The 121,542-nt window shown below is 38.6% G+C and overlaps 7 protein-coding genes, 1 long non-coding RNA gene and 1 pseudogene across 19 annotated transcripts; 5 read left to right on the plus strand and 4 right to left on the minus strand.

The window, feature by feature from the left end:
• Nucleotides 1–8,218: 8,218 nt before the first annotated feature.
• LOC141655935 (BRAP2 RING ZnF UBP domain-containing protein 1-like) lies at nucleotides 8,219–9,525 on the plus strand (annotated as a pseudogene).
• Nucleotides 9,526–29,098: 19,573 nt separating this feature from the next.
• On the plus strand, nucleotides 29,099–48,483 carry LOC141656830 (isoleucine--tRNA ligase, cytoplasmic-like). Its single transcript, XM_074463888.1, has 27 exons — nucleotides 29,099–29,831; nucleotides 30,566–30,631; nucleotides 30,722–30,865; nucleotides 32,589–32,803; nucleotides 33,519–33,684; nucleotides 33,775–33,888; nucleotides 34,734–34,831; nucleotides 35,579–35,657; nucleotides 35,779–35,937; nucleotides 37,601–37,684; nucleotides 38,329–38,462; nucleotides 38,954–39,113; nucleotides 39,302–39,385; nucleotides 39,485–39,697; nucleotides 39,977–40,102; nucleotides 41,075–41,212; nucleotides 41,334–41,437; nucleotides 41,569–41,632; nucleotides 42,357–42,445; nucleotides 42,543–42,684; nucleotides 43,744–43,807; nucleotides 43,890–43,957; nucleotides 46,802–46,924; nucleotides 47,179–47,244; nucleotides 47,779–47,890; nucleotides 47,977–48,068; nucleotides 48,178–48,483. The coding sequence occupies exons 1-27, from the start codon at nucleotides 29,298–29,300 to the stop codon at nucleotides 48,280–48,282; spliced, it is 3,543 nt and encodes a 1,180-aa protein (XP_074319989.1). The 5' UTR covers nucleotides 29,099–29,297; the 3' UTR covers nucleotides 48,283–48,483.
• Nucleotides 48,484–49,948: 1,465 nt separating this feature from the next.
• LOC141656831 (uncharacterized) lies at nucleotides 49,949–53,478 on the plus strand. The gene is made up of 2 exons (XM_074463889.1): nucleotides 49,949–52,690; nucleotides 52,773–53,478. Exons 1-2 carry the CDS (start codon nucleotides 50,029–50,031, stop codon nucleotides 53,162–53,164), a joined length of 3,054 nt encoding a protein of 1,017 aa, XP_074319990.1. The 5' UTR covers nucleotides 49,949–50,028; the 3' UTR covers nucleotides 53,165–53,478.
• Nucleotides 53,479–53,984: 506 nt separating this feature from the next.
• On the plus strand, nucleotides 53,985–56,953 carry LOC141656832 (putative glutathione peroxidase 2). Its single transcript, XM_074463890.1, has 6 exons — nucleotides 53,985–54,306; nucleotides 55,488–55,564; nucleotides 55,728–55,789; nucleotides 55,892–56,010; nucleotides 56,381–56,548; nucleotides 56,659–56,953. The coding sequence occupies exons 1-6, from the start codon at nucleotides 54,061–54,063 to the stop codon at nucleotides 56,689–56,691; spliced, it is 705 nt and encodes a 234-aa protein (XP_074319991.1). The 5' UTR covers nucleotides 53,985–54,060; the 3' UTR covers nucleotides 56,692–56,953.
• A 232-nt stretch (nucleotides 56,954–57,185) lies between these two features.
• Nucleotides 57,186–60,232, plus strand: LOC141656833 (calcium-dependent protein kinase 24-like). Its single transcript, XM_074463891.1, has 8 exons — nucleotides 57,186–58,039; nucleotides 58,170–58,293; nucleotides 58,380–58,523; nucleotides 58,641–58,793; nucleotides 59,002–59,117; nucleotides 59,215–59,382; nucleotides 59,645–59,878; nucleotides 60,032–60,232. The coding sequence occupies exons 1-8, from the start codon at nucleotides 57,497–57,499 to the stop codon at nucleotides 60,173–60,175; spliced, it is 1,626 nt and encodes a 541-aa protein (XP_074319992.1). The 5' UTR covers nucleotides 57,186–57,496; the 3' UTR covers nucleotides 60,176–60,232.
• Nucleotides 60,233–60,741: 509 nt separating this feature from the next.
• Nucleotides 60,742–65,638, minus strand: LOC141656843 (putative disease resistance protein RGA1). 3 transcript variants are annotated; one of them, XM_074463923.1, is made up of 3 exons: nucleotides 65,451–65,626; nucleotides 62,402–64,050; nucleotides 60,742–62,297 (listed from the first exon to the last, which is right to left on the minus strand). In XM_074463923.1, exons 1-3 carry the CDS (start codon nucleotides 65,544–65,546, stop codon nucleotides 62,252–62,254), a joined length of 1,791 nt encoding a protein of 596 aa, XP_074320024.1. In that variant the 5' UTR covers nucleotides 65,547–65,626; the 3' UTR covers nucleotides 60,742–62,251. The 3 variants fall into 3 exon arrangements, with proteins under 3 accessions (XP_074320024.1, XP_074320022.1, XP_074320023.1); XM_074463921.1 differs by having other exon boundaries at nucleotides 60,742–64,050; nucleotides 65,451–65,638; XM_074463922.1 differs by having other exon boundaries at nucleotides 60,742–64,061; nucleotides 65,451–65,638.
• Nucleotides 65,639–79,391: 13,753 nt separating this feature from the next.
• Nucleotides 79,392–83,667, minus strand: LOC141656845 (2-oxoadipate dioxygenase/decarboxylase, chloroplastic/amyloplastic-like). Of its 5 annotated transcripts, none has more exons than XR_012548590.1 (7): nucleotides 83,386–83,667; nucleotides 82,985–83,103; nucleotides 82,672–82,799; nucleotides 82,361–82,482; nucleotides 80,700–82,256; nucleotides 79,949–80,003; nucleotides 79,392–79,854 (listed from the first exon to the last, which is right to left on the minus strand). XR_012548590.1 is itself a non-coding variant. In XM_074463927.1 (5 exons), the coding sequence occupies exons 2-4, from the start codon at nucleotides 83,064–83,066 to the stop codon at nucleotides 82,369–82,371; spliced, it is 324 nt and encodes a 107-aa protein (XP_074320028.1). In that variant the 5' UTR covers nucleotides 83,067–83,103; nucleotides 83,386–83,667; the 3' UTR covers nucleotides 80,286–82,256; nucleotides 82,361–82,368. The 5 variants fall into 5 exon arrangements, 1 of the variants encoding a protein (XP_074320028.1); XR_012548589.1 differs by having other exon boundaries at nucleotides 79,392–79,857; XR_012548591.1 differs by having other exon boundaries at nucleotides 79,949–80,015.
• A 23-nt stretch (nucleotides 83,668–83,690) lies between these two features.
• On the minus strand, nucleotides 83,691–99,358 carry LOC141656848 (uncharacterized). Of its 4 annotated transcripts, XR_012548595.1 has the most exons (6): nucleotides 99,028–99,358; nucleotides 85,285–85,370; nucleotides 84,994–85,148; nucleotides 84,363–84,461; nucleotides 84,056–84,242; nucleotides 83,691–83,945 (listed from the first exon to the last, which is right to left on the minus strand). It is a non-coding gene; the product is annotated as an uncharacterized LOC141656848 (long non-coding RNA). The 4 variants fall into 4 exon arrangements; XR_012548594.1 differs by having other exon boundaries at nucleotides 83,691–84,242; XR_012548593.1 differs by having other exon boundaries at nucleotides 84,056–84,461.
• A 3,517-nt stretch (nucleotides 99,359–102,875) lies between these two features.
• On the minus strand, nucleotides 102,876–113,854 carry LOC141656842 (disease resistance protein RGA2-like). 3 transcript variants are annotated; one of them, XM_074463917.1, is made up of 5 exons: nucleotides 113,304–113,854; nucleotides 112,804–113,059; nucleotides 111,157–111,766; nucleotides 106,779–110,730; nucleotides 102,876–103,530 (listed from the first exon to the last, which is right to left on the minus strand). In XM_074463917.1, exon 4 carries the CDS (start codon nucleotides 110,618–110,620, stop codon nucleotides 107,456–107,458), a length of 3,165 nt encoding a protein of 1,054 aa, XP_074320018.1. In that variant the 5' UTR covers nucleotides 110,621–110,730; nucleotides 111,157–111,766; nucleotides 112,804–113,059; nucleotides 113,304–113,854; the 3' UTR covers nucleotides 102,876–103,530; nucleotides 106,779–107,455. The 3 variants fall into 3 exon arrangements, with proteins under 3 accessions (XP_074320018.1, XP_074320020.1, XP_074320019.1); XM_074463919.1 differs by lacking the exon at nucleotides 112,804–113,059 and having other exon boundaries at nucleotides 106,779–110,452; XM_074463918.1 differs by lacking the exon at nucleotides 112,804–113,059 and having other exon boundaries at nucleotides 106,779–110,463.
• Nucleotides 113,855–121,542: the final 7,688 nt, after the last annotated feature.

Genomic DNA, 121,542 nt, shown 5'->3' on the forward strand with positions numbered 1-121,542 from the left:
CCTCGACATACACCCACCGTTCCTTCCGGCCCTTGCAAGAGGTGAGCTTAGGCACGGTGAGATAGCCTCGGCTCATCGGGACGCTATACCACCCCGGCCACCTTGAACATTCATTCGAAGAAAATGAATTCGGCGGAATAAGTTTACCGTTGGGATCACCCCCTGAAGCGACACAGCCACACGAAGCCGACTATAGTCCTAACGGCCAAAGGGTGAAGGCCGCGCCGCCGCAACGTTCATCGCTGAATTATGGTAGAGACGTACATATTGAGAGGAAACCAGGAGACCATACTCCGGTGCCTCATATATACGCCGATGTGACCGGGGAGGGCAATGACGGCCGACCCTCTCCAGGGATAACAATGTTGTACCCCTGGCCAAAAAAGAAGTGATCTTGAAAAATTGAGCGAGCGGCGGATGAACTTATCGATAAAACCACGATCGGCGCCGGTAGTACAGGCATCATAATGATGCAGGACTGTTGACCTCTCCCCACCGGAAGGATTCCTTTCCTCATCATCATCAACATCGTCATCATCCTCCCACTCCTCCAGGACTTTGCGGTCAACTTCAGGAGAAGGAGACCTACGGCCCCCCGACCTTAACGGAACGGCGGCTACCGCCTCCTCCTCATCAAAACGCACCGAGGAACCCCCCGGTGCACGGCCAGGGGACCGGCGTCAGCAGAAGACATGGTTCACAACAATTACTTAAAACAAATTAAAAGATGATAAGTTTTTTTGGTTTACCTTGAAGAAAAGCGCTACGCCGACGTAAAAATTCTGAAGATTGGAAGAGAAAGAAACACTTGAAGTTCTAGATCTAGAAAGAAGAAAAATTTTTGGAATGAATGAAATTAGTAACCAATTTCACTTCAAAGATCTGGTATTTATAGGCCAAGGCCCACAAAGGAGGACCAATCAAAGCGCAGCCCATGAAGCGTCAGCCAATCAACGAAGAGACACATGTCAGGCATGCGTACACGGAATGTCAATCGACGCAACAGTTGAATGTCAATCAATGCAACAGTAACCAAGCGTCTTCAACACGCCCCTTCATATCCCTTTGCCTATTCATCTTCCTCAGCAAAATCCTAAAGTATCTGTTCTCCGCCGGCAATATGACTAACCAAGCTAGGTAGCCGGCCGTGGGGGCAATCGAAAGCACACCGGCAAGACTCTCAACCTTGGGTCCCGCCCGGCCAGAAGCATCTTCTCTTCCACATTTGATGTCCAATACCCATCCATGTGGAGGGGGGATATGGTACGGCCTGTCTGAAGTAAGCCGAGGGAGAAGAAGCTAGGGGCGAAAATTTTCACTTGTGCGAATATACGCTCAACATACATCGGAGCCCATACCACGGCATAGACTACGGTGGGGGCAAATTGATGGGGCATATTCTGCACCCGCTGACCAAGTCAACATATTGAGCGAGGTCAAAGATATCCTGACCGATCAACGACTTTAAACAAGATATCCAGACGGCCTATCGGCCGAGTCACCCGTCTCGGCTCTACCGCTAACTAGCCACCGGGAGACACATCCGCGTACTCATATCCAAGACCCCTCGGCATGGAGTCAACTGGGCCCTTCGGCCTGACAGGGGTCCCTCGGCCGAGGTCAGATCAGTCTTTCCACCTGCTAGCCACTTGGCCACTACGTGACAAAAGGTGAAAGTCTATAAATACTCCACCTCTCTCATTGAGAAGGGGATCCAGAATCTAACCTAAGAACCACTTAAATTGGTATTATCTCTCTCATCTCTCTACAATACACGTCATCAAGCAACATACTACTTAATCACAATAAGTTCACTGACTTGAGCGTCGGAGTGAGTACGCTTGGCACAAAGCCAAGCCCTCAGTTTGCTCATTGTTGCAGGAGAGGCCGAGGAGAGCAATCAAGGCTAGAAGAGGCATTATTCGACAAAGCTAGCGTGGTAAACAAACCTACTTCGGAATTCATACCCGGAACACCTCTTTTCTTAATCTTTGTGCCAAAAACAAAGGACAACCATTGACCAGGACGGAAACTACACGTAACTGCCTAATGTCACTAATTACTTGCGGAGACTATTCTATGCCTATCGAATCGAGCTTGACTTGCCCATCTACTTGGTCAAAAATATCTCATACAGCCACCTCACTTGCCCTTTTTTTTTTTTCAGCTCACCTATGTTCATCTAGTTAAGATCCATTCATCCCAACAAATTTCAATCCACCTGACTTCTGGTTAATTCAGTTCAATTCTATCTAAAAAACGCGAGCTTAGTTAGTTAGCAAGAAGTACATTTATAAACATTCAAAGAGCCCATATTTTTTAGTTGAATGTGCATTAATTCATACAAACAACTTATCATAAAATAATTTTAGCAAAAAAAAATTGGAAAATAATCTTAATAAGAAGGCCTATATGTTTCTATTTTAATAGTAAACATAAGCTATTTTTTATTTAGAGAAATTTAAATAAACTTATTTAAATTAACTTCTTGTAAGTTAACTTAACCTGGCTAAATTAAATTTTGTAAAATTTACGCGATACCAATGAGGTTTGTCGCTCTGTATGAAATACTCATTTTAAGGTGATTCGAAAAACTAAGTGACCATTACTCGTTTTTACGCGTTCAGAAAATAAAGATTCATTTTCCAATTACTTGTCTTGTTGAGAACTACGATTTGAAAAGGGAAAAACAATTGTCGAGTTTGGAACCCATGTATAAGAGATATGGACCCTCAAAGTTTAATCAATCAAAAATACTTTAACATAAAGAACTAGAACTGCGAGCTCCAAATGCAACAATTTTATTTTACAAACTTGTTCTCATAATGACGAACAATTTGGAAAATTTTTTTTTGTTATTTTACGAACTTATAAATACAGTTTATAGTTGATGGGGCATATTCTGCACCCGGTGACCGAGTCAACATATTGAGCAAGGTCAAGGCCAAAAGACAACAAGTCAACGTATTAGACAGCCTAACCGACGCAACCTTTGTCGTCGGCTGTCACTGGGTCTCTACTGGCAACTAGCCCGGGAGGCATATCATCCGCTCACATCCAGTCCCCTCGGCATGGAGTCAATCAGGCCAGCCGGTCTGCCATGGTCCCTCGGCCGAGGGTAGAACAGTCTTTCCACCTGCTCAGCCACTTGGCCACTACGTGACAAAAGGTGAAAGTCTATAAATACTCCACTTCTCTCATTGAGAAATGGATCCGAAATATAACATAAAACTCACTAATACTCTGGTATAAACTCCCTTATCTCTCTACAATATACTTTGCCAAGTAACATACAACTTATCTCTTTAAGTTTACTGACTTGAGCGTCGGAGTGAGTACGCTCGGTACCAAGTCGAGCCCTCAGTTTGTTCATCTTTACAGGAGAGAGCGAAAGGAAAAGTCAAGCAACAACATCATTCCACAAGCTTACGTGGTCACAAAACACTGCTCCGAAATTACACCCGGAACAATAGTCACTCAAAGTTTTTTTATGCAAAAAAATGGGAATTAGGTGCAAATTGGCAAACCTAAGGATACCACGTATTTTTTTGTAAATTTAATCAATTAATCAAAATTGACTCCATCAATTAAATTCAACTCAAGTTCACTTACCTTCAATTTAATCAAAATTGACTCAATTAAACTCAACTCAACTAAGCTAATCAAAAGTGAATTTAATGTACATTTTATGTTCTGATATTTCACAGTGAATATAGAAGCCAACAACTACATAATCCTTGTGATCTAAGACATGGACCTTCTATTAAATTTACGAGTTACGACACATAAAACTAATAGAGAGACAATGGAACGAAAAAGAACGATTGTGGGTGGGTATTTGCGACCACATCTGCAATTTTATGATGAACATCCTCAATACTGCAGAAGCGGTAACATATGAGAACTCGAGTTTGGAGAAAAAACTACTCGGTGAAGGGCAACTTTTTTTTTTCTGAGTTACGGTGAAGGGAAACTTAACGCTTCCTCTGTGGTTCTGTGTCCATTCATTTAGTACATAGAGAGCGTTTTTGTGTCGTAAAATGTGTCTAACATCAGCGTGACAGTGAATATGAATAGCTGTATATAAAATTGGACGAAATTGGCAATCATCTCTATGATTTTAGCATTGTGCCATAAATTGTTAGGATATTCATACATATCATACGATTAGGAAAGTATTATTATTATTATTAAGATTAGGAAAGTATTATTATTATTAAGGGTCTATCTTACAATATAAATACGAGTCTTATGTATTCATTCATCTTAATCCAGTGAGGATCCTCCGTTCCATATGGTGTCCCATCTCCTGTCCCATGATACTCTTTGCTTGACACATTAACATAAGAAATAATAAAATATACCATATATGTGGTTTTTATGTCTATGTGTCAAAAAGAGAGAGCATGGGATAAGAGATGAGACACAAAAATGGGACAGAGGATCCTATTAGTATTATTCACCTTTATCGAACTTTACTAACACACCCTTCTACTTTCAATCCATCTTCCTCCATTCTTTTCATCGTCGCCGTTCCTAATTGCTTCTCTTCAATTAGGTTTGGTCCTCTTAAAGATTAGATTTTCGGTCTGGTTTAAGATCTGTTAATTTCGGTTTAGATAGAATGGACCGGAAGGTAGGTATTTTATGACTAATTTTCGCACTTTAAAGGGAATAATTAAGTATTATATCCTCAAAACAAATATTACTATTAACTTAGCCGTTGTTTGACCAAGTTTTTAAAGTATTCTATCCTCAAAACTACTTTTAATAAGTCAAAAACTGAAAAAGTAATAACTTGGCCAAACTTTAAATTATAAAAGAGTTCTAAAACTACTTTTTAAAAATTACAAACTGATTATTTATCCCCCAAACTACTTTTATTAATTAGTTTGAAATTCAAAAAATAAGGGAAGGAAACTAAAATACTTGTGCAATTTACTAATTATAACCTGGGTGTCGCTCGATTTGAGTATCCGCCAGTGACGCCATCTTATTTTCCTTCCAGTATGTCTCATGAGAGACCGTCTTCCACTAATTTAGGGGAAGACATAATAGAGAAAAAAGAAATTGAGTGAGTCCCCCAACCAATTATGTGAGAGATCTCTCAATACCGTCTCTCCGGAGTTTTTGTGTTTTCCTTCTACAATCTATTGTGTTTCGAATCTTGCTTTATATTGAATGGATAAAAGCTGAATTCGCGGAATTCAAAACAAAACCATATCCTTTATCATCTATAGTTCTTCCTTGACAAATTAAAGGTTTATAAGAATATAAAATGGCTAATTAAGCGAGATTAAGTAATAGAGTAATAATTATAATCGCGGAAATAACAAGATTTTAATTAATTAACAAAAACAATGACAGTAGTGATTTGGAGGAGATTTCCATTGGTAAACTTTGCAACGACCGCCTTGAGGTTTAGGGCATCCACTTTGTCGACATAAATCAGCACATTGCTCATCATCTCTTCCCGGTACACACTCACCGATGTGGTTGTCATTACAACACTTCAATGTCTCCTCAGCTGCAACATGTTAAACTACATGAATATACGAATATACCGTGTCGGAGCTAGGATTTGAGATTAGGGGGCGAAAAAGTTGAAGGGGAGCGAATGCGTAATAAAATAAAATATACTTAAAAACATTCAAAAAAAAATAACCTTAAACTTCAAAAATTAATGTATAGTGAAGAATGGTAAATTATTGTCCCATCTACTTATAAGAATAATATTATTTGATCTGTCTTATATTTAAAATGGATATAACGATCTTAAGAGAAATCAAATGTATTCAATAATATAGAGTAGTTGTATTCAATAATATAGAGTAGTTGTATATTTTTGAGATATCGCATGCATGTATATATGACTTGAGTCTCAAGGATTAGGTTAAAATTTTTGGCTTATTCAACTACGGAGCGAGTATGTGTATATAGACAGATACACCTTACACGAGTTTATTATAAAACGGATTGCTTTAATTTGATAACTACTTTTAACCCCTAATAATCTAATATGGTTATATCTTGACTCGTTTTACACTATTTTGCGTAAAATCACCTTATACAAGATAATTAATTGATACGAATAACAATATACTCCGTATAAGACAAAAAAAACCTTAATATATAAACTCAATTGAGGAGTAAAAATAAAAAAAAATCTACACAAACCTGAACAAATCAAAAGGGTTGCAAGGAGCACACATATGATTACATGTACTTTTCCCATATTTTTCTACAAAGTGATCTTGATTTCCTACAAAAATCAAAGAAAATAAAGTCAATAAATCATAAACTTCGAAATTTTTACATTATTTCCGTCTCACTAACAGAAGACCACAAGTTTAATATGAAAATTAAACATACTATAGTGTAACATAAAAACATTCTTATTATGAAATTTACGATGAAATATTACTCGTACTCCCTTTGTAATTGGAACGGAGAGAGTACAAACTAACCTTCGAGTAACTTGGATGTGGATTATTCTTTAGAGTTGAAACTATGAAAGCTATAATATTTAGAGTACATAATCTTGTAAATTTAAGATCATATTTATATAAGTGTACCGTCAACGTTTTTTGGCAAAGAAAATCTATGGCAAGCAATACAAATACGGGGTACGTAAACTTTCCATGTTAATGTATGTTATGCATGGTGTATCACCAAAAAGGAGCACAAAAATTTCTTGATAATTTAATTTAATTTTGTTTAATTGTGTATCATAACTCATAAGGCAATCTTTGTAGATTATTTTGTATTCGGAACAGTAAACTTTCCTAATTGTGAAATATAGTGATAGTTTACGTTCAATTAGATCCTAATACCAATATTTTGTACATGTTTGTTCCCTTGTTTATAAGGGGAGCAATTGTTTATGGAAAGAACTTAATTTTTTCACTTTTGTGATATGAAATTTGGGAATGTCCTTTTTATTGTGATGGTGTAAGATACGGAGTATAAAAGTGAATATTAACCTATTTTCCCACCAAAAGTAGTTTATCACTTTAGTCAATCTTCGGTCAATACTTTTTGAAGTTTTGGTTTTCGGTCTGGTTAAATTCAAGAACGATTATTTTTGGTTTGAACTGAATGGACAGAAATTTAGGTGTTATGCCACTAATATTTACAAATGTGTAAAGTAATCAAGTATTTTCTTATCAGAACAATATTATAAATAAATCTAAAATTGGTGGTTATTTATATTAAAGATATAATTTAACAACTAGTTTATTTATCCTAATGAAAAAGCTATTTTGATTATCATATATTTAAAGAGTAAGAAAAATCATAAATTTCGGTCCAAAATCGGACCATACCGAAAAAATCAATTCTTTATCTTAATATAGTACTCCTGTAATTTCAATCAATGCTACACATTTGCGTCAGTCGGATCGGGTCAAGCCGGGTTCCGGACTTCCGGTCATATCGGGTCTGTTTTGATGGGGCCATTTAGCTGATGAATGAAATGATAGCCCGAGGATTGCACCCTGTTAAATTTAACAACGGGCTGTTAACAACGGGCTGTTAAATTTAACAACGGGCCTGGGCCGCACCCAAACGGAGGAGAAAGAGTACACAACGAAGGCCCAAGAGGGCTTCACTCTAAAACCAATTGGCGATAGAGGGAGTAGTCCCTTGCCTTATAAAGTGGTAATATTTTTCTCCTCTTTTATCAATGTGGGACAACCCTCACATGTGGAACTTTGGTTTCTTCACAAATCACACACCCAGACACGGTGTCATATACTAGTATAATTTCTGACAGGTCAGGTTTTGATACTGATAGATCAACCCACATTGACTTCACCAATTTCAGGTCTCTGTCTATTGGAAGACTAAAGAGAGAGAGAATTGGAGAATGGTGGATAGGGTGAGTCTTACGGTGAAGGGAAACTTAACGCTTCCTCATTCATTTAGTACATAGAGAGTGTTTTTGTGTCGTAAAATGTGTCTAACATCAGCGTGACAGTGAATATGAATAGTTGTATATAAAATTGGACGAAATTGGCAATCATCTCTATGATTTTAGCATTGTGCCATAAATTGTTAGGATATTCATATATATCATACGATTAGGAAAGTATTATTATTAATATTATTAAGGGTTTATCTTACACTATAAATACGAGTCTTATGTATTCATCTTAATCACAACGAACAAACAATCAGTAGTATTCGACCTGATAAAATTCATCAGGAAATCTGCAGAATGTTCTCCCTTCGAATTCATTCAGTTGACACAGACCATCCCCTCTTTGTCTCTCTTCCTTGTAATTCAAACCCTAACCCTAACACTAATCTCTCCAAAAGAAGGGGTATTATTCACCTTTATCGAACTTTACTAACACATCCTTCTACTTTCCATCCATCTTCCCCCATTCTTTTCATCGTCGCTGTTCCTAATTGCTTCTCTTCTGATGATCTTTTTCGTTTCTTTGCCTCCCACATCACTCATGTCACTGATTTCCTCATCATCAGGAATGACGGTGTGGAAGATAGGTACAGTGTCTTGATTCGGACCCAGGATGACGTTTCTGCTGATGCATTTTATCGTGCTTTTAATGGCAAGCGTTTCTCGCCTTCTGAGATTGAGATATGTCACATTCTCTATGTTGTTTCCTCTAAATTTACTAGATCGGCCGAAATTGCAAGTACTCCTCCACCTGGCTATATTGAGTTGCCAACATGTCCTATTTGTCTAGAGAGGTTGGACCAAGATACTTGTGGGATACAAACTACATTATGCGATCATTCATTTCAATGTTCCTGTACTTCCAAATGGACCTATCTATCTTGTCAGGTCTGCCGTTTATGCCAGAAGCAGGATGATAAACCTAATTGCTCTGTTTGTAATGTGTTATATGTGGCTATGTTGGATGTGGAAGGTATAAAGAAGGTCACATGTTTCGACATTGGAAAGATACACATCACTGCTACTCACTTGATTTAGAGACACTGAGAGTCTGGGATTATGAAGGTGACACTTATGTTCATCGGCTAAATCAATCAAAAGCCTATGGCAAATCGCGTGATGGAAAATGTAATACTATCATGGATGAATACAACCACCTTCTTGCAACTCAACTAGAGAACCAGAGACAGTATTATGAATCTCTACTTGCGGAGGCCAAAAGTAAAAGAGACAATGTTTCCGTAGAAGCGACAGAGAAGGCTTCAAATTTGAAAGACCTGTTATGCAAACTCGAAAACTATGAAAAGAACAAGAAGGCAGTCATGGATTTGAATCATAATCTAATTAAGGAGCAGGACGAGTACAAAAAAAAGCTGGAGGAAATCGAGAAGAGGGAGATATCCTATGCCAGATTAAGGAATGAGCAAATATATGACCTGGAGGAGCAGATTAGGGATGTAAAATTCTTTATAGCAGCACAATCGAAACTGAGACACACGAAAGACGAGGATGGTATAAAAGGAGGAACTGTGCTGCCAGTGCCTTTAACGGAACTTCCTCGTACCGGTACCAAGAAGCGTGCAAAATCAGGGCGGCGACGCTAATTCTATGACTCACTCGTGTTATTCTGAAATAATCTACAAATTTTACTAACCCAAATAAAATGATTTTTGACATTGGTTATTGACGTGGGCATGGTTCGCTCTGAACTTTTCATTTAGGTTGTCGTCTTTAATTTCGTCTATTTATCGTTCCCAACGTGTGTAGATGTACAATGTTAATGTTGTTATCATCATCTTTATAATAAAGAAATTTAGAAAAGACTATAGCCATGCTCATATGTAAACTGAATTAGGTTTTAACTATCTTCACGTTATCTTCAAGAATCGACTAGACGAGTTGTGTTCTTGTTTTACCGATTTGTATATAATACACGACCTTATGTGCCTGCACAAGAATATTCAAAGTTATCTCATAGCAGGTTAAAAATGTTGATGGAGAGATGACTTTTATTGTAGCTATTGGTAAATTACACCATGTGTTAATTCACAAATGTTGATGGAGAGATGACTTTTATGGAGAGATGACTTTTATTGTAGCTATTGGAGAGATGACTTGAGTGACGGATACCATTTTACCTCACAAAGTACCCACTCTTTCTCTCTCTGCAACACTATTCATGTGGTCCCCTTTCTCCACTAACCCATTTTGTTACCATTTTATCTCACAAAATATCCGCCACAAATGGTAACCCGTCACAAGGGAGACCAATTGGTGTTAATTAGGTGGTAGAACTAAAAGTTAAATCCCAATTTTGGTGAACATTTTGGTAAATTGTAAACGCTTATGAAATGAACCCATAATTTGTAAGCTAAAGTGTTGATGAGAATAAAGGTTCTAGTATTTGCCATATTTATACTCCCTCTCATCCAAACCAAAGGTTACATTTGACTTTTTGGCACTGTTCATGATTGTAGAGAATCTTTGGTATTATTAGTAATGTATAAGAGAAAACATAGTCATGCGAGATCTTGTTTGATTCATCGTCATGAATGTTATAAGAATATCAAGTTTTTATAATTTTTAATAATGTGTAATTAAAGATATTCAAGTTGCAAAACGCGCATCGCCAAGCGTAATAAAGTCAAATGTAACATTTGGTTTGGATGGGAGGGAGTAGTTAGCTAGTGAAGCCACATGAAATAACAGGGCTAAAATAGAGACTCCGGAAAGGCGGCCAAACTTACTACTCGGGTTATTTGGCCAATGTCATACAACTGGTGAAAAACGACTCGGAATTTGTTTCTAGTGGAGCTCAGTAGCTCACATAGACGAGGGACTTATTAATAGGAATATTTATAATAGTTGGACCTCAACCATCACCTTAAGGTTTTGGTTGAGATGGTTCATCTATCATGGTATTAGAGCCAGTGTGACCGAAGGTCACTGGTTCAAATCCTGGCAACCTCAAAACTCCTCAAAAACTCGAAGTGAAACCCAGCACACGGTACGCGGGAGCCACCATCACCTTAAGGTTTTGGTTGAGATGGTTCATCTATTATGATATCAAAGCCAGTGTGACCGAAGGTCACGGGTTCAAATCCTGACAACCTCAAAACTCCTCAAAAACTCGAAGTGAAACCCAGCACACTGTACGGGGAAGCCGGTGCACAACCAACCACTCTTCAAGCCCAATGGGCATTTGAGTGAGGAAGTGTCCCAATGGGCATTTGAGTGAGGGAGCGTAATAGGAATATTTATAATAGTTGGGCCTCAACCATCACCTTAAGGTTTATAAAGTTTTCGTTATTTCTACTGAATTAAATATATAATGATGGTATTTCATTTGTTATTCATTTTTCTCATAATTACATTTTACTTAGAAAATAAAAAGTTGAAACTGAAATAATTAGAACAATTAAATAACATGTTGAAATATATTTTGTAAATAATATTTTTTATAACGCAAAGCTAATGATTCCAATTTATAAATTTCCTCAATTTTGTCTCGAAAGTAATTAAAACCGTTTATAATTTTGTTTTTTACATAGTATGAGTCAGGTCATTCTCAAATAATAGAATCGGTAAAATATTTAGTAAATCATAGTTTGATGCAATTTTTTTATTAAAATATTTTAATTAAAAGATTAGATTTTAGTCAAAAAAAATATAATTTGATGAAAAGTTTAATTTTAATGAAAAGATAATAAGTTAATGAAATAAATTATTATAATTATTCGTTACCTTACTTAGTTACCTTAACTTTTGTCCATTGCCATATCATCCCTACATTTAAATTTAAACAAGCAACGTTAAATGACATTTAGGGTCACATTTAGGGTTGTTAATAGTTAACTAAACCAAAGGAAACTGAAAGATTAAGGTAAACTAAATAGAATATGACTACCTGTAGGCGGATAATGAGAATCCTACAACCTCTTAATAGTTTCTCGTAATCCATACCCTTACTAATAATAGTTACCCTTACTAATAATAGTGTTATGTTGCTAACACTAGCTTACTTCAACTCATGCTCTATTCTCGCACTAAATCCCATCATTTCAGCTCTCACCCTTGCCTAGAATTGCGTGGTTGGGCTGATCAAGCTTTGAAAGGTCATCTGCAACTTCATTTTTTTTCTCTTTCCACTTTTATCGTTTGCTTAAATCTGGGTGATGAAGACGTCAGCCAAAGACTTTTACAAGACACACATTTATGTGCATAATACGTAAAGAGATGGACTTTTTCAAGCCCGGTGCGTGCCTTATTTATGTACTTTTTCTACTATTTTAGCACGCATTTATATGCATAATACGTAGCAAATAGCTACTACTATCCTCCCAAGAATGATTTACTTTGGGTTACTTTGTATTTTATGGAGGTTTGGACCTAAATGATTGAAAACAAGCCAAATCTTATTCCCAGTGTTGCATTTTGGAAATTAGAAGAGTCACAGCTCGGAAATTGCTGCCTCGAGCAGGGGCGGATCTAGGGGTGGCCCGGGTGCGCACGTGCCCACCATGAAATTCTAAAGATTTATGTTAAGTATTAGGAATAGCAAATATTATTACAAAGTGAATATGCCGTAGTAGTAAGGGTAGTGCACTATTTCCAAGAGATCTGTGCTTGATTCCTATTGCACTCAACTTTTTTATAAATGATCCAGAGCAAGTAAAATAAGAAAATTGAATAATTTATGTCATTGGTAGAATTGAACCCCTGTCGTTTTAGTAAAATTTTTCAGATAAGACCACTTTGACAACTCTTATTTTTGTATGTTTAAGGAATTAAAAATTATTATAAACCACAATTCAAGGTTACTCATATTGTGTTTAACTCATTATTCTTTGCTTATTCGAGTTTGTACTCTAATATATCTATAAAAGTGTTTTTTTAATTATGTTAATCTTGTACTTTATTTTCAAAATAATAAATTTGCATCAAGAATCTTAGCAATCGGCAGTGAAATTCATGACTTAGTTATCGAATTTTCCGAGACCATATTTTCAACCGATATTTACCACGGTGGAAAAAAAAATTGTGCCCCCCTTAAAGGAAAATCCTGCGTCCGTCACTGGCCTCGAGATGCGTCCGTCACTGGCCTCGAGATGCGTGAGGAAGCCTGTTGGAGAAATCGCTGATGTGTTGTGGAATTAGTCGATCGACCATTTGTTTCATCGATCGACTAATGTGAACTTTTGCTGAATTGGTTTTGCATTTGGTCGATCGACTAGAATTTTAGTCGATCAAATGTATTTTTAGTCAAACTATAATCGTTAAGTTATTGTTTCGGCCCGTTAGTTGTTTGTTCAATAATTCTAGGCTTATGTTTATTTAGGTTATCTTTTATCTTCATTCTTTTTCTTTTATAATTGCAAGTTTTATGCTCAACTAGTTAGAACGAGAGCTAAGTTAGTTTTCTAGGGCAAATAGTGGACCGAGATGACATATTCATTACCATTCAGATCGTATTTTTGTTGGCCGTTGATCCTTCCTCTGACCGTTGTTGACCGTGGTGATCCGATATCTTAGCATTTTTCTCCTATTATTTGAAATCATTTCTCTACGTTTAATTTCCTCTAACTTTTTATTTTAGTTTGTATTTTAAATACCGGCAACAACCTTTTGTTTGCATTCAACTTCGAAACCTTCTACAGTAAAAATATAGTAAAAGATGCTGACCTCAAACTCAAGATTCCTTTTGATTTGAGAGGAAAAAGTTTGTACTCGTATGCATATGTTGTTCTCAATGGCGATGCGCACTTTATCTCAGCGACCGATATTATTGTTGGTGCTTTATGAAGAACCTTGATGGCAGAATAGTTTTTGCCCATTCTTGTAACATTAACATCTTTGAATTATTTCCTAAAACAGTTACTATTAAAGATTGGGACCCAAACCTTGCGGAGTTTATTGCTCTCGGGTATCATATCCTTATGGTTGTTCGAGATAACATAACATCCAGTCATATATCAAGGGATTAAGAGTGATAGAAAAGAAAGATTAATACGTAATAAGTTGTCGAAATTGGAGTTTTGAAGCATTTTTTTATAAAATTGCATTTTAAGGCAGTAATTTTAAAAAAATAATTATATAATGAAATAATTTTTAAAACTGAATTTTAAAAGGGGGTTATTTTTTATTTACTCTTTTAAAAACTAGTTTTAACTTTTTAGAAAATGGTGTATTTGGCCAATTTGTGTTTTTTAGCCAAAAAACACTTGTACAAGTTAGGTCAAACACACACTTAATATCCTTTCTTTCAATTTGAACATTTAACGGATACGGTCGCACTGGCCAGAAAAAGTAGGCTTCGTAAAGAAAAAAAACATTATCGGTACATATATTCCACAATATATTCTTGTTATGTATATTGTCACAATATATATATATATATATATATATATATGTATATATTTACCACAATTTACTAAATTTTTGCCACGATTGAGTATTTTATCATATCTATTGTTATGTTTATCTGTGATTTGTCACGACTATTGTTATTGTTGTTATTGTTGTTGTTGTTATCATTTTAGGGTAGTCTTTTAATAGTAATGAATAAATCAAGTTTTTATTTACATCTACTCATATAAAAAGTAGGACTGGATGTTCTTGTTGATGGAATTGTTTCCACTGGTTCAGAATTGTCAAAATCAGCTCTATTTGTTGGCTCGGCTACAATTGGTATGATGGCTGCTTTGGGGTGAATTTCCCAAGAAATTGCGTAGCTCATAGATTTTAATTCCAATCTTGCGACTGTAAGTGTGTTTGCTCTTATATCTGTTGGAAAAAATATGCTATCTTTTGAAAGTGATTAAAATAGTTTTTTTTTTAAATTGTATTGAGATGTTAAGAGTTAAAATGGCTCCATAAGTTCATATGGAAGCTTCTTGGATGAACTTTTACTGATCTACATTTTGTTTTTTTATCTGTAGTATGCTCGTCAGCGTGCTTTTTTTAGTAGCGGCCCTCCTACAGGTAAATAATTGTCTTTGCGTAATTTTGCACCAATAGTAATATGTCCTTGTTCATTAATTATGATCATTAAGAAGATCTAATTTAAAGGGGTCTCATGAGTTGATTTGGTTAATAAATAACGTTTTGCGTATGATTATGATCATTATCGTTTGTAAACTTTCAGGAAATGGAGAATTTCCTTTGTTTGCATCCTTTGAAGCCCTCTACAGTAGGGGAATCACGAAAGAAACTGAGGTAATGATTCCACTTGATCTGAGTGTCGAAAAATCGTCTTCATATGCATATGCTGTAGAGAATATGAATTGTATTGAATTGAATGCTTGAATATTATTGATGATAACCGTTGCTTATATAACAATTACAAAAGTACGATAATTAGAAACCTAATATAACTGGAATATATCGTAGAGATATATTTTGACATAATATGGAAAACTATAACTAAACATAATATCTAAATCTATAATTTATTATTATACTATCACAATATGGTAATATTGTGAATCATAACATTAAGGTAATATTATATTCCTTATATATGCAACACTAAATGGCGATGCAAGTTTTATCAGCCACAAAGTCTTTAAACTCGGTGCTTTGGCTAGAACACCAGAGGGCAAAATAATTTGTCTTTTCTTGCAATGTCGATGTAACCAAACTTCTCCCAAAATCGATTAAACTTCCAATTTCGAAAAATAATGACTCAATTCTTGCTGAATTAACTTCTCTGGGTTATTTGATAATTTTAGCATCTCACTATAATATTCTCTCCTCCAACATTCTCCTTGACAGTGTGCCGGCCATTTACATGGTCTGTAATAATCCTAAAAATAAATTTAGTCAAGAATCTCATAGGTTCCTAGCCATCGCTCTTAGACATATTCTGATGAACCCACCTTCCGGGTTTCATTTTAAATCAATCACCCATGTAGACGTTTGATAACTTGTTCTACGCTTGTCGGCGAATAGTTTTTGTTTTAAATTTGTCTCTGACTTGGAAAGTTAGCGTTCTTGTGTGCACAACAAGAGCAATTTCGTTCCATGAATGAGACTTATACTTTTGAAAACTTTTCATTAATGTTTCTGAAAGTATTTTGATTTTCGATTTATACAAATGATTTGCCTTTGACCTTATCTTGGATTTGGAATGTGATGTTCTTGAATGCGCAACGAGAGCACTTCCGTTCCTTTGATGAGAATCTGGTTCTGTCGAAAAATTTTATTTGAAACTTTTGAAAGAATTTTGATTCTTACGATAAGTGACCTTTTAAATGTTTTGGTTACCGATTCCAATTTCAGTTTTATTTTTATAACCTTTCATTTATACTTTCAAGTTTCGAGGACGAAACTTTTTAAAAGATGGGGTGATTGTAACACCCCGTATTTTATTAAGTTGGATAAAATTCTTTTAATTGCTATTTTGAATTTAATTACATCATTTAACGATTTATATATTTATGCTTAGCTAATTAATTAATTTCATCATAATTCGATACGTTAATTTTAATAATCATTAATAAGTTTATTTAAAGTTAGTTCGAGTTTATTGAAATTAGTTCGAGTTTATTTATTTAATAATTTCCGTTTCTTTACGAGTCCTTATGAAAGTTGTTTTAAGTGAACCCGAGATGGATTTTGGGAACAAAACCGTCCAATTAGCTATTTTGAGCTTATTTCACTAAATTAGCAATTTTTATTAATATCCGTTAGTTTTGTAAAAAAAAATCGCTAATAATTCCGATTCAAGCTGATATTGTATTATTTACGTTAACTAGCTGAGTTTATTTTATTTTCACTCATTAAATTTATTTATTATTGATTCCGTTTTATTACTGAAACTTTTACTTAAACCGGTTAAATTTAACTCGAAACGGTTTTAATAACTATCGAAGTTTCTTAACGATGAAGAAACGTACGTATAATAAATAGCAGCAAGCAAGTGCTCCCTCATTTCTCACGCAAAGATTCTTTCTTCTCCTTCCTTTTTCTTCTTTTCGTTCGTTTTGATTTTTTTTATTTTAAATTGATCCCGCCACTCGTTTGTCATCCGTTATCAATGATTTTCGTTCCATATTCTCGCCCCCATCGTTTCGACAATCCGTTGTAAGTAAAATTCTTTTTCGTTACGTATTTTTACAAACCCAATTTATATTTTCAGCTTTATTTATTATAAGACGGTTGTAGGTCTTTGAGATAGACGATGTCCTGGTAGAAGATTTGTTAGTCATAAATGATTAGTTCAATCGGAAAAAGGTAACAATGATAGGTTACTCAATATTACTTGTAAAATATGTTTATTTCGAATCTTTGGTTAGTCTGTTTTATAATTAAGACGGTGTATAATTATATATAGGGATCCTTATGGATGTTAATTAGTCGGTTGTATAGTTGAGACGGTGTATACTGATATGTGGAGATGATTGAGACGGTGTATACCGACCTCTAGGGATCATTTGGGATGCTAGCTAGTAAGTGGTATATTTAAGACGGTGTATCCGACGTGTATGGATTGTTTTGGGTGATAATTGGTGTGTTTTATAGTTGAGACGGTGTATACCGACATGTAGGGATTGTTTTGGACTAATTTGGACTCGTGTTGGGCGATTTTTGTAGTCTTTGTGGTCCTGTTTTTGAGTTGCTTTATACTTGTGGATTTCCGCTCTAAAACCGTTTTAAATGCCGACTTAGTTGGCTCAGCCTAGGACCTGTTTTTTAGCGCGAGAATGGAGTCTTAAGGGGACGATTGGTACTGTTTTTGGCGGGGACGAGAGCCGTCATCGTGGGTTTTCACTTTGCATTTGAGGACTGGAGTTGGGGTCGAATTTAGGCATCTTTTGGGTTCTGTTTTGGACTGATTTTTGGGTCAGGTTATGAAGTAGGGTGAAGGGTGGCTATGGGTAGTCGGGTGGTGGTCGTGTCGGACTCCTAGTGGCCTAGCTGTGGCCTGGCCGTGGCCTAGCTAAGTCACGAGTTTGAGGCCATGTGTAGTTGGTGGTTAGGCCGAGTTTGAGGTTTTCATAATAACTTTTGAGCCGTGACTATAAATTGTTTTGACGCTAGTTTGGTTTATTTAAAATATAATTAAATTAATTTCCGTCTCATATTTTATATAAATATAATTCGTTAATATCGTCCTTTCACATAATTTTTTTAGGTGGCTCATATGTGGTTGAAGATGAAGAGTAATTTTGGGTTTTAGAAGCTTTATCAAGTTATTACTTGTCTCTTTGCTAGCGTAAGGTAACTATTCCGAGTTACTCGACGAATTAATGTCACATTAGTAGTAAATGTGGTGCTTGTTGTTTGTTAAGTGTTTAGGTGATTGATAATGTGTTACTTTCGTTTTTCACATGATAGAAATTGGAAATAGCATGAGAATAATATTGCGATAAAATTTGTAATTTGGGCCAAAGCGGAGCCAAGACTACGAGTTGGGCAGATTGACCGAACGAGTTTGGTCAAACTAGGTTTAAACCGATCAACCTCGATTTGACCGATGACCCGTCGCGGGACTCGGGTCGAGGGTTTGTCTTTGAGGTGAGATTGGTTGTTATTGGAAATTTTATGTTATGTCTTGATATTTGTAATTATCATTTCACATGTTGGTTGTTGGATGAATTGGCTGCCTTATACTTCAGTCTTATTGCCTCTTTGCCATTTTAGCTTGTTCTCATGAATTATGAAATTAACGGTTAGCTGGAATTTGGATTATTATTGATAATGGAGATATTGTTGGATTGTCAGTTGAATTGGGTATCCTACTTGTCTTGTGTGGTGTGGGCTAAAGTATTCAAGTCGGGACTAGTGGGACTAGGTCCTAGGTGAGTATTTTGGCCTTCATCATAGATAGGTCATTATAGTCTTTGACGAGTGTATGTTCACTGCTTAATAGCCTCTGTGTTCCTGACTTGGTGGGTTTATATCCAAGTTGGGGCATGACCTCGTTACTTATTTTGAGAGTAAGTGGTCAGCTTAAGTACTAGCCAACCCTTTGGTGGACTCCTTAAGGTACTCACATGGTTTTATACAATTGTGGGTCTTGGGTGCGGTGGTGTGTATCCGCATGTCTAGGTCTGCGCAGATTTTAGGCTAGGGTTGTGTTGTGTCTTGGCCATGTTTTGATAGAACCTCTGAGCCAAGATACCGGTTCGATTACCTTCCCTACCTCGTGGTATAAACTCGAGTTACATAGTGACTATTGACGGGACTAAGAACTTATGCCTGTCTTTGATATATTGCCCTTTCTTGTTTGATGATTCTATGAATCATAGAAGGTGAGATGCAAGCCGGCTATGGTTGATAGAGTTTGGATTCCTGGATGTTATGTGATTCACATGATAGTGTAGTATGAGTCGGTCTAGTATTCACAGGCTAGGATTATGTGTTGTTATATTGTTGTTCACATGATAAACACGATTGTCTAGCATCTATATGCTAAGGCTATGTGTTATTCATATTCATATTCTTATGTTTACATGTTATATTAATTATGACATTTCGTGGCTGGGAGAACTCGGAGTTACTCCCCACTGACTGTGACTTTCGTATTTGTATAAAATGCGAATGACAGGTAGGTGATGCATATATGGGGTACATGGACGAGCTAGCGAGCAAAGTAACCTTGGAACCTAGATTGACTTTATTATATTGTGACCCTTAAATATTTTTATATCACATACATTTTAGGGACATATGTCTCCCTCTTTACATTTGGCTGTATAATTTGCTATTCGCGACTTTAGCGATGGTTATGTTGTGAAACTTCTAAGTTAGACCTTGTATGTTTGACACCTTCCAATTTGGATATCTTTATAACAGGTTCAGGTTTTAAAAATTACAGGTTTTTACCCAAATGAACCTATTACAAACATATCCATGCAGTTTTATTCTAGAATTACGTGTTTACTTTTCCGCGATAAATGAGGGTGTCACACTTAATCACAGTAACATAGAAAGATAACAGGTCGTAAAAATCGCTCTAGAACGATAATAATATATCACTTGTAAGTTTGACATCTTATTTACTTGGTTCATCATAATCTGATGAAATTAGCACCAGTCTTGCATATCAGCTTGACTGTAACACGGAATTTGAAGTCAATTACAGATTTACTACACCATATCGACAATTCACACCGCAGTTGACACACAATGCATGAGGTACAAACATTCTGCTGAAGCATTCGGAATACGCTTAATAGAAATTAGAGGGTAGGTAGAACTGTCGGATTTAGAGTAGGCAGAAGTCGATGTCTCAAGTGGGTGGCAGATAGAAACATGAGGTGTCTCGACAATGCAATCTGCTGAAAACAACCAGAAATATCATCAGTGTAATCAGCCACACAGCAAAGCAGAAGACGAGTACTCGAGTTTTCTCTGAAATCAGCACAGTGGCAGGATCCTTTTCCTCGGGCAAAGTACATAACTCTTTCACAGATACTTCAATTAACGAATCAAGAAACATCGTTTGAGCTCAAAATTTCTACTTTAGCCTGCTTCAGAAGATTCGCCACCACATGTGCCTCTACATTGCCTTCAGATATGATGACTTTATCACAATTATGGCTGCTGATGGTTATGTCATTGCTAACGAGTGTGATATTAGATGAAGCTGAAGCATCTGAAGATGTTAACGCCTCTTCTCCAGCAAAGTAGCACTCGAAAGTCTACATAATGTCTAATTATGTGAAATTATAACATCATTTGAGCATAAATTTATTCAAAAAGTTGTCGATCTATGAAAAAAATCCTTGACGTTGTAAGGACATTAAAAATAACCGAAATTCACCGATTTAGTTTCACAGCTATCGCGAAAGCAGCTTAATTCAATTATTCATCGACACTTAACAAGTATTCAAACTCTACTGATAAAAAAATTAAGTAATCAAACGCAAAATAACACTCTCAATTCACAAAAATACGAAAGTTCTGAATAAATGCTCAAATTAAACAAAGTAAGCAATTCATCGACATTCAACAAACATTCCAACTCTAATAACAGTAAAATTGAACTATACTGTATTAAGCAATCAAACGCCAAACGACACTCAAAATTCACAAAAGATACGAAAATTTTGACTAAATGCTCGAATTAAACAAAATAAGTAATTCATCAACATTCGACAAACATTCAAACTCCACTAACAATAAAGATGCGAAAATTGCGACTAAATGCTCAAACTAAACAAATTAAGTAATTCATCAACATTCGACAAACATTCAAACTCGACTGACGATATAATCGAAGCAATTAATCGATCAAACAACAAAACAACTCTTTGTATTCACAAAAGATACAAAAATTCTTCTTCTTGTCCTCTTTTTCTTCTTCTTGTCCTCTTTTCTCTCTTCGGAGGATTGAATTGTGGCGGGAGAATTACAAATGATGGTGATTTGGATGAAAAATGGTAAAGCGGGTTGCTATTTGGTTAAGGACGATTAATTATCGTAATTTATTTTCGCAGTACGATTTTTACTCATTGTAGTACTTTTTGCACTAAACTTTCCATTTGTCTACCCTTAACTAAAAAATCATCAAACCTAACTTTCTCTACTTTCTCTCTATTGTTGAAACCTTAACCTTCTTCAAATCTCCTTAAAACTTTTCAGTTACGAACGATTATTCGAATGAATATCAAGTATTTAATTCATTAATCTCGTATTAATAATTTAATTTCCTCTTTCTTGTAGTTTTATTCCTTTTTAATTAGGGTTTATGTTTAAATTGATTAAGGGCTAATTAGTGTGATATGATGGGGTTTGTTGGTTGTTGCATAGTACATAGTTGGATTTTTCTTCCTTTTTTTCAATTTACAATATATCTGGGTATGTAGTACATGGTTTGATTTTTCTATTTGGTAATGCTAAAACTTTCTCAATCAAGAATTCAGTACGTAATGCACCAAAGCTTTCCCAATTAATGCACCATTATGATTTTAGTATGGAAAAGTTGCAGATGAGCGATGAACGAATTTATATCTCAATTTTTTTTTTCCAAGTGAGTAGAACACCCAACATCGTGACCAATGCAATGGCACCATCCCACACAACCACCGTGGCCCACCAGTGCAACACCACCACTGCATCCTCAGTGGCAGCCCCTCACTAAAAGTTAACGACATCCGTCTCAATAGTAGGTTTATGAAATTAGAGAGAATATATTAGAGAGAAGTTAGAGAGTGAAAATGGAAGGAAAAATAAAAGGGGTATAATTGTCAATAGTGTACTACGATGAGTAAAATGTGTACTGCGAAAATCAACACAAAGCGGTAGTGGACTAGTCAGTAGTCACAAGGGTGCTATTGAGTAACTACACTTGACCATGGGTCGGGTTAAAGTCAGTCGGATTGGGTTAGATCATGTTTAGTGCTAAAACAATCAGCTATACCAATTTTTTTATTTGTTATTTTGTTTTTTAATAGGCTTGAGCGGTCGGGCCTAACTTATTGAGCCCTAAACCGGATAGGAGGTTGGGGGCTAAAGACGGGTCAGGAGATTCAGCCTGATCGACCCGTTACTTTGATTATGTCTCGTATTAAGGTTAGGGGCTAGAGACGGGTCAGGAGATTCAGCCTGACCCGTTATTTTTACTAGGTCTAGTATTAAGTATGAGTATCTGATAGCTAAAAACAAGAAATATAGCAAATCACCCGCATAAGTTTGATACTATGTGCAGTTAAGCCCCTTAAGTTATAAATGTAGCAAATTAGCCCCACAAGTTTCTATTAATGTGCAATTAAGCACATAACTTGCTTTTAAGAAAGAAATTTATACCCAAGATGTGTGAGTCTAGTGGAATTCCAGGGTAACCTCAAAGCCTCCTAAGGAGGAATTGCGAGGTCCTGGGTTCGATTCCCTAGATGAACACTTTCCTGGGGACCCGACGCCCATAGAGGGAATAATCTCCGCGGGAAAGAACTCACATGGTACAGGCGCCTAGCAGGGTGGGGTCCTGTATCCGGGGAGGATCCAACCTCCTCGTCATCAAAAAAAAAAAAAAAGAAATTTATTAAATTAAATATTTTACTATTATTGAAAGTCAAAATTATTGATCAATTTTAATCCTAAAATTCCTAATTATTATAGAAGAATGTTCAGATATTTTTTAAAATTATTTTGGTGAAAAAATACTCATAATATGAGAATTTTTAGTAAAGTTACAATGAAATATTACATGACCTGATTTTTTTTATATTAAATTTGGTTCACATTTTTCTTCGAATAGGTAAATATTGCATTTAATTTTTTAGTTAAAATAATATGTTTTAGTTAAAAAAATGGTAGAAAACTTGAACTAGGTGTCGTGAATGTACTAATTATCATAACAGATTATTCATTTATAACCTAACTAGACTCTAAACTACTTTAATTAAGAGTAAATTATCAATTACACCCACAGTTAATCCACTTTTTTACATTTACTCCCACGTCAATTTTTTTGTTTTAAATTACACCCAAATTAATAGCTCAGGATATATTTTGCACCCAATGGCATTTTCAGGTGAAATTTTTTATGAAGTGACGAAATTGCCCTCGCGATTATAAGTCTTCGTTTGGCTTTTGATTCTGCATTTACTTCCCCTCCTTTCACTTGTTTAACCTAATTTATTCCAAAACTTTCCCCCAAAAGTTCTCCCAAATTTCAGTCGTATTATCTTAATCATTGAGAGGTTGTTGATCCATCAGTCAATCACCACTATCACTTTAGTAATTTATGTAAGTTGTCCTTCTATTTCTTCTTTCTAATTTGTTTGTAATTTATTGTTTTAATTTCTACTACTTATTTTCTAGGTTTTGTAATTGAAATTTATGGCTTTTGCATATTTGTGCCTTAAATTAGGTTTTTCCATATTTGAATTTCTCCCTTGTTGTGGATATATTGCAGGAAATGATTTCAAAAACAATGGAGATACCTTGTAGATGAGTTCTGCAAATAAATTTGGAGAAAATGAGAGAAAAGGGAATGAATGAATGAAGAGAAAGAAAGTCAAATAACTATGCTTAATAATAGAAGAGGGAAGGGTAAAATAGTCATGAAATTATTGTCTTGCCGGAAAAATTTGAAAATTGCCGGAAATATGTCATGAATCCGATATTGGGTGCAAAATGTAAACTGAGCAATTAATTTAGGTGTAAAATATTAAAAAAAAATGAAGTGGGAGTAAATCTGAAAAAGTGGATTAAGCGTGGGTGTAATTGATAATTTACTCTTTAGTTAATAAAGTAACTAGTTGAGATCTCGTGTTAAAGCACGACATTTGTGAGGTTAACTTATATTAATGTACTGATTATAATGCTAGTGATATTATCAAAAAAAGTGTACTATTTAAATGAGTTTTAGATTAAGTTAGTTTTATGCGAACCTATTTTTATTACTAAAAATAATGATAGCCGAATATTATGGAAAAACATAATTTAATATAGGTTCACTATTTTGTTATTGCATTGATCAGAAATATTTATAGATGGGTTAATCTTTTAGTTTTAGTCATTTGTAGGAAGATTATATGGGGATATGACCTAGGAGGATGAGTTAGAAACGGAATATAAGTAAAGCGAATATTGACTTTATAATGGTAGTGTATAATATGGGGCCCACTTTCTTTTGTATTCCGTATATCAATTGCGTTGAACTCGAAAATATTAATTTGATTTGGCTTTATAATTAATTGAGATATTTTATGATGTGGCAAATTTGTTACTCAATCAATCATCATTTATTATAATTTTAACATGGACCCACCACTATTGTTAATCATTTGGGCGGGAAAATATTGAGTAGTTCTTATTCTTTTAGTTTAGTGCCCAAGTAATGGTCGAGCCCAAGGAAGGTGCTTAAGACTAAAGACTCGATTTTAGACTATGTAACAAACTAATTAGGACCCTATACTAACTAATTAAGAAACTAACCACAATATAAGACTTAAGAAACCTGTGTAGAAGAATGTTTGGAGGCCAGTGCAAAAACCTATTGTAGAGAATGTTGAGGGGCTTGTGGGTACTCCAATTTTTACTCCTGACATGTTCCCTCCTTTGGTCAGTTCCATCAAGGCTACTCCAGCTAAACACATCATGAGGCTAAGTAGAAAAGATGGGAATGGTATTGGGAGACCTTTAGGGAAATCTGGGGCTTACTCATTTATGGATGCTTTGAATCGTACGGCTATTCCTAGGGGTAGGGTAGTCCAGAGTGGAAAGAATCCTCCTACATCCAATCTAAGTCCAAATGCATAACATAAGATTCTGGAATGTTAGGGGATTAAATGATCACAATATAAGTTTATTTGGTTTACTTGAAACAAAAATAAAAACAAAAATAAAGCCTAGTATGCTACTTCAGAAGAATACTACTCTTTGTGATGGGTGGAGTATATCTGCTAATTGTAGTTGGCACAAAGGTGGGAGGCTTTGGATTATGTGAAAACCTCATTGTTTTGATGTTCACTTCTTAGCTTATGGGGCTCAGTTTATACACATGATGGTAGTCTAAAAATTGATTCAAGGAGTTCTTTATTAACTGTCATCCATGCCTTTAATGGGATTCAGGAGAGAATAGAGTTATGAAATTTTCTGAAGGATGTTGTTGTTAATTGTGTTGAACCTTGGCTCTGGATGGGTGATTCTAACACAGTTCTATCACCTGTTGAAAGGTTAGGGGGCAACTCTACTGATGCTAAAATGAAGCATTATTTTCATGAGTGTGTCTCACTTTGCAATATGGAGGATATTCAGGCTACTAGGGCTCTGTTCACTTGGTCGAATAAACAAGTGCCTAGTGATAGAGTCTACAGCAGACTGGATAGATTCATGAGGAATCATGAGTGGCTAGATAGGTATGGTGATTATATGGCTCATTTTTACCCTGAAGCTATGTTTGATCATTGTCCCTGCACTGTTGGTAAAATGGTATGGTGGATTGCTGTCAAGAAGGATCATCTATGGATCAAATGGGTTAATACGATCTATATTAACAGTGCTCCTTGGTTAGATTATCAACCTATTCAATCTAGTTCCTGGGCTCGGAGGAAAATTTGTGAGATTAAGGGCAAATTTAGAGATGCTTATGTTCAAGGTAAGTGAATGGCTACTGATGATATATATATATACTATCTCTAAAGGATATGACTTGCTTAATCAACAATCTCAACAAAAAGTGGTTTGGGCAAAGGTCGTCTGGAACAAGTTTAATACTTCAAGGCATTGTTTTATTTAGTGGCTGATGCAGAGGCAGAGGCTTCTCACCTTGGATAAACTGCAGAAAATGGGGATTGCTAATTCTGGGTGTGCTTTCCGTGCAGCAGAGACAATGAGAGCAATCATCATCTGTTTCAAGACTGTGATTATGCACAAAAATGCTATCAGCTCTTACTTTCTTGGCTGCAGCTCATAATGACAGACGATATTTTACCTGGGAAGATACTTATGCAGAGAAATTTATCTTGCCTTAAGAGGTTAGTGATTAGCTCCTTAATTGTAGCTATGCAGTATGGCATCTGGCATGTGTGGAATGTCTGTAAAATGGATAATTATGTGATGCACTCGGGCTCTCTTCTTCAGCAGATCAAGAAGGAGGGGAGGTTGCGTCTCATGGCAATGCCATTAGATCAAATTAGACCAGCAGATAGAAATTGGTGTAATCAAATGGGTCTCATGTAAGGTCTTTTCTATACTTGTTGTTTCAGACCTATTAACTATTAATGTAGTGTTGTCAGGCTGTAGTTCTCTCGCCTGAGGGCTACTCGCAATGGTGACTTTTTTTAGAACCCTTATAAGGATGGTTATAATAATACTTACATTTCCAATAAAAAAATAGAATGCCAGAAATCAATATATGATGAACCCACCTTACAGGTTTCGTTTTAAATCAATCACCCATATAAAAAGTAAAACTGAGAATCTAGTTGCCGATTATCTATCGAAGCTAGCCGATAGCACCCAACTTGTGGGGGAAGGAGAAAAGTGTTGAAAAAGTATTTGATCAAGCTAGGGAAGAAATTAAACGGGGGTTTGAATCATTTGCTCTTCCGAAATTACTCCAAAAATTGGAGGTTACTCAGAAAATGGCTGACTTTGAGTTACATCGTAGTGATATCATCTCTAAGATTAAGGATTCCTTAGGAAACTAAACTCAAATCCAACTTGTAATTCTTGTTATTAACGATACTTGTTTAATGGTTGAGTTGTAATTATGTAGGCTTAATTCCGTTTGGCAATGTGACCTATCTGGTTCAATTCTATATACTCTTGATACCGTTACCCAATGGATTTGTGTACTTGTATAACAGTTCGCTGAAATTGGAAATTGTCATTTTCATTTTGATTGCCTAAACAATTTGACCATGCACGTTACTTTATTACAAGCTCTTGTCTCATCCAACTATTAAGTTTGAGATCAACTCAAATATCAAACATCGAACTAAAGCCCTTACTTGGACTCTTGCAAATCGCTCGATATTACTTCGCATCAACTTTCTCGTCCTATACCTTTTATCAAGCACATTTTTCGTTGAGCATGCTTAGTGATGTATTAACCAAAGGTGATCTCGGCTTTAACTTTGTATACTCGAGACTTTCTCAAACTTAATTTGTAGTTTGTTTAGTCGGAAAAATTGAAACTCGAGTTTAGTTTGTCAATAATACTTCGTTTTATTCTTCTATAATGGGAAATAGAGATAAAAAGATTTACAAGCATGATGATGCATTACATGAAGCATACGAGTCTATTAATCAGTTTGTAAAAAGTTAGTTAACTTCATATTAACAAGCTTGTTGCTAATTTATAATAAAACGATCTATTTCACATAAGTAAAATGAATGAGTTTTGATAGAATTATTTATAGGTTTTCTCGTCCATTAAATCTAGTCAATTTTGCTCGCTAAATATTTAGCGAGCACAGACTAGCTATTTTCAGAAAATTACAAAGACCATGCCCATCAATCTGTCCCAAATCCTCTAACCCGCGTGTCCGTGGGTTATTACTTTTACTACTATAATCCTTATCTACTAAAAAAATAGGTGGATATATGAATTTTCCCGCTCAAACTGGGCCTAATATTTTTTAGATATTCTATATAAATGTTGGGCTTTACATATATTTTGTATAAATGTTGGGCTAAATGTTAATTCTCTACATATTTACAATCTAAAAAAATCGTGCATTTGAACGGGATGTAAACTAGTCCACTATATACTAAATAAATAGGCGAACTCACAAATTTTTCCTTCAAAAATCATCTTTTAAAATAAGAAAACTATTGATAATTTAATTGTATTTACTAAATAAATAAGTAAATTAATAATTATAGTGTATTTCATTATATAATTCTTTTCATTAAAATTAATCTTTTCATCAAATTTTATAATTTCCACTAAATACTAAACTATAATATTTTAATTAAAATATAATATTTTAATTAAAATATAAATAATATAAAATATAAAATATTAAATATTTTATTGATGCTAGTATTTAAAAATAAATCGACTCATACAAACAAAATTATAAATCATTTTGATTACTTTTACGACAAAATAAATTGAGAGAGTTTATAAATTAAAATCATTAGTTTTGTGGCATAAAAAATACTTAAAAAAAATACATTTCAGCACATTACTCAATTCTCTTAGATTAATTTTCAGTTTTAATTTTTTTTTTCGAAACAAAATACAATAACGAGAAAAATAAAACAATTCCGTTAATGAGATATCACTGTTATTTTAAGTTCAATTTTACTCAATTTTCTTGAATAATTTTCCAGTTCAATTTTTTTTTTTCCATATCAAATATAATGACGTAAAATATGAAAAGTTAACGAGATATTAATTTAGCATGATTAAGTAATACAAAAATAAAAACTTTATAAATACCGTGCATTCATGGAGCGGGATCTAAACTAATTTTGATTTTAATTAATTACAGTCTCATAAATAGATCGATTTGTTTTTTTTTTTTTTGGTCTCACGAAGCGCGCACATAGTCGCATTACAATAGGAGGAGGGATGATTCGAACCTGAGACCTATTATCTACAATATCTCCGTCTTAACCACTAGACTAAAATTATCCACAATACCTCCGTCTTAACCACTGGACTAAGACATTCTTGATAAAATGTTGTTGATGAGACTCGAACTCACGATCTCTTGGTACACATACACCATTTTACTTTTGTGTCATCTTTATAAAATTATAGAATTCATAAAACATTTTACTTTTGTGTCATTTATGTCACTTTGACCAATTTTACCATCATTTAAGACGGATACGTTGTACTCTCTACTCTAATTCAGCTTGCGGATCACGCAAAAACCACCATTGACTAAAACCCAATCCAAATCAACCTCCAAAACCCTAGAAAAACCCCCAATTCCCCCTTCCCAATTCCTCAATATCCGCCATGGAAGACGTTTGCGAAGGTAAAGACTTCTCCTTCCCATTAGAAGAAGAGAAAATCCTCGAATTCTGGGATAAAATCCAAGCATTCGAAACCCAACTCTCAAAAACCTCTCAAAACCCAGAATACATCTTCTACGACGGACCGCCTTTCGCTACTGGTCTCCCGCATTACGGCCACATTTTGGCGGGAACAATCAAAGATGTCGTTACAAGATACCAATCGTCAAACGGGCGCCATGTAACCCGCCGGTTCGGGTGGGATTGCCATGGGGTTCCGGTTGAGCATGAAATCGATACGAAGCTCGGGATTAAATCGCGGGCCGATGTTATTGAAATGGGGATTGGAAAGTATAATGAGGAGTGTAGGAGTATTGTTACTAGGTATGTTAAGGAATGGGAGATGGTTGTTAAGAGAACTGGGAGATGGATTGATTTTCAAAATGGGTATAAGACTATGGATTTAGGGTTTATGGAATCTGTTTGGTGGGTTTTTAGTATGTTGCATCAGAAGGGGCTTGTTTATCGCGGCTTTAAGGTAGTTTGATTATCTTTTGGGATTGTTTATTGGGTTTGATTATGTGGGTTTAGCTTCGTTTCGTAATTTTTGTTGTCAATTTTGGTTTTTGAGTTATGGGTTTTGATCATTTTTGTGTTTGGTTAGGTTGGTTCAGCTCAATTGAGGTTGCGAATCGTGTATTTTGGAGAATTAATATTAACTAGTGTTGATAATTATGTGGGTTTGCTCTAATTGGGAATGTTGTTGTCATATTGGATTTTTAGTTATGGGTTTGGATCATTTTTGTGTTTTGTTAAGTTGGTTCAGCTCATTGTGGTTGTGAATCTTAAATTTTGTATTAATTTAGGGCTGTTTTTTGGGTTTAACTATGTGGGTGTAATTCCATTTGGTATTGTTTGTCGTCAATTTTGGTGTTTGAGTTATATGTTTGGATCATTTTTGTGTTTGCTTAAGTTGGTTCAGCTCAATTGAGCTGGTGGATCTTGTAGTTTGTATTTAATTATGTGGGGTTAAGGTAATTTGATTATTATTTGGGTTTAATTATGCCGGTTCCGTTCTATTTGGTAATGTTTGTAGTTTTGGGTCTGGATCATTTTTTGTGTTTTAATTAAGTTGGTTCAGCTCAATTGAGGTTGTGAATCTTGTATTTTGTATTTATTCGGGGTTGAATTTGTAGTTAATTATGTGGGTTTAAGGTAATTTTGACTATCTTTTGGGGTTGTTTATTTGACGGGATATGTGTATATTGGCAGGTCATGCCATACAGTACTGGTTTGAAGACCCCTCTTTCAAACTTCGAGTCCAATTTGAACTATAAGGTTTGGCTCTGCAACATTGCTGTCACTATAATCTGTTGTTTTGTGGCACAGTGAGTTTATTTCAATGTCAACATCTGCTGAATGGTGCAGGAAGTACCTGACCCTGAAATTATGGTAACTTTTCCTATTGTTGGTGACCAACATAATGCGTCGTTTGTTGCATGGACTACAACCCCATGGACCCTTCCCAGTAACTTAGCATTGTGCGTCAATGCCAACTTTGTGTATGTAAAGGTGAGTTTCTGCTTTATCAACTTCTCTTTTGAATAGTTACTCCCGAGTACTTGTAGACTGTTCATCAAATGACTCGAGCGATGGCTGATACTTTTGCCTATTTCTGCTCAAGTTTACAGTTTTTTTGGTCTAGAGGCTGCATTTATGGGCCTGGTTTTATGTCTAATAGTTCACTGTTTGATTGATGATATGAATTATGACATGGGGTACAATATGCTCAATTTGCTCATACTTGCTAGAGATGATGCACCAGCGGCCCATTAGAGAAGGGTCTTTAGAGAGGGTTTTCATTTTGATAGATCACATGCCTTCTCAAAATATAGCCAAGTGCTTCATTCACCCGTTTAGAGAAATATTGATCATTTGAGGAAGATTACTCCGTTTTGGAAGCAAATTTTTGGTGCTAGTGCTAATACAAAATTTAATTCGATGGACTGGAGTCAAATGGATCACAATCATGTCTATTAGTTGCGTTCATTCATCCACCATTCCTTACTTTACCATATGTATGCCTTTTGTATCACCAGTTATCTTCTGCCAAACTTTTAAGTATGAGTGAGTTGTTTGTGAGAGCATACCAGCTAATAAAAAGTAAAAAGATTGAATTCTGAAGCTGTTTAACTTTAAAAAAGAACTTAGTTGAGTCAAGTTGTGTGTTCCTCAACTATAGAATGCTTAACAATGCTGCTCTTGTTGTCACGAAAGCAAGTAACGAAGTTGTATAACTGACCAAAACCATCATCACATAGCAAATATGCCTTCCTTGTGAAGTGCACATATAGGTTTCAGTTTTATTCTATGTACTTGGATATGTGTATGTTAGTGGAATTCTTGTATCAATGTTGATTAAGAAACTTTGGATTAGACTCTCTCAATTTCAGTCAGTAGGTCCCATCATTCAAACTAGGTTTAAACCTGTGAAAATTCACGGGTTTGCTATAAAAAACTCTCAATTAGCAATTATATGTAATTATGGAAAACATTTTATAACAAAAATTAAGTCTCTGTATATTATTATATATTCAAGATTGATAAAATTAGTTATATAGATGTATTGAGCCATACTGCTATTAACACCTTTAAAACATTTATATGTTCATTCAAAATGAATGATTTCCATTTTCCACTAATTACTCGTAGTTGATAAGTTCAGCCAACTTTATCCTGTATATGCTTTCGGAAATGATTACACCCGTGTAATTTGGAAAAAAAGTACTTGGAAAATGATTTTCAAAAAAGCTCCTATAAAATTTATATTTGGATTACTATTATAGTTGTTCATAAGTTAACTATAAAATCAACTAAAATATTTTTAAAGAAGATAGGGAATACATCATATTTTATTTTAAATTCATTTTTATTATAGGAAACTTTAAATTTGTTGCCATATTTGTGTGTTGAACTTAGTTGTTTCATTAATTGACATGTCATCTTGAGATCAAATTTTGTGATGCCATGTCAGCGGCTTTGGCTTTTGCATTAGAAAAATATATGATTCCCCTTTCATAAAACAAGTAAATAGGGCTTATCAACTAAGATAGAGGGAGTAAATCAATTACCCATAGGTTCCCACTATTTTCTTATTAAAGGATGTGTTGGGGGTGTGGCCGTGTGGGGATGTGTATTGAAAAGGGAGATTCTTTGTCAATTATACAAGCCAGTATTCTGATTATCTTTGAGTTCGTGTGTGAATATGATCCTAAAAAAATAATTTGGTTCTCAGGTGAGAAGCAAAGCTTCGGGCTCAACTTATGTGGTTGCAGAGTCCCGTTTGTCACAGCTTCCTAAGGAGAAACCGAAAACTGAGAGTAAACCAAAAGAACCTGTAAAAGATTCAAAGAATAAAACAAAGGGATCTGCAGCTGATAAAAACTCCACCGACGATAACTCATATGAGCTGCTAGAAAAGCTACCAGGTTCATCATTGGTTGGACTGAAGTGAGTATTTTTTTTTGTTGCTAAGTTGCTATTGTATAATTCTAGTATCTGCACATGCTCATTATGATTATTGGTCAGTTATATGCTGTTGTATATATATCATCTTTTCCACGTGTGATTTTAGTTGGTGATACTCCAGGCAGCAAGTGAATTATTGTTGTTACGTCAAACTCTAGGGCTTGGTTGGATAGCAAAATAGGAGGGAAAGGAAGGGGAGGGGGATAGAGGGAAAGGAAAGGGAGGGGAGAGAAGAGGAGGGAGAATGGGAAGTGGTTGTTTGGTTACATTTTCCCTCCAAATCTTTCCTATGGTGGAGAGTTTTTGATTTGCCTTGAAGGAGGGAAAGTGGATCCCTCCAAATCCCTCTCCCTCCATTTCTCTCTACCTTTATTTGCTACCCAAACAAAGGATAAATCCCTTACTCTCTCTCCCTTTCTTTTCCCTCTAAATCCCTCAATCCAAACACATCCTAGAAGTAAAATGATTGGTGACGTGCTTTATATCAAATATAATCTCATTTAGCCATTAGCACACATGGTAAAATAATTATAACATGTAAAGGATAAAAGATAGTGATGGCTAGAAAAACTATGGATGTGTAACTGATAATACCATGCTGAGATGATATGGACCGTTTCCCAAAAGTATGTGAAATTTGATTTATTCTTCAAGATCTTCAACTTAAATGTAGTAATGTATCAACTATCAATTGCAGATATGTACCCTTATTCGACTACTTCCAGGAGTTTTCAGATGTGGCTTTTAAAGTTGTTGCGGACAACTATGTGACTGATGATAGTGGAACTGGAATAGTTCACTGTGCTCCTGCTTTTGGAGAAGATGACTACCGTGTTTGCCTGGAAAATCAAATTATTGAGAAGGTCCGTTGTACTTTTTTTTTTGATATTCTTAACATTAATTGTATATACATATGCTTTTTTATTTATTTATTTTATGCTTGGCATATGTAGGGACCAGACTTGATTGTAGCTGTTGATGATGATGGTTGCTTCATTGAAAGAGTGTATGACTTTAAAGGACGTTATGTTAAGGAAGCTGATAAAGATATCATAAATGCAGTGAAGGCAAGAATATACATCTGTTCCTTTCTTTTTCATTCTTATGTCAATAGTAGTACTCCGTGAGTGGTAGAAGTATAGAAGTATTCTGTTTAGCAGTAGCTTCAAAGTGGTTTTGTTCAAGGATGAGTATCTCTCTGACATTTACTGTTTCACTCCTTAAGATGAATTTTGTTGTGGTTTGTCATCTTTTCATCTTCAGATGGAAAGTAGTTAAAGTAAATATCATTTCGTCTCTCAGCACAATTGCAGGGGAGGTGACTGTTGCCCTCTTATGGTTCTGCTTTGCCATTGTCAGTTCATTAACATATCACAAATTCTTGTTTAAGACAGGAGTATCTGTCTTAAACTTAAAACGGGCCAAACAGAATAGATAAGACATAAGCAAAATGCCCATATATTAGCAAAAACCTTGTCCTATCTTGCAAGTGGGATGCTATTTGGACCTTTCTAAATTTAAGACGGATATATCCGCCTTATGAGAGACTAATTGTTAACATATAAAAGGCAAACATTGGAAAGTGCTGGTTTCTTAAAATTATTCCAATATCTTTGATTTTCCTTGACCAGCTAGTAATCGCAGACAGAGCTGATGTTTTTAATATGAGAACAGAGCAGGATGTTTCTTCTGCTTTCTGCATGTTATTTCTTAGGATAGCCATCTTTTCCGGGAATAAAATGTACCGTCACAAACATTAGTTGGAAAGCTTTTCATGCCTGTTAGTATCGGAGAGTAACACCGGGGATGCCTCTTTATGTTTTTATTTATTTATTTACTTTAGTTCATTATGTGACTTGTAGGCGCATATTTAGTTGCTATGAACTCACGACATCTACTTTTTATTCCGCAGCAAAAAGGCAGGCTCCTCAAGCAGGGAAATTTTACCCATTCTTACCCTTTCTGTTGGAGATCTGAAACCCCTCTCATTTACAGGGCTGTTCCAAGTTGGTATGTGAAAAAAAATTAATGGCTATGTGCATTTCTTTTCACATTATGCGACCAAATATAGAGATATGCTAGGTTCCTACAGGTATTACTGGATATGCTATAGGCATGTTATAGTTTGCAATATACTCCAATAGAGTTTGTGATATATGGATTTTGTGCAAGGGCTGCCTTAGAACACGTTCGAGCCAATTCGCGATTTGTGGGTTGTAAAGTTGCGCGTATACTATTTACTTCGTAGGATTCAGAGTCACAAGCTCATTATATGGCCAAGTCCTGTAGTTCGCCAAAATTATATTGCATTCATGAACAGTTAAATTTGTGACGAATTCTTTTCTCCATTTTTCTTTGGTTTCCCTTGCTGTGGCACATAAAGACCTATTAATCATTTGGAAATGCACCTTTCTGTATTTTGTAGCTAGGAAAACACAATTGTCTCTAAAGTCATTGTTAATCATCACAATATGAATATATTCCCTTTTTTTCTGAAGAAGGGAGAAAGGAGTGATAATTCCTTATTCTGCACAAGTGAAGAGTAAATGGCAGTCAGTTACTCATGTATGACTTGTAATTTCGGTTGTAGAGAACTATGAGTGATACCTCTCCAATTTCTGTGTTTTGAAGTGTTTGAATTCAATGTGGAGTTCCCATAGTTCTGGCTTCACAGAACAGCATAGCAGATGTAGATTATTATCGTATTTATGGTTTTGTTACCTAAAGTGTCCTCCATATGTCTATTTACTGCTTTAGGTTTGTTAGAGTGGAAAAGATAAAAGATCAGTTGCTGGAGAACAATAAGCAGACTTATTGGGTTCCTGATTTTGTCAAGGTTTGGATTCTCTCTTTTCATTGTTTTCTATTTTGCTCATTGTTTTTTCATTCAGGGCTCTCTTGATTTGTTATCCTTATGGTACTGTATTAATTTTTTTCTTTCTTTGCATATTCTACAGGAGAAACGCTTCCACAATTGGCTGGAAAATGCTAGGGATTGGGCTGTCAGTCGAAGTAGATTTTGGGGTACCCCTCTTCCAGTATGGATGAGTGATGATGGAAAGGAAATTAGAGTTATTTCTTCTATCGAGGAACTAGAGAAGGAATCGGGAGAAAAGGTTCTCTTTATTTGTACTGCCATTAGCTCTCATATTTTCTTGGTGATTTATGCTTCTGTGGTGCATTTTTAACTGTTCTGACATTCTGTATTTGTCACACTGGCTCAACGCCTCAACATATGAATCTGAATAGTGAAGCATTTATTCAGAGTTTGGGACTGTTTGGTTAGGCGTTTAAAAGAAAGGGAAAGGGAATTAAGGATAATGATTCCCTTTTTTTATGTTTGTTTGACCCAAACAAAGGGAATGAGATTCCCTCCCAATCTCCTATTCTCCTCTACATCCTTACCCCTCACCCCCCAAGGTATCCCATACCCTTTCCCTCATTCCCCCACATCAACTTCAACAACCACTCACACCCACTACCACCAACAACGACCATCACCACCATGTCACACCACCTCGGCAAGCTGGCCGCCGGCGCCCACCCCAACAACACCGGTCCCAGCCGCTGCCCCCATCATACACCCACTAATTCTTCGCTCCTCGTGTAAAACTCCAACCACTACCGCTAGAAACACCATATTTGAACCCATAAAAACCTTCCCGAAACCCCCCCCCCCCACCCACAATACCGCCAGAGATGGTGGTTTCGTGGGTGGGGGAGGGGGTTACGGGTCTTGGGGAAGGTTTTTATGGGTTCAAATATGGTGTTTCTAGGGGCGGTGGTTGGAGGGTCGATGGGTATGGGTGGCGTAAAGGTGGCGCCGACAGCAGGAAGTCGACGCCGACGTCTCTTTGTGGTGCAGGTGGACGGTGGATGTGGTAGAAGTGGACGCCGGATGGTGGTATAGTTGGAGTGGTGGTTGTTGCTGGTAATTTAGTAAATATAGGTGGTGGACAAATAATAAGGCATTCCCTTTCCTATTTAACCAAACAAGGAGCTAAATTTGGGGTAATCTCATTCCTTCCCCTTTCATTCCCTTTCCTGTTTCCATTCCCTTTCCCTTTGTTGAACCAAACGCCCCCTTAGAGTGGTGATAAGTGATAGCTATGCTTCTTTTCCTGAGCGTAAAAAAATAAAGATCTTCAAATTCAATCATCGCTGAACTTTATCATTTTGATTTCCGATACAGCCATTCTTTGGTTCTGGGTTATAATGTAATAAAGCAAAATGATTCCATAAATTGGCTGCACTTTTTTTTTTCTTAAATTGTGAAGTAGCAGTTAAGCCAGTTATTCAATGTCATTCTTGACCCAATTTTCGTATGTGGAAAAAGTCTCGCAGTGCTACATAATAGTATCGCTTCCTGTTGGTGACATCCAACCCCCCTTGCTAATAGGCAGGAGCACTTAAGGCACTAGGGTTATGCTGCTGTTATATTATTAGACTACTATGGTCTATGGAAGTATGGGTGCATGTTCTGTTTTTCAGAGATCTCGTGTAAGTTAATTGATACATCAAACATGACAACTCATATTGTATCTCTAGTTACATATATTTTGAGGAATTTGTGGTCAAAGTTGACATCAGTTAACCACAAAAGTCAAATGGAGTTAATAAAATGGTTGTGATGGAGCTAGTGTACTAGTATCATATTCCTCTTCTCATTGGTTGTTTGTTATGCTCTGTGTGAATGTTATGATTTAAGTTACACTCTTAGAACATGTAAGCATTTGTGTACAATGGAAAACCTAATTTACTGACGGGATGTTGCTACAGGTCACTGATCTGCACCGTCACTTTATCGATCATCTAACTATTCCATCTAAGCATGGGAATGGTGTTCTTAGACGTGTGGATGATGTAAGCCATCTAACTGAACTCAATTTTTTATACGTTTTCCTTTGATTTTGTAAATGTGGAGAAAAAAACTTGTCACTTGTCAGTCATACTAAGATAATAAAAGAGAGGTAAGGTAGATACCACTTGTAGCTATTTTTTTTTTGAATCCTGGAATTTATGCAGGTATTTTAGTTGTTGCTCATTTTGATTTTAGAATTTAATTAGTGCAGCGTGGGACCTGTGTTACAGTCATTTATTGGTTATGGCTAGTTGACTACATTTTATCACTATATTTTTTTGTGACTTGTGAGTTGATTTATTTATTGTTCAGTAGTTAAGGTGATTTAGATTGAGCTTTATACCAGGTCGATTCGAAATTTGAACAGGAATAAAATTTGAAACCCATTTTACATATTGTTAAGATTGAGTATATGTTGGGCTCTTGAAGATTTTCAATTTCTTGTAGCTTCTGAAGGGTGTTTCTTGTGCTTAAATTCTACAGTATAAAGTTCTTTCCCTTTGTTTCAAAATTCCAAGTTCTTTTTGCATATTATCCGCTAAAATCTGTTATCAGAGCTTTGAGGCGTATGGTAAGTTGTTGTGATGTTGGTGCTGCCCTGATGCTGCAGACCTTTCATGCTATTTTGCCGTTGGTGTTCTTGCAGGTGTTTGATTGCTGGTTTGAGAGTGGTGCAATGCCTTATGCATACATCCATTATCCTTTCGAAAACAAAGAGCTTTTTGAAAGCAACTTTCCAGGGGATTTTGTGGCAGAAGGGCTGGATCAGACTCGTGGATGGTTAGTATCTTCGTTTCTTCTTTCCTAGTCTCCTTACATATAGTTGGGTAGGTGATCACTTGCAAAAAAATTGTTCAAATTATGTCCAGTTGTAAAAATGTTCTACTGGTTTGGTATTTGTAGAGTAAATCCATTTGTCACTTATAATGTAATAACTTCTGTTAGGTTCAACTCTTGCAATTTTACATGTCTAGATTTATGGTTACACTCCCTAAATGCCACTCTTCTTAGTCCTCTACAGTCTACCTCATTATATCCCACCTTTTCCCTATTAAGTAGGGTCAATCATATTGCAATTGTGATTACATCCTACCAACTACCAAGTACCAAACAAATTTGCGTTTTAAGCATCTGGTAAAATTTATCGAATCACAAATAAGTGGATCACGTGGCTTGTTTACAGTACCCTTCCTTTCGTCGTTATTAACCGTGGAATGACAAGACAAATTGCCTTCTAATAAGTAATAATGCAATTGATAATTTTTTTGCAGGTTTTACACCTTAATGGTGCTCTCTACGGCATTATTCAGTAAGCCTGCTTTTAAAAATCTCATCTGCAATGGTCTTGTCCTTGCTGAAGATGGTAAAAAGATGAGTAAGCGGCTAAAGAATTATCCTGCGCCCTCTGAAATTCTGAATGAGTATGGAGCAGTAAGTTCTTTGTCCTTTGAACAATTGTCCTTTCTAGCTGCTTAATATTTTTCGGAGACATTTCCATTTTGTATCTATATGCATTTGGAATTTCTTTTTTGGTGTTGACCAGGAGTATCCCCTACCGAACATTTGGAATTTCTGATCTGTCTTTTTGTATCTACTGACATAGTTTGTTTTTGGAATAGGATGCCTTGCGTTTGTACATTGTAAATTCGCCGGTTGTTCGTGCAGAGCCTTTACGTTTTAAGAAAGATGGAGTTTATGGCATGGTACGCATTTATGCTTAAAATGTATTTTTTTAATCATGAATTTGGTAGGCATGGATGACTGATTTCACATTATTTATTGTCTACTTGTCGCGAGTTAAGATCAGAGACGTGTTCCTCCCATGGTACAATGCATACAGATTTCTTGTTCAGAATGCCAAGAGACTAGAAATTGAAGGCTTTGGAACGTTCATTCCTATGGATCAAAGTGCTTTAAAAAGCTCTTCTAATGTCCTTGACCAATGGATCAACTCAGCTACCCAACACCTGGTTCATTTTGTGCGACAAGAAATGGATGCGTATAGACTGTACACGGTTCGTATTTTTTCCATCATCTACTCAAGTTGCATTATCTACTTTTGTGAAATGCATTATGGTCAGGTATTTCTTTGACAAGTGAGGAAGTTTGCCAAGAAATTTCTGGTCGGAACACTTTTTGTTCAAATTGTGTAGTGAAGCTGTATTATTGTTGTGTTTGGCAAGTTGTGAGAGAATGAGAACTCTCTGAACTTTCAGCTTTTCAGCTTCCTATTGGTGAGTTGAATACAACTTGATTATGCAGAAACTGTTTTGACCATCTCACATCTTTTGTAGGTTGTTCCTCAACTTCTGAAGTTTCTTGACGATCTGACAAATATCTACGTAAGATTCAACCGCAAACGATTGAAAGGCCGTACAGGAGAGGAAGATTGCAAGATTGCACTTTCTACTCTTTATCATGTATGTTCCATTTTTGTGTTGCCTGTGTATTGGCTAATTGGATCTTACATCCATAATCTGTTACTGACCGTAATCTATTAGTAGTACTTGATATATACCCACGTTTTGGATTCGAGTATTTATTCATAATTGGACGTGAGGGTTTCCTAGCAGTTTCTCAGTTATAAGTGCTCAGTCAATATGCTGCAATTGAGAAGTGGGATTGCGGGACCATTTAACAGGGAAGGCATTAAACTAGGCCATTCTCTTAATTGAAGGTTATGCAGTGCATCCGATGCATCGTGCTGTTAGACTGTTACTTTATGATCTTTTTATCTTACTCTAGTTCTGAGGTACATATATTTCGGCTTGGGCAGTTATGGAACTTCTTGTGAGGTTGTCATTCTATTGAGTTTTGCGCAGTGGCTCAAGTGTATAAAGCTGCACAGAGAGCTGCTAAAGATTAACTATTGGTCACTGTAGTTTCAAATTCGAAGCGTTATCGGATGAGCATGATTTTAGATGGCAGCTGGGACCCAGAGGTTACCTTTTTGGAGGATCTCTGTTAGAATTCCACAATTTTTTCCCCAATAGGGCAGTAGACAATTATTAGATAAATCATTGCTTTGTTTTGGTTCAACCTTGGATTTGTCTTGTAATGGAGATATTAACCAGATCTTCAATGAAGGGAATCTGAGAATAGACATTGGCTGCTAGGATACTAATCTAACGAGGTCCTTTTTATTAACCCAAGGAGTGACAGGGTTCTAGGCTCCAAAAAATCTTCACCTTTGTTGTTCGGGTATCCTTGCTGTATTACATACATATTTGGTGAAAAATATCTTGCATATACTGAAGTGTTTTGAAGGAACTGTTATCAGAGGCCTTTTATTTTCTTATTGTGACATGCCTGTATTGGATTATTCAGGCAATCTATTATATTGTTGTCACGTTTCAAATTATCTCATGCATGATGTGCTTTATTGGTCTTAGGTACTGCTAACATCATGTAAGGCAATGGCTCCCTTGACTCCTTTCTTCACAGAAGTTCTTTACCAAAATTTAAGAAGAGTTTGCGAGGGAGCAGAAGAAAGCATTCACTATTGCAGTTTTCCTCAAGCAGAAGGAAAGGTATATCCTAACTTTGACGGAAGTATTATATACTTCTAGTATATTTCACGTTGCTCCTGTTATTAAATTTTTCAGAAAAAAAAATCTGTTTGATTTTTAATATAAGTTAATTGATCTTTAGGGAGACGAACGCATTGTGCAAAGTGTATCAAGGATGACTAAAATTATTGACCTTGCTCGAAATATCCGAGAGCGCCACAACAAGCCCCTGAAGACTCCCCTTAGGTAGTGCTGGTGGCTTTTTATTATTGTCGTCAATTTCCCAAACAATTGGATCCTGGAATTCAGTTTCTTTTGGTTTCTTCAAATGCTGCTGTCACTGATACATCATTTTGCTTGTTTCCGGGAAAAACCAGGGAGATGGTGGTCGTACACCCGGACAACGATTTTCTTGATGATATAGCTGGTAAACTGAGAGAGGTACTATATCTTAATGATGCATTCTAAATTTTGAGATACTGTGGACTGCATAAATTATTTTTGCATGTAAGGAGCAGGGATTTGAAGTGCAATGTTGTCCATCACTTAATCCAGAAGAAATACAAGGCTTTGTTATTAGTGTGTTAAAAATATAAAATGCTGTATTGATTTAGCGCTTTTAAAAGGCTGTCGTTGATAGCTACTCTCATTTGACAGACATCTGAGGTCTTTTTGGAGTGGTTGTAGATGCCTTTATTTGCTTTTGCTCATGAAAACAATATTCAATTGCTCTTATCATTTGGTTTATAGTGAGTTCCATATATCAATCTGACATTTCAGACTGCAGGGACAGGGTTTTGTCTATCAAAGTCTACGATGTTCTTCGTAGGGTTCTGATGTTTAGTATTTTGTAAATTCCATTTGTGATTCGTCATAGATCTGTGGGTTTTTAATTTTGAGTTTGCCTAAATGTTTGATGACTAGCCCTCTAGGGCCTAAAAATTCTTATGCTAATTCCATCTTGAATATTAATGTAGTTCTGGGAGGTGAATGCTTTTGAGATGCATACCTTGTGGGGTTTTGGGATCAATGATTTTGTGTGTTTTATGTTACTTTATAAGGGCTTGAGAAGCTGAGTTTATGTCATGCTCATAATCAAGTTCCTCTCACATAAGTCCGCGTATTACAAAGTGGATCCTTACAATCATCTTGCAAATTGTTGCAGTATGTGCTTGAAGAGCTGAATATAGTGTCACTTGTCCCCTGCAACAATCCTCTGAAATATGCTTCACTTCGTGCCGAGCCCGATTTCAGGTATGCCGAGTGGATTATTCCGTTAGTAGTTGTGTTTGTGTGTATCATATACTTGTTATGCCTAATTAATTGATAATGCTACCTTCTTTCCTCGTAGTGTGCTGGGCAAAAGGCTTGGAAAATCTATGGGAGTGGTTGCAAAGGAAGTCAAGGCATTGACTCAGGATGATGTATTAGCATTTGAGAAAGCTGGAGAAGTCACCATTGCTGGCCATTGTTTGAAGCTGACTGATATTAAGGTGAATTTTATAATAAATCATGAGAAATATAGCGAATCGCTGTAAATTGTTTTGACAATGACTTCCTACCTGAATAACAATTAAAGCAGCAGTATTATAAAAAAAAATACCTACTTGTATTTTTGGCTGTTTTGATTACCTTGTAGCTTTTAAAATGGGATATTAGTGTATATTGTTTCTAAAAAGGTACTCCCTCCATTTTATTAAATTAGCCTCATTGTGTCACTTTTCACCTCACAAACAATTAGCTGATGGGGCTAATTCAATAAAAAGGAGTACTATGTCATGGAGCAACAATTCAATTTTGTCACTAATAAGAATTTTGATTATCTTTGCTCACCGCTATAGTCCATGCAATACTGAACACCTCTGGAGACTGAATTTAGCTGCTTCAATTACACTTCAGACTTTGTCCTGGTTTGTTCGGCGATCATGTCAGTAATATGTGGATAGCAAGTCTCAAGTTATTTGTTCTTTGGCTGTAATGGCTTTGTGAGAGAGGCCGAAGAGGACTTAGGAGTTAGGATGATAATAGTATGCGAGGTTTTCATTATTCTGGCAATTATGACCTCAAATAACTCGCTCTTCCAAGAGCTATTGTGTAGCCGGTTCAGTTTTTTCTTTTGTGGCTTACGTTGAAACTGGGGAAGATGTGGTGGCCTTTTTTTCTTTATTTTTAGAAGAATAGATAAGGCTTGATAATATTGTTACAATCAAACATTCTGAAGGGGCCAATGGTTTAAACTTTAACCTCATGAGTCATGATAGAATGACTGTGATGTTGCCACTTAATCGAGAAACCCACTTTTAATAATCACAGCCTATTCGTTTGGGATTCAAGATGTACCTTTTAAGTTCCATGCAATCAACATTCTTGGAAGATTGTAAATACTGCTTGGGCCAAGAAACCAAATATCTACACAGTTATTTTATTCATATGCCTAAAAACATTTTTTTTTTATTTAGCGATTCTGTTTGTGGTCCTAACGACTTTATTTCTTTTTTGGTCTTTGATACAAATTACAATGGTCAATTTACTTTTGTTTTGTGAAATATCAGGTTTTGAGGGATTTCAAGCGTCCTGATGATACAACAGAAGAGGACATTGATGCTGCAGGAGATGGTAAATATTGACTCTGTAAAACACATAGGATAAGATTGATGTTAATTGGTGATTTGTAACAATCTTTACTTCTTCAATGCAGGCGACGTCTTGGTTATTCTTGATTTACGTCCTGATGATTCATTATTTGAAGCTGGTGTTGCTCGTGAGGTAAGCTGCAAATTGCCCTTGAACTATTGATTCTTAGTTCAACAAGGAAAATTACACAAGATTTTCGAAGTTTGCTTTTGTCTTTTCTAGAATATTCTTAAGTTCGAGTATCCTCCAATAATCATAATTTCTCTTAATATTTTCATTTTTCCCTTAAATTGATTATTTTTCTGAATAGCATACAGATGAATTCTATAACCCAAAATAACCTGACCAATCTACAAAACAAGGGTAACGTTAGATTTATACTAGACGAAATTAGGAAAAAGAATGTTGAAAATGTGTACTGTATAAAATTCTAACACTGTGTGTGTATTAAAAAAAACAATTTATGAAAAAAGCGTATATGGACGACAAGAGAAGGATATCTATAAACTGGCTCGCATAAGAGACCGAAAGACGAGAGATATTGGGAGAGTTAGGTGTGTGAAAGATATGGACGACAAGGTTCTGGTTCAGGATAACGAGATAAAGGCTAGATGGAGTTCTTACTTTGATAATTTATTCAATGGACATCAGGAACAAGGTTTTGGGGATGTAGAGGTAACACCAAGCATGGTTAATCGGGAATTTGTGCGTAGAATACAAAAGAGTGAAGTTAGAAAGGCGTTAAGGAAGATGGGGTCAAAGAAAGCAGAGGGACCGGATGGTATACCCATAGAAGTTTGGAGGTGCCTCGGGGAGAAAGGGATTGAATGGGTAACCATGCTCTTCAACAAGATTTGGAGGAGCAACAAGATGCCATCGGCTTGGAGGAAAAGCACTCTTGTCCCTTTGTACAAGAACAAAGGTGATGTCCAAGAGTGTTCCAATTATCGGGGAATTAAACTTATGAGTCATACAATGAAGTTATGGGAGCGGGTAATCGAGCAAAGGCTTAGGAGATATGTAGACATCTCGGAAAACCAATTTGGATTTATGCCCGGGAGATCGACTATGGATGCGATTTTTATCATGAGACAGTTGATGGAATACCATCGGGACAAGAAGAAGGATTTGCATATGGTTTTTATTGACTTGGAAAAGGCATATGATAGGGTACCAAGAGAAGTACTTTGGTGGGCTTTGGCGAGAGAGGGTGTGTCGCGAAAATATATTGACCTCATAAAGGACATGTATGAGGGGGCTAGTGCAAGTGTTCGCACTAATGTTGGGAGAACGGAAGAATTTCCTATTACCATCGGGGTGCATCAAGGTTCCGCACTTAGTCCTTTTCTCTTTGCTATAGTTATGGATGAGTTGACAAGGGATATTCGGGACGACATCCCTTGGTGTATGATGTTTCTTTGATGATATTGTGTTGATTGATGAGACAAAAGAGGGGTGGAGAGAAAGTTGGAATTGTGGAGGCAGACTTTAGAGACTCGTGGGTTCAGCCTGAGCAGGAGTAAGACTGAGTATTTGAGGTGTCGGTTCACTAAGGTGGCGGGGTTGAGATCGACAGAGGCGGGGAGTATTATTTTCGATGGGAATGTTGTTGAGGGTTGGATTTGTTCGGATATCTAGGATCTATTATTAAAAAAGATGGGGAGTTAGACGGAAATGTGGCTCGCGAGAATTAAAGCGGGATGGTTGAAATGGAAGAGTGCTTCGGGGTTTCTATGCGATAAAGATATGCCCCAAAGATTAAAGGGAAAATTTTATCGCACGGCAATTAGGCCTGCCCTTCTTTACGGCTCCGAGTGTTGGGCCGTGAAACATTGTCACATTCAAAAGATGAGTGTGGCGGAGATGCGCATGTTGAGGTGGATGTGCGGACATACAAGGAAAGATCGGTTAAGGAATGAGGTGATTAGGGAAAAGGTAAAAGTGGCGCCAATAGAGGACAAGATGATGGAAAACCGACTAAGATGGTTTGGCCATGTGAGAAGGAGACCTATGGACGCACCAGTTAGGAGGCTGGAGACTTGGAGAACAGAAAAGGTTTCTAGAGGTAGAGGAAGACCGAGACAGACATGGTTGAGAGTGATAGAGCACGATATGAGAGTTCTGGGGCTTGAAGAGAGTATGGTGACGGAGAGGGCACAATGGAGGGAAAGGATACATGTGGATTTTTAGTATTTGATGTTTTTTGACAGATTTAGTGTTTTTTTATTTATTTAATTTAAAGAAATTAATTTATTTATTTTTCTCTCCTTTATTACACACTTTTTCAACAACCACTTTCTTATAGATTTTACCTGATTCATTCCGGATCCTTAACTCTATTTCGGTTTTTTAAAAATCGTTTTAACCTTTTCTCTCGATTTAAATTTTAAGTTTTTATAAAGGAAAGACGGAATTCGATTTTAAAACCCCTAAGTTCACCTTAACTTTCCATTACATTTTCGTTCTCCCTTTTGTTTTTTATCTTCCCTTTTATTCGCATTTTGAGGCGTGCGTTCACCCATGGACGGTTCGAAAGGATGATTCATGTCAGCCGACCCCAAATCATTTTGGGATTAAGGCTCTGATGTTGTTGTTGTTGTTGTATGAAAAAAGCGTATATATAGGAAAATAACGCCACTAGTTTTGGGACCATTTTTGGTTAGATACACATCAAACTTGACATTATTTGAAAATATTGCAAACTTGTGATTCATTATGTATGAATTTGAGAATTTGTCATTCATTATGTATGAATTTTTCCTTGAACAACGATTAGCCATTCAAACATAGTGTAAACTCTTTTCCTTATAAATTATCTATATGTTGTGCTCAATCATGATTATGACATGCTTTGTATTCTTAAGTATGTAAAGGATGAAGTTAGCAGGGGTGTAGGGTGTAGACAATATGGGTAAGCCATAGATCATAGTCACTAGTTTTGGTTAGATTGTGATTTGTGTCCATTTTCCTTCCCAGGTTGTCAACCGCATCCAAAAGTTGCGGAAGAAAGCCAGTCTTGAACCAACTGATGTAGTGGAGGTGTACATCAGTCCATCTGAGAAAGATGTATCGACCTTGAAGCAAGTTCTAAATTCACAGGTATTGAGTGGATTTGTGCTGGACTAGGCACTGGTTTTCAAATTTGATAGTGCTTGGATGTTTTGCATTTTCACCTATTGTTCAAATGAATACTGCACAATGCTGGTTGTGTAGTCCTCGTTCATATTGATTTGTACTACGTATCAAATGCATTGATTTTCATGCTTTTGTTGGGTAGCTAAAAATTTGTAACGTTTTGGAAATGGTCACATGAATAAGACAAATAACGCATAAATGTATTCTATCACCTGCAGGAACGATATGTGAGGGATGCTATTGGCTCACCCTTGCTTCTCCCGGAAGTTATGCCGTCTCATGCAGTAAGTTTTTCTGACTGATTGTTCACCTATGCATCATAATCCTTGCTTTGACATTATTGGATAATCGAATATTATAGAAAAATCCAAAGAGCGTCATAGCTTTTTCATCTTGTGGTACCGGCCGTACCGATAGGCGGTGTACATATCAATATACAGTCTATACTCTTTAGTAATCTCCTTTCATTTTGTTAAGTTGTTTTGGTTGGATATTTCTAAATTTTGTGGCCACCAACACAAGTACACAATTGCAGCCCAATTCCGTTAGTAGTTAACTAAGTTATGAAATTCACACTTTGGAAAAACTTCTTGTGACTCGTTTGATACTTTGATTCCCCCAATAATCATCTCTGAAATATATATAAACCGTTTGCAAGTATGGATGAATTCAGTGTATTACCCATATACGTAATAAATCCGCTTTTTCAGTACTAATGCGTTTCTGCAGTTAGTGATAAGATAATACACCATAACAAAATTGTTTTCTTTCTTGGTTTCTCTTTTTGGTAATTCAACTACTTATGTACATGATTGCAGGTTGTTTTTTGTGAAGAAAGCTTTCATGGTGTATACAATATGTCATTCACTATAAGTCTATCACGGCCGACACTGGTGTTCATAGATGAAGCATTACTCAGTTTATACGAAGGTTTGACTTCCTTGCTGTCATGTGTCAACTACTTTACTCCGGGTTTCTTATTGATCGTCTAATTAATTAAAGTGATATAAAACCAGGAAACTCCACCTTTGCCCGAGGTTTGCAAGTTTACCTTAAATCAAGAGATTCCAATAACCTGAAGTCAGAATTTCAAGCAGGAAATGGCAAGGTATTTTTTCTTCGATATTCCAGTGTGATTTGTCAGAGTCGTTTCTCGTCAATGTGGCGGAGATAATGACTTTTTCTACTTTGATTTGACGAAAATTAAAATACCACAGATTAGGGTTGACTGTATCAAAGATCAGCCGCCGGTGGATGTACTATTGGGTCAACATTTGTTCTTGAGCGCCGGAGAATATTACTTGAGCACCAAATCTGGGTGAGGGACACAATTCTCATCTCCTTTTTTTCCGGGGTGGATTTTTATCCATAACTATTCTTAACAGGAGTCCAAAATAGGCGACAAAAAGTTGTGCATTTTTTTTTTTTAATATTCTTCTTACAAAGAAACTCGACATTTTTGATTGATTGTAACTTCTAATTACATGGATGATCTAATCAATGAAAGAAAAGATTTTTGTGCCCTAGTGACAACCCTGAAATCCTTACTTTTAGCTTCTCATACTTAGAGATGGAAGTGGGCATGCAGGCCCTTGGGCTGACACGTCCTAGCACGGTCTATGGCCCATTTAGCACGACACGAAATTGGCACGGCCCAAGATGACCCACTTCCATCTTTACTCATACACAGTCATACTCTAGACTCTGAATTTTAGCTCTAATCTTTGCAATATTACACAAGATTAAGCCAAAACCCCTGAATTTGGTTGCCTATTCAGACTACAAAAACAAGGGATGCAGGAACTACGGATACACGTAGTCCTTATTGCCAGATAAGATCAGTTAGGAATGTTAAATATGTGGCACAAAAAACACATATGTTGATTGGTAACCTTTAAATCCTTTATAATTCTTCAGTCATGACGCGACAACACGGCCTAGCCTTAATAGTTAACACTATGCTACATACTGGAATTATTAGTCTACTTAATGATAGGGTACCCCTAAATTCACGGAGTGAATATACGGGGACACGTAGGTTATACAAATGCTAACCCTAGCATCTGTATTGCGGACCCCACTTAAAGATTTTGCAGCATAACCACCAAGGGCTTCTTGGTATAGAGCGCATATCTTCCGTGTTTTAGTTGATTGTTCCCGTGAAAAAATGTGCACCCTAATGATAGTAGTCTCATTCTTGATTTTTTTATTCCTTCCGTCTTATTCATTTGTTCACCTTTTATAATTTTTGTGATTGGGAGGAATGATCATGACGAAGGGAATATCTTTTTTTCGCCACTAGATCCTCAAAACAGGAAACTATACTGTAATGTAAGCTACCACTAGTATTCTGGACTTCTAAAGGAAGCATTTTTTTTTGTTTTCACACGAGGGTCTACGTTCAGTAACAAAAGTAAATCGCTTTTGACTTTGGTTAGCTTCTTTCTGTGATTAAAAAAAAATTCCACTTTAACCTCAATTTAGGTGATGTAATTAAATAAGTCTACAAATTTAGCCATCCAATTTCAAACTCTATATTTTAAACTTAAATGCTGCATTTAATATGACGGTTTTTCAAATTATTACAGTATACATTTTACGCTTCCTGTTAGATATTGTGCTTTTTTTTCTTTCTTATCTTGAATCGTTCCAAGACAGCCTATGTCATAATAACTTACTATTAGAAGGTTGTGTATATCCCGCCTCCCCTAGATATCTGTGGTAGCTAGTGCTTATTGTTGTTGGTTAGAGCAATTATAAGTAATATTTATTTCGACGAAAAACGACAAATCACACTTAAGATATTCAGAGAAGATATAGAAACTTAAGGGATGACATGTGAGCAGTGTTAATATAGAAAGACAGTGGGGGAATGAAGACAAAGTATGAACCTTTATTCTATAATAATTATCCCTTCCCAAATTGCAATTATTTTCCTTTGTTCACATTAAAATAAATTGGTACATCAAATTATTGCAATGAACTGTTTGTTAAACAAGTTCTTATTAAGCATGATTTAGGTACCTTAAGAAAAATAGTAGAAGCATAAAAGCATCGAAACAGAAAAAATGGGTTGTTCAAGGCTGATATCTTCACTTGATTCAAAGTTTACCCTTTTTCTGTTGCTTGTTATCATAACATTGATACTTAAAACTGTTGTAACCGGGCAAAGTTTCGATAGTCTGGGCAATGAGACTGATCATACTGCCCTGTTGGCCATCAAGAGTCGACTAGTGGATCGTCCTAATGGGGTTTTACGCTCATGGAATAACTCGATTCATCATTGTGATTGGGAGGGAGTTACTTGTGGTCGTAACAATAATCGAGTGATTGCATTAGAGCTCTACTCAAGAGGCTTGGCAGGAACTGTATCTCCTTTCATCGGAAACCTTACCTTCCTAAGAGACATCAAGCTCTATAATAATAGTCTCTCTGGTGAAATCCATCCTGAGTTTGGTCGTCTATTCGGACTACAAAAACTAGACCTCGAAAACAATACATTTGTCGGAAAAATTCCAGCCAACTTAACCCGGTGCATCAACCTCAGATATTTTTCTGTAGCCGGTAACAAACTCGAAGGGGAGCTCCCAAAAGAGTTCGGAACATTGTCAAGGTTAGAAGTTCTCTATATTCAACATAATACACTGAGTGGACCGGTTTTCGATGTCATCACAAACCTTACCTCCCTGAAGTTTCTCTCTGCATCTAGCAATTCCTTTACAGGAACTATTCCTAGCAGTATTGGTCGACTGCGAAATCTGACTAAACTTTACGCGGCTCTGAATAACCTCTCTGGCATTATTCCCTCCTCCCTGTTCAATCTCACCTCTCTTCGAGAAATAGTATTGGCAAACAACTTACTTCAAGGACCGCTTCCAGCAGATGCAAGCCTTACATTTCCTCGTCTAACCGAATTGAACATTGCTCAGAACAATTTTTCGGGTGAAATTCCACTCGCCATTTGGAATCTCACTAGCTTAGAGTATATATCAGTAGAAGAGAATCAATTTACAGGACAGGTGCCTCGTGATTTTGGACGTCACCAGAATCTTGATTCTTTATTACTCTACCGTAACTACTTTGCAGGTGACATCAATGTTATAACCACACTGGTTAACTGTAGTAAGCTAACGCGCTTGGATTTGAGGTACAACAATTTTACAGGAACCTTACCTGAAACTGTAGCAAATCTTTCGACTACTTTAGTATGGCTCGCTCTTGGATACAGTCCGATAAAAGGAGTGATGCCCGCTGGTATTACCAATCTCATCAACCTTAAGGACCTGGAAATCAGCACCACCTTAGTTGCGGGATCCATACCTCAAGATATCTCGAAGCTACAAAAGCTGGAATGGGTTAATCTTGGATTCAACAGATTAACAGGTAACATTCCCGACTCTTTTGGAAATATATCGCGATTGAGTGGACTGTATTTAGACAACAACAGATTGGAAGGAAGCATACCTCCAAATCTGGGGTATTCTCAAAATTTGTTGTACTTGTATCTGTCGAATAACGAACTCAATGGAACATTGGGGAAAGAGCTCTTTGGAGGATCCGCGAAGTTTCTGGAGTTAGGCTTGTCTCATAATCAATTACACGGCTCCATTCCTGTGGAAATCAGACAACAGAAGAACTTACAGTTGTTCTATGCATCTGAAAATAAGTTGTCAGGAGTAATTCCCGAAGGTCTAGGTAACTGCCTAGACCTGCAATACTTAGATTTACACGGTAACAACCTCCACGGAGATATTCCTGAAACATTTAGTGCGTTGGGCGGTCTTCAGGCTATTGATCTTTCTCGTAACAATCTGTCTGGTTTACTACCGCCCTACTTCTCCAAATTCCCTTTGCTTTACTTAAACTTCTCCGACAATGATTTTGAGGGTGCGGTTCCAACAACAGGAGTTTTTACAAATGTTAGCGCAGTTTCACTGGCCGGAAACACTGGACTTTGTGGAGGTGTTCCTGAGCTACATTTGCCGAAATGCATTCAGCAGAATCAAAGGAAGAAAAAAACCAGAATTTCCGGTACAATTATAATACTATCTGCATTTGGGGGTGTACTAATCATGGCAACAGGGCTGTACTGCCTGTACATGACTTGTCGCGGAAAATATAGGAAATCTGTTTCTTCGGGTTCAGTGAAGAAGGAAGCGTCATCAAATGTGTCTTACAACATGTTACTCAAAGCAACTGATAATTTCTCTGCCGAGAATTTACTTGGTGCAGGCCATTTTGGATCGGTGTTCAAAGGAATCTTGAATGGTAATACAGTTGCTGTCAAAGTCCTCAACTTGCAGCAGCATGGTGCATCAAAGAGTTTCATGGCAGAGTGCAGGGCCTTGAGGAATATACGTCACCGGAATCTGGTAGGTATAATAACAGCTTGCTCAAGTATGGATTTTCAGCAAAACGATTTTAAAGCTCTCGTCTATGAGTTTATGCCCAACGGAAATCTTGACACATGGTTGCATGAAACTGACAACCTAAGTCTTATTCAAAGGGTTGATATAGCAATTGATGTGGCTCATGCTCTTAACTATCTCCACCATGAGTGTGAAATTCCGATTGTGCACTGTGACCTAAAACCAAGCAATATATTGCTAGATAGCGACATGGTTTCCCGTGTTGGTGATTTTGGACTAGCAAAATTTCTTGCAGAACCGCAACTCCTTGATCAAAGTAGTACAGTTGGGATCAGGGGTACGGTTGGCTATGTCGCTCCAGGTAATTATAGCTCCATCATTATGTCATATGTTGTTATTTTTCATGTACCATCTATTTGTCGCTAATGGCGTTTGTTTTATAGAGTACGGCCTAGGAAGTGAAGCGTCTACAGAGGGTGATCTGTATAGTTACGGGATACTCTTACTGGAGCTGATGACAGGAAAAAGGCCAACTGATGCGACATTCAAGGAAAACATCAGCCTTCATATGTACGTCGAAGCAGCATTACCTGACAATGTACTGCAGATTGTAGATTCAACGCTTGCAGACGAGGAAATCGTCGAAGAAGTAGAAGACCATAAGGCAATACAAGAAGCTCATCAAAGAAAATTGGAATGCATTGTCTCTGTGGTTAATATTGGATTAGCATGCTCTAATCATTTGCCACAACGTCGTATGAAGATTACTGATGCTATAACCCGACTCAGAGCAGTAAAAGAAAACCTCGTCAATGTTCGACAGAAGCGTAAATGAAGAGGGTCACCATGAGGAACCACCTTCTCTTGTGTCCTCCGCCTCTGAAAATTACTCATTTCTCGAATCCAACCATCGACATATACTAAAAGTAATGGTCTTAAGAACATGGTGATTCGTTATCAAAGAGGTCTTAATCTAGTGGTTAAGATGGAGATATAATGACAATAGGCCCCAGGTTCGAGTCCCCCTACCCTGTTGTTGTACTGCCTTTGCGGCTCATTTGACAACGAAAAATGAACAAGGTAATTTGTTTCAGGTGTTGTCAACCGATCAAAGTATAAAATATATGATTATTAGATCATTCTATTTCGTATAATCCCTCGTTTTTTTCTTTTACTTCAGTAAGTTTTCCGAGAGACCGTCTCTCACTACATTAATAAGAAACTGTTTCTCTTAAAAATTTGTGCTTTTTTAAGGGGGAATTATTGGAAAAGATAATTATCTACTTACTCCATCCAATCCAAACCAATCCAATCCAAAATTCCCAATTTAATTTTAAGGTTAAACTTTGAAATTTAACCATTAAAAACTTCAAAATATAACATGTAAAAAAGGTTCAAAATGGTATAACTAAAATTAACTTCAACAAACTCAATCGTTTGTTTACCTTTAATTAAAATATTTCTCATAAAAATAAAAAGGTAAAGAAATGATTGAGACGGAGGGAGTATATGAGTAATTAATTATCGGAGTCTAAATCAATTCGGTCAAATAATTACTCATTCGATCAAACCGAACCAATCTACAATTTAATTGGGAATTGACTTGGTTTATTTTAATTAAAATAAGAACATGAAAATGAAAACAAAAATAAGTTAATAACAATTGAACCAAACTATGACTTAAAAATTCGAGTTGAGCTCAAACTCAGATCGACTCGGTTACACCCCAATATGCAGACCTCATCACCAACCCCACAAGCTAGGTGGGGCAAAAATAATCAAAATTGTTTTCTGCACCCTTTTTGTGATCAAAATCAACAGCTGCAAACTGCTGCAATGATGGCATTTTGGAAACAGAAGCATTGGATCTCCTTTCTATTTTTGGGTATTGCTCTTATCCTCTACTGCTATAAATACCCATCTTCTTCTCAAACTTCTGAAGAACTACCCAATTCCATATATGATTTCACTGTCAAGGTAACCACTACTTTTCTGTCAATCAAATTGACCGTCTCGCGTCTGAGACCGTCTTATTCTATGATTTGTGTTCTTAATTGGGTTATCTGATGCTTTTTTAATTTGATTCATGTCTATAAAGTGTGACATATTTTTACACTGGCTGTCACAAACCTATCTAATCTTACTACTTTGTCCGGGCTTGGGTCCGATAGTGAATATCATTATCATAATTCCCATTGACACATTAGCGGAATCGTTAAATTGTACTCTCTCGGCCCTGGTCATTTGTTGTCCTCCATTTTAAGGTGTTTCGGTCAATTATTGTCTTTTCTATTTTAAGAACTTGATGAATAATTTGATCATTCACACTAAATTTGATCCCCTTGTCATTTATAATTGCCCCCCTCCTCTTTCCCAGATTTTTATGCCAAAACCAAAGGACAACAATTGACCTGGACGGATGGAGTACCACCCATCTAGATCAAACTACTACCTTTGGCCTACAAATTTGTGAGGGGGTTTTTCATAAGTAGGTAGTTTGATCTGGATGGGAGGTAGTAGCAGTACACAAATTCTCATTGAAGAGATGACATATCCGTCACAAGCTGAAGACGGATACCATTTTACCTCACAATGTACCCATTTTTTCTCTCTCTGCAACACTATTCATGTGGTCCCCTTTCTCCACTAACCCATTTTGTTACCATTTTATCTCACAAAATATCCGTCACAAATGATAACCCGTCACAAGGGAGACCAATTGGTAGCAGTAAAGGGTATGCAAGTGGACACAATTGAGTGTTCTTTCTCACAAATTCTCACTTTAGACTATAAACGGATAGTGTGCAGGTGGGTGGGAAATGGATACTTCCACTTGCCCACCCGCTTACATTTTGTGAGAGGGTCACTATCCGTCTACAGCTTTAGACGAATGTTGTCCGTCTACAATAAGACAGATTGGTTCTTTCTCGTAAATGTCATGTTGTCATCAGGATAAAACAAACTTACCTGGAATGGGATACATTAAAGTGTGAACCTTATTGTGAGACGGCCTAATTCCGAGACAGAGATGTGATTCTGTCTTGCACCATTTTAATAAACTTCCGTTTTGGCTTACACAGCATATGTCTGATTCTGTCTTGCACCATTTTGGTTTCCAACTAGTAAAGTAATGTATGGACTTTCTTGCACTTCAACAGGATATTTATGGAGCGGATGTGAGCTTAAGTAACTACAAAGGAAAGGTTATTCTGCTTGTCAATGTCGCTTCAAAATGGTAAACACGATGGCTCTTTATTTTATACTCCGTATGAAATACTCGTATAATCTGTGTTGTGTCTGAAGGGAAGAATGCTGTTCTTTCTATCTGCTCATTACTTTATTTACTTGGAATACTTTGCTTCCCGTTTATGAAATGTTTCGATTTATCTAATTTGCAGCGGTTTAACGGACTCAAATTACAAGGAGCTCAACATTCTATATGAAAAGTACAAAACTCAAGGTTTATTTATTGTTTCTCAATTATTTTCAGTTCTACATGTTTGCCTTGCATTCTTTGTTGGCTTTTTCTAAATGCTGATGTGACTTCCGCTTTTCCGAGAAGGGTTGGAAATATTAGCTTTTCCGTGTAACCAGTTTGGATGGCAAGAACCAGGAAGCAATGAAGAGATAAAGGAAACTGCGTGCTCTACATTCAAAGCTGAATTCCCTATCTTTCAGAAGGTATTACTAAATCATCTCATAATCCAATGCAGGCTGTAGCAGCTGACAGAAATGTAAGACGGTCTCATAGTAATATAATCCGAGACCATCTCATTTTAACCAGAATCCCCGTTCTACATCACATTACCCATTGACCCGCTAAAAAACCAATAGATAACTACTACGCTCTATGGGTTAGGCTGTAGTAGCATATGTCCGTCTCATATGAAATTTTGTGTTTTCCGATTTAGTTCAGAACTTCAGACCTTTTAAGTTATCCTTATGGATTGAGTCAGTTACTTAGCTCTCTGATCTTTGCTTCGTTGCCTGCCCTCTTTAGTACGGCTTTCATCTTCATGTTTGATGTTCCGCTAACTGCTGACTATTGCAGATAGAAGTGAATGGGAAGAATGCAGCACCCCTTTACAAGTATCTAAAATCAAAGAAATCAGGAGTCTTCATAAACGAAATCAAATGGAACTTTGCGAAATTCTTGGTGGACAAACAAGGAAATGTTGTACAAAGATACGCCCCTACCACCTCTCCTCTACAAATTGAGGTCGTATATTTTTCCATTTTTTCCAGATTTCTCAAACTCCTGATAAACATTGCATTAGTTTTGGCCTGACGACTATTTTATAATTTTCGTCTCCTGTTTATCTCTTTCAGAGTGAAATTCAAAGCCTCCTGGCATCAGCGTAAACACATAGATGATGTTCACCCGGACAGGATAAAGAATTTGACCACGGTATTCGACTTCAAGGTTACCTAGTTCAGAAACATCATTTTCCGGTAACTGTCAGATGAATTAGCAGCATGGTTTCTTCTAAAAATTTATTCCTAATCTCATTGTGAGAAGATTGTTCTCTACTGATGACATATGTACATTTATTCGAATTTGATACCCACATTACTTCTAAAAGCTTACTCCATTTTAGGCCGTATATAGGCCGAATTGGGTAAATTTGAGTTCCGATCCATATTTATGTTATTCTGTTCTGATCGGGTTAGTTTTATCACGACCCACGTTTGTGTATCTGTTCGATCACGATCTTGGACTACTGGTATCGGCTGTCCCAACGTAATGACGTTAAATGCCCAATATCGCCTCAAGTCGGTGATCTTCAAAACCCTCACAACGGGCGCATTATTAAAAAAAAAAAAAAAAATTAAACTCCATGTAAAAATGTGAAAAGAAATACACCTATATTTAAAATTACCGTTAAAGTTCTAATAAAAAGGAGGTATCTAAGCATCCAACTGTAAATAGTAGATTTTCAACTACTTTTCAAAATTACCGTTAAAATTCTCCTTATATTTCTCTCTAAATTTACCTTAATTTTCACCCTCTTTTCCTCCTCTCCTAAAATTAACCCATCCCCATTTCTACCCAATTTTCTCCTCTCCAAACTTACCCCCTTTCCAATGTATCCCCCAAACTAACCGAACACGAAAAAAAAAACAGTAAAAAAAAAAGGTGACCTAAAATCAATTTCCATCCCCCAAAATGGGAGGCTGCATATCAAGATTACCCTCCCAAGCGGCGAGAAATCTAAGGAGAAGGGGGGAGAAGGATGCGGCCAAGCTGGCTCCTGCTCCTCTAGAGGAGCATAGCAGCACGGTGGGGAGGAAATCGAGGTCATCACATCGTTCTAGGTTGAAACGGGTCTTGGCGGACCCCAGTGTGGGGGACAACATTAGACAAAAGTATAAGTTTGGGAAGGAGTTGGGAAGGGGGGAGTTTGGGGTGACTTACCAATGCACGGAAATTAAGACAGGGGAGAGTTACGCTTGCAAGACGATATCAAAGAGTAAGCTGAGGACAGAGGTGGATATCGAAGATGTTAAACGGGAGGTGGCTATCATGAGACACTTGCCTGAACATGCTAATATTGTCGCTTTTAAAGAGGCTTATGAAGATAAGGAAGCGGTTTATTTGGTTATGGAGCTTTGTGAAGGCGGTGAATTGTTTGATCGGATTGTTGCTAAAGGTCATTATTCCGAGAGGGCTGCTGCTCAAGTTGTTCGTACCATTCTTCAAGTTGTTAAGGTATGTTATTATGTCTTTAGAATCGTCTCAATCAAAAGTCTAAGCATCTCTTACTCTTGTATTAACAACACAAAGAAGCTGTTTCCAAATAACCTGTAATAACATTCTTCTGGGTTTATTCAATATGTAGGTATGCCATGAACATGGAGTAATACATCGCGATCTCAAACCTGAAAACTTCTTATACGTAAATAAAAGTGAGAGCGCCGCTCTAAAAGCCATTGATTTTGGCCTATCCATATTTTTTGAACCAGGTAATTAATCGACCTCAATTTTTTGTTCGGTTTTTCCTTGTGTAACTAAGCACGACTAAATCAAAAGGGTTTGTTGCCGGTTTTAGGTCAAAGATTTAGTGAGATTGTCGGAAGTCCATATTATATGGCCCCGGAAGTCCTAAGGAGAAATTACGGACCAGAGGTGGACGTTTGGAGTGCCGGTGTTATCCTTTACATCTTACTTTGTGGTGTACCGCCTTTTTGGGCAGGTAAATTGTTTCAACTCGGATATATACCAATGACTATCGGTTAAGCTACCTGACATTTGTTGTTTACGACAATATTAAACAGAAATTCGTGAAGTTAATCATTGTACATATATGCAGAGACGGAAGAGGCCATTGCACATGCGATTGTTAAAGGAGTGATTGATTTCGAAAGGGATCCATGGCCAAGAATATCAACACAAGCCAAGGATCTTGTTAAGGGTATGCTTGATCAAAATCCTTACAATCGCCTAACCGTTGATGAAGCCCTTGGTAAGCCTAATTTTTTTGTATTTTTAAGCGTATATACATATAGTCGTTACATTTTAGATACTAAGATAATGTTGCTATAAATCCTTGCAACCGCTTAACCGTTGATGAATATTTGTGTTTTTAAGCATATATAGTCGTCACATTTTAGACACTGAGATAATGTTGTTATAAATTCTATCGAATTCATATATGGCTTTTTGTATTGAAGAACATCCATGGTTGAAAAATGCCAACGACAACGCGGATATTCCGTTAGGACAAAATGTGAGAACAAGGATCAAACAATTCTCTTTAATGAACAAATTCAAGAAGAAAGTTCTCAGGGTAAGCAAAAACCAAACCTTTTTTTTTCGTAAAATTATACTATTAATTTTAATTATGATTTTTTACACGTATTTTGAGTTAATGAGAATTAATGTAGGTGGTAGCGGATAGTTTACCAGATGAACAAGTAGATAAACTAAGAAGAACGTTTAATATGATGGACACCGATAAAAATGGAAGTTTGTGCTTTGAAGAACTCAAATCCGGCCTTCTTAAGCTTGGACATGCTCTTCCTGATTCCGATATTCAAATGATCCTTGACGCTGTTAGTTTCTTCGATTTCTTCCCTTCGTTTTAACAATTTCTTTTACATTTGTATGTTATGTCAGTAAGTCTTCTATGAGACAGTCTCACAATAGCCAATAGGTTTAAGTTGGATTAATTCGAGTCATATGAAATTAAACTTCCGTAGAAAATTGTTTGGTAATGTATCTTCCTTTGATACATATCGACGTTAATTAAAATGCAAATTAATCGGTTTGTTGCTTGTTCGTATGTGTCTCATATTATTTTTTGTGTAATAAAAGGCGGATGTCGATGGGAACGGAACCTTAGAGTGCGGAGAATTCTTGACGCTTTCAATACACCTACAAAAAATGGGAGATGATGAAGATTTACGACGTGCATTCAAGTACTTTGACAAAGACTCTAGTGGCTACATTGAGTTCCAAGAATTAAAAGATGAGTTACTTTCTGACGATTTCGGTACCAAAAGTGAACAAATCATACGTGAAATTCTTTTTGATGCCGATTTGGACAAGGTACACCTTTGATTTTACCGATATGGTTAGGATTTTGACGGATTTGGATTCAGAATTTTCGTTCATTTTTAGGCCATGTAACTATAAATTTTGGTTCTGCCACCAGGATTTAGATTTACTTTTACTGACCGTATGGTGACATTGGTTTTTCAGGATGGTCGCATAAGCTATGACGAGTTTAAGGCAATGATGTATTCAGGAATGGATTGGAGAATGTCGTCACGACAATATTCGAAGGCCATGCTTAATAAATTGAGCTTTAAATTGTTCAAAGATAAATCTATACAAGTGAAATGATGAAATGTTTAGGAAAACTTTTTTTTTTAGAATCAAAATATAATTTTGGTTGAATTTTTTCTCTCTAGTCGTTCTATTATTTTAAAACAAAATGAAAGAACGTAATTTTGGAAGTAATAGCCGAAGGAAAATAGGTTACACATGACCTTTATTGATGGCACTATTAGGGGGCGTTTGGTAAGGAGTAACAAGGAAAGGGAAAGAGAATGAAACCCCTCATTTCTCTTTGGTAGTGTTTATTTAACACTTCTTTTCATTCCCGTTCCCCATTTTTCAGAATGGGTTTACTCCAATTTTCTCTTTCTATTTTATTTATATATATATATATATTCTTTTTTTTCATGTTTCAAACTCAAGTCTCGGGTTTAGTGGCATAGATTAGACTTTTCGTATAACGGAGTCAAGGCCGTAATTCATTCCTAATTAAATTTGTTTGATTTAATCTAAACTGAATCTAAAATCGTTTGATTAGATGAGCAATGCAACTAAAAAAAGTAAGTAAATGGACAATATAATTAGGACATCTATGCAAACAAAAGGGACTTTGTAAATACACCGAGTCTTGCTTGTGACGGTCTAAGGCACATGGTTACATTACTTAGAGAGGGTGAATAAGTTTTAACATAAAACACAAATTGTCATTTTAAGGGAGATTTATTGAACATAAAATACATAGGAAAACCAAAAATGAGAATAAAATGAGAATAAAGAGATACTCAAATGAGAATAATTACATACCACCAGAATACCAGATACTCTTGTTAATCGTCTCCATAGAAATTAACTCTTCACTTGATTGATTCATTTCATTCTTCCCCATTTGTAGCGGGTCGAATGTTAATGTAGGGAATATGTTGAATTTTGGGCCAGTCTTCTCCTGATGGCGATTGGCATCTCTCCTCAAGCTCGCTTGAGCATCCTACAAGGCTTAGTGTCTTCAAGTTGGATAGGTTACTGATCTCGTGCGGCAGCGATTTCAATCTTGGGCATTTAAATATGTCAAGGCTTTCGAGGGAGGTGAGGCTGTCAATCCACTCTGGAACCGCCTCTAATGCTTCACACTCGTGTATAGTTAGGCTTCTCAAAGAAGACATACCTCGAAACTCCTCAGGAAGATGTTCCTTTTGATAATTCCGAAAAGTTAGGTAACGTATCACGGGGAGGTAGTTTTTGAGGAGGATGGCTGGTTGTCTGTGCTTAACACCCACATTTGAAGGACCGCATGTTTGCTCTGCTACATCCTCGGTTTGGCCAAAAACACAGAGAGAAGGTAAAGAAGAAATACGTTGTAGAAACACTTGTGCCAATGAAATGACCATCTCCATGTTCATTGTCATACTCCTCAATTTGGGAAATGCAGGCATCAATTTCAGGAGTTGATTCTGACTGCAATCTTGAGCAGACTGTGTCATACTCCACCATCCCTTCAACTCAGGTATGTCGCTGAGGGTGAGGTATGCAAGGGACGGGAATAAAGGAGTGGAAGGGCACTCGTCCGTTAGAACTACCATGTCACTTTTGTTGCTACTACCATTTTCTTCTATGTACTCCACCTTATCCAATCTCTCTAAGCTTAGAATCTTAAGATGAGGGAGTCTTCCAAAGGAGCACATATTTATACATTCTTTGCAGTCAACTATTTCAATACGAACCAGATTCGGAAGCCATAAATGGATTCCTTCTCTCATCCAACATGGCAACCTCCTTCCTCCATAGTTTTCTATACGCAGTATTTCTAGACTAGCACTGGGTTTGAGGTTCTCTAGCACCATCTCGTCTTCTATATTGCTCTCTCTAAATATCATATTAAACCCAGTAATCTCTTTCCTGTTCAGATTTGCAGCTTTGGCTTCTGACACTATATCCTTTGATCGATCCACCAAAACGATTGTCAACTCGCCCTTAAGATTATCAAAATAGCCCAGGTCTGCTAGATCACACGCCAATTTAGCCTTGGATCCATAAGGAGTGAGAGAGGTTCTTGGTTTTCCCACAACAAAATGGCCTAGTGTTTCAAGACTCGTCAAACTTCGCAACCCCTTGGGCATATGACTCAATTTGTCACACTCAAGGAGGTTAAGGTGTCTCAGCATCACTAGCATGTTTATGTCCTCGGGCAACTCTTCAAGGTTTTGACAATAAGATAAGTCAAGTAAGTAAAGATTCACTAGTTGTGTAACTGATTCAGGGAGTTTACGGATAAGGTTGTTCGAAAAATCGAGATACCTCAAGTGGATCAGTTTGCCTATTGATCTTGGCAGTTTATTAATCCGTAGCCCATGCATCCGCAGTACCCTCAAAGACTCAATTCCGAATATAGATGTATCTTTTAACTGCAAAAGTCTACTGATATTGATGAGCATCGAATTATTTGATGGAAGAGGGAGAAGGAACGACTTCAACTGCTTTAGTTTTAATAGTAACGATGGGACTTTCAAAGACGACTCGTCTTCTGCTAAATCGTAAGATACATGACAAACTCTTTCATCAAATTCATTTGTATTTGAATCTGCCATCTTATACTTAAACCCACCAATCGAGACCACTAAATCATGCATCAGGTTGTGCATTTGAAAATAGTCAGGGCACTTATACCCATCCCTGTAATGACAATAGAAAAACCCTCGATTTAGCAAGCACAACACATATCCTTCTGCCACCTCTTCTGGATTTTGGTCTGTGTACTCGCCTTCAACATATCCCATGGCGATCCAAAGACGAACGAGAGTAGTTTTTTGGAAGTAGAATCCCTTTGGGAACAAAGAGCAGTATACAACACAGAGTTTTAGCCTTGTACCTAACTGATCGTAACTGAGTTTGAGTGTGCCCATGACATCACTTCCATAGGAGGCAAAATTTGCAAGCTGGGCATCCCTAAAAGCTCGCCATTCCTGGACAGTATGTTTCCCCGCTAAAAGGCTTCCAATTGCCCGTATAACAAGGGGAACTTTAGGACACATCTTTGCAATCTCCTTCGCGATGGCCTCCACCCCTGGCTCATGCCATTCTGTAGCAGCCACATATTGAAAGAGGAGTAATGAATCATCATCTCCTAAATCGCCAACAATTAATGGGTCTTGGGTCCCAATAATTCTAGCAACTGTTTTGCTACGTGTGGTAAGGAGAACTTGACTCCCCTGAGCCCCGACCCTGAGCAGTGCTCTCAGTTCGATCCATTTCCCTCTCAAACTGTCGTCATCCCACACACCATCCAAAACAAGCAGAAACCTCTTCCCAGCAATTTTTGGATATAGACGCCGTTGGAGCTGATCAATCCCGCAGTCGAGAGCTTTTTCATCATCAGTGGCACATGTCACCATTTGCCGTAACACATCCTTGACATTAAAATCTTGGGTGGCGGAAACCCAAAGCTGCAAATCAAAGTATGTTTTAATCCTTTCATCATGGTACACATACTGAGCCAATGTAGTCTTCCCAACTCCACCTATTCCAACAAAAGAAGCAACAGGGAGGACACCAGCAGCAGCGAAGGAGTCTAACAGCGAGCTTACCATCTTATCCCTGTCTCCATCTCGTCCAATTACCATATCAGTACTCATATAAGACCCCGATACATTGCTCAATATTCGGGTTTGGTTCAAAGTTGAGGAGCTAACTATGCTTCCAAATTGGGCATGGTTTCTTGCAACGCGACTAAGTTCCCCCGTAATACCCTTGATTTTCCTAGCATCCTTGAAAGGGGATACTAGCTGGTTTGAAGTAGAAAAAAACAAGCGCGCCTCTCTTGTGAACTTACTTCCTCCCATGAGTTGTTTCTGCTTGGCTTTTGTAGCTTTTGCATCTTGGAAATCGATTAGTTTGGCAAGTCCACGCTCAAGCTTCTCAAGCACGAGTCGTTGAGAATGATTGCACACCTGCGATGAATCTGCATCAAGAAGTGTAGCTTCAATAGTATTTTTGATATCGTGAAGCCCTTTTATTTGAGACTCAATGTTAGCTGCATCTACTATTGTTTTCCAAACTTCAGAACCCACTTTCTCACCAATACTTTTAACCAACTCCATCACCATCGATTCAGCCATTTTATAAAATTGTAAAACTGAAGTAATTTTGTAGTTAAAGATGATGATAGATTGATTGGTACTATCTCCAGCTTACTAGTATCAGTTTATTGATATACTCAGTGAACAAGGAAATTTCCAGGAATTGCGAAATAAATGACAGGAAACTAAGTGAAGGGAACCTTTTCCTAGCATCTAGTATGATGGAAAGAGGAAAAAGGGATGGACAGCATGTCAACATGTATTATTATAATAACAAAGAGTTAGCAAGTTGTGTATCAGACAAAAAACTCCATCCTCATTCCTCAACTGCTCTAATTTCACAAAGAGGGAGTATCTAGCAATAATTTAATCTTCTTTCGTTGAAAGGAGTACCATACTTTTCCTTCCCACTAGCTACCCTCAATTAGACCTGGTAAATAGATTAATCAGTTTAAATTTGGGTCGGGTCAATTTCAGGTGTGGCCAGGTTATTTTCAAGTCAACTAATATCAAGTTATTTGTGGATAATAATCAATTTGCAATAATAAGCATTCACGTCGGATTATACTGCGTCAGGCCAATTCAAGTTCGGGTCTTGAGTTTGGGTGTCGGGTTGGGTTTGGGTCAAGTTAGTCCAATAATAATTACCCCCACCCGAACGATGCAAATCCTCAGTCCCATTTTGTGTCCCATCCCATGTCTCATTACTCCTTACCACACACATCATAACTTTATTATAAATCATCAATATTTTTATTATACTTCAAGCATGATCCGTTGGGACACAAGATGACTATGAGACACAAATGTGGGACAGGTGATCTCAACTCCCATCTGAATCCGAACTGAGTCTTCTATTAGGAAAATAATAATAATATACATTCCCTCACAATTTCCCTCAATCCAACAATAATAATTGCCGATATAACGAAATAGTTGCGATAAGTGAAACACAAATTCTCATTGAAGACGGATAAAATCCGTCTCTTTAAAGAGACCTCTCACAAAGAGCACATGGGAGGGCAAGTGGGAGAGGGGATATGAGAGGTCACAAGCTGAAGACCGTCACAAACAAGACGGATTGTGAGTGAAAAGGCAAATAAAAGTAGGCGATCAACATGAAATGAAGCCGAAAACGCAATAAGTAGCCATATACAAGGAAATACAATAAAAGAGAAATTGAAATTAACAATTGAAACTAACATCAAAGATTAGGGACGACAGTAGAACCCTAAATTAAAGAAAAGAGTGAAGAAAGAGAGGAGAGTTACGCGAATAGATTTGACGATGAACTGCTTAGAAGGGCGAGATTGTTGAGCGAGCTGCTTCCCAATTTCAGCGATTACATTTTCTGGATTCTTCGCCATTTTTAGTGTTTCAAGTTACTGAGAAGTGAGCGTGGAATTGTGAATTGTAGACAAATGTGTCAATTGTGTGGCTTTGGGGCAAAAAGTACGATAATCAATAGAGCACGTTAAATACACTTTTTTACATTTACTTCCACGTCAATTTTTTTTAATAAATTATACCCAAGTTAATATATCAGTTTATAAATTACATCCAATATCGGATTCCGACCACATTTCCGTCAAATTTCAAATTTTTTGGGTTAAAACATATTTTTTAGGACGATTTTGCCCTTCTTCATCCTTCTCTCACATTTTCCCTAACTAGTCGCTGCGCCGCGCCCTCCCGGGCGCGGAGCTTCAATTTGACGAACATTTGACATTAATTTCATGGTATTTTGGTGTAGTTGAAGTTTGTGTAGCTTTAGATTGGCAGGTTAATTTGTTAACGTGGTTTGCCCATACCGGTGCACAGATTGAACTTTAGCGGCTCTTTATAATCCTGGCAAGGTCAATGTTTTAATATAGCGTAAGTGGAATCACGTACAAACATTGTAAAGGCACGATAAACGTAGGATTAAACGATTTTGGTGCCATTCAACTTGGCCAAAGGTAGGAATATATACATTTAGAACAACGTAGTTTTGCTGAAAAGCTTAATAATTATACACCAAAAGGTAGGGGTTTCCATTAGTTATACTCCCTCCTATTCCAAATAACTGTCCCATTTGGACAATGGCACGAAAATTAAGAAATGAAGTTAAAATAATGAAAAGTATTATATAGGAGTAAGAATATAGGAGTTAAATAATGAAAAGTATTGAATATGATGGTTTATGGGTGGTTTGGGTGGTAAATAAAGAAAAGAGTCAGGGGTAGGAAAGTCAAAAAACATGTCCAAATATGGCAAATGAGACAGTTATGTGAATAGACGGAAATGGCAAATGGGACAGTTATTCGGAATAGGAGGGAGTATGTTTCTAATCTGTTCTGATTAGTTTGTCATTCCCGCTACTGCAGATATTTGTAGAACTGTTTCAAGGGTACCTAGCCTGAAACGTTTCTTGCTTACACGTGGCAGTGTGCACTTGCAACAAATCTGCTTCAAAATTCTTCAAAAGATTGGAAAACGCACAAATGATAGAGTCGCAACAGTCGTACACTGCGTCGCAACACTGCGTGGTTTACCGGGCGCGGGACCGCAAATTGGAAAACGTTTGAACAATCGTATATGAAAGCATCAAAATGGAAATAAAATTTTCATACTATACAAATATATGTAACTTTGTACCGTAAGAAATGGCTTAGTATTTAGTAGCCATACAATTTTATTCCACTACTGCCTAAGAAGCAATGTTCCACACATAGAGGAAGCGGGGTTAAACTTGTCTCTATAGCTCAATCACTCTCTACTTACAATTCACGAGTTCATGGCTTGGAACACACTTACAATTGAATCTTATGCATTAGTTATTTGTTGGTCAACCAATGTTTGGGATGAACCCTTATTGTATTTGGAGCTTGGATGCTTTTTAAATCCCAAGGAAGTAAACTGCATCATCTTTTGTTGCAGCCCACGGGCAAGTACCCGTTGGAGGATGGTTGATGGCTAGCTAGTCAGTATAGTCATGGTTTCTGATTTCAAACATTCTGTAGACACCTCGTTTCTGCACCTCCCGCAAACCACCCGGTGATGATTGGGCCGCATGTTTGGTACGCGGAACGATTTGTGATAGTTCGTAAGATTATCGTCAAGTGATTGCTCAAACATTAATGTCTACCTCTTAGTTGTCATCTACGCGCCGATACGGTCGTTTTGGCAGTAATTAGAGTACATTTGGAGTCCGGGTCAAAAACCGTCTTCATTTCCTAAAATCGTCAAATCCCGAGTCAAAGCAATGTCCTTGTCTACCTAAGGTTAGGATGTCATAAAATGTTGAGATTATGTCTCATTTTGAGTCTCATGTCACTTCATTAGGCTAAACTAAAAGTTTACATTACAAAATGTGCATTTCATTTAGTTAAAATGATAACCCGACCTTCAAGCCCGTTTTACGAGGTGATAACAACTTTGTTGGGTCAGGCCTATTTCACAGAAAGTTCTAGATCTCTTTCTTAGCTTTCCAGCGCCACCAAAGTCACCTTAATACGAGTCTTGTAGAGAAAGTTATGCCTAAAATACGACAGGCTGTCAAACGCGTTTTCTACGCGCAGAGGAACCTACCGGGAAAGGACGCGGCAGTCTTTGCGCCTCTTCCAAGGGACGCAGCTCTCTCTTGCGCCTTTTCCAGGGCTTTCTTTTTGTCCAAGTTTCGCGTTTAACCTAAGTCGGTTGTTTAGGATCTTTCCTTCCGTATCCAACTCTTACCATAATTCCGTCGTGTGATTAGTATAAATAGGAGCCTTCGCTCCTCATATTTCTCACGCGAGTGTCCGCCCTTCTCTTCTCCCTTTGCATTCTAGACTTCGTTCTTACTAATTGGCGCCTACGTGCTTGGACTTCCGACCACGTAAGCTCGGATCCTTCCGGGTACCAGCCTCTCCGTTGCATGATCGACCAATTTGACCAACTACACTCAACTTAAATTAATCAATCGTTTTCCTCTTACGAGGGCACTCTTTCCTTGCATTCGCGTCGAGCATTCACTAGTCGATTCTTAGTTCATCTCGTTTCGTCAACATGTAAGTCTGAGGGTGTACAATTCCTCTTTTATTTATTGTATTTATTTTCGTACCATCGTTGTAAGATTTATGTCGAATACACCATTAAAACCGATTTCTAAAACCGTCTTTTAAAACCTGTTTTTGCGGATTTCCATTAGGTAACCATCGAGAAAGGACGCAAAGAATCGCCGCGCCTCTTGAAGGAGCGCGATTCTGCTGCGCCTCTTCGTGAGGCTGCCGCAGTTCCTGCTTCCTTTCTTCTTCGTTTATCCTCTGTAATTCGTACTCAAAATATTTCTTTTGTTTGTTTCGTCTACTAATTCTTCGTCATCATGTCCTAATAATTCACATGTATATTAATCATCGTTCATTCACATGTTTAGTTTATTAAAATCCGACTTAAATCCCTTATAATCAATATTTGCGGGTTTTCGTTATTAATTTCAAACCCGGATTTTAGAGATTCAATTCGTTCATATTGGGTTTCTGGAATTCGTTATTGATACATTCTCACATGTTCATTGTTGATTCGTCGTATATATCATTATGTTTAAAACTAATTAACTATTTCAACAGAGGACTCATTAATATTTTCCATCGTTCATTCATATAATTAATTCGTTTGCATCCGTCTCATTCATGTTTTATTGCTTTATGACCATTAATCACATGTAAATAACATGCTAATCACTTCTATCCGAGTACATATTATCAATCAACCTTTAAAATCATCAATCGACATTAACGGCTTGCAATTACGGCTTCACAGCCAGAACTGAGCCAAGGAACAGACGCAGCGTCTGCTGCGCCTATTCAAAGGGACGCAGCTCTGCTGCGCCTGTTCCTGGCTGAGTTCTGTCCCTGAACTCCGTTTCTGCTTCGACATAGTTTAATTAGGCTACGTATTAATTAACTATTATCCGTATTATCACCTCCTGTCCTGTTCTATTCTCTTATTCTTTTTTCCTTTTTCTCAAATCATCCGTTTTAAAGGTATTTTCGACATAAATCGCCTATTCCAATGTAATTATTGTAATTTTCATTATTGTAATTTTCTATCATTGTAATCTTTATTGTTTTGTATCATTTGTATGCCTTCACATGTAAAATGAGCATTAAATCCTACTTCGACATTAATTGTATGCTAATTACGTGTTAACCGACTTAGCCTAATTCTCACATGTTAGGATTAATCAATGGATGTTGCATTGCATGCATATAGCCGACGATATATCAAGTATAGATAACTTCCCTAATCATTAGTAGAGGCCGCTATCGAGGCGGGCGGGATTAGGTGTTCGATCAAAAGAGCTTCCTAATACGTACCCTCACCCCTTACTCCAGATCTCCGTGAGCACCCGTGTTCATTGGCATCCACGAGAGTCATTCTAGACATAGAATGCTAAGGGTAACGATTGCTTAGTGTTCATGTCACTACTTTATGTCTTGACATGACATGAGGTATTCGAACGGTTCCAATTTCCCATAAAAATTGGTGGCGACTCCATACAAAATGCAAACGCTTGTTTCTCTTTCCTACCCAAGCGCCCCCGTGGGCGGCCCGCTGTCCACAGTTTGGCGACTCCGCTGGGGAATACACTTACGTGTAGCTAGGGTGAAACTTGAACAAGGTTAGGGAATAGTTTGTACAAGACAATTGTCGGTTTTCATAACTCGGTCTTCCTAGATCGTTTAATTCGGCCTTCTTAGGCCCAACCCAACCCATTCGACCAATCGTCCCGTCTAAACGGTCCTAATTCTTATTTGGGCCTAAGGATGGATAGCGATTGACGTCATCCATACCATGATGCTTACTCTTGTTTGTATCAAGGACCTTCACTACTTGAGGAAATGGACTAGGAATCGGCCTTACTCTTGTTTGGTACGAGCCTCTCCACAGACTTCGGGTTTGATGGTTCGGTATGGCAACCCACCCTTTAAACCAAAACCCTTTTAAATGCACTCAGCATCCCGTTATAATGCTTGTATAAATGTGTATACCTTACGTGATCACCATTTCTAAACAAAATCATGACAAAATTTTGCAAAATAAAATCCTTTTCAAAATGTAACTTTTTTTTATATAGCGCAAAACCCAGTCAAAACTCTGTCCAATTGTCGAGTCAAACGTCGGGCCTAAAACCCATTTTAAAACAACAAAAAAAAAGAGTCCAACGAAAAAAAAACAAAACAAAAAAAAAGTCCAAAAAAACAAAAAACGAAAAAAGTCCAAAAAACACGTAAAAAAAAAATAAGTCCAAAAAAAAAAAAACAAAAAATGACGTCTTAAACCAAAATATTTTCAAATCATGTAAATGTAAATATGTAAATTCAATTGGGCTAAGTTAGAGTCAAAGTTCAAACCGATTATGTCCTAGTCGGAACTCTGTCGAGTCATAAACTCGTCTTCCTTTACATTTTTGGTCTTTTCAAAATTCAAGTCAAGTCCTAAGGCGTCACGCCGTCATTTTGGACCCCTATCCCAATTCAGTTAGAATCTAAACACTCGAGTCACACGTTCCGAGGCTCAACACACGAGTCTCAATGGGCCTCATATTTGAGTCTAAACTACAGCAGTCTTCTTAACACCTATAAGCAAACCTCGGGTCCAGAATCAACATGTGTCACCAATCCCGTCAATAAGGTCAGTCATATAAGGGTCACTCCGTCAAAGTCAACACTCGAGTCTAAAGGTCAAGGTCAAACATCGTGAATCCAAACACGAGAAGTCGCTCACGACATTTCATGAATTCACAAGTCAAGTCTAGATGTTTCATCTTATCCCTTCCTGTGTTGGTTGCTTTAGTATGCGTGATCCCATGTCGAATCGAGTGTAATGCGCGTCATTTCTGTCGAGTAGGAATCCAACAAGTTCCGTCAATCAGCAAGGTCACGAAGCGGTTCAAGCCACAATCACCATGTCTCTCCAGGACGTTTATGCCATGGTCCTACGAGTTCAAGCTGCAGTGGAAAATTTGAGCATTCGCGTCCTCACCCTTGAAAATGGAATGGTGGAAAAGAACATCCCACCTAGAGAAACCTTTAGTCTAGGTCGTCCAAAGCTTACCTCTTGCAATAACCATCGTCCTAGAAAGCCAAAAACAGCTGAAAGGAAACCTGGGAGGCATCAAAGGGTGCTTACTGATTTAGGCATGTCTTATGCCAATGCTTTGAAGAGACTCTCTGCCCAAGGCAAGCTACGTCCAATAGGGCCGACTCCGGATCCACCTTTAGAGAAACAGGTAAACCTCTGGAAGGGCAACAAATACTGCTTATATCACCAAGGTAGAGGCCATGATATTGAAGAGTGTTTTCTCTTGAAACACACCATCCAAGATATGATTGAAGAGGGCAAGCTTCCAATGTCACCATTTGTGGAGCAATTCGATGGAACCGACCCTCTTGGGTCTAACAACACTAAACACGATGAAGAATCATTCCTAGACTTCTCTCGTATCCTCGGTCCTCGTGATGACAAAGAAATCAAAGCGCCGAAGGAGGACGATGTCCAAAGTGGAATGCTCATGCTTTCCAAGATAGAGGGAGCCATTGATACTCTAAACTCTCGGCTTTCCCACATGGGGAACCAATTTGCTGAAATGGATAAGAAGCTTGAGACGCAATCTTTCAAGATGAAGAATGTCCAGACAAACCCTCAACTTGACAGTCCTAAGGAGAAAGCAATAAGTAGACAATCTATTCTTAGTTCTTCTTATCCGGGAATCAAAATCAATAAAGGCATCCTCATGGATCCTTCGTCAAAGAAACCTAGCAATTCTCCAGGGTCATTCACAAAGGCTTTTGACAAGAAGGATACACCTCCTAGGGAATTTACCAACATTGGTATTACATACGCCGATGCCTTTCAAAGACTCATGTTGAAGCCTATAGGACCTACCCCCGAACCAGAAAGGAAATCCAAGTTCTGGGATGAGAACGCCTACTGCAAATACCATAGAGGCAAAGGGCATGATACAGAGAAATGTTACAAATTAAAACATGTCATTCAGGATATGATCGAAGACGGGAAGTTGTCCCTCTCAACTTTTAACCTACAAGGTATCTTAGGCAATCCTCATGGATATACCACTTATCAAGAAACTTTTCTTGACTATTACCCTTCCAATATTCCCAATGATGAGGATGGGGTGCTCAAATGGGTGAATGCTCAAAGTCAGATGCCGAAGCCAGTTGCTGGAAGAGAAAATGTTCAATCATGGGCCGATGATTACGAGTCTGGGTCTAGGATCGAGTCAAAGTCCGAGTCCGAGTCCAAGTCTTAGGCTTTCTATCTCATATTTGTTCTAGTGACTTTCTTCGTGTCCATTTCCATTTCTAGTGACAACCTGGGGGCTGTCCCACGAGTCACATGTCTTCTCAAGTCTATGTTAAATACATTCATTATTCATTTCAATAAAAATACAATTTTCAATCCACATATTCTATCATATCTCTTCCTCTACCCTTTTCCTGTGACAACAAGAATTGGTTTGAGACATTTTAAAAAAAATGAACAACAACCACACGTTCCAAGTCGATGTGAGTGCACTTAGATGATGTTTCGTTCTATGTTGTAGAGGACCTGAAACTCCGTGTTTTTTCCTTACCTATTCCATGTCTGGCAATAGAAACCACAATATAACCCTAGTTTAGGACGAACATATCTCTAGAGGTTCTAGGACGAATCCAGACCGTCTCCCTTGTTAACGATCTATGACGGAAGGCAAGCCCATTCCCCACAATAAACAACCCGTGTTACTAAAAGACCAACCCGTTTCACATCAAAATGTGCTAGTCTGACCCGAATCCATGGTAGCAAGCAAGTCCAAGACGATACGAGCCATGATCAAAGACAAAGGCTCAATCAAGAGAAGTACCCAAAATCAATATCGAAGGCCACAATTATGCCCATAATCCAACACAAAAGAGTCAAAATCAATATCCAAAGTTAAAGTCATCCTCAAAAACTGAATCAAGAATCTGACCAAGAATCCGAATCTGAATCAAGAATGAGTATGGAATCAGATGCTATATAGAATACTGCTGAAGTCTATAGAATCAAGACATCAACAAAGATGGTCAACTAGCACCCTCACTTAGCCTTTTGCACATCACACCCTAAGTCCTTCTCGAGACCGTTACCAAGGAGATAGTTAGGAATTTTGAGAATCTTCTCAAGCTCGTCAAATACACCCATCCTTTAGGGCCAAGACATGGAAACTTGAACCCACGTCATTTTAACCTACCTTTATGTACTCAGGCTACATTAAGCCAAGAGACTCCATTTCCAAGCCACATTGCAAGCCATAACCCCATCAAGCCTTAACTCCACAAAATCAAGCTCCAGAGATTTGTTTCATCAAAGCCTCTTATTACCGAGCTCCACATTCCAAATATCCAATCCAGTTTCAGCTTGACCCATACACGGAGTCTTCAAATACTTTGCTACCCAGAACGGGACATACCCATATCATCCTTAGGGTCCACTAGGTGTGCTCACGTGACAAGGAAATTTTTACAAACTTAGTTATACCTCTTTGATCTATGATCAGAGGGAGTTATCTCAAATCGATTCTTCGAGTCACCAAAGGAATATTATACCCTTGTGACCCCTGCACTTTAAGGCCCTGACAGCAAAGCTTAGGCACACACTTGAACTACGAGCATGGTTTGATTTCACCTCTTCAGGTGGATACGTAGGCAGTCCTTTCTTACACAAGAAGGATACAACCACAACACCCAAACAAAATTAACCAAACCTCAGAACTACGAGCATGGTTTGATTTCACTTCACGTGAATACGTAGGCAGTCCTCAAGGACACAACCATTCCAAATTTCAATCTCAATTATCAACCATCCAAACTTTCAACCTCAATTATCAACCATCCCAGTTTTCAACCTTCCAGCCTCAATTAACATCCTTTCCACAACCAACACCTCTATACTGGGGGCTCCTTATTGTCGCCCAATCTCCTTTTTACCAAAGTCTAGAGTCATCTTCTCATCCTGGGGGCTTCTCTTCCAAGATGCCACCCTTCCTTTATTCCTCTAAGTCTAGCTAGTACTCGGTCCGGACAATGACAAAGGTCTTAGATCGATTCTCAAAGTTATCGTGCCTCAAGAGGGACCTCTTTTACAGCAAACGGTGTCAAAAGAAGTCCAAGTGAACAGCTCATCTATGGCTCATGCCTTGCTTTTATATGCCCCCATATTTCTTGCGATTCTCCTACCTTTGGAACTGATACGCATTGTCACCCATACTTGGCTAGGGGTTGCGTGTACTTAAGCAAAGTCTGTCAAAGTTATCCCTGTGTCACGTCAAATCTAAATTAGTGTCGCGTCGGTCAAACCTAAGTCCACATTTCGTCCGTATAAGGTCTACGTCGCGTCAGTCACGTGTCTAAAGCCCATTTGAATATGCATAACGCATTACAAACGACAAATTTCTTTGAACAAGTTTTAAACGACTTTTATAAAGAAACAACTTTTGCTAAACCTATGTGTTTCCTCATTTGAGGTCCATGTGATAATTGCTTACGTGCATATATTAGATGCATTCTTGTGTGGCTACTAACCATGCAGGTGAGCTTCCAGCGCATCAGTATTTTGCAGTATTGCTCAAACCCTTATATCCAGTAGAAGATAAAGATTTTGCAAAGATTGCTCAAATCCTTATATCCAAGCGTGAGCGATTTTTGCAAGATTGCTCAATTCCTTATATCCAGTAAGCAGTAGTATTTTGCAAGATCGCTCACTCAAGATTTCTCCCATGACGATCAAGATGTTCCTAGTCGTCAATATATTCCCCAGCGAGAGTTCATGACAGCCGATTGCACTTCTCGAGAGATGGAGTTTGTTTGAAAGCAGATACAAGCAGATTTTCCATAAATGATTCAATCCAGACAGAGTCATTCCCCAGCAAGAGTTTGTTTGAGACCGACGCAAGCAGATTCAACCTCAAGTTTCGCCAGAATTCGCTTGAGACCAACGCAAGCGGATTCCCCCAGATTTACCGACGTCCCTTTGTTTTCAATATTTCTTGTTTCCCCGCGGAGTTCGGCAAAGGTGTCGTTCTCCAGAAGTTCCCAAGCCAAAGCTTCATTCCTTAGGTTCGTAAACCCAAAGTTAGGATTCTTAATTACCCCTAGATTCTTAGATCCCAAAATGGCTTCTTTTAGGTTCATAAACCTTTAAGCTCCCAAGCCTCCGTCCTTAGGTTCATAAACCCATAAATCCTTTAGGAGTTCTCATACCTCACGCGTTTAAAACAAGAATTAGTAACCCAGTAGTTCCTAAACTTAACCCTAGAATCCCAAATCCTCTTAGGTTCACAAGCCTTTAAGTTCCCATACCGACCGTCCTTTTAGTTTCATATACCCAGGTTCACACACCTAGCTCTTTAGGTTCCCAAACTCCCTAGAGTTCATACACTTTTCCTCTTAGGATCATATTCCTTTAGGATCACCTTTTCCTCTTAGGATCACATTCCTTTAAGATCACCCTTTCCCTTTAGGATCACATTCCTTTAGGATCACCTTTTTAGAACCACTTCCTTAGAGTTCCTACACCCAAACCTTTGGTTACCCCTTAAGTTGAACTTATATTTGGCCTCCTTCCCGCCGATGCTTTCCTTTAGGGTCCCCACACCCTAGCACAAATCCTTATATATCTTTTAGGTCTTAACCTTAGCTCCTATGCTTAACCTTAGCTCCTATGCACCTCCAGAAGCATCTCGAGAAAGAAGTCTCAGGTATGGTCTCTTCTTATGGCTGGCGAGCTTCCTTACGTAGTCTAATGGACTTTAAACGACCCTCCCGATAGTCGATGAGACTCTAAAATGTTCCGACGACAGTCCTTGGTTCAGACCCCTTGAGCCGCCTCGCGTCGCCATAGTCGTCAGGTTGTAATCTTCGATTGACCTGATGGCTATACTTTGACTTTCGCCTTGTCCAAGCCTCAGTCAAAGTGGGGGCTCTGTAGACACCTCGTTTCTGCACCTCCCGCAAACCACCCGGTGATGATTGGGCCGCATGTTTGGTACGCGGAACGATTTGTGATAGTTCGTAAGATTATCGTCAAGTGATTGCTCAAACATTAATGTCTACCTCTTAGTTGTCATCTACGCGCCGATACGGTCGTTTTGGCAGTAATTAGAGTACATTTGGAGCCCGGGTCAAAAACCGTCTTCATTTCCTAAAATCGTCAAATCCCGAGTCAAAGCAATGTCCTTGTCTACCTAAGGTTAGGATGTCATAAAATGTTGAGATTATGTCTCATTTTGAGTCTCATGTCACTTCATTAGGCTAAACTAAAAGTTTACATTACAAAATGTGCATTTCATTTAGTTAAAATGATAACCCGACCTTCAAGCCCGTTTTACGAGGTGATAACAACTTTGTTGGGTCAGGCCTATTTCACAGAAAGTTCTAGATCTCTTTCTTAGCTTTCCAGCGCCACCAAAGTCACCTTAATACGAGTCTTGTAGAGAAAGTTATGCCTAAAATACGACAGGCTGTCAAACGCGTTTTCTACGCGCAGAGGAACCTACCCGGGAAAGGACGCAGCAGGTGCTGCGCCTCTTCCAAGGGACGCAGCTCTGCTGCGCCTTTTCCCAGGGCTTTCTTTTTGTCCAAGTTTCCGCGTTTAACCTAAGTCGGTTGTTTCCGGATCTTTCCTTCCGTATCCAACTCTTACCATAATTCCGTCGTGTGATTAGTATAAATAGGAGCCTTCGCTCCTCATATTTCTCACGCGAGTGTCCGCCCTTCTCTTCTCCCTTTGCATTCTAGACTTCGTTCTTACTAATTGGCGCCTACGTGCTTGGACTTCCGACCACGTAAGCTCGGATCCTTCCGGGTACCAGCCTCTCCGTTGCATGATCGACCAATTTGACCAACTACACTCAACTTAAATTAATCAATCGTTTTCCTCTTACGAGGGCACTCTTTCCTTGCATTCGCGTCGAGCATTCACTAGTCGATTCTTAGTTCATCTCGTTTCGTCAACATGTAAGTCTGAGGGTGTACAATTCCTCTTTTATTTATTGTATTTATTTTCGTACCATCGTTGTAAGATTTATGTCGAATACACCATTAAAACCGATTTCTAAAACCGTCTTTTAAAACCTGTTTTTGCGGATTTCCAGTAGGTAACCATCGAGAAAGGACGCAGCAACTGCTGCGCCTCTTCGAAGGAGCGCAGTTCCTGCTGCGCCTCTTCGTGAGGCTGCCGCAGTTCCTGCTTCCTTTCTTCTTCGTTTATCCTCTGTAATTCGTACTCAAAATATTTCTTTTGTTTGTTTCGTCTACTAATTCTTCGTCATCATGTCCTAATAATTCACATGTATATTAATCATCGTTCATTCACATGTTTAGTTTATTAAAATCCGACTTAAATCCCTTATAATCAATATTTGCGGGTTTTCGTTATTAATTTCAAACCCGAATTTTAGAGATTCAATTCGTTCATATTGGGTTTCTGGAATTCGTTATTGATACATTCTCACATGTTCATTGTTGATTCGTCGTATATATCATTATGTTTAAAACTAATTAACTATTTCAACAGAGGACTCATTAATATTTTCCATCGTTCATTCATATAATTAATTCGTTTGCATCCGTCTCATTCATGTTTTTATTGCTTTATGACCATTAATCACATGTAAATAACATGCTAATCACTTCTATCCGAGTACATATTATCAATCAACCTTTAAAATCATCAATCGACATTAACGGCTTGCAATTACGGCTTCACAGCCAGAACTGAGCCAAGGAACAGACGCAGCGTCTGCTGCGCCTATTCAAAGGGACGCAGCTCTGCTGCGCCTGTTCCTGGCTGAGTTCTGTCCCTGAACTCCGTTTCTGCTTCGACATAGTTTAATTAGGCTACGTATTAATTAACTATTATCCGTATTATCACCTCCTGTCCTGTTCTATTCTCTTATTCTTTTTTCCTTTTTCTCAAATCATCCGTTTTAAAGGTATTTTCGACATAAATCGCCTATTCCAATGTAATTATTGTAATTTTCATTATTGTAATTTTCTATCATTGTAATCTTTATTGTTTTGTATCATTTGTATGCCTTCACATGTAAAATGAGCATTAAATCCTACTTCGACATTAATTGTATGCTAATTACGTGTTAACCGACTTAGCCTAATTCTCACATGTTAGGATTAATCAATGGATGTTGCATTGCATGCATATAGCCGACGATATATCAAGTATAGATAACTTCCCTAATCATTAGTAGAGGCCGCTATCGAGGCGGGCGGGATTAGGTGTTCGATCAAAAGAGCTTCCTAATACGTACCCTCACCCCTTACTCCAGATCTCCGTGAGCACCCGTGTTCATTGGCATCCACGAGAGTCATTCTAGACATAGAATGCTAAGGGTAACGATTGCTTAGTGTTCATGTCACTACTTTATGTCTTGACATGACATGAGGTATTCGAACGGTTCCAATTTCCCATAAAAATTGGTGGCGACTCCATACAAAATGCAAACGCTTGTTTCTCTTTCCTACCCAAGCGCCCCCGTGGGCGGCCCGCTGTCCACACATTCGTCCAAGCTTGAATAATGCGGAAGTGCAAGGATTATTGGTGGTGCTAAATTCAATAACCACTACGCCCCTATATCTGAATCACCCAAGTGAAGTAACTTAGTATTCAAAGCCACGTAAGTATTAGCAACTTGTATGATATTATAAGAGGTATCTAATTCATAAGCCCCGATATAACAACTATACAATGTAGCTTATGTTTATTTGGAGTAAGATCAAGTTACTAACGCAAAACATTCTTAGTAGAGTGCGGCATGAGCACTGAATTCTTTTAGCGTCGGGTTCATACAATGAAAATTGATAAATTTTACAACCATCACCTTGACTCCTTGAGTAACTATCGACACTCAAACGACCACCCTAATAGCTACCAAACTCCAGGTAACAATCCCTAGAGTCCTTTTTTTGTTCACCTAACCATTATCCGCTAAGAAGGTATATTGCAAACATCATTTATTGTATTTGTCATGTCGCATATCATCCCACTCTATTTTATCATTACTTATTCACCCCATCACCATTCCACAACTATTCCGTTTAAAACAAAAACATTATTCGAACTCTGTAAACATAAATTATTTCGGAGTATTATTGTCAAGGAAACAAATAAACAAGCATATTAAGTAAAACAAGTACTGCTTTCTTTATACCTTCAAGGGAAAAAACACATGCAAACCAATATACTTTACAACCTCCTAATAGTATGGAACATTATTGTAAGGGAGTACAAAATTGATCTTACATTCCATGTGATATCAACATCACACTCACACCACCACAAACACACGCTGAAGACAAGATACAGCTAAGCTAGAACACCAACAGGGTTACTAATATCGATTCGCAAAGACGACAGACACGGAGAGAAGGAATGGTAGAATTATGACATGAATTGAAAATAACATGGAGTTAAGTCTAGGAACAAAAACGCATCATACACACAAACTTCAACCCAAAACGAAACAGTTGACTATTTTTCAAAATTAACGGTAAGTTGGCTTAGCCGCAATCATATAGCAGGGACACCCCGTCCCTCGAAGTAGCTTGGCAACTCAGAATCCGTGGATTTTGATGTGCTCTTTCTTCACAATGACAGCTTCTTCATGCAGAATATGTAAAGTGAAAAGGGTTAGGACAAAGGAAAAAAAAACCTCGAACAGGAAGAAGAGATGCTGCTCGAGAAGAAGTACCTCGAACAGAGGCCAAGTCAGATCCAGAGATTCATTCGGCGGTTTCAAAAGTCATCTTCATCACCACCTCCAAAAGCCGAGTGTCAAAATGAAAAAAAACAACATTTTTCTTTAACTAAATTGCCGAACGTATTATCATTATCACTGACTGTGTCACAAATGTTGTAACGCGAGGCTTCTATAGGCAAAATCATTTATGAGGCAGCTCCCTAACATTTAAATAGTACGTAGAAAACGGACAAGCAACGTGTCATAAACAAGTAAACAAAACATAGCCAACACAAACTATTTGCTAATAATTGTTGTCCTTCCTACTGTTATATATACCATCGTATTTGTTGTCATAAGAGCTTAAATACATCAACCAATAGAATTATTTAATAAAGCCTTACCATAGTCCATGAATTATCTTAAGCATCAATCCGATTATTATAAACGACGAACATAAGGTAAGAGCAAGTAGGCTCAAAGGATTTTGTAAAGATTTAATATCTTTAAGACGGTAAGCCAAGACTCAAATAATATACGATTATCATAGGCAGTGCATAGAACCTAACATACCTGCCATCCAATGCACTAATTGGTCAAATAATATACGATAGTTCGGATAATTTGGCTTGGTTACCAACATCCAATGCACTAATTGGACGATAATCTTCTAAAAGCAATCAAAATGAGAAATCAAAGCAAGAACAATATATCAACAACTAATCTTAACTTTCAAACTCAGATTGTAAATTGTAATCCATACCCTTCAAAACACAGCTATCTGCATCAAGCAACCAAGTGAACCAGCCTCAGTAGTTCGGAAGTTCAATATATCCTCCCGGGTTGTACTTATGTTCTATTCCAAGTGGGTTAAACACTTAAATTAATCACTGCATAAAATATTATAGTATTAAGTACGGAGTATGTTGTAGGCTTATTACTTCTTATCACGGAAAGAAATGTCAATAAGTTATGGAGCATTAATTTCCAAAACATTAATTTAAGAAAATGATATGTAGATCTTCTGTTTCCATACCTTCAATTTTCCTTGATCTAAAAATAAACAAAAACCTAAAACAGAATCAAAGAAACAAAAAACTGCAACTACCGGCTGCAACAATATCCACATCTCTGTTAGCTGCGACAAGATTATTTCTGTTAGCTGCCACAGGATCCACAACTCTAAAACAGTCATAGCTATAAGCCTGTAACTACTCTCCCGTTGTTCTTCATGCTAGTATTCTTGCCAATGATCTATGTCTAGAAGGGAAAATCCTAATTACGCTCATAATGACCAAAAGCTTGAATGTTTGTAAATTTTATTTGCTACACAAGATAACTCCTATCCTTACCCGAACGATTTCCTGAATGTACGTCATCCTCATTTCCTAAGACATCGTCAAGCAGAAAAAGGAATGAGGAGAGCCTGAATGTGACATGGGAATGACAAGGTAGAAGCCAACAAGCTTGTAAAAGAATGTCTAAGGAATTTCTTTTGAGAATTTCCTCATTTATTCTATAATCTACACTCGCCAAGCGACAACTGTCACATTCTAGAAAGTTGTAAACAAAAAAAGGGAGAACGGTATAGGTGAATCCATCTCAGTTTTCTCATAAGTAATGCATAAAACTTGCTCAAGCACATGAAAGCCATAACATACCTGTTGTATAAAAGCTAGATCTGCCAACTATAACATGAGTGATTCCGACATCTTCAATAAAATCCCACTATGAGCCTCTTATTACCAATTAGTCCAACATCTTCAATAAATCTCACTATGAGCCTCTTATTAGCTTTAAAAGTACATAAATCAGATAAAGAGCCCCTGGATCTCTAAATTAAATCTACCTATAATTAGTTCAGGAGCATAAGAAGTTCCTCAAATAAAGAACAAACTATGAGTACAATTGTAAGAGTACTCAACCAAGAGTGCGATTGTAAGAGCAGTCTTGTAATAATTTGCACTTGATTATCAAACTTGTAAACTTTTCACTCTTAATCGCAATCATCGCAAGCTAAAATCAGAATCATCAATGAGGATTATCATTAGCCTACAACAAGCTATCCCTAACTATCCCTAACAATAACCAGCACCCCGACAATAAATAAACATACAAAACCAGATTGGTGGATTGAGGCTATATATGGTTCTCAATAACCAGCACCCCTCCCTCAGAATTTAACTTGAATCCATTATCTTCAATGAGCTGATTGAGGCTATATATGGTTCTCAAGTTAGACTTCAGTTGATGAGTAGGAATCGTGACATGATTCAAACCATAACCATTGACAAGTGTCCATGCAGCGTACTCGTTTTTCCTGCATTCTTATCCATAATATATGAGAAAAGTGACCAGGTAATGCCCTTACTACATGCTAAGATCAAGCCACACAATATCCTGCAATAATACTGTTGTTATTACCTAGCCTGTCACTGAAATTCTGAATGCAAGGGTTTCTCCCAAGTTAATAGCTCGGGTGTAATGGCAAGAGCTCCATATTTGTTTCCTTGACTCGACATTTCAGCGTGCTTCCAGATTATGTCCTGTGTTTACATACGGAGAACTGTAAGAAAAACATATTTAAAAGTAGCAGGTAGTGGTTTGTTGCAACAAAAAAAAATGACAGATCAGATATCACAGCGATGAGGTATCCCTACAGCTTGTTTATCAGTAGTCCAACAAGACCAATTACAATAAAATAACGAATATTCTTAACAAAGCCAAAAATTCACCTGAGCTTCTGAACTCATCTGGTCTACAATGAGCTCAGAAATGAACACCCTTGGCAAAGGACCCTTGAGATTTAAGGATGTAAAACTCCAACCAGTTGGTGGATCCAGTCTCATTCTCACTTTGCGAACTGTAGAAGATAATATTATAGCAACTCAATTATTAAATTGGCAACGCCTCATTTTATTGTGCAGTAGTCACTTGGTGCAATTCTCGACACGATTTTCATGATGGGTTAACCATAAATAAGGGTTAGAATGCACACATCACAGGAGATCTACCAGTACAAATCTCAATGATAACATTGCATATTACCTTGGACCTTCATCTTTCCAATGATTTTTTTCGGTTTTTGAGGTGCTTTCTCAACTGCAACTTCTGAACCACGTTTGGACATTAATTCCTCTTCTGATTGTAGTAGAATCTGCTGTAAGCTGAATTACAATAAAAGTTCATTAAGCTATATCATGAACAAAGAGACATTCCCCTGACAAAACACATAACTTCAGTCATTTCAATCAAGAAATTAATGGTTGAGATGAAGGGACTTATAATGATCATCATTATGACCTTTAAAGCGATCATGGAAAACAAAACACTGGAATCACGACTGACTGAATAGATAAAAGAGACAACACACAAGTTTAAAGCAACATATGATCAATTCTAGTCCTTCAACTGATATAAAAGAGTTACTGAAGAAAGGCTAGACTTACCCAAATGCGAACACAACCCTTGCCCAGGCATTTACATAGACGAACACAAGCGTCGTAGACGAGCACTGAATGCCATGGTCCTTGCGTGCTGAATTTGATTGGCAAATATAGATATAAGAGGACCAATCTTATAAAAATGAGTGCAAGTCTAAAAGGGAGTAGCGGCTAGCATTATGATGAAGGAAAACATTGATGTTTGGGCGAGAGGAGGCACAGGGCCAGTCACCTGAAAACACAGAAAGGGTAATTAGTAATAGGAAAACAGAGAAAATAGGCGGCATACCGTGGTCGTTGAATCGAAATCGAACCACTAAGAATGCCAAGGTAAGAGACACGAAAAAAATCAAATTGTCGCATCTTTTGTTGAGTCAGAAACTGCAGTTTAGACCGCCTGACCGGCAAGAACAAAGCTGGTGGGAGGCTACTGCCTAACTTCAAGATTATACAAAGCTGCATCAAAATGCTCTGTAGATTAGGCTTAGGTGACTTACAACTGGGCTTTGGGGGTAACGATGGATCTGCCAATCCCAAAACCACTGATTAGAAGGTAATGTCATTCTCTGCAAGGGCGTAAAATATGCAACGTATAAATCATAGTCTGCAGAGAATGGAAGGGCACTATGGTATAAAAACCGCAGAGTACTAAAGACAGGCAATAGTAATAACACACCCAATCAAATTCGCCTACTAAGTCAACAGTAATTAATCCAATGGAATCAGCATCTGTGCCTTGAACGCAACTGAAGGGCTCGCCAATCAATCTATTGTAACAAACTTGTAACACAGCCCAATCAACATCAACTTTCGAAATCATCTGAATTGTATTGGTTGATTCCGTTGTCTGCAGCATCAACTGCCTGCCGCCACAATGGCCAAATTGTGAATACGAATTTTGCAGTATAAAGTTATCCACTCAGCATCTCACCACTCACAGTCACAAGTCAACCCCTACTTCCCCATACGCGAGGTTCAAATACCTCAACAAAGTTCTTGTAGACAGCTAGAAACAAGTGATGCACATCTGGGTGTTCCTGATCAACTTCAAGCTGTTTCGCTATTATATATTTTCCATAATGCTAAAAATCCAAAGATAAGTATCATCAGACACATTCAACTAAAAAAAAACATTCCGAAAACATATAAAATCCCATTAAACCAAAATCGAACTCAAACCAATAATACTTACTCCCTCTGTCCCAATCATTTGTTTACCTTTGATTAAATACCTCTCACAAATAATATAATAGGTAAACAAATGATTGTGATAGAGGGAGTACAAATTGTACACATGCTCAACATTTCCATAAAACAAGTGTCTACCCCACTGGCTATAAAAGATAACCACTTCCTCCATTCATTTGGATTCACTCCATTTGCCTGTGCGTTCAAATTAATTCACTACAGTTCTACTTTCGGCAATTTAACCCACAAAGCACTCCAATGCGAGTGCGGGCAATACTCTTCTCTAAATTATTTGTTCACTTAAAACATTGGTCCAAAAGCAAATGAAGTGAATTCAAGTGAGCGGAGAAATTAAGTTACAGTAAGCGCAAATATAAAATCATGCGGAAAAAGAAAGCGATTTCAATGAGACATTTCGTCGAGCACCTTATATACAAGAACAGCACTGCTAAGCTAAGTATCAAATCCATGACCAAAAACCTCATTAAACCCCTTCGGATGATGATCATACCGGTCTCGACTCGGCTCAAAAACTCCACCAACATCCACCACAGCATCCAGCGTCTCCAACACGGCAACACCTAATCCATAAACCCCATGTCAAAACTCAATGCCATTAATTAATTTAATTAATATTAAAATAGATAGGGTTAGAAGATAACCTCGTGCACTAAACGAACTAAAACCCCTAAAATTGAGTAAAACAAACTGAATTACCTGACATTAGCCGAGTGCTATAGGGTTTTAGATGCGACGTCTTTAAATTCAATAGATTATGCTAGCAGAAAGACATGAAACACAACCTGCACATCACAATCAAACACAAAAAAAACTTGTTTTAATCATAACACCATCATAGGTCCACTTAAATCAAACAGTAGATACAGTTCAATCATAATCAATATCATAATTTCTAAGTTGGGTCAAATAAAAGTATATAACTTGGCGCTGAAGCGTAGAAAGAAATGGGGAGCGATTTTGAGGTGATGGCGCAGTGTACGACTGTTGCGACTACATCACTTAGCAGAAAAAAACGCTGTCCACACCCGGTAAACCACGCAGTGTTCTAATATCTAATTAAAACTGAGCCTATATATTAACAATAGCAATCGTAATTATTAAAGGCAGTAATAATAACAAACACAAACGCACAAATGATATAGTCGCAACAGTCAAACTAATAATAACCACAGTCACAACAACAATAATTTAACCGAAAGGCGCCAATTCGGGAAACACAAAAAACATATTTCACACGAAATGATGAACTCACAATTCCTAACTACACATGAAATGATGAATTCACAATTCCTAACTTATAATCTAAATTTTGAAGCAACTTAACTAATAATAACCACAATAACAACAACAATAATTAAACCCACAGGATTTTAGATCGGGAAGTACAACAAGCAGATCGCACACGAAATGATTAATTAACGATTCTTAACTGCACACGAAATGATGAAATCACTACTACAAATCCAGGCAACCACAACGCCCGTTTAACAACGCTTATTCACGAAAATCACAATAGACGTTGTAGAATGTAGGCGCGAATTTTACTAAAATTAATTACAACGGGTATGGTTATAAAAACCGTTGTTATTAGTGTTCCGGGTGTAATTCCAGAGCAGATATTTGGTACCACTCGTAGCTCGTAGAATGATGTCCTTGCTTGAATCCTCCTTGCGGTCTCCTGAAACGATGAACAAACCGAGGGCTCGGCTGGCCGAGCGTACTCACTCCGACGCTCAAGTCAAGAAACTTAGAGAGAAGTTGTTGTAACTTGGTTAAGAGTGTATTGTAGAGAGATAAGGAAGATATTACCAGATGAATAGTGGTTATTAGGTCAATTTGTGGATCCTTTCCTCAATGAAGGTTGAGGAGTATTTATAGGCTTTTACCTTTTGTCACGTAGTGGCCAAGTGGCCAAGTGGCTAGCGGTGGAAAGAGCGATTTCTACCCTCGGCCGATGGACCTATGGGCAGTGGCCGAGGGTCTTGGATATGAGTACGCGGATATGTGTCCCTTGGCTAGGTGTCCGGCCGAGACCCAGTGTGACAGCCGGTGGGCTCCATCGGCCAGTTTGTCTAAGTTGTTGACTTTCTTTGTGGATATCTTTGACCTTGCTCAATATGTTGACTTGGTCGGTGCGAATATGCCCCATCAATTGGATATCTTTGACCTTGCTCAATATGTTGACTTGGTCGTGCGGTGCGAATATGCCCCATCAATTTGCCCCAGCGTAGTCTATGCCGTGGTATGGGCTCCGATGTATGTTGAGCGTATATTCTGCGCAAGTATTTTTGCAAAATTTTTTCGATCGGCTCCTTCGATGCATCGGCGTGGTTCTTGTTAGGCCGTACCATGTCCCCCCTCCACATGGATGCGTAAAGGGCATCCGATGTGGAAAAGAATGTGTTTTTGGCCGTGACGTGGCCGAGAGTGCCGGTTGTTTTTGATTGCCCCGCCGTGCTTCCTAGCTTGGTTGATCGGTGGCGGCGGAGAGAGCGGATACCTAGGAATTTGTTGAGGAAGGTGAATAGGCGAAGAGATGTGAATGGGCGTGTTGAAGACGCTTGGTCACTATTGCATTGATTGACATTCAACTGTTGCAACGATTGACATTCCGTGGTTGCATGTCTGACACGTGTCTGTTTGTTGATTGGTTGACGCTTCATGGGCTGTGCCCTGATTGGTCCTTCTTTATGGGCTTTTCCCTATAAATAGGGCAGTTCTTCCGTGATTTTGGCCACCAATTTCATTTTCTCAAATTTTCTCCAAAATCTTCATCTTTCTAAACTTTCAAGAGCTTCTCTTTCTTCCAATCTTCAGTCTTCGATCCGGCGAGTGTTTTTCTTCGAGGTAAACAAACAAATTCTCACCTCTTATTTCGTTAGTAATTGTTGTGAACATGTCTTCCGTTGATGCGGGACTAGTACTTCTGCGCCGGGGTTCCCGTCGCGTCTCGACGAGGAGGGGATACTAGAAGCCATCCCGCTAAGGTTTGGGGGCCCTAGGTCTCCTTCTCCCGTAGTTGATCCGCCCCTCTCTGGAGGAGTTGGAGGATGAGGATGATGCTGATGATGTTGATGATGATGATGTTGATGATGATGATGAGGGGGCTCCCGTTGATGGTGGGAGGACGACTATTCCGGATCATGGTGAGGCCTGCACGACTGGCCTCGACCGTGTCTGGACAAATAAATTCGCAAGCGACTCGGAGAGACTCTTTTCGGAGATCACTTCTCCATCGGTGAGGGGTATAAAATTGTTATCCCCGGGGAGGGTCAGCGGTCCGCTTGCCCTCCCCGGTCATATCGGCGTGCATATCAGGCACTGGAGTATGGGCTCGGTTTCCTTTGAATGAACACGTCATGGCTATCATCAAAGCTATGAACGTTGCGTGGCCCAACCGCATCCGTTGGCCCCGAGGACGATAGTCGGCTTTGTGTGGCTCGTGTCTTTAAGGGGGAGACCCTACGGTTAACCTATTCCGCCGACTCCATAGTCTTGGCCGTCGAAATCCGGCAAAGTGGGGTGGTATAGCGTACAGATGGAGTCAGGCTATGTCTCCGTGAACAAGCTTACTTCCTGCAAAGACTGGCAAGGGCGATGGGTGTACGTCCAAGTGCCGGAGGACTACCCATTGCCTCGGTCTTTCCAGAGCCCCGTTTACTTACGGTGCGAGACCCGGGAAGAGTATGAGAAACACGTCTCCCGGGGTAGCAAGGTCAAGATGGACGCTTCGTTTGTCCCTCTTCATGCGGATGAGAAGCGGGCAATGCGTACTGTTTGATCCGAGGAGGGATGGCCGCCCCGACTCGGATTATTCTTCGAGGATGAGATGCTATGCCACGTCGCCTCATACCGGCCCTCAATGGGGTGAGTGGGGTCGGTGTGAGGCCCACCTTGCTTGTTATGTTCCTTTTTCAGAGTTTCGTTTTACTTTATGTAACTCTTGCTTGATTTCTTGCAGATCGGTTTGGTCAGGATCTGTCTGAGAAGGACTTGAAGAGGCTAGGGCTTGATAAGGACGGGAAGGTTGTCCAGCGGCATCCTAAGGCTGAGGTGCGTGATCGCAGACTAGCCCCCAACGAAATTATGGACAAGCGCACGAGGGGTGGATCGGGAGACGGCCCAAGCACGGGTTCTCGGGCGTGCCGAAGAGATCAAAGAAGGCAGCGTCCAAGTCGGCGGCGGTTTCAATGCCAACTCCCTCTTCGACCCCCGTGGTCCAAAAGGATCATGTGGAGGTCATCAATATTACTGAGGGGGAGGTGACCGTTGCTAAGGTCCCTTCTCCGAAGAAGAGGAAAGATCCACCGTCTGCTTCCACCGTTGCCGGGGAGAAGCTCGCTCCACCATGACCCTCCAACTAAGAGGGTCCAAACGTACGGATATAACTTGTGGTTCGGATTTAGCCGGTTCATTGGACATTCCGGATGACAAAGCTTTCGATGTGTCAATGCATGGTGACATGGATGCTCTGTGTAAATTTTTTGTAGATCCACCATCGGCAGCGTAGGCGTTCCGACCGAACGGCGATCGGGAAGCGACTGAGAAGGCTATTGAGAAGACGGGTGATAGAAATGTCACCGTTGACTCCTCAGCTCAGAAGATTTCTCCCACCGAGCACGTGGCGGAGGGTGAGAAAATATCTAAGAGATTGGCGAAGTGGACCCGTCTAGCCGGCTCCCTCATCATGGAGCAGGAAAAGGCCATGGTTCAATCTGGGCCACTGACTACAAAGCTTAAGCTTGATCTCTCTGCTGCGAGGGGGGAAGCCGGGAAGGCTAAGCGGGATCTCCTCGCTGCCGAGAAGCGTGTGGAGGAAGCTGAGAAGCTGCTGAGGGCCGAGAGGGTCAAGGTTGAGGATGCTGATGCCGCCACGGCCAAAATGATGGAGGAGCCGGAGAGGTATAAGGGCGCTACGACGCCGTGTGGTTGCAAGAGGGACGAGTGGGAGGATCTGCCCGCAAAGTGAGGCGGAGGCGCTCGGGGACGCGTGGCTATCCTTGCTCAAAAAGAGAAGGATATTGAAATGCTTCAAGATGATCTCCTCCCTAAAATGTGCGTCCAATTCCGGACCAGCCGAGGAGGCGACCGGGGAGGCAATCGACGACTCATCACCGACGGTTCCTTCCCGTGGATAAATTTGACCGGCTCTGGATGAGATGGCCGATCTTTTTGCGGCAACGTGCGCTGAGAAGGCGGAGGCGGCGAAGGCGGCTCAGATAGCGTTGGCCAAGGCGGCATATGATGCAACGGAGGCCGAAAAGGAGGCTGAGAGGCTAAAGGCGCTTGAGAATGTCGAGCCTTCTTTTGAGCCGGTCACCGAAGATGCTGCTGCCTCTGATGGAGGGCAACAACAGGCATAGGGAGACGGGCGGTCGTCACCAGACTCACCCGGCGTCTCGGATAGCTTTAGCTGTTCGGGGGCCAACTATTGAGCCTTTCCTCCCTGCCATCTTTTTGGCGCTTCAATTGACATGCTTGTAATCTTTTGCTTTTCTTTTCCTTGTTTGTAAAAACTTTCTTGGTAGGTTGTGTTTAGGCTTACCCCTATGGGGACGGCCGTCGTCTGTATTCTTCTTTCAATCCTTTTTAACAAAGTTTGTCCTATTGGCCTTTGGCCTGGCCGAGGCTTTGATCACAATTCTTTGTTTGTCTTTTTGCGTTATTAGTTGAGTGCCTTCGTTTTTACCTTTAGTATGGCCGAGGCAGCTTGAATGCATATCTCAACTGCGTTACATCTTTGATGTGTTGACCGATGTGTCCCCGTCGCTCTCGGCAAGTTGCCGAGGTAATCGGGGTTATGGCTCGATAGCAATTCTTCTAGCGTACCGGTCATTGTGTCCCCGTCGCTCTCGGCCAATTGCCGAGGTAACCGGGGTTATGGCTCGATAGCAATTCTTCTAGCGCACGGTCATTGTGTCCCCGTCGCTCTCGGCCAATTGCCGAGGTAACCGGGATTATGGCTCGATAAAGAATTCTTCTAGCGTGCACCGGTCATTGTGTCCCCGTCGCTCTCGGCCAATTGTCGAGGTAATCGGGGTTATGGCTCGATAGCAATTCTTCTAGCGTACCGGTCATTGTGTCCCCGTCGCTCTCGGCCAATTGCCGAGGTAATCGGGGTTATGGCTCGATAGCAATTCTTCTAGCGTACCGGTCATTGTGTCCCCGTCGCTCTCGGCCAATTGCCGAGGTAATCGGGGTTATGGCTCGATAGCAATTCTTCTAGCGTACCGGTCATTGTGTCCCCGTCGCTCTCGGCCAATTGCCGAGGTAACCGGGGTTATGGCTCGATAGCAATTCTTCTCTTTGGGTGGCAATTATGGAGGGGACAAACACTTGGATGGAAAACTTGGCTGTTTCTTCACTTATGATCGCGCGTTGGGGTGTCCACATTGGGTTTGAACACCTCCGCCGCTATACAAAGTACTTTCTTAAGTTGTCGGTGTTCCAATGGCTCATTAAAGGCACACCCTCCATGTCTGTCAGCCGGTATGTACCCGGCCTCATTTCTTCAACCACCTTGTAGGGACCCTCCCAGTTGGCCGTTAGTTTACCATGAATATTTCCTTTGTTGGTGGCGGCCGACTTCCTTAGGACTAGATCTCCTACTTTCAAGTCCCTCTTGTGGACTCTTCGGTTGTAGGCTCTTCTCATCCGGTTTTGGTATCGCAAGTTGAGGCGTGCTGTGTCTCGGCTTTCTTCGACCAGATCTAGGGAGGCTTTAAGGCCTTCCTCATTTTCGTCTGGGTTAAAGGTAGCCGTTCTGAATGTTGGCACCGTCGCTTCAATTGGTAGGACTGCTTCGGATCCGTAGATTAAGTGGAAAGGAGTGTACCCCGTTGCTTCTTTCTCCGTGGTCCGTAGGGACCACAGTACGCCGGGTAGTTCATCGGCCCATCTTCCTTTAAGGTCTTCCACTGTCTTCTTCAAACCGTTGAGGATCGTCTTATTGGCTGCCTCCGCCTGTCCGTTGCTCTGTGGGTGGCAGACGGAGGAGTATGCATACTTGATGCCAAGTTCTTCTAACCAGTTCATTATCAGGTCACTCCAAAATTCTCGCCGTGGTCAAAATACCATGACTTGGGGCAATCCAAAACGGGTTATAACATTTTCCGCATTACCTTTCTAACGGCCGTGGTCTTCGCCGGCATCGCTACGGCTTCAACCCATTTGGTGAAGTAATCAACGGCGACGATCAAGAACTTCCTTTCTCCGGAGGCCGTTGGAAATGGCCCTAGCATATCCATCCCCACCGTGCGAAAGGAAGGGGGCTAAGCACCGGTTGTAGGTCTCGGGAAGGAGCATGTATAACCGGGGCATGCATCTGGCGCGATTCGTGCACTTCTTGGTCTTCGTTCGAGTCTTGAAGCATGGTGGGCGTAGTAGCCGGCTCGGAGAGCTTTGTGGGCTAGTGTTCTTGCCCCCATGTGGTGTCCGCATATGCCTTCGTGAATCTCTGTTAGTATTAGCTCGTCGGCCGGTCCGACACATTTCAAGAGTGGTCTTATTACGGACCTTCTGTACAGTTCCCCTTCGAACACCAAGTATCCGCGGCGATCCTTTTTATCTTAGCCGAGAGATTGCGGTCCTCCCAAGAACTCACTTGTAACTTTGAATTTCATTATCGAGAGTCATCCACGTTGTCTCGGCCTCTACGTTGCCTATCATGCCGACATCCTCGGTGATGCTCTTCGTATTCTCGATATCCACCAAAGACGGTTGGTGACATTCTTGATGGTTGGTGGCAAGTTTTGAGAGAGCGTCGGCCGGTTGTTCTCGGATCCGGGAACGCATTGGATTTGGAAGGATTTCAATTTTGCTATGTCGCCTTTTACCCTTTCCGGGTATCTCACCATCCCGTCGTCCGAGCCTCAAACTCTCCTCCGATTTGGTTAGTAACCAACGGTGAGTCATCTTTAACACAATGTGTTACGCCCCCGCGGCTCGGCCATCTCGACTCGGTTATCACCGTCGTACTCGGACTCGTTGTTCGAGGCCGAGAAGGTAAATTTCAAGGCGTACTCAAACTCGTCTCCGTTTGGGCCGATGATCGGGATGCCGGCTCCCGAGCCGTTCGTCGTGGAGGAGCCGTCGGTGTAAACCTCCCATACACACGGGTTTGGTTCTTCTTGATATGTGCACTCGGCGGGAAATCGCAAGTGCTGTCCCTTTATAGAGGGCCTCGGTTTGTCTTGAATGCCGAAGCGGAGAGTTCCACCGCCCATTTGATAAGCCTACCGGATTGTTCGAATTTCTCCAAAGCTTTTTCCAATGGTTGGTCGGTTAGGACCGTCACGGGGTGTGCGTCGAAGTAGGGTTTTAACTTCCTTGCGGCAACGACGATGGCGAAAGTCGCTTTTTCGATTAGTGGGTAATTCCTCTCGGCAAAACGGTGTATGGCCGACAAAGTAGATTGGGTGTTGTTGTTTGTCTTCTTCCCGATGATGACCGACCGTGGCCGAGGTAATCGCTTATGTATAGGTATAGCGTCTCCCCGATGATCGGCGGACGAGTTGGGAGAGTACGAAGATGAGCTTTTAGTTGCTTGAACGCCGTGCTCGTTCCTCCCCATTTGAAGTCTTTATTCCCCTTCAACACTTTGAAGAATGGGGTGCTCTTGTCTTACCGATCGAGAGATGAAACGGGCTAGAGCCGCCATTCTCCCTTGGCCAAACATCATAACCTCTTTTCGATTCCTTGGTTCCGGCAGGTCTAGGATTGCTTGGACTTTGTCCGGATTGGCATCAATGCCCCGGCACCGACGAGTACGCCGAGGAATTTACCGCCGGACACCGAAGTTGCACTTCATGGGGTTGAGCTTCATCTTGTATTTCCTTAGTGAACAAAATGTCTCGTGTAAATCGGCCGTGTGCTGTTGTCGACTTGCTTTTCACAATAGCATCGTCGACGTAAGCCTCAATGTTTCGCCCTTTTTGGCTCTGGAACACTTTGTCCACCAGTCTTGTGTATGTTGCTCCGGCGTTCTTCAAACCAAACGGCATCATTTTGTACATGTATGTGCCGTTCGCGGTGATGAATGCGCATTTAGGCATGTCCTCCTCAGCCATGAATACCTGGTGATACCCGAGAAGGCGTCCAAAGAGCTCAAGATGGTGTAGCTCGCCGTGGCGTCGATTAAGCTTCTGTCTATCCGAGGCAAAGGGTAACAATCCTTGGGGCATGCTTTATTAAGGTTGGTGAAATCTACGCACATTCTCCATGCCCCCGACGACTTCTTCACCATCACAACATTGGCTAACCACTCAGGATAAGTACAAGGCATAATAAAGCCTGCCGCAAGTAATTTATCCACCTCGGCTTTAATGGCCTCATCTTTCTCGACTGAGGAGTTCCTCATCCTTTGCTTGACAGGGCGAGCGGTGGGGAGTACGTTTAGCTTGTGAATAATCACCTCCCGGCTCACGCCTGGCATCTCGGCCGCTGAGTAGGCGAAGACGTCTTTGTTCTTCCTCAGCAGGTCTAGGAGAGCGGCCCTGAACTTGGGTTCCAGGTTGACGCCGATAGTTACGGTGCGGCCTGGGTCAATCTCTACCTCCTCGGTCTCCGCTCTTTCGACCATACCGACGGTGGTGTCCATGCGTTCGCCCTTCTGTTGCAAGGATGGGCTCTTCCCCTTTTCTGATTTCTTTGCCACTTCGAAGGATTGCGAGTTGCACCCTCTGGCGGATACTTGGACGTTGACTACCTCATCGTTCTCGTTCTTCGAGACGAGCTTATGCGCTTCCCCCCGGTCCGAGACATACATTAATGTCAGGGCCCGAATGGACATTACTGCGTCGGCCTCACTCAGAGTGACTCGTCCTATGAGGACGTTGTAGGCGGATGAACCGTCAATGACCACGAACTCCGACATAACGTTCCTGGCTGCACCTTGTTCCCCAAACACTACTGGCAGCCTGATCGACCCCAGGGGTACCAGGCCGGCCCCAGAAAAGCTGTACAACGGGTCGGTGCAGGGGGTCAAGTCTTCAACCTTCAGACCGAGGCTAAGAAAGCATTCTCCATACATAATGTTCGTGTAGGCCCCGGTGTCAATTAGGCACCTCTTCACCAAGTGGTTGGCTATGTCCAGGTGGACCGTAAGTGGATCGCTGTGAGGAGCGACGACTCCATCGTAGTCCTTCTTCCCGATGGTCATATCGGGGATTTTGGAAGCGGGGGTTGCTGTGTTGGACACAAAGTTGATGGCCTGATATAGCTCATTCAAGTGCTGTTTGTACCCACGAGTGGACTCACCGTTCTTATTGCCCCCGATAACAACATTGATTACTCCTTTCCGTTCCAAGACGGATCTCTTATTTGATCCGTCGGCGTCTGTTCTTTGGCCTCCGGCAATGTACTTGCCTAGGCTCCCCTTCCGGATCAGTTCCTCAATGGCATTTTTCAGATGTCGGCAATCGTTCGTTAAGTGGCCGGTGTAGCCGTGGTACTCGCAATATTGGCTTGTGTCACCGTCGCCCCTTGGCTTAGGGGGCTTTTCCCACTTCTGACCTTCGCTTTTGCTCAAGGCGAAGACCTCCGCGGCAGATACGACCAGGGGGGTGTGATCATTGTACTGCTTTCGGTAGTATGGTGCCGAGCTCCCCCCGGCGCCCGCCGAGTTCTGTTTCCTGGTGGACTTGTCTGACCGTGACCTATTGTTGTCACGGCGCCTTTCAGCCGGGCTGTCCTCCCGGTGGCTCCTCTTCTCTGAGGGTTCAGCCTCGCTGGGGCCTACCCAGGTCTTGTGGTAGTCTTCTACCTTGTTGGCCTGATCGGCCATCCTCCTAGCGGCGTCTAGGCCTAGACCCCCGTGCTTGATGAGCTCGTCCTTTAAGTTTCCCTTTGGGAGGCCTTTCATCAGTGCGAAAGCCGCCAGTTCGGGGTTTATCTCCCGAATCTGCTGAACCTTGCCGTCGAATCTCTTCACATAGCTTCGTAGAGACTCGCCCTCCTCCTGTTTGATAGTTAGGAGGTCCGACGTCTCCACGGCTCTCCTCTTGTTGCAAGAGTATCGGGCTACGAAGGCGTCCTTTAGGTCGGCGAAGCAGTATACCGAGCCGTCGGGAAGCCCCTTGTACCAATTTTGAGCCATCCCGTGCAGAGTCGTTGGGAAGACTCGGCACCAGACCTCATCGGGCTGCTCCCATACCGACATGTAAGACTCGAAGGCCTCGGCGTGGTCGGTTGGGTCACTATCTCCTTTGTACGTGAACGCCGCAGAACTTCGACTTAGTTGGCACGGCGGTGTCAAGGACATAATCACTGAGTGGCTGTTTGACCACGTGTCGAATGACACGCGGCGATCGGCTCCTCGCATTCCTAGTCCGGCTCCTCTCCTCGTAGCGGGATGGACTCCTTTTTCGGCTCGGGCTTCTTCTTCGACTCTCCTGAGTCGGGCTTCTCTGGCTCCTCCGGGGTGTGCCTCGTCGGTGTTGCGGCGACGCTGTTCTCTCACGAGTACGAGAAGGACTTAGGTTTACCACGACCACCTTGGGCTCCTCCGGCGTCTTGTCATGATCTACTTCTCCCAGTGCTCCGTTCAAGTTTCTTGGGGTTACTTTCTGGGCCCTGGTCTCTTGGATGGTTTCCGCGGCTCCCGTTGGCGTGACAGTGTGAGCCGGCGTACTCCAATTAGGTCCAGGAGCATCTTGATTTCTTTGTGTCAACCATATGTCCCATGATGGTGACCTGGTTGACGGGCGACGGCGTGTCTGGTATTATCGGCATACCGAATTCCGGTTGGATTACTCCGCCGGTGGAGGGTTGCACGACTCCAGAATGGTGAAAAGTATCATCTTGGTGGAATGCGGTTTCGTCGGCCGCGACTATTTCTTGTTGTTTTGACATCTTCTTAGCTTTTTGGGTGGGTTTTTTTTTGTGTTTTTGTTTTTGTTGTTTGGGAATGAATGTGACTAGCTTCTAGTGTCGTTTTCCCACAGACGGCGCCAATTGTTCCGGGTGTAATTCCAGAGCAGATATTTGGTACCACTCGTAGCTCGTAGAATGATGTCCTTGCTTGAATCCTCCTTGCGGTCTCCTGAAACGATGAACAAACTGAGGGCTCGGCTTTGGCCGAGCGTACTCACTCCGACGCTCAAGTCAGTAAACTTAGAGAGAAGTTGTTGTAACTTGGTTAAGAGTGTATTGTAGAGAGATAAGGAAGATATTACCAGATGAATAGTGGTTATTAGGTCAATTTGTGGATCCTTTCCTCAATGAAGGTTGAGGAGTATTTATAGGCTTTTACCTTTTGTCACGTAGTGGCCAAGTGGCCAAGTGGCTAGCAGGTGGAAAGACCGTTCTACCCTCGGCCGATGGACCTATGGCAGGCTGGCCGAGGGGTCTTGGATATGAGTACGCGGATATGTGTCCCGGCTGGCTAGGTGTCTGGCCGAGACCCAGGTGACAGGCCGGTGGGCTCCATCGGCTAGGCTGTCTAAGTTGTTGACTTTGCTGTGGATATCTTTGACCTTGCTCAATATGTTGACTTGGTCAGCGGTGCAGAATATGCCCCATCAATTGGATATCTTTGACCTTGCTCAATATGTTGACTTGGTCAGCGGTGCAGAATATGCCCCATCAATTAGTTTTAACAACGGGTTACACATGAACAACCGTTGTTAATAATATGGTGCAAATTTGACGCAAAGTTATTGAAAAGTAATCACAACGGTTGCTTTTGGAACCCGTTGTTAAAACTTATTTGACAACGGTTGTTGATTTACAACCGTTGTTAAAACTTATGTGACAACGGTTGTTCTTTAATAACCGTTGTTAATACCTTACATACTATAAACCACACAAACACAAGTCTGCTACAGTCACAAAACACAAACCTTAATACACAAACACAAACCCAGCAAACAAACACAAACACAAAACACACTTTATCATCGTCTCTTTCTCTCTTTCTCATCGTCTCTTTATCTTCTCGCCGTCACTGTTGATTTCATCGTCTCTTACGTTCGGTAATTATCAGGTAAATCTCGCCGTTATTATTTTCTTTATCTAATTATTTCATTTGCATGTATGTGTTTTTATCCACCATTATGTTATTTCTTTAAGTATATATTGTTCGCATAATAAAGAAGAAGCAAGATGAAGAAGCAAGATAAACATAATTAATATATATATATATATATACAATATATTTATAAATACATAAATTAAAAAAAAATTACATTAATAAAAATGCAATTCTTATATTTTCATAGAGGATCTTATTCTCCTCTATCATATCCGTCCTCTTCTCCTTGGCTATTTGGAGGTTCCGTTCAGCAGTTGCTAAATTGTCATATAGCCGCAAAATCTTTTCTCCGTCAAGCCATATTCTTTGGCGTCCTTCAGTACGGATGGAGCATCCGCAAGGTAGCTCCTGAAACTTTCCTCAATATGGAGCAACCGGCGGATGAAACTCTTGTTGTTCTCGATCATAGTAAGAGTCTTAAGGATGATATCATTCATTTTGTTGGAGTTTGTAGTTTGTTTTGAAAGATTAAGTAGGGTTAATTTATTTGGAGTTTATTTGTTTTAGCAGTTAGGGTTTGGAGGATGTATATATTGAGATAATGGAAATGTTATTTGAGATAATGCAATGTATATATACTTAGCAATGTGTGGGTTGAGTTGTTTTTTAATTAATATATATGTTAGGAAGTTGTGCCATAATCATCATCATTTCTCTCAATAATGCTGCTTCAAATCTTATTACTAACCCTTCTCATTCCATATTATCCGTTCATATGCACAGTGATGCCAATAATAATGCATGCATCGGAATTATAACGGGCCGTAATTATGCATGCATCTAGTAATATTTAATTTAATTTTTTTTTATTTTTTAAGAACAAACAACAACGGTTATTTATTAAACAACCGTTGTCTTTAGTTATAACAACGGTTTTGTATATTACAACCGTTGTTATAACTTTCCCTCCAAAATTGAGTCACACTTTCCACAACGGGTTTTTATACTTAAAACCGTTGTTAAAACCTTTTACAACGGGTCACTTAAGAAAACCAACCGTTGTTAAAACCTTTAACAACGGCCGCTTTAACAACGTCCACTTTTTTATATAACAACGGTTTTTAACCGTTGTTATAGCCTGTATCTGTAGTAGTGAATCACAATTCCTAATTTCTTATCTTAAATCTGAAGCAGCTAAACTAATAACAACCACAATAATAAAAACAATAATTAAAACCACTGAATGTACAATCAGAAAGTACAAGCAGATCGCACACGAAATGATGAATTAACAATTCCTAACTGCACATGAAACGATGAAATCACAAATCGTAAACCCTAAACTAAAATCTGAAGATGGAGATCACAATAGACGACCAAACGCAACAACACATTAACAACATAACCATAAACTACAACGGTAAAAGAACGCTATAGATGTGAAATAATTTGGTATTCAAAGCAAATACCTAGGCTTTACTGTGGGAGTTCCACATTTATGCGAGAAACCAAATACGGATGAGAATAAGCGGTCAAGAGAAATGGCAGGTTAAAGAGGTAAGATTGTGGTTGTGAGTTAAAGGAGAAATGGAGGGAGGAGATTTTTAAGGGGAATCCAACGGTAGGGGGATGACTTGCTCTACTACTATTCATCGCTACAGTGTTGCAAGTTCTCTCTTTTATAAGGGTTAGGGATTTGATTTTCTCCATTGTTTTCCTCATGCTCAAGGTAATTCATTCCCCATTGTTTTGTTTTTGTTCAATGTGTTCAATTTTATTAGGATGAGCAAAATTAACCTAACTAATTTCAAACCCAGAAATTTCAAACCCTATAAACCCAGAAATTTCAATACCAAACCCAGAAATTTCAAACCTAGAAATTAGGATGAGCAAAATTAACCTAACTAGTTCAATGGGTAGCAATTACAAATGATTAGTAAAGTGATTGATGGTGACGGAATGATCAATAATTAAGGTTTAATTGGGATTTATGCGAAAATTTGGGGGAATTTGAAAGGGGAAGATTTTGGGGGAAAATTGGGATGAAATTAGGGTAAAAAGTGAAAGGGGGGAAGTAAAATGAAGAGTCACACAGGTTCAATAGAGTTAGAAACACGCGGGGGTAATTTTGTCATTTCATATAGTTTTTCACCGGAAAATGGCTTGGGGTGCAATTTCTAACCTGAGCTATTAACTTGGGTGTAAAAAAAAAAAAATTGACGTGGGAGTAAATGTAAAGAAGTGCTTTTGACGTGGGTGTAATTGATAATTTACTCTAATCAATACAAATTGTACTGTGAAAATAAATCACTAAATTTATTTTTATTTAAATTTATTTTTATTTGAGATAATTATCGAACTTTCATGACGTGGATTGGATTAAAAAAGTTTGTTCTCGGGTAAGCTAAAACCAAACTTTTTCAAGTAAAGGTATCATTTTAATTACGGTTTTTCTAACGTGTATTCTTAGGATACACGAGTTAAAGAAATATTGTTGAGAATATATCATGAAAAATTAATGTACAAACTCATATTTATCATAATTAGTGAAATAATCTTGAAATCTTTCTCTAGCTTATAATGTGTGTCATTTAGGTAAACGTTAGAAAACCGTAATAATATACATATTTTTATTACCATAATTTTGAGTTGATGAGAATTAATGTAGGTTGTAGCGGATAGTTTACCAGATGAAGAAGTAGATAAAATCAGAAGAACGTTTAATATGATGGACACGGATAAAAATGGAAACTTGTGTTTTGAAGAACTCAAATCCGACCTTCTTAAGCTCGGACATGCTTCCTAATTCCGATATTCAAATGATCCTTGATTTGCTGACCGTATGGTGACATTGGTTTTTCAGGATGGCCGCATAAGCTATGACGAGTTTAAGGCAATGATATGTTCGGGAAAGGATTGGAGAATGTCGTCACGACAATATTCGAAAGCCATGTTTAATAAATTGAGCTCTAAATTGTTCAAAGATAAATTTATACAAATGAAAGGATGAAATGTTTAGGAAAACTTTTTTTTTAGAATCAAAATATAATTTTGGTTGATTTTTTCTCTCTAGTCTTCTATTATTTTAAAACAAAACAAAGGAACATAATTTTGGAAGTACTAGCCGAAAGAAAATTGGTTACACATGACCTTTATTTAGGGGAGTGATATTGCCACTGGGTGTTTGACTGATGCCACGAAAAGTAGAAGCCAATTACAAAATGTGGTATTGTTCATACACTTACATTTCAGTGGCATTAGAATGGTCGTGGCATTATGCCTGGCCTTTATTTATGGCACTATTAGCCTATTAGAGGGCCTATTAGAGAGTGTTTGGTAAGGGGTAATAAGGAAAAAGAGAGAATGAAACCCCTCGTTTCTCTTTGTTAGTGTTTAGAGTAAATTAACAATTACTCCCTTATAGAAACCATTTTTCTAAAAAAACTCCCTTATGAAAACTTTTTAATTTTTTACTCCCATAAAACTTACTCTGATCAAATATTGCACCCAAAATGCCTCTCCGGTGACTGATTCCGTCATTTTTTGAATTTTATGATTTTAAGTCTATTTTTATGACCAAATTGCCCCTCTCCTCTCTTATATACCTCTTATTACTCTTCTCTCTCCTTTATACTTTCACCTCACCTTATTCATTCACCCTTTTCTTTAAATTTCCCCATTATATTTTCCCCCCAAATTAAGGTATGTTCTTCTTCCTCTTAATTTTATTTCTATACTCTTAATTTTCGATTTTGTTATATGCGGTTGTTTTGCTTCAAATGAAGAGCTGCGATTTTTGAAAACAAATTAGGGTTCGATTTTTGCAATCAAATTAGTGTTCATATTAGCTGCGATTTTCTGTCTAGCTATAGTTTAAATGTGCGATTTTATGCATTCAAATTAGGGTTCATATTTTCTGCATTTTGTTCAAAAATTTAGGCGCAACATGTCAATTGAAAGCAGCTATGAAAGCAGTCATCATAGTGTTTTTGATGAGCAGCCAAAGAAGTGCTTCTGTGGTGTCCCTGTTGCCATTTTGACGTCTTCCACACATGACAATCCAGGAAGGAGGTTTTAAAGGTGTAAATTTTCTAACCCATCAGCTGGTATGAGAGGTTGTCGTTGGTTTCGTTGGCACGATCGTGTTCAAACAGAGTGGCAGGAAGATATAATCAACAAGATGAAGATGGAGAAAAGAGTGAATGAGTATGAAGTTGGCTGTTTGTCTCGTGAAATTCAATGGTTGAAGGATGATAGGAAAAAGCTTCAGTTTGAGATTGAAAACTTGAAGAACAAAGCTTTCATGTCAAAGTGTGAAAGGGCTACTTATTGCAAAGGGTTTCCATTGGCAATTGTTGATGCCATTGTCATTGTTTTCGTAACTGTAATAGTATGTAGTAAGTAGGTATTAGTTTGGATGATTGTAATGTTAAGAGTAGTCTAATTTTGAAGAATTTGGTGTAATGACAATGCTTTCATTTGGCGTAATAACAGTTGAACAATTTTCTATTTTACGTACTTGTTTGAAGTTTCCAATTTTACTGGCATGTATAATGTAATGTTTTCATTGTTAATGTTGTGTATTATCAGCTGAAGGCAGTCAATATAAACAAGGACTTGTTTATATCTACTACCTTGAGCTTGTAATGCTCACCATTGACAATGAAACCACTAATACCGCCCTGTAAAAATCTCAAAAACTGAAAAGCAAACCAGAAATTCAGAGCACATCAATTGCTCCAATATAACAACAAGAATACCCATCTGCAACACACATTGTTTTAACAAAACAAACAGCCTGTGAAGACTGAAATTGACATTCACCACATAAATTGTTCATTGTTCAAAAACATGGCTAAGAGGGTACTACTAAATATACTACATTGTTCAAACACAACAACAAAAGCATACTGAAAATTAAAGTTCAACAACAACAACAAATGTAGATAAGATCACATCATAGAAGATTGTTTAAAGCTTGGGATAAAAGTTCAGTGATGACAGTGACGTGGGTGGTGCTTGGTTGGGTGCATTTGCAGTAATGGATGTAGGGGATGTACTTGGGGAGTTGGCAGTATGGTGTGCTGTTCTCCAGGTTCCTCTCTTGCATCCCTAGCCTGCGTCTTCTCCCTTGCATTATTTGCCCACTCACTTCTAGCAAGGGGCCTTCCACCAGGAGCTGCAGCTGTCTTTGGAGGTGCAGGAGGATTTTTGCAGGTTCTTTTGTAATGCCCTCAGCCACCACAATGGCTACAATTGTTGGTCCTCTTCAACCTCTTCACTTGTTGGTCTTCCTTTTCACCAACTGATTTCCTTCTCTTTTTTGATTTTGGTCTTCCTGGCATGGTCCTCATTGGTGGTGGTAATGGCTCTGGTAAACCAGTAGGTTCCTATTGTTTGACACCAGGCATAGGAGAAACAGAGTGAGCATAGGTGATCATGTACCTCTCCTTTGAGTATGCATCATCTACATAGTTTCTGGGGTCCATTCTCTTTTCAAGCACGCAACACATTGCATGGGGGCAAGGCAGTCCAGTTAAGTCCTAATGCTTGCACCCACATGACCTGGTGTTAAGGTTCACAACAAACTGCTCCCCTTTCAGCTCAACCTCAAACTCACCATCATTAGATTGCATAAAATTTCCAAATCTAGCCTCCTCCTTTGCCCAATCCAAGTACTTGGTCACATATGGCATCAACCTGTCATCAACTTTCCTTCCACCCTCTCTTTTTTGACAAATTCTTTGCATTACATACCTCCTCATCCATTCTAAATATGTGAGTATTGGTTTATCTCTCGCCTCCTTCAAAACTGCATTGAATACTTCACACAAATTGTTCAGGAGGAGGTTTGACTTGCATTGTACATCAAATGCATGCCTAGACCAATGTTGAGGGGGAATGTCATTCAGGTAGGCATATGCCTCTTTTGATAAGAACTCCATGCCCTTCATTTCTCGCTTGAAATCAGCCTGTAATGATTGAATATCAGTTCTAAATAGAACTACTAATAAATAAGCTAAAATCAAATCACAAAAACTAGTATCCATCCATAACACACAAACAAATCAGTCAAATCAAAATAAAATTGAAACAAAGCAGATTATAAACTACTCAAAATAAATGAATATCAGTCAAAATAAATGAATAAAATTGAACAGAAACAGAAACAGATTATAAACTACTCAGATCTAACATAATCAAAATAAATAAATGAATATCAGTCAAATTAAAGAATAACTTATGAATTAAGTGCAATATAAACTAAAATAGAAAAGAATAGAAATTTACCCTTGACATTGCTCTAGCACATGCCCAAAATGTTTCTTTGAATAATTGACCACTCCACCTGAGCTTAAAATTGGCCCAAATGTGTCTAGCACAGAACCTTATGTTGGCCTTTGAAACCACATTAGCTAGGGCATCAACTAACCCTTTTCGCTGTCGACATCACGATTAATCCTTCCCCATCCACCTTCTCAATGTCATGGCTCAAGAGCTCTAAAAACCAAGTCCAAGAATCCTTGTTCTCCACCTCCACCATCGCCCGTACTCACGGGTAGATATTATTATTCCCATCTAACCCAACAACCACTAGACACATGCATGGGTATACTCCCTTCAAATGACGACCATCAATCCCAAGTATAGGTGTGCAACCAGTTTTGAACCCTTCTTTGCAAGCTTTCGGACAAGTGTAAAACCTCTTGAATATAACAGTGGCTTTGTCAATGTTATCACAAACCACAAAAAGTCGAACCGCCAGGATTATATTTAATCACAACTTTCCGCATAATCCCAAACCCTTGCATATTGATATTTTCCATTACCATGGATAACCGACAGCTCTTGACCTTGCCAACCAACATGTCATGTAATCGACATGAACTCCAAGATCCTTCAAAACATGGTTCGAAATCTTTTTATCTTCCAATCCAAGTTAGTTCTCCAAAACTCTAAATACTTGTCAAGAAGGAATTCAACCAACCTTTCTATTGTAAGTTGTCATTACACGGTTGTGCTTCAACTTCAACCCTCTAATTTGAAATGTCTCTTGGCCTGTGAGCTTCCTAGCATGCACATAAAACTTACAAGGATTCTCAATCCCACATACACACTTTCCTAGCTTTGACCTTTTCTTGTTCCATGGACGATTACATCTATTGTAGCATTGGGCGGTCACCCTGTCCCTTCCATTGTGAGAATACCGTAAATCATACCCATTCTTCACACTATGATGGATTAAGGCCTTCCTGAATATCTCAACACTTGGAAATTTCAATCCTTTTTGAGTTTTATACCCTTTCCAAAGTCAACATCGGGATTAAAACTAGGATAAGGACATGCCTCATCATCAGATCCCTCAAGACTCCTTAGCTCATCTGAGTCACAATCCACATCTGAGGTGACATTAACATCTAATTCATCAACCTCAACCAACACTTTCTCTCTTGCTTTAGAACATTCAACTCTAGCTTCTTTATTATCCTCCGGCCCTCAACACCTAATCCGCCTTCCACTCCCTTTAATATTGAGTCACCCTCTTTCTCTTGATTATTAATGAAATAATCAAAAATATTCAAACCAAGGTCAAACTCATTCCAACCAAAATCAGTATCACTCAAACACGCTTCACTAACCTCGAATCATCGAACTCGGCCTCATCATTGTCATCACCATCATTTGCTTTGTTTTGAGACACCTTCTTCTTACCTTTTTTCAAATTCAATTTTTTTCCCTATAACAGTTCTTTTTTTAGGAGCTACCTCCTCCTTTTCGCTTTCACTAACCTTTGCCTTCCCTTTTATGTCACCCTTTTTCACCTTTGACTTCTCCTTCATCGCTTTCACTAGCCTTAGCCTTCCCCTTACCTTTTTCAGTCACAACAACAGACCCATCACTACACTCTTCAATAACAACATGTTCAGCTCTTTCTCTTATAACAATTCCAGGTTGAACACCAAATCCCAGATTCCTTCTCAAAGGCAACTTCTTCCTTTTAGTTGGGACATCAACAATTTGGAGATCTGAGGTAGAGATTTATTTTTCAGAGTTTTGTGTGCTAGAGTTTTCTGTGGTAGTTTTCTTCAGTCTAGGGCTTTTTCTTTGGGATAAGGCAGAACATTTATTTTGGGTGGGTAGCTTTTGTCTTGGTGCTTTGAATTGTAAAGAATCATTAAGGCTATTGTGGGCCCCCACCAACTATTTTTTTTTCGATAAAGTATTGATTCCTCCTCGAATCTTTTTCTAAAGGGTCAACACTCACACTTTTTCGTCCTTTGTACAACACATGAAGCAATAGATGTTGTCCTTGGTAGAGTAATCCACACACTCACTGTATTGGTTTTCTTGCACACAGTCTTCAAAATATTGATAAGATCAAAACTGGATACTAACAACCCCTTTCCATGTGCATCACAAATACTCCTCATTGGCCTTTTATACCAAATTTCAAAGTCCTCACTTCTAGTTAAGCGACTAGCCAATTTCTTTAAAAAATCTACAGTGAGATTATCTAACAGAACACCAGCTCTAAGGTGTACAGCACCACCCTCATACTCAAATTTTCCATTGGCCTTAGGCTCAAAATTACCCCCATGAAAGGCACGAACAGTTACCCTCTTGTGAGCTGTTTCTGAGGTTATTTCCTACAAACTTACCTCAGCAATTAGGGATGTGAACCAATAATATAGTGTTGAAGACAAAGTAATTAGGGGATTTGAAACAAATAAACTAGTGATTAAGACATAAATTAAGAATTGAAACCCAGAAATTTGGGTTTTAAACCCAGAAATTAGGGTTCTAAAGCCAAAAATTAGGGTTTCAAACCCAGAAATTCGGAACTAAAACCAAGAAATTAAGGTTTAAAAATCAGAAATTAGGGTTTAAAACCCAGAAAGTAGGGTTTTAAACCCAGAAATTAGGGTTCCAAACCCAGAAATTAAGAGCTCAATCCCATAAATTAGGATTTCAAACCCAGAAAATATACATAAATACACATAAATTTGGGTTACAAACCCAGAAATTTGAATAAAAATGACATCAATTTAACCCATAAACTGAACAACACAATAAATATGACTATGAACAAATAAATTCATTCGAACTTAAACCCAGAAATTTGAATAAAAATGACATCAATTAAAGCCCTAAATGAAAACACAAGCAATTAAGTTCACAAATTAAAACTAAAGACATGAATTCGGGGGAGGAAACTTACATATATGAATCTGGAACCGTCACAAATTAGGGAAGGAATCACCAACGCGCCAATTTGAAGGAGGAGTTTAGAGTAAAAATTTGAATTTTTTTGTCGAGGAAAGTGAGGGAAATGACTGAGAGTTGTAAAAATTGAAACTGAAGAGTCAAATTGGAAATGTTGGGTTAATCACAAAAACAAGGGCAAAACGGTCATAAAATCATACATTTCACCTGAAAGTCCATTTGGGTGCAATATTTGATCAGAGTAAGTTTTATGGGAGTAAAAAATTAAAAAGTTTTCTTAAGAGAGTTTTTTTAGAAAAGTGGTTTCTATAAGGGAGTAATTGTTAATTTACTCTAGTGTTTATTTAACACTTCTTTCCATTCCCGCTCCTCAATTTTCAGAATGGGTTTAATCCAATTTTCTCTTTCTATTTTATTTATATTGTTTTTTTTCTTATTCATTCAAAGTTTGAAACTTGATCTCTTGTTTAGTGGCATAGACACTTTTAGACTTTTAGTATAACGGAGTCAAAATCGTAAATTTGTTTGATTTAATCTAAACTAAATCTAAAACTGTTTGATTAGATGAGTAATGCAACCAAAAAAAGTAAGTAATGGACAATTAGGACATCTATGCAAACCAGGTAATGTTGAGAATATGTTGAATTTTGATTCATTTCATTCTTCCTCATTTTAGGCGGGTTGAATGGTAATGTTGAGAATATGTTGAATTTTGGGCCAGTCTTCTCCTGATGGCGATTGGCATCTCTCCGCAAGCTCCCTTGAGCATCCTACAAGGTTTAGTGTCTTCAAGTTGGATAGGTTACTGATCTCGTGCGGCAGTGATTTCAATCTTGGGCATTTAAATATATGAAGGCTTTCGAGGGAGGTGAGGCTGTCAATCCACTCTGGAACCGCCTCTAATAATTCACAGGAGTCTATCCTTAGGAATGTCAAAGAAGACATACCTCGAAACTCCTCAGGGAGATGTTCCATTTGATTATTATCGTAAAAAGATAGGTGACGGAGCCAGGGAAGGTAGCTGTTGAGGAAAACGACAGGTTGTCTCTGCTTAGCAGGCATATTTGAAGGACCACATGTTTGATCTGCTACCACCTTCGTTTTCCCAACAACAGAGAGAGTAACTAAAGAAGAAAGACGTTGTAGAAACACTTGTGCCAATGAAATGACCACCTTCATGTCCATTTGCACATTCGCCAATTTGGGAAATGCAGGCATCAATTTCAGGAGTTGATTCTGACTGCAATCTTGAGCAGACTCTGTCATACTCCACCATCCCTTCAACTCAGGTATGTCTATGAGGCGGAGTTGTTCCAGGGATGGGAATAAGGGAGCAGAAGGGCACTCGTCCGCTAGAACTACCATGTCACTTTTGTTGCTACTACCATTTTCTTCTATGTACTCCACCTTATCCAATCTCTCTAAGATTAGACACTGTAGACGAGGGAGTCTTCCAAAGGAGCACATATTTATACATTCTTTGCACTCAACTATTTCAATATGAACCAGATTCGGAAGCCATAAATGTATTTCTAGACTAGCACTGGGTTTGAGGTTCTCTAGCACCATCTCGTCTTCTATATTGCTCTCTCTAAATATCATATTAAACACAGTAATCTCTTTCCTGTTCAGATTTGCAGCTTTGGCTTCTGACACTATATCCTTTGATCGATCCACCAAAACGATTCTCAGATAGCCCTTAAGATTATCAAGGCCGCCTAGGTCTGCCAGATCACCCGCCAATTTAGCGTTAGATCCATAAAGAGTGAGAGAGTTGCTTGGTTTTCCCACAATGAAATAATTTAGTGTTTCAAGACTCGTCAAACTTCGCAACCCCTTGGGCATATGACTCAATTTGTCACACTTAAGGAGGTTAAGGTGTCTCAGCATCACTAGCTTGTTTATGTCCTCGGGCAACGCTTCAAGGTTTTCACAATAAGATAGGTCAAGTAAGTAAAGATTCACTAGCTGTGTAATTGATTCGGGGAGTTTACGGAAAAGGTTGTCCGAAAAATCGAGATACCTCAAGTGGATCAGTTTGCCTAGTGATCTTGGCAGTTTATTAATCCCCAGCCCATGCATCCGCAGTACCCTCAACGACACCATTCTGAATATAGATATATCATTTAATGGGAAAAGTCTAACTTGCTTAGGATTAGAACTCATACCCCATTGAAGAGGGAGAAGGAACGACTTCAACTGCTTGATTTTGAATAGTGATGATGGGACTTTCAAAGACGACTCGTCTTCTGCTAAATTGAATGATACATGACAGACTCTTTCATCAAATTCATTTGTATTTGAATCTGCCATCTTATAATACCCAGCAATCGAGAGCACTAAATCATGCATCAGGTTGTGCATCTGAAAACTGTCAGGACACTTATAATACCCATCCATGTTGTTACAGTAGAAAAATCCTCGACTTAACAAGCACAACACATATCCTTCTCCCATCTCTTCTGGATTTTGGTCTGTGTACTCGGCTTCAACATATCCCATGGCGATCCAAAGACGAACGAGAATAGTTTTTTTGAATCGGAATCCCTTTGGGAACAAAGAGCAGTATACAACACAAAGTTTTAGCCTTGTACCTAACTGACCGTAACTGAGTTTGAGTGTGCCAATGACATCACTTCCATAGGAGGCAAAATTTGCAAGCTGAGCATTCCTAAAAGCTCGCCATTCCTGGACAGTATGTTTCCCCGCTAAAAGGCTTCCAATTGCCCGTATAACAAGGGGAACTTTAGGACACATCTTTGTAATCTCCTTCGCGATGGCCTCCACCCCTGGCTCATGCCATTCTGTAGCAGCCACATATTGAAAGAGGAGTAATGAATCATCATCTCCTAAATCGCCAACAATTAATGGGTCTTGTGTCCCAATAATTTTAGCAACTGTTTTGCTACGTGTGGTAAGGAGAACTTTACTCCCCTGAGCCCCGACCCTGAGCAGTGCTCTCAGTTCGATCCATTTCCCTCTCAAACTGTCGTCATCCCACACACCATCCAAAACAAGCAAAAACCTCTTCCCAGCAATTGTTTGATATAGACGCCGTTGGAGCTGATCAATCCCGCAGTCGAGAGCTTTTTCATCAGTGGCACATGTCACCATTTGCCGTAACACATCCTTGACATTAAAATCTTGGGTGGCGGAAACCCAAAGCTGCAAATCAAAATATGTTTTAATCCTTTTATCATGGTACACATACTGAGCCAATGTAGTCTTCCCAACTCCACCAATTCCGACAAAGGAAGCAACAGGGAGGACACCAGCAGCAGGGGAGGAGTCTAACAGCGAGCTTACCATATTATCCCTGTCTCCATCTCGTCCAATTACCATATCAGTACTCATATAAGACCCCGATACATTACTCAATATTCGGGTTTGGTTCAAAGTTGAAGAGCTAACTATGCTTCCAAATTGAGCATAGTTTCTTGCAACGCGACTGAGTTCCCCGGTAATACCGTTGATTTTCCTAGCATCCTTGAAGGGGGATACTAGCTGGTTTGAAGTAGAAAAAAACAAGCGCGCCTCTTTGGTGAACTTACTTCCTCCCATGAGTTGTTTCTGCTTGGCTTTTGCAGCCTTTGCATCTTGGAAATCGATTAATTTAGCAAGTCCACGTTCAAGCTTCTCAAGAATATCTCGTTGAGAATGACTGCACACCTGCGATGAATCTGCATCAAGAAGTGTAGCTTCAATAGTATTTTTGATATCCTCAAGCCCTTTTATTTGAGATTCAATGTTAGCTGCATCTACTATTGTTTTCCAAACTTCAGAACCCACTTTCTCACCAATACTTTTAACCAACTCCGTCACCATCGATTCAGCCATTTTGCTATCCTTCCCGTCTTCTTAGGAGAATATTTTGTATTTGATATCGATAACTTGATTTGGTGGATTTAGAATGAGGATTTGTGAGATGTGATAATAAAATCCTGAAACTGAAGTGGTTTTGAACTTTGAAGTTAAGAGGATGTTGATTGGTTTGTTGTTAAGAATATGATATAGATTAATTTATTGATATAGTGAACAAGGAAATTTCCAGGAAACTAAGCATTATACTGTTGGCTTTATTATTGTATTGAATTTTCTTATGAGCATAAAGCTATAATTTTCTTTCGTTGTCGAGTACCTTATTTTCTTCCCACTTGCTAAATGAGGTTCCCAGAAATTCAGCACAATATGAGTGGTTAGCACTTAGCAGTAAGCTGATCAGTATTGTAGAGGAGGAGGTAACGGGAACTTATGAGGTACTAGTCCAACACTAGTACAGTATTTTGTAGTCAATTAAGCACCCTTGTAATTACAAGCTAACCTATTTTATTTATTTAAACTGATGTTTAGCAATAAAATTAATAAAGGATTACCTCATCTTTCTTGGTATCAAGTCTTCTTCCTCCCCTTCTCTTCTAAACACTAAATTTCGCAGCGTTTTTCTCTGGCTTTCTCGTCATGGCCACCAAACAACCTTTCTATCATCCCTCCCTTGGCAACATCAAACACAACATCCCCATCATCGTTGACATGGAAAAGGCTCACTATGACTCGTGAATACTGCACAGGCTTTCGAAGGAACCACATCTCCGCTGCACCATTATGAGATGAGGGTGATACATCGGATGACGACGAGTCCTCTATACATTAGGCCAGCCCTATGGACTCGTCTCGATGCCATTGTTAAACAATGGATTTTCACCATCTCCCAAGATCCCCTCCTCACAATCCTTCAACTCGGTGCCACTACCAAACAACTTTGGGACCGCACTCACGACATTTTTCGTGACAACAAACACACTCGCTCCATCTCCTTGGAGCGTCAATTCTCAACCACCATGATAATTTCACTACTGTGTCCGCCTATTGTCAGGCTCTCAAGAGGGCTTACCAACCTGTCCTGAGACGACAGCAATGAGACTATTCCCAAGAAAAGTTGGCTTCAAGAAAGCTATCCTAGAGCCATTGTTGCTCGATGCATCTCTACAAATATCACAGAAGAGGGATACGTCAAAATCAGCAGGACGAATAGCTATCATTAAAACACTGTTCACATGTGAAAAAAAAAACAATAAACCCACAAAAATGTAATCTCCGGCGCTACGGGAATCAGGATAAGTTTTGTTAACAGAACAGCTCAATAGACCAGTATAAACTAATCACAGAATTACCTTGATTTCTAAATTTACAACAGAAAATTTTACATCATGATCTATTAAGTATTTCCCATAACGATGATCACTAGACACCTATCCTATTGTTGAAACTCGAAAGGGCACAATTTACAATCAAACATTCAAACATGATGACTATCTGTGCAGGAGTCTGGTTAGCTTCAGCTCCGATAGGATCTTATTTTAATTTGATTTTTAGGCTAAGTAGCTGCGATTGATTAGAATATTAACAACAAAATAATGTAAAACGTAATTGGTAGACCACAACTTACTAAACCTTTGCGAATCACCGATCACGTCAGGTAAAAATGATCCAGTATTTTAACTCACAAACAGAGATGCAAGATACAACTATTATTTTCTTTATAATATGTACAATGTACTTGAACTAAGCTCAAGCTCATGATAAATCTTGCAAACCGATCTCAACATTTTGCATTGATTTTGAACTCTAGTTATATTATTCTAGCAGTCTAGAGGTTAGGTGAACTAAGCATCCGGCGGAGTGGTTACATTCCTACCAACAATTATGAAATGAACAACAATGAATACATGTTAATGCCTTGATGAAGCAAAGAAGAGAAATTCATCCCTATAGTTGGATTTATAAGCGTATACTATCTTTCAGTGGTTACCTACTTATGCCGAAACAATGTACTCGTACTTAAAAACGCAAACATGCTGAGGCATCAAAGAATACACAGGTAGATGCCATCAAAAGCCATTGGAAAGAGAGCCACTGCCAAGACTGGATTAATTATTAGTTATTACTCAGCATAGATAACAGAAATACAGTAAGGCATGTTGCATATATCCGACTCCCTTTAGCCCGCAATTTACAAGTACCTTTGAGGCAATGGGGTAATGTTGTTGTTGATGATGTAACGGGAATTCAGGGGAGGGAGATGGAAAGCATATAAACAACCAGTCTGTCTTAGTCTGGAGTCTGGAGTCTGGAGTCTGGAGTCTGGAGTCTAGACGGTCACAAGCTTGTGACCTTTCCCACTTGCCTCTTTGGCGGATTTTGTCCGTCATAAATGAGAATTTGTGATAACGTCGTCTATTAGCAAATTATCATTTTCGATTTCGGCCATTAATAAATCTGAAAAACAGTCTTTCCTTAACATGGAGTAACAAACAAAATTCTTCACCAATATCATCAAATCCACAAATCACATTTTCCATTTATTTCAGAAACACTGTTAGAAATCAGTAATCCCTCAAAAGTTTAATTTTAACCTAATCTACAATAAAACTAATCATAACATCTAAATTCCTTGGAAAACACAAAATTCAGAAATCAGAAATTGAAATGGCGGAAACGGAAGAATAAAATAGTTAGTTACCTATGATGAGAGAGTAAAGGAGGAGGTAACTGTAGCGAAGATTGAAATTAAAGATACGAAGAATAGGTAGGACGATATCTCCATTGTTGGTCATCGGAGAGGACTGAGAACAAGAGAGAAGACGTTAAGACGGAGTAATTATTCGTTGTTGGGCCAATCGTTTTTCTTTTTTTTTTTGGGTCCTGCTATACGTCGTCGACAAATTACTAAATATCGTCGACAATTAACGTAAAATTCCAAGTTTGCCCTCCATATCATGACTCCATATTGGTCTCACCAAAATGCAATTTCCGTCTCAAAACAGAAATGAAATTACCGTCTCACTAAAACACAAGTCACCGTCTCACTAAAATATTTCAAACAAAAAAAAAAAAAGTCGGGTTTTGTAATTAACAACATGAACGGGAACGATTTTAACAACGATTTCAACAATGAAGATAGTAACGAGGTTAGTTTACGATTTAGTTTTGTTAAAAATTTATGTTTTATTATCGTTTGAATCCCGAATTAGGATAGATGCCATGAATGTAGACGGAATTATGATAGAATTTGTGACGGATTTATATGAAAAAGCAATTGAAAAAAAAAAAAAAAGAAAAAGAAAGAACACGGAATCGGGGCCGAGAGTGGGGTTCTTCGTCCCAGGCCCGTCAGGGCACGAAAAAATGGCTCGTCTCATGTTGGGCTTGGACGAAGGTTTCCTTCGTCTGGGCTTGGTGTTGGACGAAGGATTCCTTCGTCTGGGCTTGGTGTTGGACGAAGGATTCCTTCGTCTGGCCCATTGTTGTTTGTTTTTTTTTTTTTTTTTTTTTTTTTTTTTTTTTTTTTTTTTAGAGTTTCTCGTTACTTTTTTTTTTTTTTTCTTTGTTTTTTTTTGTTTCCGACTCGTTTTGTATAAAATAATTAATTTCCGTCTTTGTATTAAAATTTTTTATTTTTTATAGTTTCCGACAATTCAAATAATTATAATTAATTTCCGTTATTTCCGACTCGTTGTGTACAAAATAATTAAATGCCGTTTTTGTATTATAAAACAATTGAATTAATTAATTACCGTCTTTATATGAAATTTTTATCTTTAACATTTCCGACTCGTTTTGTAAAAAATAACTTATTACCGTATTTGTATTAATTTTATATTATTTTATATTTACTTCGACTAGTCCCTTAGCAAAAAATTGAATTAATAACTAACTTGTTGAAATGCGTGCGCAGGTGATTAACGATGGAGACGGTGTTGATTACTCAGATCATTTTACGACAACCCATTTTTTGCATCTAGTATTGAAGCGTTTAATTGGGCATATGAGATCGGGCTCCGACTCGGGTTTGGTATAAAAAAGCAAGCAACAAGAAAGTTGGTCGTAACACGAATTTGAGACAACGTTATTTTGTTTGTCGGATGGGTGGAAAAGGTCCCGTAAATAAGGATGCCGATTCTTTAATGAGGGTAACACGCTACCGCGTGGTGCAATTGCAAATTTGCAATGAAAGTTGTTGAATTAGAAGAGAATAAGTGGCAGCTTGTGATGAGATCCGGGTTTCATAATCATGGTTTAACGTTGTATTGTGACGATGCGGATACTTTGCAAAGTTTGATGACGAGGAGTTGGCTTATATCGATGCCCAAGTTAGAGCTCACGTTAGGACCGCAATTATTAGTGCGGGTTTACATCGGCGAATCCGGAAAAGTCAAGACCTAATCGGCGACAAATCTACAACCGTTCTCAGAAAGTAAGGGTCGAGGAAAGAGATGGGAGAAACCCAAGACAATGAGATGTTAGCACTTGCGGTTCAAAGATAAGTACGTTCATTATTGGGTCAGCGATCGGAGACCGATGAGCTAACCCACGTGTTCATGGCTCATCCGAAGCGGTTAAGATGTTTCGATCATACTATTATGTGGTATGAGATCGATTCCACGTACAAGACAAATGAATACCGTCTTCCGCTTGTTGAGATGGTTGGAGTCACACCTGTCGGGAAGAGCTTTGTCATCGCGTATGCTCTTGTGACGCATGAGTCGGAGGAGAAATATCTGTGGGTCCTACGGAAACTGAAGGCCCTGCTCAATGATGCCGTTCAACCTAATGCTATTGTTACTGATTGCGAGAGAGGTTTGTTGAACGCGATTCCCATTGTTTTTCCGGATTCGTCTCACTTGCTATGTCTTTGGCATATATATTCAAACGTGGAGACGAAAGCACTTGATATCACGAGTCAGGATAAGTGGGCTAAGCACGTAACTTTTAACTTGTTTACTGCGGTTGTCGAGGCGGAGACCGAAGATAAGTTTAATGTTGCGTGGGGCAAATTGGCAAGGGAATGGGCGGGAGTGGCGGCTTATATTGAGAGGCAATGGTTCCCGTACTTGGAAAAATGGGCCAAGTATAGAACGAACAACATAACTCATTTTGGCAATACTTCTACATCCCGGGTTGAGTCGGCTCATGCGAATTTGAAGAGATGGCTGAATAGCGCGAAACTGGCACATACATACATAAGGGGATCCGCCAACGTCCCGTCATTACTCTCCACCTTACAACAGTTACCAGCAACCCGAACGCCTAAGATCTGCGCAACATCGTGAAGGAGTATGGACATCTCCCCAAAAGGCATGTGAAAACTGTTGGTGTCGGGTTGCCATCTCTCAACAAAAGCAGAAATAAGGGGCATGTTATAATTCTCGGCCATGGAATCTAATAGGTGAGAAAGACCAGACTGGTCATAAATAGTCTTAACGGCCGGAGGGAGTGGCCAACAACTCAACAACCTCGTCTTACCAAACCGGTGGTAACCCGTCAAACCGGTCGACCAACCTCATTAGGAGTCGCCCATATGGTGTTGGCAATGTGGCCCCGGGCTAGGAATCACGTGGGGAAAGTCGGGACCACCAGAACACGATGATCGATCAACCAAGAGACATCCTTACCCGACTTCTTCTTCGGAGCCACCACACTACTAGAACTACCATCCGACCTCCGCTCGAAACGCCCCTCCTCAGTCCGTCTACGTGGCACCCTACGCACTCGCTCAATACCCGCCTCCTCCTCACCTATCACATCACAGCACCGAACCAGCTCCTCCTCCACCCGCTCATCGTCCACGAATCGGTACTACCATCTCCAACCTCAGACTCAAACTGGAGCCCCTTTCGAGCTCGAACTTGACGGTCATTTCCTCCACCGGCCATCTATTCAAAAAATAAAACAAAGAATTTATAAATATAAGTTTAAGTAAATTAAAAATTAAAAAAAAAAAACAAAATAACCCGGAACGGGGTTTATTAATAATAATTAATTAATATTTTACGTAAACTAAACGAGACGCAACAAAAATTATTTTACAACAACTTGATTACTTAAATTAATAAAACAAAGAATTTACAAATATAAGTTTAAGTAAATTAAAAAATAAATATAAAAACAAAATATCACCAAAAGAAGTTTATTAGTAATAATTAATTTATATTTTACATCGACAAAACGAGACGGAAAAAATATAACAAAACAAGACGAGATATTCTAAAACAAAAAGAAGAAAAAAAAAAAAAAAAAAAAAAAAAAAAAAAAGGACGAAGGAATTCTTCGTCCAACATCCAGCCCAGACGAGAACTTCCTTCGTCCAGAGCCCATATGAGACGAGATCTTCTTTCGTCTGGGCCTGGTCTTGGACGAAGAAGTTCCTCGTCCCAGCCCAGAATTCCGTGTTTCCTTTTTTTTTTTTTTTTTTTTTTCGATTAATTGTTACGATAATTGCGTTTGATTTTCGCTTAACACGCCTAAATCCGATTGAAATCAAAGCATCTATCCTAATTCCGTCACTAATTTGGCATCTATCCTAATTCCGTCACACATTTACAAACTAAGCAAAATACTACAAAAAAAATTTAATCCCGAATCACATACCTTGTTGAATGTTTGAATTCGTGACGGAAAAGATGCGGTCGATACGTTTGTGTCAGGTTTTTTTCTTCAAAATCTGACTCGGGTTGTTTTTTTTCAAAAATTGGAATGTGATAGGTAGTTTTTGAATAAAAAGGAAAATATTAGGGGGAGTGTGACGGAGGGGCAAATTAGGAAGTTCATTAAAATTGTCGACGATATTTAGTAATTTGTCGACGACCTTTAGCAGCCAGGTTTTTTTTTGGTACGAATGATGGGCCGATTGATGGTTTTAGTAGGTCCGTCGCGAACGGGTATTCCGGATCGAGTTTCGGTATTATTCTAAAGGTTTTTTTTGTTTTACCACCGAGTCCCAAACTTTACAATTTACTGTTTATTGAGTCTATTTTTACTAATAACCACCTATTTTTTAAGGAAACCTTCACCATCCACACCTATTAACTGTTATGTTGACAGATTTTCTTGTTTATCGTATCACTTACGTTTTATCAACTCTCAATTATATAGAATAACCAAAATACCCCGCATTTATCACTTACCAAGTCCTTATCCTATCCTTCATAAACCACTCACCCCTTAATAATGTGAAACAAAACCAAAATCCCCAAAATATTTTACCCTTGTTATGGTAAAAAATCGTCGACATTAAACCCCGCAATATATAAAGATATATGTTTCTAGCTACACATTCGATATGACACTATTTTGACGACCCAGCAATGTCATCATAATGAAATGGACTTGTCTCGAAAATTGGTTAATAGCGTATTTTCCTTTGGTACACATCGACGAATTAAAATGCTGATTAATCGGTTTGTTGCTTGTTCGTATATGTCTCATATTATTAAGGGTTATTTAATGGAATACTCTGAATTATTAGGGTCATTTTCAAAATACTACCTACTTTAAATTAACTAGCAATACTATCAACTAATGCACCCCTTTCCGCATAATATAACAGGTGGAAGGGCTACCTATTCTACCGATTGCTCTTGTTTAAAACCCTCTTTTAACTACTTATTACTTTTATTTAGTTAGTTTCTTTTTACTCTCTTTACCTTTTCTTCTTCCTTCATCATTATTACGCCATTGTTGTTTTTGTAGACTTGTGAGGGGGCTCTTCTTATTACTTGTAAATTATTTGTCATCTCCACTTCCAGAGTTTGCTATTTTTTTTTCCCCGGATTGAATTTCTGGCCAAATTTACACTTTCTTGCCAGTTATGCAATTCTTCCCACGCACATCCAATGCCTTAGTGTAATTAATCAATGCTAATTACTTAGTTAGTCACCAAACACTCCTCACATACATCATCATCATCATCATCATCTATAAAAATCCCCAAATCAATGCTCTTACTCTACTCCACCACTTCAACCACCGATGCCGCCACCGCATTATCTCGCCTAATATCTCTCTGCCGCAGTCACCGCCATTTCTCCACCATGTCCGCTGGCGTCAACTTCCAAACCCAACCCACGCATTCGTCGGCAATCTAAATAAATCTAAAACCCCCAAATCCACCGACCCAATTTCCCCAAGTTTCGCCTTCCAAACCCTAAAAACCCACGTGTTATCCTACATCTGTACATCCACGACCCAATTCCCCCAATTCCCTTAAATTCCCCAAGTTTTAGGGTTTCGCCGTCTAGAAAAGGGAGACCTTTGGCGGGTTCTGAGCCCGGCCTAATAAAATTGAGCCCGAAATGGCATCTGGGTTGGCTTAGTTTGGAGAAAAAGAAATATCAATGTTGATATGGTGGTTGTTTGTTTGTTGTCTGATGGAGCGAGAAATTTGCAGGTATTCGTTGATAATAATATAAAGGAAAGAAGATGAACTTATTAATAAACTGGTAGTTGAGTATACACTTCTCTCTAAAAAAAAACTCTTTCTAAAAACCCTAGCCTCCATCAATTATACGGGGCTCCCATCGATCATCAATCGATGGTAAGCCCCAAAATTGCTTTATTTTTCAATCAATAGTTTGCAATCTATTTTCCTTTATGTTTTTGTTTAATTTCCGCTTTCGTTTTTGTTTCGTCTCTCTTTCTGAGGGCTCCGTCCCCGTCTATCGGTGGTGTCCTTCTCTCAGTTTGAGAGCTTTCGTTTTCTGGTTCATTTGCAGTTTTCTAATAAGTCAGCAGAAGATCAGCGTTGTTATAGATCGTTATATGGTTTTACATATTTTGTCCGATTCATGGCTACAATCAATCACGTCAGAAGAAATGGATACTCGTCAAGGAAGATTCGGAGACCCTCTTATGGATGAAAGCCTTTTGCGGCGAATCGATGATAGAGACTCTGTTGCAGTGTTTCATTCTTTGAACAAGAATTTATTTTCTATGGTTGTAATCGATTTGTATCCGATTGAGCTTGACATATGTTGTAGATGTCGTATGACTTTTTATTAATGATAATGATCTTTTCTCAAAAAAAAAAAAAAAAAAAAAAAGTAGGTTCCGCCTAACATATTACCTACTACACCAGGTGGAAAAAAGAACAATTTTATTAGATGAGAGAAGGTGTATTAGTTGATATTATTGCTAGTTAATTTAAAGTATGTACTCCCTCCCATTCACAATAAAGCTCCCATTTCATTTTGGCACAAAAATTAAGGAAACACACTACCCCACCATATAATTAAATTTGGACCACACAAATACACTACCCCACCATACAATTAAATTTGGACCACACAAACACTTACCAAAAAAGGAAATAGGGAGGTTATTGTGAATAACCGAAAAAGGAAATGGGGAGGTTTATTGTGAATGGGAGGGAGTAGTATTTTGAGAATGACTCTAATAGTTCAGAGTATTCTCATTAAATAACTCTATTATTAATTAATTTTAGATAAAAGGTGGATATCGATGGGAGCGGAACCTTGGAGTGCGGAGAATTCTTGACACTTTCAATACACCTAGAAAAGATGGGAGATGATGAAGATTTACGACGTGCATTCAAATACTTCGACAAGGACTCTAGTGGTTACATTGCGTTCCAAGAATTAAAAAATGAGTTACTTTCCGATGATTTTGGTACCAAAAGTGAACAAATCACACGTGAAATTCTTTTTTATGCCGATTTGGACATTTGGACAAGGTACACCTTTGATGTTACCGACATGGTTAGGATTTTGTCGAATTTGGATTCAGAAATTTCGTTCATTTTTAGGCCATATAAATATAAATTATGATTCCGCCACCAGGATTTACTAACTGTATGGTGACATTGATTTTTCAGGATGGTCGCATAAGCTATGACGAGTTTAAGGCAATGATGTGTTCGGGAATGGATTGGAGAATGTCGTCACGACAATATTCGAAGGCCATTCTTAATAAATTGAGTTTTAAATTGTTCAAAGATAAATCTATACAACTGAAATGATGAAATGTTGATGAAAGCCTTTTTTTTTTAGAATCGAAATATAATTTTGGTTGATTTTTTTCACTCTAGTCGTTCTGTTATTTTAAGACAAAACGAAGGAACGTAATTTTGGAAGTAATAGCCGAAGGAAAATAGGTTACACATGATCTTTATTTATCGCACTACTTAGGAGGCGTCTAGTAAGGGGGTGGGGAACGAGAGTGAAACCCCTCATTTCTTTTTGTTAGTGTTTGTTTGACACTTTTTTCTATTCCTTTTCCCCATTTTTCAAAGCGGGTTTACTCCAATTTCCTATTTCTATTTTATTTATATTGTTTTTTTTTTTTCTTTTTCATGTTCATTCAAAGTTTAAAACTTAAATATCGGGTTTAGTAGTATAGATTCTTTTAGTATAACGGAATCAAGACAATAATTCGTTCCTAATCCCTCCGACCCAGTCAATAGTTTACACTTACTTTAATTTCTCCTCATAAAACAAAACTAATGTAGATCTCGCGCAAATGCGCGGTAAATATAGGCCTTTTAATTTTTACGGTATCACTTATAGATTTTAGATTTATAAAAAAATAACTATAATTAAAATTAATCAAGAGAATTGATTAATTCTATGAAATGCTTTATGAAAATATTTTAACTAACACAAATTATTTTAATAAATTAATTTTTCATCACGAAGAAGATACAATTTATATGTATAGATTATAGTTTTAAACCATTTTTTTTGTTAAAGTATTATATTTTTAAGTTTAATGATGAAAAAATTATTTTAAATGAAAAATTAGCTTGATAAATGAAAATCTAATTTGTTTCCATATATAAGCTTGAACATTTTAGAGGGAAAACTTTAGAGAAGTATGTAATGGACAATTTGGACACCTATGCAAATAAACAATTCACTCGAATAACGGGAGTAATTCAATTTGTTTGATTAATCTAAACTGAATCT

This window comes from Silene latifolia, chromosome 5 (assembly GCF_048544455.1).
Source record: "Silene latifolia isolate original U9 population chromosome 5, ASM4854445v1, whole genome shotgun sequence".
NCBI classification, from domain to species: domain Eukaryota; kingdom Viridiplantae; phylum Streptophyta; class Magnoliopsida; order Caryophyllales; family Caryophyllaceae; genus Silene; species Silene latifolia.

Bases quoted from the DNA above. Each gene is read 5' to 3' on its own strand.
- LOC141656843 (XM_074463921.1), bottom strand. From the start codon at position 65,546: ATGGCGAAGAATCCAGAAAATGTAATCGCTGAAATTGGGAAGCAGCTC. The intron at 64,051-65,450 runs GTAACTCTCCTC...GATTCATCGCAG, and splicing joins TCATCGTCAAATCTATTCGC to GTGTGCAATCATTCTCAACG.
- LOC141656845 (XM_074463927.1), bottom strand. From the start codon at position 83,066: ATGTCCAAACGTGGTTCAGAAGTTGCAGTTGAGAAAGCACCTCAAAAA. The intron at 82,800-82,984 runs GTAATATGCAAT...TATCTTCTACAG, and splicing joins TGGAAAGATGAAGGTCCAAG to TTCGCAAAGTGAGAATGAGA. The intron at 82,483-82,671 runs GTGAATTTTTGG...ATGTAAACACAG, and splicing joins AGATGAGTTCAGAAGCTCAG to GACATAATCTGGAAGCACGC.
- LOC141656842 (XM_074463917.1), bottom strand. From the start codon at position 110,620: ATGGCTGAATCGATGGTGACGGAGTTGGTTAAAAGTATTGGTGAGAAA.
- LOC141656833 (XM_074463891.1), top strand. From the start codon at position 57,497: ATGGGAGGCTGCATATCAAGATTACCCTCCCAAGCGGCGAGAAATCTA. The intron at 58,294-58,379 runs GTAATTAATCGA...TGCCGGTTTTAG, and splicing joins ATCCATATTTTTTGAACCAG to GTCAAAGATTTAGTGAGATT. The intron at 59,383-59,644 runs GTTAGTTTCTTC...GTGTAATAAAAG, and splicing joins TTCAAATGATCCTTGACGCT to GCGGATGTCGATGGGAACGG.
- LOC141656832 (XM_074463890.1), top strand. From the start codon at position 54,061: ATGCAGACCTCATCACCAACCCCACAAGCTAGGTGGGGCAAAAATAAT. The intron at 54,307-55,487 runs GTAACCACTACT...GCACTTCAACAG, and splicing joins TATATGATTTCACTGTCAAG to GATATTTATGGAGCGGATGT. The intron at 56,011-56,380 runs GTATTACTAAAT...TGACTATTGCAG, and splicing joins AATTCCCTATCTTTCAGAAG to ATAGAAGTGAATGGGAAGAA.
- LOC141656830 (XM_074463888.1), top strand. From the start codon at position 29,298: ATGGAAGACGTTTGCGAAGGTAAAGACTTCTCCTTCCCATTAGAAGAA. The intron at 30,866-32,588 runs GTGAGTTTCTGC...TTTGGTTCTCAG, and splicing joins CCAACTTTGTGTATGTAAAG to GTGAGAAGCAAAGCTTCGGG. The intron at 41,213-41,333 runs GTATATCCTAAC...ATTGATCTTTAG, and splicing joins TTCCTCAAGCAGAAGGAAAG to GGAGACGAACGCATTGTGCA.
- LOC141656831 (XM_074463889.1), top strand. From the start codon at position 50,029: ATGGGTTGTTCAAGGCTGATATCTTCACTTGATTCAAAGTTTACCCTT. The intron at 52,691-52,772 runs GTAATTATAGCT...TTTGTTTTATAG, and splicing joins GGTTGGCTATGTCGCTCCAG to AGTACGGCCTAGGAAGTGAA.